Source organism: Peromyscus californicus, unplaced genomic scaffold (genome assembly GCF_007827085.1).
Source record: "Peromyscus californicus insignis strain IS unplaced genomic scaffold, ASM782708v3 Scaffold_11__1_contigs__length_118956290, whole genome shotgun sequence".
Taxonomy (NCBI): domain Eukaryota; kingdom Metazoa; phylum Chordata; class Mammalia; order Rodentia; family Cricetidae; genus Peromyscus; species Peromyscus californicus.
This window is the reverse complement of record NW_026294402.1, coordinates 103,841,582-103,972,098: the sequence shown is the minus strand read 5'-3', so window position 1 is coordinate 103,972,098 and position 130,517 is coordinate 103,841,582. Positions and strand designations below refer to the sequence as shown.

At 49.4% G+C, this 130,517-nt stretch overlaps 6 protein-coding genes and 1 long non-coding RNA gene across 16 annotated transcripts; 4 read left to right on the top strand and 3 right to left on the bottom strand.

The window, feature by feature from the left end:
- The first annotated feature begins 11,094 nt into the window (after nt 1-11,094).
- Nucleotides 11,095-41,715, top strand: Fbxw12 (F-box and WD repeat domain containing 12). Of its 3 annotated transcripts, none has more exons than XM_052729829.1 (10): nt 11,095-11,444; nt 12,171-12,208; nt 12,388-12,548; nt 13,551-13,669; nt 17,170-17,379; nt 20,064-20,222; nt 21,647-21,857; nt 23,387-23,565; nt 24,025-24,149; nt 38,397-41,715. In XM_052729829.1, exons 1-10 carry the CDS (start codon nt 11,277-11,279, stop codon nt 38,464-38,466), a joined length of 1,440 nt encoding a protein of 479 aa, XP_052585789.1. In that variant the 5' UTR covers nt 11,095-11,276; the 3' UTR covers nt 38,467-41,715. The 3 variants fall into 3 exon arrangements, with proteins under 3 accessions (XP_052585789.1, XP_052585788.1, XP_052585790.1); XM_052729828.1 differs by lacking the exon at nt 38,397-41,715 and adding an exon at nt 27,626-27,731; XM_052729830.1 differs by lacking the exon at nt 38,397-41,715 and adding an exon at nt 27,626-27,731 and having other exon boundaries at nt 17,170-17,383; nt 20,068-20,222.
- Nucleotides 41,716-43,197: 1,482 nt separating this feature from the next.
- Nucleotides 43,198-63,412, bottom strand: Plxnb1 (plexin B1). Its single transcript, XM_052721484.1, is given in 39 exon segments — nt 43,198-44,221; nt 45,319-45,393; nt 46,295-46,370; nt 46,501-46,565; nt 47,674-47,821; nt 47,908-48,068; nt 48,181-48,353; nt 48,566-48,650; nt 48,724-48,827; nt 49,114-49,249; nt 49,252-49,284; nt 49,962-50,108; nt 50,234-50,300; nt 50,428-50,606; nt 50,719-50,936; nt 51,028-51,128; nt 51,910-52,058; nt 52,134-52,310; nt 52,896-53,138; nt 53,342-53,477; nt 53,658-53,834; nt 54,091-54,227; nt 54,408-54,513; nt 55,774-55,925; nt 56,083-56,255; nt 56,343-56,436; nt 56,801-56,923; nt 57,113-57,235; nt 57,415-58,077; nt 58,483-58,591; nt 58,670-58,778; nt 59,055-59,211; nt 59,486-59,618; nt 59,896-59,996; nt 60,122-60,247; nt 60,630-60,812; nt 61,482-62,594; nt 62,698-62,764; nt 63,368-63,412. Coding segments are annotated over 37 exon segments (6,351 nt in total). The 5' UTR covers nt 62,589-62,594; nt 62,698-62,764; nt 63,368-63,412; the 3' UTR covers nt 43,198-44,116.
- A 717-nt stretch (nt 63,413-64,129) lies between these two features.
- Ccdc51 (coiled-coil domain containing 51) lies at nt 64,130-89,936 on the bottom strand. 5 transcript variants are annotated; one of them, XM_052721498.1, is made up of 6 exons: nt 89,669-89,936; nt 89,362-89,571; nt 73,128-73,447; nt 71,753-71,917; nt 70,458-71,334; nt 64,130-64,240 (listed from the first exon to the last, which is right to left on the bottom strand). In XM_052721498.1, the coding sequence occupies exons 2-5, from the start codon at nt 89,429-89,431 to the stop codon at nt 70,579-70,581; spliced, it is 1,311 nt and encodes a 436-aa protein (XP_052577458.1). In that variant the 5' UTR covers nt 89,432-89,571; nt 89,669-89,936; the 3' UTR covers nt 64,130-64,240; nt 70,458-70,578. The 5 variants fall into 5 exon arrangements, with proteins under 5 accessions (XP_052577458.1, XP_052577467.1, XP_052577474.1 ...); XM_052721507.1 differs by lacking the exons at nt 89,362-89,571; nt 89,669-89,936 and adding an exon at nt 80,741-80,833; XM_052721514.1 differs by lacking the exons at nt 89,362-89,571; nt 89,669-89,936 and adding an exon at nt 80,353-80,371.
- On the top strand, nt 80,908-86,179 carry LOC128099608 (uncharacterized). Its single transcript, XR_008214559.1, has 4 exons — nt 80,908-80,984; nt 81,084-81,139; nt 81,222-81,309; nt 85,725-86,179. It is a non-coding gene; the product is annotated as an uncharacterized LOC128099608 (long non-coding RNA).
- A 155-nt stretch (nt 89,937-90,091) lies between the features above and the next one.
- Nucleotides 90,092-104,807, top strand: Atrip (ATR interacting protein). Its single transcript, XM_052721492.1, has 13 exons — nt 90,092-90,469; nt 91,675-91,805; nt 92,508-92,678; nt 95,106-95,224; nt 97,263-97,420; nt 98,184-98,285; nt 98,664-98,793; nt 98,963-99,640; nt 103,024-103,160; nt 103,312-103,403; nt 103,814-103,894; nt 104,004-104,256; nt 104,643-104,807. The coding sequence occupies exons 1-13, from the start codon at nt 90,220-90,222 to the stop codon at nt 104,708-104,710; spliced, it is 2,370 nt and encodes a 789-aa protein (XP_052577452.1). The 5' UTR covers nt 90,092-90,219; the 3' UTR covers nt 104,711-104,807.
- Trex1 (three prime repair exonuclease 1) lies at nt 104,144-106,669 on the top strand. 2 transcript variants are annotated; one of them, XM_052721520.1, is made up of 2 exons: nt 104,144-104,256; nt 105,671-106,669. In XM_052721520.1, exon 2 carries the CDS (start codon nt 105,678-105,680, stop codon nt 106,617-106,619), a length of 942 nt encoding a protein of 313 aa, XP_052577480.1. In that variant the 5' UTR covers nt 104,144-104,256; nt 105,671-105,677; the 3' UTR covers nt 106,620-106,669. The 2 variants fall into 2 exon arrangements, with proteins under 2 accessions (XP_052577480.1, XP_052577478.1); XM_052721518.1 differs by lacking the exon at nt 104,144-104,256 and adding an exon at nt 104,934-105,395.
- Nucleotides 106,670-106,882: 213 nt separating this feature from the next.
- Shisa5 (shisa family member 5) lies at nt 106,883-124,363 on the bottom strand. Of its 3 annotated transcripts, none has more exons than XM_052721521.1 (6): nt 124,166-124,363; nt 121,587-121,743; nt 113,576-113,662; nt 108,523-108,641; nt 108,139-108,351; nt 106,883-107,994 (listed from the first exon to the last, which is right to left on the bottom strand). In XM_052721521.1, the coding sequence occupies exons 1-6, from the start codon at nt 124,245-124,247 to the stop codon at nt 107,915-107,917; spliced, it is 738 nt and encodes a 245-aa protein (XP_052577481.1). In that variant the 5' UTR covers nt 124,248-124,363; the 3' UTR covers nt 106,883-107,914. The 3 variants fall into 3 exon arrangements, with proteins under 3 accessions (XP_052577481.1, XP_052577482.1, XP_052577483.1); XM_052721522.1 differs by having other exon boundaries at nt 113,576-113,659; nt 124,166-124,362; XM_052721523.1 differs by lacking the exons at nt 113,576-113,662; nt 121,587-121,743; nt 124,166-124,363 and adding an exon at nt 109,591-109,725.
- Nucleotides 124,364-130,517: the final 6,154 nt, after the last annotated feature.

Below are 130,517 nucleotides of genomic sequence, written 5' to 3'. Positions count from 1 at the left end.
CAACATACATTTCTGTGTGTGTGTGTGTGTGTGTGTGTGTGTGTGTGTGTGTGTGTGTGTGTTCATATGCACCTGTGTGTCATGTATGCATGTACAAGAGGAAGCCAGAAGTCAATATGGGTACCTTCTTTACTCATTCCCTGCCTTACCTTTGATAGGGGTCTCACTGAACTTGGAGCGCACCAATCTGATCCAGTTAGACTGGTTTTCTGACTGGCCGGGGACCTGCCTCCTCAGTGCTGGAATGGGCATATTTTTGTCCCTGACGTGGGTGCTGGTGATTGAACCCAGGTCGTTATGCTTGCACAGCAAGAACTGTACCTACTGACCCATCATACTTTTTTCTTTCCCTTAATTCCGACCCTACAAACTCTCAGCAGGGTTTTCATATTCCACACAAGCAGAGTATATTTTTGAAACACAGTTCTTTCAAAACCATGGTGAGGGGCTGGAGAGATGGCTGAAAGGTAAATTTGAACACAAAACTTATGAAAGGGGCATATCAATTTTGAAAGCATTTGATAGACAGATGTGGTAGGTGGCTCATGCCTGTAATCCCAGCAGTTGGGAGGTGAAGGCAAGGAGGATCAGGAACTCAAGATTACCCTTGGCTGCTTAGCAAGTTCAAGTCCGGTTTGAGCTACAGGAGACCCTGTGTCATAAAACAGAGACTGATTGACTTCGAGATAATTTATCAGTTACGCATGACTGCATGCAAACCGCCCTGCAAAACCTCACAGCCTAAAGGAGCCATTGAGCTCATGTTTTGTGGGTTAGTGCTTTGGTTCAGCTGCCTCTTAATCTGTTTCTGATTTAGCTTCACTCAGCTGGTTTAATTCACGTATTGGCCACCAGGTGGCAGGTCACTCAGGTGCTGCTCACCTGGATGGTGGCTCTTGTGTGTCTCGAGGATGGTGATGAGTTAACAAGGCCAGGATTGTCGACTTGCCTGGGCACAGTCCCCAGAGACCAGAAGCCAGCCTAGCCTCTGGAGGCATAGGCTCTGCCGTTTGCTGCTTTGTATTAGCCAAAGAAAGTCACGGCGGCAGACCTGACTAAAGGCATAGATGGACTGGGGTGCAGTTCAGTGATGGAGTGGAGTGCTTAGCATGCTTAGAGCTTGGGGTTCAGTCCCCAGCACCAGAGAGAGTAGAGTATGCGGGGTATGGGGAGGTCACAAGTGGGGAGGAAGGAGGAGCAGGCATAATTTGGGTGGGAGAGCTACAGGGTCTCACTATAAAGAGGTACACTTCTCCTAAAAAAGCCAGGCATTTTTTTAGGCCCTCACTTGTAATCCCAGCACTGGAGATTTGTGGATGCTTGGTGCTCACTGGCCAGGGGGCCTACCCTAATCATTGAGCTCCAGACTAATTAGAGACTGTCCCAAAATAAGGTAGATGGTAACAGCTGAGTAACAGCGACCTGAGGTTGTCCTCCGTACTCATGTACACACACACGTGCTCAAACATGAATGCACATAAAATAAGAGATATGCTTACAAAGAGGCATGGATGCTTGCAACCATTTTACAACCTCTTCCAAGTCTAACTTTTTCTTCCCCTCACTTGGAAAAACTTCAATTTGTATCTTTTGCCTATAATCAACTCTGCTAATTTTCATATCTGCCCTTCAAACAAGGAAGGATCAACTCCCTTTATGAAGCTATTTGGTAACTGTCCACAGTCACTTTAGAAAGCACCCAGAAAGCTTCCTCTTTAACATTCCGGGCTTATCAAAACATTTGTGAGGAGCTGACAAGGTGGCTCAGTGGGTAAGGGCGCTGGCTGCACAGGCCTGACCACCCAAGTTCAGCGCCCAGAAGTCACAGTGAAGGAGAGAACTGCCTGCCAAACTTGTCCTCTGACCTCCACACACTTGCTGGGACTGCTTCCCTCATACAAGTGTCAGACACACACATCAAATAATTTGAACATATTTATTTGAAAAAAATGTAGATCTTTCTAGGAAAAAAAAGGCAGGAGGCAGGTTGTATGGAATTGTACATCAATTTTAAAAATATTTTATCACATTCTACTAAGTTTTTTTTTTTTTTTTTTTTTGTTTGTTTGTTTGTTTGTTTTTTGAGACAGGGTTTCTCTGTGTAGTTTTGCGCCTTTCCTGGAACTCGCTTTGTAGACCAGGCTGGCCTCGAACTCACAGAGATCCGCCAGCCTCTGCCTCCCAAGTGCTGGGATTAAAGGCGTGCGCCACCACCGCCCGGCTTCTACTAAGTTTTTAATTCTGTAGTTTTATTTTTTTTTTCTCCTCATGAGATGGTAAAAAAATACAAAATACAACCAAACTGTTCCAAATTCTGAATATAGATCTCTGGTTATTATTTCATCTTCATTTCTGCTGGGTGTACTTAATACTTATTTTGTCCTCAAGAAAAATAATTGTTCCTACAAGAGCATTGTCGCATCTTCTGAGACAGAGTCTGAGTATGTAGAGGTTGGCCTCAAACTCAGTCTTCTACTCCAGTTCCCCAAGCTCTGGAATTATACACAGGTACCTCCATGACCAGATAAATGTTTTCTTTACATTTATTTATAATATGTGTGTGGGAGTGCACATGCCATGCCATGTATGTGAAGATCAGGGGATAACTTGGCGGCGTTCATCTCAGTGGATGAACGAGGATCTCAGGGCTTGAACTCAGGTCCTCAGGCTTGGCACCAAGTGCCTTTACTTGCTGAGCCTTCTCACCGGCTCCCAGCTTAAAACAGGACATTTTCTCCACCCAGAAATCTTTACAAGGTAAATCAGAAGGAAAAGGGATTTAGTAAGCCTTAAGCCAGAACGTGACCCCAAGACTGGGAAGACACAGGCAGATCTCACCCTTTTTCGTTGCCACAGAAGCACAACCTATTACACAGATGTTCTTTGGAGCCCTGGTAATTAGTCCTTAATTAGTCCTCCAGTAAGAGAATTTGACAACTCCATTTGTTTATCCTAAATTCACCTGATAATTAGGTCACCATCTGCATTGGTTAATTGGTTTTATACAATGGAAAAATAAGTTTTTTTAATGAAAGAGGTAGCTTTACAACTGGGAGCCAGACTTTCACGGAAGTCAGGCTCCTAACCATCCACAGAAACTGGGAGACAAGGCCCTGTTAGAGTTCATCAGTTATGTACCTCTCTGTACATATGTAATGAAACATTTTATAATATGATATATTTCATATTAAGAAGACATTTAATATAAAATAATAAATTCATGTATAAGTATGTAATAGGTTTATACATACTGTATAATAAGATTTCAAGTCAATCTGAAAGACATCTTCAGAGAAGTACTAGGCAACTAGAATTTGTGTGGACAGAATATTTAAAGGAACACATACACATTTTGAGACAAAGAACAATTTTTTTTTTCTGAAGAAAACTGTTAAAGAAAAGGAGGAAAGCATTTCCCTTGTTCTTCAGGGGGACACTTGAGCTCCATTTCAATCTGTCCTCACCCGTACCTTGAGCAGGGCTCCTCTGGGTCAGCCATGGTCTTTAGTAACCATGGTATTCAGCATGTTTCTCTTCTCATCAGCTTAGGATTGATTAACCTGGTCCCTCATCCATCAGGTCATAATTAAATCTCATGCACCAGAGACAAGTCTGGACTATGTTGATTCACCAGTGAGTCAGAGGCAGACTCCTCTCGTTACGGAAATTGTATCGCACAAAAGGAAACATAATAAACAGATAAATAAATGTACTTAATAATTTATTTACAACCTAATCACAGGTGCTATTAAGCATAATGAGGACAAATAGAACAGCATGAAGGCCTGAGCAGGATGGGGATATTGTAAGAAGGGCAGTGGTGTTTGAACTGTGAAGGATTTCAAGGAAGACGAAGGGAGTCAGGGTCACAAGCAAAGAAAATGAGATTTTTAACCGGAGGCAAGGAACAGATGTGAGTGGCATTTGACTGTGAGGAAGAACATGGAAAAATGATCTGTGGGGCCAGAGAGAATTCTGCTTTAAAACATGTAAAGTTTGAGCTTTCTCTTTTTTAAAATTTTATTTTATTATTACTTTTATTTAAATGTTTTATGTATTTGTCTCTGTGTGCAGGTGCCCAAGTTGGCTAGAAGAGGGTACTGGATCCCTTGGAGCTGGAGTTATAGGCAGTTGTGAGCTGCCTAATGTAGGTGCTAGGAATTGAACTCTGGTCCTTTGGTAGAATGGTGAATATTCCTAACCACAGAACCATCTCTGAAGCCCTTGAGATGCCTCTAAAAAAAGAAAAGAACAACCAAAAAACCAACCCCTTTTTCGTATTTTATGTGTACGAGTGTTTCACTTGCCTGTATGTCTGTTTCTTTGTATGCATGTCTATGTACCACCTCTTTGCCTGCTACCTATGGAGAGCAGAGGAGGGCATCGATCGACCGGAACTGGAGTTGTGAGCAGCCATGTGAGTGCTGAGAATCCAGCTTGGGTCTTCTGAAGGAACAAGTGCTCTTAATGGCTGATTTGCCTCTTAACATCAAAACACAGGGCTAGCCTGTGACTCCGCCTCCAGGTGATCTAACGCCCTCTTCTGTCTTCCTTGGATACCTACTCACACATAACATATGCAGACACACACTCACAAATAAATAAATAAAATTTTAATAAAAAAATCAAAATACAGGGACTGGAGAGATGGCCCAGTGGTTACAAGCACTTTTTGCTCTTGCAGAGGACCCAGGTTCAGATCCCTGCACCCACATGTGGCTCAAAACCACCTGTAACTTCAGCTTCGGGGGATCCAATGTCCTTGTCTAGCCTCCTTGGGCACCAGGCACACATGTGGTGTGCACATGTACATGCAGGCAAAACACCCATACACATAAAATAATAAAATAAAAAAACCCTAAAAATCAAAATACAGATGTTGAGGAGACAAGGGGTTATTTTTTAATCCACATTAACTGTTATCAGGTGGTAACGTGAGAGGAATCAGGATACAGACATGGTTTAAAACAGAGCTCCAGACTTCCTTTGCTGGATACAATGGTGTGATTTGTGAAAAATGCATGCTCCCATGAAAACGGATTGAAAAGGAAATCAGATTTTCAAACATTAGTCTTTATGATATCTTCAGAGAGCTGCCTAGCTAACTGGGATCTGAGTGGGCAGAGCATGAGAAGAAGGAAAGGAACCGGAGTGCTGAGCCAAAATTCTTTATCTGATTTCTGCCTGCAAGCATCTGGCTGTTGATACGAAGGCTGCTCAATTCCCATTCTTTTTTTTTTTTTTTTTTTTTTTGGTTTTTCGAGACAGGGTTTCTCTGTGTAGCTTTGCGCCTTTCCTGGAACTCACTTGGCAGCCCAGGCTGGCCTCGAACTCACAGAGATCCGCCTGGCTCTGCCTCCCGAGTGCTGGGATTAAAGGCGTGCGCCACCACCGCCTGGCTTCAATTCCCATTCTAAGGAGATGCGGCTGCTGAGCAAGTAGAGAAGAGAGCCAATAAGTGGAAAGAGTGGACTGTGGAAGGCGAGGCTCCGGGAGACAGTATTCCATGGAAGGAGACGGAGGGTGGAACCGGACATCCCATTGGAGGTCCCCTTCCCTTGAAGGCTTTCATCTAATTCAGTGCTGCATTGCAGAGGGAACAAGGCTGTGGGTGAAAAGCCCCAATATGTGCCAGGCTCCCAGGGCCAAAGAAGAAAACCTTGGGTTCCAAGACCCAACCAAGAAGAGGAACTTCAATAAACACACTTCTTTTGTTTATTATTGTATTTTATGTGCGTGGGTGTTTTGCCTGCATGTGTATCTGTGTGCCATATGCATGCCTAGTGCCCTCAGAGACCAGAAAAAGGCCTTGGAGGTGGGGTTACAGATGGTCATAAGCTCCATATGGGTGTTGGGAATTGAACCTGAGTCCTCTGGAAGAGCAGCAAGTGCTCTTAAACGCTGAGCAATCTCTCCAGCACCATAAACACACTTCTTTGTTATTGTTGTTGTTGTTTTGTTTTTGAGACAGGGTTTCTCTGTGTATCAGCTCTGGCTGTCCTGGAACTCACTCTGTTGCCCAGGCTGGCCTCCAACTTACAGAGATCCGCCTGCCTCTGCTTCCTGAGTGCTGGGATTAAAGGTGTGCGCCACCACCGCCTGGCCTATAAACACAACTCTTTATGGGCTGAGACAGCTCAGGTTCACATAATGAAGTAACATCAAGGTGACCCAGAAGATTTTAAGAGGCACATAGCTGGTAGCTGGAGGGATCACTTAGCAGTTAGGTGCTCCTGCTGGTTTTCCAGAAGACTGGAGTTCATATCCCAGCACCCACAGCAGGCAGTTCACAGCCTCAGGTTACTCTAGCTCCAGAGAATTAGATGCCTTCTTCTGTATTCCCCAGGCACCGGCACATTTGTGTATACACACACACACACACACACACACACACACACACACACACACACACACACACATTCAAGGGGCTGGAGAGATAGCTCAAAGTTAAAAGCATGTACTGCTCTTGCAGAGGACTCAGGTTTGGTTCCCAGCTATCCGTAACTCCAGTTCTAGGAAATCTAACACCTGTGCTCATACACGCACTCAGGCATTACACATACACATAAAGTAAATAAGTATTAAAAATAAAATTTAGAAAAAGTCAAACTTTGAAACTGCAGATTTGCTTGACATTAAGATCACCTTTGTTGGGCCGGGCATGGTGGCACACACCTTTAATCCCAGCACTCAGAAGGTAAAGGCAGGCGGATCTCTGTGAGTTCGAGGCTAGCCTGGTCTACAGAGTGAGTTCCAGGACAGCCAGGGCTGATACACAGAGAAACCCTGTCTCGAAAAACAAACAAAAAGATCACCTTTGTCCCACCTTGATGAAGAGACAAATACATTTATTTATTTATTTTTTTTGAAGATTTATTTATTTATTATGTATACAGGAGAGGGTGTCAGATCTCATTACAGATGGTTGTGAGCCACCATATGGGTGCTGGGGATTGAACTCAGGACTTCTGGAAGAGCAGTTGGTGTTCTTAACCTCTGAGCCATCTCTCCAGCCCCGACAAATACATTTATTATGGAAATGGATTACTAGAACATCACAGCGAATCCTGTAATAGATCAGCATGTATACCATCAACTAACTTCCCATCTACGAGCTCAGTGAAATGTGATAAAGAACATACAGTGCTAGATTTGTTGGGTGTCCATACAGAAAAGCAAATTCACAATGAGTCACAGATTTAAAACAGAAAAAAGGAAAAGTGTGTGTGTGTGACGGGGGAGGATAAAGGGTCAGAGAGATGGCTCAGTGGTTCAAAGCACTTGCTGCTCTTGCAAAGGACCAGGGTTCTGCTGGTTGTGGTGGCATACACCGGTAGGATTTGCTGAAGGAGGTGAAGGCGGGAGGGTCATGTGTTCGAGGCCAGCCTGGGACCAGGGTTCCATACCCAGCATCCTCTTGGGGCAGCTCACAACTTCCTGTAACTCCAGCTTCAGGGGATCTAGCTCCCTCTTCTGGTCTCTGTGGGTACCCACACACATGTAAACATAAATCTTTTTAAACTTTGTTTAAAAGAGGGTCTCTGTGTAGCCCAGGCTAGCCTGGAACTCTTGATCCTGCTGTCTCAGTCTTCCCTGTGTTGGGATTATATGTATGCATCACCATGCCTGAACTTTCTTTCCTTTTGTTTGTTGGTTTTTTGAGACAAGGGTCTCTCTATATAGCCCTGGAACTATGGAACTAACTCTGTAGACTAGGCTGGCCTCGAACTCAGAGATCTGCCTGCCTCTATGAGTGTTCCTGAGTGCTATGATTAAAGTGTGGGCCGCCACCACCACTCGGGTCCTAATTTTAACCATACATATTTAGTCTTTATACACACTTAGTCTTAACAGAATCACTGTTAAAAAGATTACCATTTGCCTTATGGAATGACTTGGCACCTTTATTGAAAATCAGTTGCCCATGTGAGTTATTGTACCTGCTGCTCAGACCCAAATCTTAGAGTCATCTTGTCTTTTTCTCACTTGCTACATACCTAGTCCATCACCAAATCTAGCCGACTTGAACTTCAAAATATTTCATTCCCATTGGCACACCACTCCAAAAACATAGGCTACAGCCTCGTTTTGCCTGTGTCTGGCAGTTGACAGGCCAGAGCAGGAGAGTGTTTGCTTAGGGTCTGTTTTAGTTAAACGTTTCTATTACTTCCATCAAACACCATGACCAAAAGCAAGTTGGGACGGAAAGGGTTTATTTGGCTTACACTTCCAGATTGTAGTCCATCATTGAAGGAAGTCAGGACAGGAACTCAAACAGAGCAAGAACCTAGAGGCAGGAGCTGATGCAGAGGTCATGAAGAGTGCTGCTTACTGGCTTGCTCATCATGGCTTGCTCAACCTGCTTTGTTATAGAACCCAGTACCACCAGCCCAGGGATGGCATCACCCATAATGGGCTGGGCCCTCCCCCATCAATCACTAATTAAGAAAATGCCCTACAGGCTTGCCTACAACCTGATAATTTGGAGGCATTTTCTCAACTGAAGTTTCCTCCTCTCAGGTGACTCAAGCTTGTGTCGAGTTGACGTAAAACTAGCCAGGCCAGGGTCTGATGTGGCTGCAGTCATCTTTTTTTTTTTTTTTTTTTTTTTGAGACAGAGTTTCTCTGTGTAGCTTTGTGCCTTTCCTGGATCTCACTCTGTAGACCAGGCTGGCCTCGAACTCACAGAGATCCGCCTGGCTCTGCCTCCCGAGTGCTGGGATTAAAGGCGTGTGCCACCACCGCCCGGCCTGGCTGCAGTCATCTTTAGTGCCTTCTGTATTCATACGTCTGCTGCCTGGGCTGCAGGACCTGAGCTTCTCAGGCATCCTTCTTCCTCTGTCTCTCTGTGAGTGTCTCTTGATTTGTTCTTTCTTTATGGAACCTCAGAGTAGCCAAACTTCTTACATGGAAGTTGAAGATTGTAAGGCAACAACTTGGTAACGCTCTCAAGTCCATTACCAACAGTGCAGACATCTTCCTGCTGCCACCAGCAAGGTCACAGCTGTTTGCATCAGGAGTTGGTTAAGAACCTGGGGGCACTCTTGCTTGGAGTCCCTCATTGATATTGTTAAAGTGGTTATTATGGGATTCCCAACCAAAGTGAACGTGCAAATGTGTTTTTATTCAATAACTGCAGTCGATTGACTGATGATGCCCACGAAGAGATACATCCACATCCCAATCCCTGGAACTTGTATTACTTTTGATGACAAAGGTGGGAATATCCCTTAATAGGATAAAATATGTGACTGGGTGGGACAGGGGGATGCTGAAGCAATTGAGAGCATATGCTGCTCTTACAGAAGACCCAGGTTCTGTTCCCAGTACCTACTGGGGGCAGCTCAAAACTGCTTGCCACTCTAGCACTGGGGAGCTATGACAGCTCTGACCTTGTGGGTACCTGCACTCTAGTTTGCATACGTGAATACACATAATAAAATATAAAGATGTGACTGGATTATCACTCTCAGATGAAGAACTTAGTTTACCCAGATGAGCTCTGAATACAGTTACAGGGTTTTTTGGCCCATCCCCTTAATCCCAGCACTCAGAGGCAGAGGCAGGCGGATCTCTGTGAGTTTGAGGCCAGCCTGGTCTACAGAGTGAGTTCCAGGACAGCCAAGGTTGTTACACAGAGAAACCCTGTCTCAAAAAAACAAGCAAACAAAAAAAACCAAAAAAACAAAACTTCTGACATGGATGGAAAATGTCCATTGTTAAGGGGTTTGGGGTAGCAATGCCTCATTTTTTTTGTAAGGAGTGATAATAGCTTCTCGTTTGAACATTTAAGCTAGGTACTCAGAGAAGGCGGCCAGGGCCATCCTCTGACTCAGCAAACACAAAATTCAAAGCCAGGTGTGGTCGTGTGCGCCTTTCATCCCAGCACTTGGGAGGCAGAGGCAGACTGATCTCTGAGTCTAATGAATCGGAGGCCAGCCTGGTCTACATATCAAGTTCCAGGCTAGTCAGCCAGGGCTAGATAGTGAGATCCTTTCTCAAAATAAAGGAGAGAGAAAAAGAAAGAAAGAGAGAGAGAGGGAGGAAGGGAGGGAGGGAGGGAGAGAGGGAGGGAGGAAGGGGGCGAAATCAGCACTGTAGCACAAGGAGGCCTTTGGCTTCTCTCAGGGCCTGTAGCCCTGTCTTTTAGCACTTTAGCTTTTCAGGGCACTTTCATGGTCTAACCTCCAACTCTGATAACAAAGTCGGTGCTGGCGTCTGCAGCCCTCAAGACTGGTTTCATTCTGAATCAGTGGACAGCATAGTCTAAAAAGTGTGTATCTGTGTGTGTATGCATATGACGATTGTGTGTGTGTGTGTGCATGTGTCTATGTGTGTATATATGCATCTGACCATTGTATGTGTGTGCATGTGTCTACATGTACATATGCATATAATCATAGTGTATATGTGTGCGTGTGTCTATATGTGTGTATATATGCATATGTCTATGTATGTGTGCACTCTAGCTCAGTGCTGGATTCCTTGAGCTTTTTTTTTTGTCTTAAAGGACAAAGAAGCCCAGCTACCGAGGATCCGGGACACAAACTCTACCCTGTGGATCCACAGGAGAATGTAATTCTGATTTCTGATTAGTAATGTATGCTTGGATAAAATCAGCATAAGGCTTTTGGTCTTCTTTTTTTTGAGACAAAGTCTTATTCTTTAGCCTAGGCTGGCCTGGAATTCACGTGTAGTGCATTTGTGTCTGTATGTATGAGTGCATGTGTGTGTGTGTGAGTGTGTGTGTGCTTAAATGTGTGTGCATAGAGGCCAGCAGCGGGCATTCGGTGTCTTCCTCAGGTGTCCTTTTCTTCTAGAAAGCTAAATACGTAAGTGCAGAATCTCAGAGACTGTCCTGGCACTGAGAGGCGGACCCTGCCAATCTAATTCCATTCTCAAGGTAGACATAAACACGGAAAGCAGATCACCTATGCCAGTAATTTGGAGCAACCTAATGGGCTTCCCACAAGTGAATCCACTGAAAATGAGTGTGTTACCTGATATTTTCTAGAAAGTTCTGACAAGTGCATCAGCAACCAGGGCTTCCCCAGCTCATGTTCCTTTGGTCCACAGATCCAGGAAGGTGGTGTTGGGGTCATCTACGCAATGAACAACACTGCAGAGTGAATTTCAGTGTGAACACTCTCAGCTGTGTGCATCTGGCTCCAGGGAAGACAGGAGTGGGGGGTCAGGCTGAGAGTCTACACGCCTGCAGCTCACGTCAATCAGAGCCTGATGAGGTGCCGATGAGGTGCAGGTGGCAATCCCGCTAAATGCTGCCATCTTTGGCCAAACCTTTAAAGTCAGAGCAAGCTGAGGAGAAGAGCGAATGTGGGCTTAGGCCACGTAAGATGGAGATCCATTTGCCTAATGTGCCAGTGATGAAAATCTTCTCCTATCTGGATGCCTTCAGCTTGCTACAGGCTGCCCAAGTAAACAAGGTAAAGTCTCTCCACTTTTCACTGCTGTCTAATTGACCAGCCCTGTGCCTGGACGCCTCCACTTTGTATATTCCTAAAAAAGGCCCCGTTGGCCTTTCACCCCAGCCACGGAGTTAGCTACCCCAGCTAACTCACCCAGCCTTCCTTCATTCCTTAAACTTACCTTGTTCAGACCTGTCCACGCAACTCTGACACCCTAGCGTCTCGGGGACGCATTTGCTTCTCTTGACCAATGGGAGTGTCAAGCTGCAGAATAGCCAAGGGGCACATTGAGGGCTCATGGGTTAGCGTCATTCACTCTGAAGACCTCAAATCCTGTTAAATGAGCCAGGAGTGTTGGCACATGCCTGTAATCGAAGCGCATGAGCGGTAGAAGCAAGAGCATCAGGAATTTGGGTCGTAGTCAATTAAATGGTGAATTTAAAGCCAGCCTAGGTTACTAGAGACCCTATCGCAAAAAACAATAGCAGCAACAACAAAATTCTGTTAAATGAAAGGAACAGGCTGATGTGTGGAGTTGTGCTGCTGAGATGTGAGGCCCTTGAGGCTCCCATGTCAAACAGACTTCCTTCCTCCAAGCTCTCACAAGATGACTTGTGTTTGCTTGGGGTAGGTGTCCCTAGGCTAGCTGGGCCTGGAGAGCTGGGATTGAGTTTGATGAACCTGTGTAGGCCCAGTCCAGAGCATGAGAGCATGCTGGCTTAAGGACTCCTTTCTCTCCTGTAGAGCTGGAATTTGGTTGCAACCAGTGATTCCCTATGGAGGTAAGGAAAGGGGCAGAATGGGGCCCAGAAAGGAAGAGGGGCAGGGAGGCTTCTAAGTCTGCACCCGGCCCTCTGGTGTGTGAGATACACCCAGGAAGATGAATGTGATGAGAAGTTCATGCACTTTAACAGGGGCTCCGAGAAGGTGAGCTGACCGGGATTGTGACTGTGCCTTGCAGGAAGCTGTGTCTGAGGAGATGGCTCTGTTACGACTTATCTCTAGATATCCTGGGTGCACAGACGTGGAAGGAGTACTTCCTTCGCAAAACTAGGCAAGAACACTCTATGTCTCGGGCAAAGCCAGAAGACTTCATCTACAAAGAAATGTCTGGGGATTTTGGTATGGGCATGGGTATCCTAGAAGAGACACCCACTTGATATTTTTCCCATTCTATGCAGTGTTACATTCTCATTTAATAGGAGAAGGGTCATTAAAATTTAATGGGTTGGGCTTGGACCAATCCTGATTCGTGTCTCCTGTGATCTGAATGGAAGACCCAGAGTGATTGCTTAACAGTGTAAAGCCAGCCCAGCCATATCACTCCATTTCCCCAGAGGCTTCCTACCCTCCCCAAAATATACAGAAAATTGAATGGGGAAATTACTAAATAACATAGGCTTTATTATTTACCTTTCCCTGAAACCTCCTTGTGACAGTTCTCTGATGGAGAAATACTTTAAATTCCTTACACTTATAATTTTTAGTGTGTGCATATGTGATGTATGTATATACCACATCGTGTGTCTATCAGAAGACAAATTTGTGGAATCCATTCTCCTGATGGGAAGAGTCTTAACTTTTCTTATTTTGAGACAAGGCCTTACTACATAGCTGTGACTGGCCTGGAACTCAATATGTAGACCAGACTGGCCTCAAACTCAAGATCTGCCACTTGCCTTCCATGGGACTGGAGGTACACCACCACACCTGGCTTTTTTATTTTGTTTTTTAAAGGAAGGGTCTCATGTACCATAGGCTGACAGCAACGACTCTTCATGTAGCAAACAACAATGACTTTGAACTTCAGATCCTTCTGCTCCCAAATGAGTGCTAGGATTAGGGTTTATGGGACTCTAGGAATAGGACCTAGCACTCTCCTGACCGAGTTACACTCCTAACTCCTAGTACCCATTTGTATCTGTAGAAACAGACAGATTAAGGAGTAAAAAGACCCGAGCCAGAGGCCAACCTGCAGCTTGACTGGCTGGCTCTCTCCATCCTTTCTACAGCTGTTGCCCAAGCCTTCCCACAGAGACAGAGAAAAACAAAAACATACCTTGTTTTGGTTTGAGTCACCCCTCAACTATCTGGTGTCCAAATAATGTTGGAGTTTTCTTGCAGGAGTTCAGGGAACAGCGTACTATCTCTCAGGGAGTGGCTTAACATATAACGGACAAGGAAAATCAACTGTCTGTGTGGTGACTTCTATGACTCGGCTTACCACCTGGGATATTCGAGAGGTGAGTCTGACAGAGGAGTAGCAGAAGTGACCAGGATCTGGACCTGAATCCTCAGTTCATCTTTTTTGTTTTTGAGATGGAATCTCCTTGTACAGCCCAGGCTATTCTGGAGCTCCCTACGTAGATAAACCTGCCTCTGCCTCCCCAGTGCTTGGGTTTAAGATGTGCACCACACTCCTGGTTCTGCCCTTTTTTTTTTTTTTTTAGATTTATTCATTTTATATGTAGGAGTGTTTTCCCTGAATATACACACACCACATGTGTGCCCGGTGCCAGTGAAGGTCACAGGAGGGTGTCAGGTCCCTTAGAACTAGAGTTACAGATGGTTGTAAGCTGTGGGTGCTGGGCACTGAACCGGGTTCCCTGCTGAATCATCCTCCAGCGCCTCTCAGTGTCTTAAAGTTATCGTTTTTTTAATATTTTTTATTTTATATACATATGTGGGGGTGAGAGTTTATGGCTGGTGGGCGGGCAGAGCCCAGAGAGTGTTAGATTGTTAGAGGTGACTCTGAGATGTTGTGTAGGCTCTGGGACCCCAGCTGGGGTCCTCTGCAAGGGCAGTGAGTGCTCTCAACTGCTGACCCATCACTCCAGCCCCTTGCTCCAGGGTTTTGTTCTTGTTTTGAGGCTGCTGTGGACCTGACTGCTTCCCTGGTTGCAATTTGTTTATTGGTAATGGGAAGGGCCCTGGTTTGTGTATGTTTTATGTTAATTTTGCAGCCTGTCAATTTGATGGAAACTTATCAGTCTTAAGAGTTCTCTGGTGGAGTCTTCAGAATCTCTTCAGTACAGAATCAGTGTTTGCAAATAAGGTTACTTTAGCTTCTCCTGTCCTATTGACATCCCTTTCGTTTGCTTCTCTTGGGTTATTGCTCTAGTTAGAACAATACTGTATTGCTTAAGAGTCAAATAAGAGTGTCTTTTTTCTGATGTTGCTGTAAATGCTTTGAGGTTGTTGGGTTTTTTTGTTTTTTGTTTTCTTTTTCTTTCTCTTTTTTTTTTTTTTTTTTTTTTCTGGAGCTGAGGATCGAACCCAGGGCCTTGCTCTTGCTAGGCAAGCGCTCTGCCACTGAGCTAAATCCACAACCCCATGTTTTTTGTTTTGAGTCCAAGAGGGTACAGTAAAGAAGCTGCCAACGGGATTGCTCCATGACATGATTACGGTTTTTATTGTAGATATGAGAGAATAGCCAGAGGCATCTGGAAGAGTCCAGAGCAGAGAGAAAGAAGTAGACTGGACATGGCCAGCAGACTGGACTTGGCCAGAGCTAGGGAAGCGGGGGAGCAGGAGAGAAGGTGGAGATAGCAGGAGACAGAGAATGGAGCCCAGTGAGAGCAAGTAATGAGAGAAGAGTGAGTTCTAGGGGGTGAGTAGCTGCGAGAGGGAAGGGCCGGGGGACTGCATGGGGGCTTTGACATCTGGAACAAGTACTTGTGAGTAGGGACCGGGGAGCCTGGGGGCCGCTTTGATATGCAGCCAGAAGTATATGTCAATGGAGCCCCATACCCCTTCAACCAGAAGGGAAGGAACGCCTTTTGGCAGGTGGGAGCTGGTTTCAGAAGTTCCTGGGGGGATGCTGACTTTTATCTATCACCAGAAGTCCTACAGTCCAGCGTGAGCTCATCTCTGGATTCCTGGACAGTCTGAGACCTAACACGCACTGTTTAATAAAGGTTGGCTACAGGCTTGTGTGCGAGTGTGCTTTCTGTTACTGTGATAGAGACCGTGACCAAAAGCAACTTAGGGAGGAAAGAGCTCACGGGTTAGTCTTTCAGGGGGCTGAGGCAGGAACTGAAGCAGAGGCAGAGAAGGGGCTCTCCGTACTGGCTCACTCTTCATGGCTTGCTCAGTTCTCTTTCTTATACCACCCAGTACTACCTGCCCAGGAGCGGCACCACCCGCAGTGGCCAAGTCCTCCCACATTAATTAATTAGGAAAATGCCCTACAGATTTGCTTAGAAGCAATCTGATGGAGATGTTTTCTCAGTTGAGGTTCCTCTTCTCAGATAGCTCTAGCTTGTGTCAAGTTCACCCACACACCCACACACCCACTGACCCACAAAATCGCCGCCAATAAAAACAAAACAAAAACTGACAAGGACAGTTTGTCAAGTAAGGCCTCCACTGTGTTGAAATATGTTCCTCTGTTCTGCTCCTTCAGGACTTAGGAGATGTTGGATTTGCCTTTTCCTGCATCTATTGTCATTCGATTTCTATCCTTGAGTCCATTTATGTCATTTATAACATTCTTTTCATGTATATTAAACCATGCCTGCACCTTTATAATAAAGCCAGCTTGGTCATGGTGAGTGATCTTTTTGGTATGTTCTTTCTTTTTCCTTTTTTTTCCCCAGAGACAGGGTTTCTCTGTGTAGCCCTGGCTGTCCTGGAACTCACTTTGTAGACCAGGCTGACCTTGAACTCAAGAGATCTACCTGACTCTGCCTCCCGTGTGCTGGGATTAAAGGCATGGGTCATCGCCACCACTCAGCTTGGTATATTCTTTTATAAGGTTTTTTTTTTAATTTTTTATTTATTTTTTGGTTTTTCAAGACAAGGTTTTTCTGTGTAACAGCCCTAGCTATCCTGGAACTCACCCTGTAGACCAGGCTGGCTTTGAACTCACAGAGATCCACTTGCCTCTGCCTACTGAGTACTGGGATTAAAGGCGTGCACTGACACTGCCTGGCTTAAGATTTGTTTTTATTTTTAAATTGTTTATATGGGAGGAGGAAGTATATGCACACAAGTGCAGGTACCTGTAGATCCAGAAGAGGGCATTGGCTACCCTGGAGCTGAAGTTACAGGAAATTATGACCACCCTAGGTGGGTGCTGGAAACTGAACTTGAGTCTTTTGGAAGAAGAGTAGGTTCTCATAATCACTGAGCCATTTTTCCAGCCCCCTGGTGTACTCTTGAATTCAGTTTGCAAATATTTTGTTGAGAATTTCTGTATTTATCAGGGAGATTGGCTGTTACTTTCCCTTTTCTGTTTGTTTGTTTGTTTTTGTTATGTCTTTTATGTCGCTTTGGTATTGAGTGATGATAATAGCTTCACAGAAAGAGTTGGTAGCTGGGTGATGGTGGTGCGCACCTTTAATCCCAGGACTTGGGAGGCAGTCTGTAGTGAACGCTTGCCTCTGAGCATAGTGCATACGGTCCCGTTCTCATGTCTGCTCCTGCCCCCAGGTAGTCTAGATGTTTATATTTTTCTTTTTTGTTGTGTCTGTTACTCTTTTTTGAGATAGTCTTGTAGTATAGCCCCAACTGGTCTTGATATTGTAGACCAGGCTGGCCTCAAACTCATGGTGCCCCCCTGCCTCTGCCTGCCTGGGCTGGGGTGATAGGCATGTGCCACATGGCCAGCTGGAGAGGCTTAGAATTTCCGTATCCTCTTCTTGTAAGCAGTAGTTACAATTTGGAAAAGGCTTCCCAATAAAGTTGGTGGGTGAAAGCAATGGAAATAGTTCCTCAGACACATGCTGCTCTTGTTCCCTAGGGTGTCATGACCTGGGTAAGCCCAGTACAGCCTACCTGTATCATGAGACTGGCCACCCTCCCAGAGCTGTGCCTGGCGATCACCGTGGATATGGAAGCGACCATCAAAGTGTGGAATTGTTATGACAAGGATGCTCTGGCAACTAACAGCATGTCCTCTTCCTGTCAAACACTGAAAGCTGTGCTTACAAAAGATGGTCCAATCGTCTTGGTAAGTGACCCCCAAATCTAGAGTAGGCGTACAGTACAAAACACTTGCTAATTGAGGCTCCATTACTGTCAAATCTCAATTCAGCCTCTTGGAGTCATCTCTGCAAACCCTGAGAGTCAATCACAATACACCAATAAATGATGGCATAGAAATGTCCACTAGTCAGGCGGTGGTGGCACACTCGAGAGGCAGAGGCAGGTGGATCTCTGTGAGTTCAAGGCCAGCCTGGTCTACAGAGTGAGTTCCTGGACAGGCTCCAAAGCTACACAGAAAAACCCTGTTTCCAAAAAAACAAAACCAAAAACTGACCATGCCTTTGGTCTAACCTCGTGTACATTTTCTAAGCCATTTTCTTTTTTTTTTTTTTTTTGGAGGGGTGGTGGTGGTGGTTTTGAGACAGGGTCTCTTTGTGTAGCCTTGCTGTCCTCGAACTTGCTTGGTAGACCAGGCCAGCATCAAACTCAGAGATCTGCCTGCCTCTGTCTCTCAAGTGTTAGGATTAAAAGCGTGTGCCATCCTCACTCTGGTCCTAAGCCATTCTTTTAAAAACAATACAAAAAGATTTTCCTAGGGGCCCAGGGAGAGATGGCTTAGTGGACAGGAATGTTTCCTGTGCAAGGATGAAGACCTGAGTTCAAATCCCTGGCACTCGCATAAAAAGTGGGATGTAGCTAAATGTGCCAGCAACCCCAGTGTTGTTGGGGTTGGAAACAAAAGGGTGACTGGTATAAATGGACATTTCCTGTCCTAACTGCTTCCTCCCAAATAACCAACTCAGAGGTTTAATATTATTTACAAATGCTCAGCCGATAGCTCAGGCTTGTTACTAGCTAACTCTTACATTTAAATTAATCCATATTTCTATTTATGCATTGCCAAGTGGCTCATGGCTTGTTACCTCATTTTCTATACCTCCTGCTTGCTCCGCAACTGGCATCTCTCAAGACTCCACCCTCCTTCCCATCATTTTCAGTTGGCTTTTCCTGCCTAACTTCCTGAACACCTACCGGCCTGTCAGCTTTTTAACCAATGAGAGTCATACATATTCATAGTATAGAAAAGGATTGTTCTACAGCAGACTGGGGCTTGCTGGCTGCTAGCCAGCCTAGCTCTGGGTTCAATAAGACTCTCAAGGGAACAAGGTGGAGAGTGATAGAACAGGGCACCTGACATCCTTCTCTGGGCTCCATGTATGTACAGGTATGCACATCTACATACACATGCACACATATACATATTACAATTTTTCTAAATGATTTCACATTTTTGCTTCTTTCAAATGTTTATTATTTGGAGTCTGTAACTTGGACAGAGATAGTGGAGAGAAAAATATGAATTTTATCAGATACTAAGGAAAAAAGGATAATGTTGTTACCCAAGTGAGTCCTTGGGGAAGAATGTTTTAGGGCTTAGAAAATCTCTCTCGTGTGTGTGTGTGTGTGTGTGTGTGTGTGTGTGTGTGTGTGTGTGTGTGTTTAGTAAAAGTCTCATGATGTAGTCCTGGCTGGCCTAGAAGTCACTGTGTAGATCATGCTGTCTTCAAACTCAGAGATGAGCCTGGCTCTACCTCCTGAGTGCTGGGGTTAAAGACATATGCTACCATGCCCTACAAAAGTTCTTTGTCTTGTTTTGGTTTTGGATTTTGAGAGGATTTCTCTGTATAGGCCTGGCTGTCCTGGAACTCACTATGTAGACTAAGGTGGCCTTGAACCCAGAGATCCATCTGCCTCTGCCTCCCAAGTACTGGGATTAAAGACATGCAACACCACCACCTGGCCCTGCAAAAGTCTCTTAGAAAAAGAAAAATCATGCTAGGCATGGTGGTGCACTATGCTTAGTGCCCTTGGAGGTCAGAATAAGCCACTGGAGCCCCTGATACTGGTGTTACAGTTGTGAGATGCCTTGTGAGTGCTGGAGTTGAACCTATATTCTCTAGAAGAATAAGTGCTCTTAAAAACCTCTGCACTGGGCTGAAGAGATGGTTCAGAGGTTAAGATCAGTGACTGCTCCTCCAGAAGTCCTGAGTTCAATCCCCAGCAACCACATGGTGGCTCACAACCATCTAAAATGAGATCTGATGCCCTCTTCTGGTATACAGACAGAACACTGTATACATAATAAATAATAAATCTTTAAAAAAAAAAAAACAAACAAACAAAAAACCTCTGCACCACCAGGCAGTGGTAGTGCACGCCTTTAATAAATCCTAGTACTTGGGAGGCATTGGCAGGCGGATCTCTGTGAGTTGGAGGCCAGCCTGGGCTACAGATTGAGTTCCAGAAAAGGCACCAAAACTACACAGAGAAACTCTGTCTCGGGAGAGAAAAAAAAGAAAGAAAGAAAAACCTCTGCACCACCTCTCGAGCCCCAGAAGGTCTCATTTTTTAAAAAGTTGTATTTTTAATTACTCGACTGTGTGTGGGTATGGGCATGTGAGTATAGGTGCCCACAAAGTCTAGAAGAGAGAGCTTTGGATCCCTTGGAGCCAGCAAGGGTGAGCCTCCCGAGGCAGGCACAGTACTTATCCACTGAGCTCTCTCTCTGTCCGGGCTCTGGAAAGTCTTACTCCATGGGATCATCCCAACCTCTCTGGGAGGCAGGCCAGTGCTTCTCAGAGCTGGTAGTGCCGCTTCCTTCATACTTCAAGTTTTCCTACTGATCAGCTGCTGGTCCTTTGATTTCAGGCAGGTGACATTTCCGGTAACCTCCACACATTCAGGATTCCCGACTTACACCTTATTTCTAGAGTCCATGTGTTTGAATTTGCTGTTAACCAACTCTACTGCTCTCCTCAGAGGAAATGGGTCTACCTGAATAAGAAGCACCCACATGTCTTGCCAAAGGTAGGTTTGTTCTAGCAACTTCAACTCCAGGGCAGGGAGAATCAAGGAAGGTCCAGCCCTCGGGGAGGACCAGGCAGACTGCTCCTTTCTCCTGAGCCCTACCACAAGCAGAAGTCATCCCCACGGTCAGGATGTAATACTCTGGGAAGCAGTCATGGCCAGTCCCAATGGCAAATGTCTGTTAGTGAAAAGTGTCCTTGAGGCCTGGTTCAGCCAAAGGCAGGTGGAATAAGGCTCCCTGGAAGCCTTCTTTACTTTGCTGGCCCTGAACTCACAGCAATCTTCCTGTCGCTGGACTACACTCCTATCTTCCCCAGGAATCCACCTCCAGTGCTGGATTTCAGACTCCTGCCGACATATGTTGGGAGGCCCTGCTGGTCACATGTTGCAGTCTATCATGGCCTGGCAGCTCTCTCCGAGCTCAGCACAATATGGAGGACACCTCCCCCCTCCCCGCTTACTCCACTCCCCACCCCCGTCCCCCCCAGTGAAGGCTTCCTGCTCTCTACCTAACCTTATTTGGAGGATAAGCAGGGATGCCTGACTTATCTCAGGTGTGACCCTTGACAGCTCCCCCACAGAAGCCTTCCCCCCTGCCCATATGGTAATCAGACATGGTGTTAGAGCTTTATGATAGGACCCTGCTGCCACATTTGGAGTCTTCTGAAAGGAGCATGCTGTTTAATGCAAATTGGGTGATGCCCCAGCCACTGCCCCTATCCTGTATATTTCCTTTACTCTAAAATAAAGCTGAGCTGTAACACTGAAGCAGTCTCCAGGAAGGCTATTTCTGTCTTGCTCACAGGCGGGACAAGGCCCTGCTTACCGCTTCTGCCCTTCTGGCCCAGTGACCAATGGATCGTGGGGAAAAAAGAGGATCTACACATACCCAGTGCTCTTCATACTCCATTCCCTCTTTACTCCCTGCTCTCTGGTGCCTAGCTCACAGGTACTGTGAGGCAGATGGTCTGCTCCAAGGCCAAGTACTTCCTCAGGGCCCATGCATATTTATTTGCTTTTGTACATTGCTGTACTTTCAGAGCCAGCCTGGGTTACAGTAAGGCAGTCTCAATGCCTCATTTAAAAAAATCAAATCAAATCAAACAGCCCTGGACTAGTCCTCTGCACAGAAAACGTGTACTTCTGTCTGATGAGGAGTCCGTTGTGGGGGGATGACTGAGCTGCCCTTTGACCTGGGTCAGGGACTCCATTCTCTTTCTGTCTCAGAAAATGGCGGGAGAGACAGGAAGACGTGAGCTCCTCGTACATTAAGTGGAGGCAGTGAGTGCTCAGCCCTGTCTGCAGTGAAGGACAGAGGCAGCCGCACATGTACTTCTTCCTAAAGTCCCGGGCCTTGAGTTGCAGGGGTGCCAGAGGCTCAGCATTCCTCTTCACTGAGGACCCACACAATGCTCTCTCTGCAGGTGTTTCTCATGAACAGCTTACTGAGGCCATCGGAATACCCCACCCCTGTGTGGACCATTATCAACTATACATTAAGCTTCAAAGCCTTCTGGACCCCGCGGAGGGAAGACAGGATAACGTTGCTGTCCCAGAGGGGGCCCCGTAAAGTCTCGAGATTTGTCACGTTTGATATAGAACTGGAAAGGACCGAGAACGGAGTAAACGCTAAAGGTAAACCTCACCACCTTAGAAATTTCTCAAGCCGAGCATGATGGCACATGTCCCAAATCAGGAGACTGAGGCTGAAAAGCTTCATAGAGGGTGCCGTCTCAGAAACAAAGATCAGTCTGGTGAGATGGCTTAGCATGTGCACATTCATGCACGCAGATACACACACACACACACACACACACACACACACACACACACACTAATGATAGTTAAAAAATAAATAAATAAAAAAGGCCAACGCTGATGCACACCTTTAATCCCAGCACTCTGGAGGCAGAGGCAGGTGGATGTCTGTGAGTTCGAGGCCAGCCTGGTCTACAAAGCAAGTTCCAGGACAGCCAGGGCTGTTACACAGAGAAACCCTGTCCCAAAAAACAAAACAAAACCAAAAAAAGCCTGTATTACGAGATTGGCGCAAAAAAAAAAAAAAAAAAAGGGCTTAGAGCAGTGGTTCTCAACCTGTGGGTCATGACCCTTTTAACAAACTTCTATCTCAAAATATTTACATTATGACCGCAAACTTAGTTATGATGCAGCAGTGAAAATGACTTTATGGGGTCCCCACAACATGAGGAACTGTATTAAAAGGTCACAGTGGCCGGGCGGTGGTGGCGCACGCCTTTAATCCCAGCACTTGGGAGGCAGAGCCAGGCGGATCTCTGTGAGTTTGAGGCCAGCCTGGGCTACCAAGTGAGTTCCAGGAGAGGCGCAAAGCTACACAGAGAAACCCTGTCTCGAAAAACCAAAAAAAAAAAAAAAAGGTCACAGTGTTAGGAAGGTTGAGAAACAGTGGCTTAGAGATAGGATGAAGCCTGACAATTTCATTTAATTCCTGGGGTCCCACATGGTGGAAGGAGAGAACTACGTTCCTCAAGGTGTCCCCTGACCTCCACATGTGTGCTCGTGACATGAACACCTACACAAACATAATAATCATGTAAAAACAGTTTTTAAAAGAAACTCTATTTTCTCCTCTCCCACAAGTACTCATATTAAGCCACAAGTGCATGCTTTGTTTTGTTTTTTGAGATAGGGTTTCTCTATAGCCCTGGCTGTGCTGCTCACACTGTAGATCAGGCTGGCCTCGAACTCAGAGATCCACTAGACTCTGGGATTAAAGGCATATGTCACCTTGTGGTGATGCAAGTCTTTGTAATGGGGGCAGAAGGGCTCCTTAGCTAAAAGTGAATGCCTGTTTGTGGTGACATCACCTGGTCACTACTCTACCCTGCTCAAACATGTTTCCATTTCTATTACGGGTTAGGGACTGGGTTCTAATGTCCTTCCCCAGTACAGGTGTCTTTCCAATGCTTGAGCTATTACTGATTGTCCACACTGTCACTGCGTCATAGCCTGTCTTTCCATGGTCGAGGACATGGTCAGTCCACTGGACTGTCTTCATGGTCTCTTACCAGACTAGAGTCCCGTGGAAGTAGGGGTATGCTTTTCACTCAGCATTAAGAATTTTGCTCTGACTTAAATGATTCAAAAATTGCCTATGTATTTTGTGTGTGTTTTGTATGGAACAGCACGTCTAGTAGCAAGCTTCAGGTTGCCAAACGACATAGAGACCCCAGAATGGATGGGAGTCAGTGATAAGGATGTGATTGTGTGTTCAAGTGGGACATCTCTATTAGTCTACAATATGAATGGCTTCCAGCTGCAGAGATTTCAAGACCACCCAGCAGAGATCATGAGATTACTGGTGGTATGTTTGGGATGCTTCCTTTCCAGGATTTTTTCTTTGTTTGTTTTTAATTTTTTTTATTTCTTTCAAGACAGGGTTTCTCTGTGTAGCCCTGGTTGTCCTGGAACTCGCTTTGTAGACCAGGCTGGCCTCGAACTCACAGACATCCACCTGCCTCTGCCTCCAGAGTACTGGGATTAAAGGCATATGTTACCAGCACATGGCTAAATTTACATTTTTTTAACTTATTACTGTTAAGGTGTGTGCGTGTGCATGAATGTGCATGTGCAGAGGCTGGAAGCCAACTTTCTGGAGTTAGTACTCTCTCCTTCCACCCTTACGTGGGCTCCAGGAATGGGGCTCAGAGCGCCAGGCTTGCTCAGCAAAGGCCTTTACCTGATGGGCCGCCTCATTGGCCCTTTCCCTGTATTTTGATCCGATCTTGACTCCTGTCCACTCACATCTGGGTGTCTTTTGAAGGATCCTCTCCATGTCATTGTCACATACATTGATGGCTCTTTGGAGGTATACATGTGGGAGGAGAGTAGTCCATACCTCAAGAAGTGTTACCACCTACAAAACCCGAGACACATGGGGCGACAAAGGTAAGCTCTGCTTTTCGACTTAAATTTTACCTTAATTAAAAAAGAAACCGTTGCATAAAAATGCATTTTTTTTAAAAAAGAAAAAATGTACTTTCTGTAAAAAGGTCTGACTGGGTTTAATATCCCAGCATCACATAAAACCAGGTATTGTGCTGTGTGTGTGTGTGTGTGTGTGTGTGTGTGTGTGTGTGTGTGTGTGTATGTGTGCACAGGAGGATTGGGAAGTTCAAGGTCATCGTCGGCTGCTTAGGGAGTTTGGGAGCCAATCTGGGTTAATTGCAAAACCATCTCAAAGAAAATGAGAATTAGCAAAGCATAACACACACCTTTGATCCCGGCACTGGGAGGCAGAGGCAGATGGATCTTTTGTCAGTTCCAGGCCAGCCTGGGCTACATATCCAGTCCCAGGACAGTCGGGGCTATATAGAAAGACTCTGTCTTTAAAAAGAAAGCCAGGCAGTGGTAGTGCACTCCTTTAATCCCAGCACCTGGGAGGCAGAGGCAGGTTGATCTCTGAGTTCAAGGCCAGCCTGGTCTAAAAAGTGAGTTCCAAGACAGCCAGAGCTGTTACACAGAGAAACACCCTGTCTCAGGAAAAGAGAGAGAGAGAAAATTGATAGTTCTTGTGATCTTGGCACATACAGTACAAGTGAGGAGACTGTGCCTTCAGAGGCCCTTGGCGGGGTGGACTCTGAGTTCAGTCCCCACTTGGGTTGTTTCATTCATGAGTTGTCTTTATCTCCATTCGGTTAATAGTTCCCTTGAGTTGTACTTATCTTCATCCAAACTGTTTTCAGTGAGCAAGGTGGGGCGGCGGTACACGCCCCAATCCCAGCACTGAGGCAAGTTTTGATTGCAAGTTTTAGGCCATCTTGGACAATTTAGTGAAACACCCCCACCCCACCCCCAATCTCCAAAAGAGGAGGGGAAAAATTTGCCTTGAATTGTTTTGGTTTTTTTTGTTTTTGTTTTTGTTTTTCGAGACAGGATTTCTCTGTGTAGCCCTGGCTGTCCTGGATCTCACTCTGTAGACCAGGCTGGCCTCAAACTCAGAGATCCACCTGCCTCTGCCTCCTGAGTGCTGGGATTAAAGGTGTAGGCCACTGCCGCCCAGCCCAGAGTACATTTTCAACAAGGGTCAACAGCACGTGACAATTTATCAATATAATTTATATTACATGTATGACTTAAAGATATTTCTCCTTCTGGTTATGGTAGCACACACCTATAATTGTAGTACTCAGGAAACTAAGGTAAAAGGATTACCTCAAGTTTGAAACCAGCCTGGACTACATTCAAATTCAATGCTAACCTGGGCTATATAGTGAAACCTTACTTCAAAAGATTTTTTTTCCACTCTGTGGAGTTTCTCTTCATTCTCTTGGGTTTTTGGGTTTTTTGTTTATATGGCAATGCCATTCTGCTTTGATCATAGTAGCTTTGTGTGACGTGTTTTAAGATCTGGTATTGTGATACCTCTAGTTGTTTTGGTTCAGAAGGCCTTCGCTATTTAAAGTGTGTGTGTGTGTGTGTGTGTGTGTGTGTGTGTGTGTGTGTGTGTGTATGTGTTGTTTTGAAATATCTTGCTGGGCGGTGGTGGCGCGCACCATTAATCCCAGCACTCGGGAGGCAGAGGCAGGCAGATGTCTGTGAGTTTGAGGCCAGCCTGGTCTACAAAGCAAGTTCCAGGAAAGGTGCAAAGCTACACAGAGAAACCCTGTCTCAAAAAACAAACAAACAAAAAAAAAAGAAAGAAAAAGAAATATCTTGTATACCTCAGGCTGGCCTTGAACTTGCTGTGTAGCCAAGGATAGCCTAAATCTTTATCTAAAGCTTGCCTTGAACTCCTGATCCTTCTGCCGCACTCAGTATCAGTCTTTTAATTGGTATTAGTTTATTCTCTCAGTGTTTGGAAAGGGCTTTACTATGTCCTTCTGCCTTCTGGGATGTGCTGAGAGAGCTATTGTCACTGGAGTCTGTCATTCTGTAGATCCAGGTGTGATCCAGATGTAATGTCCCTGTGATTCCAGGTTTTTTGTTGACTGTCATGTGCTGTTCCCCCTCTCCCTCCCCCCACTCCCACAACAGGGTCTCTTTGTAGTCCTGGCTGTCCTGGAACTCACTCTGTAGACCAGGCTGACCTCGAACTCTGAGACCTGCCTCCTCTGCCTTTGCAGTGCTGGGATTAAAGGTGGGTGCCACTACTGCCCAACTTCTGTTCAGTTTTTTTTTTTTAAGGTTTTGTTATGTATTCAGTGTTCTACCTGCATGTAGCCTGCAGGACAGAAGAGGGCACCAGATCTCATTACAGATGGTTGTGAGCCACCACGTGGTTGCTGGGAATTGAACTCAGGACCTCTGGAAGAGCAGCCAGTGCTCTTAACCTCTGAGCCATCTCTCCAGGCCCTTTTGTTCAGTTTTCAGAAATTTGGTTATGGTGTATCTAGTGTGGATGTTTGAAATTTAATGTGTTTGGGCTGGATCAGCTTTTGACTACGTGAATTTCCCAATTTGGGGAAGGCATTTTGTCTTTCTTGTGCTGGGGGAGTGAATGCCCGGCCTTGCACATGTAAAGTATGAGTTCTGCTAATGAACTTTACCCAAAACTTTAGGGAGTTGTTCTGTGTTCTCAACATACCTGGTAAAGGGAGGGAGGGGGGGATTGTTGCCATTTTTACTCACCTTCGTGCAGAGAACGAGGTGGATGACGGGCCAGGAGCAGGAGAGCTGTGGACCTGGATTGGCCCAGGGCAGGTCTGACATTTATGAGCTCCTGAGAGAGCAGAGTAAATGTGCCCCTCATTAATAAGTAATGAGAATGATTTTCAGGCCTGTGCCCTACCATCTGCATATCACCTAATGGGAAGGAAGGTGTTGCTGCTTTTGCTATATTCACTTTGAGTAGACCAAGTATGGCCAAGGTGGCAGAACTCAATCTTAAATTAATTCATAAATTAAAAGTCTTTTTTTGTTTGTTTGTTTGTTTGTTTTTGAGACAAGATTTCACTATGTAGCCTAGACTAACCTCAAACTGCCTCAAACTCATGTCTATTCTCCTGCCTCAGTCTAAATTGATGTGATTTAAGGCATGTGGCATCACTCCAGGCTTAGATAACCTCTCAAGGACCCGAGAACTGTGGTAGAAGTCTATCACAGAAGGCTGGGACCAGCACTCACGCTGTGAATGGCAGTCTGCCTTTGCCAATGTGTGCAGTTACATAAAAATAACCTGAGACGGCTTAGCAGTTACGGTAACTGTCAGCAAGCCTGGCAACCTGAGCTGAGTCCCTAGAGCTTGCTTGGAAGGAGTGAACTGATTCCCACAGGTTATTCTCTAATGCACACACACACACACCATGAATAAATAAATAAATGCTTGAAAGTTTTGAGGAAGTAGGCATGTGACTAAAGAACCGTGATCAGCGGGTGCCCCCCCCATCTGTGCTCTGACATCTTGTTTGTTTTCCCCTTGGCAGCATGGCTCCCAAAACACTGTGCGATAATGTGAGCATAACTCGAGTGGTGACAAAAGGCCCCAGCTGCTGTTTTCTGATGGCATATGTTTTGAAAGTCTGCTCTTGAAAACTAATTGAATGGGCTGTGTGTCCTCGTCCTCACTATAATAAACCTCTGTTTGCAAGACCAGGCTGGTGATTTTAGCGCTGCTAAGAAGTGATGAGGCCAGATGTGGTGGTGCACACCTTAATACCAGCACCTAGGAGGCAGAGGCAGGCAGATCTGAGTTCGAGGCCAGCCTGGTCTATAGAGTGACCAAGGCTATGTCAGGAGACCCTATCTCTGAAACACAACCCATGGCTAGATGTACATGCAATTTGGCTGTGCTCTCTATCATTCTGTTGATTGTAAGGTTGACCAGGCTGTGTGGGCAGCTGTCCACCCCTCCATGCTTATCACTGCAGAAGCTGTGCTCAGATGAAGAGCATTGTTTTTCTGGATAAAAAAGCACCTTTTAAGCCAAGCAGTAGTGGAGGCAGGGGGATCTCTGAATTTAAGGCCAGCCTGGTCTACAAAACAAGTTCCAGGACAGCCAGGGTTACACAGAGAAACCCTGTCTTGAAAAAGAAAAAAAAGCCCCTTTGAAATTATTATTATTATTATTATTATTATTATTATTATTATTATTATTATTTATTTATTTATTTATTTTGGTTTTTCGAGACAGGGTTTCTCTGTGTAGCTTTGCGCCTTTTCCTGGATCTTGCGCTGTAGACCAGGCTGACCTCGAACTCACAGAGATCCGCCTGGCTCTGCCTCCCGAGTGCTGGGATTAAAGGCGTGCGCCACCACCGCCCGGCCCTATTTTTTATTTTTTGAGACTGTAATATGATTTTTCCATTTCCCCTTCTTCCTTCAAGCCTTCCCTTATACCCCCCCCTTGCTTTGCTCTCTTGAATTCTTAGCCTCTTTATTTCACACCATTTTTTAAAATTGGGGTGTATAAGCTGGGGATATGGCTCAGCAGTTAAGAGCACTTGTTGTTCTTCCAGAGGACCTGGGTTCAATTCCCAGCACCCACATGGCAGTTCACAATTGTCTAATTTCAGTTCCAGGGGATATGGTACCTTCACCCAGACATACATTCAGGCAAAACACCAATACACATACAAATAACTCTTAAAAAGAAATCAAAATAATTATTAAAAGCAGGGTGATGGTAGTGTATGCTTTTTTTTTTAAATTTATTATGTATATAGTGTTCTGCTTGCATATATCCGTTCAGGCCAGAAGAGGGCACCAGATCTCATTACAGATGGTTGTGAGCCACCATGTGGTTGCTGGGAATTGAACTCAGGACCTCTGGAAGAGCAGTCGGGGCTCTTAACCTCTGAGCCATCTCTCCAGCCCCGGTAGTGCATGCTTTTAATCCCAGCACTCAGGAGGTAGAGGCAGGTGGATCTCTGAGTTTGAGGCCAGCCTGGTCTACAAAACAAGTTCCAGGACAGCCAGGGCTACACAGAGAAATCCTGTCTTGAAGCCCTCCTCCCAAAAAAAGTTTAATTGGGCTTATGGATTTAGAGGATTAGAGTCAATATGGCAGAGCATGGAGGCAGGAACAGCTAAGGGCTCACATCTGGATCTGCAAATAGGAGGCAGAGGCTCACTGGGAATGGCACAAATCTTTTGAAACCTTAAAGCTCATAGTAACACACCTCCTCCAACAGGGCCACACCTCTTAATCCTTCCAAAATAGTTCCAACTAGGGACCAAGCATTCAAACAATTGAACGAGGGAGGGTACATTCTCATTCAAATTACCACACATACATACACACATGTATACACATTCACACCGGACACATACACACATGCACACCACACATACAACATACAAAAAGTCCATAGCTAAACCACTTGGGAGGTGAAAGCAGAGGAATCCTCAACTCCATGGTGATGAAAGCTAGCCTGGGTTATATGACACCCTGTCTCAAAAGAAATAAGGCCAAGTGACTAGAGAGGTGGCTTGGCAGTTAAGACTATGGCTGCCCTTCCAGATGACCCAGGTTCAATTCCCAGTACCCACAAGGCAGCTCACAACCGAAGTCCAGGTCCAGCGGACCCGATGTCCTCTTCTGGCCTCCAAGGGCCCCAAATGCTTCTGGTGCCCAGAAACACACTTAGGTAAAACAAGGCCCCTGGTGTCTAGGGAAGGATTGCATATGCCTGAAATCCCAGCACTCAGGAGGCTGAGCCTGATCACAGAGAGTTCAAGGCAGCCTGGACTATATAACAGAACCCTTAAATAAGGCTAAGGTGGCTAAAATGGAAGGGAAATTTTCTGAGTTGGGGAATGAAAATAATACAAAGTGAAAAAAGCAGGAAAACAATGTCTTCATAAAATTCTAAGGAATTTCATAATGAGATTCAGGATTTCTATCAAACTGGAGTTCATAATTGAACTCAGACACCAGACTCTTGGAAAAGTAATACTCCTGTAGATGAACTGAGGGGCCTCTTGCCATTGGAAAAGGGTGATGGTGGTGGCTGGCTCGGAGACTGAACAAAACCGGAAATGAAGGTTCAAACAATAAGGATGCCATTCTTGGCACCCGACATTGTCAGCTGAGGCCCAGCACGATAGGTATCATGAATTAATTTGAGGAAGGTTTTTTTTTGTTTGTTTGTTTGTTTTTTTGTTTATTTGTTTTTGGTTTTTCGAGACAGGGTTTCTCTGTGTAGCTTTGCGCCTTTCCTGGATCTTCCTCTGTAGACTAGGCTGGCCTCGAACTCACAGAGATCCGCCTGGCTCTGCCTCCCGAGTGCTGGGATTAAAGGCGTGCGCCACCACCGCCCGGCTTGAGGAAGGTTTTATGGAGAGATAATTGAAGCAAGGATTTCAAAACAAAAGCTGTGCCAGTGGCATGGCTCAGTGGGTAAGAAGAGTTCAAGCCTGACACCTTGAATGTTCAATCCTTGGAGCCCACATGGTGGAAAGAGATCTAACCCCTGAAGTTGCTCTCTGGGCTCCACGTGAGCTGACATGAGTGGAAGCGTTTGCCTGTGTTCACCACACACACAGACTGGCCTGAAAAGAATGCGAGAAGCCGCTGGGCGGTGGTGGCGCACGCCTTTAATCCCAGCACTTGGGAGGCAGAGCCAGGCAGATCTCTGTGAGTTCGAGGCCAGCCTGGGCTACCAAGTGAGTTCCAGGAAAGGTGCAAAGCTACACAGAGAAACCCTGTCTCGAAAAACCAAAAAAAAAAAAAAAAGAATGCGAGAAGCCACAGGCTGATGCCTATCGGGATCTTTGCTTCTATGTGGACATCCTTGTGGTCTAGCACACCTATGAAGTCCACTTCTGATCTAGAAGTCCAGGCCTGATCCGGGTTCTTCCTCACAAAAGCCCTGTCAGTTGGCACCTTCCAGTGGGAACTAATCACACCTTCCCCACCATGTGTGTTAATACTCTGCTAACATACAACACCGATGTGCATCAGGCTGTAGGAGCTGACTAAAGGAGACCTCTCATCTTCTCAATTCCCCAGAATGCCCTGGGACTTCATGATAGAGAATTAATCCATGCCATTCCCTTTATTAGAGCTCTTTGACAAGATACCACTTAGTGACATTTAAAGTCACTAAATAAATGGGGAGGAGCTGGAGAGATGGCTAAGCAGCTAAGAGCATTTGCTGACCTTACAGAGGACCTGGGTTCAATTCCCAGCACATGGCAGCTCACAGCCCCCTGTACCATCTGTAACTCCAGTTACGAGAGATCCAACACCCTCTTCTGGCTCCTCTGGCACAAGGCATGCACATGGTACACATATATTCAGACAGAAAACACTTTTCAACTTCAAAAAATAAGAACCACATATTCATAAAATTAACTTTTAAAAAAGGATCCTGACTTTAAAAAGTATAAATGGTTTAAAGCTTTGGATGTGAGCACGCTCATCTGTGAGTGTGCACAGGGAGGCCAGAGAGCAGAGTTGGTGTTTCCCTCCTTTGCCCTACATCTTTAAAAATTATCACTAAATAAAGAAAAAAAACCAATTATCATATTTGAGGGGTGGGGTACACGCATGCCACAGTGCGCATGTGGAAGTCAGGAGTAGGTTCTCTCCTACCTCTTGGGTCCCTGAGATCGAACCCAGGACCCAAGGCTTGGTGACAAGCACATTTACTGACCGAGCGGTCTTGCTAGCTCTCCACCTTTTTTTTTTTTTTCTTTTTTTCGAGACAGGGTTTCTCTGTGTAGCTTTGCGCCTTTCCTGGGACTCACTTGGTAGCCCAGGCTGGCCTCGAACTCACAGAGATCCGCCTGGCTCTGCCTCCCAAGTGCTGGGATTAAAGGCGTGCGCCACCACCGCCCGGCTTCTCCACCTTTTTTTTTTTGAGACGGGATGTCTCACTGAACTTGGAGCTCACCCTTTCCACTAGGCTGGCTGGCCAGCAAACCCCTAGAATCCATTTGTGTCCACCTCCACCCCCCACAGCTTGGTGTTATGGACACATACCTCTGTGCCTGGCTCTTACAAGGCTGGGGGGATCTGAACCCCTGCTTCACTTACTGAGCACTTTACTCGCTGAACCATCTCCCCAGCCCCAGACTTAACTAGTGCATTCTATACTGTAAACTTTCCACAGGGAAAGGCATCCTTATTTACGTAAACTTTGTGTCACAGGCACTTTGGGAACATCTGGACCTGTTCCTAACACACAAAAGAGTAAACTGTAGTCGTCTTTCCCTAGGCACGGAATTGGCTTCCATTATTTCAGTTACCCAAGGTAAACAATCTGAAAATCTTAAATGGAAAGTTCTGGAACTAGGCTGAGGATATGGCTTAGTGGTAAAGTACTTGTCTAGCATGCCCAGAACCCTGGATTTGATCCTTGTCAACACACCCCCACACACACCTATTCATAATATTTATAAATTTTAACATTTTTATACTGGAGGTTGGAGAGATGGCTCAGCAGTAAAGAACATTTGCATTCTTGCAGAGGACCTAGGTTCGATTCCCAACACCCACATAGTGGCTCACAACAGTCTATAACTCCAGTTTCATAGGTTCTGATCCAATGTCCTCTTCTGGCCTCTGTGGGCACTGCATGCATGTAGGCGAAAACATATATAAAATAATCTTTAACCTGCGAAGCACAGTGGCACACATTTTAAATCCCAGCAGCACTCAGGAGGTATAGGCAGGTGGATCTCTGTGAGTTTGAAGCCAGCCTGGTCTACATAGCAAGTTCCAGGACATCCAGGGCTATGTAGGGAAACCTTGTCTCAAACACAAAACAAAAAAATAAATCTTAAAAAATTATGCTGGGTTGGTGTAGAGGAACAAGCTTTTAATCCCAGCACTTGGGAGGCAGAGGCAGGTAGATCTCTGACTTCAAAGCTAGCCTGGTCTACACAGAGGAACTGTCTCAAACAGTAAAAACATACTATATTGGTTACTTTTCTTATCACTGTGACAAAATATCTGACAAAGCAACTTGAGGGACGTTTATTTGGGCGAACGTGTCGGGAGGCAAGTTCACCAAATGGAGTCACCATGGCAGGAGTGGGAAGAGGTTGGTCACAGTGTATCTGTAGTCAGGAAGCAGAGGTGAACACACTCTTGCTCCTTTGTTTAGTCGTCAGTAACCCCAGTTCATGGGATTGTGCTGCCTGAGTTCAGGGTGGGTCTCCCTCAGTTACACCTCTCTGGAAACAACCTCCTAGACTTGCCCAGAGGTGTGTCTCCTAGGTGATTCCAAATCCAGTCAGGCTGACCTTGGACATTAGCCACCACCTCCATCATTCTAAGCCGTGTGTTGAAAGCTTCCTTGGTTCCATCCAGGGCATGGATCATCCCTTTGTCCAATGTGTGTCCACTCTATACACTAACCATTCACTAGTCGCTTACTGCCTGCCTGCCTTCTGGGACAAACTGTCACACTGTATCAATCAGCACGAATGAACACAGCTGAGAGCATGGAAGAGAAGTGCCCTCATCAAACAAAAGAGATATGGGTTTATTCAGGGCTCCTGTACATATTCACACGGGAAGGCACTTAAGGGTCAGGCACATTCTTGAGTGCGCTCCATTTAAAGTCCTAACCCAGGAGACACAGACTCCTCCAGTCTGTATTTCTCAGTGAGTTCAGCTCAAGGAACACATGTTCAAAGGGTATGAAGGTAAACAAAAAGACATCTGCTTTTTTCCGAAGGGTTTTTGCTGAAACTAAAAGGACATTGTGAAGGCACCTGAAGGTGCCTGCCTTGCTTCATTGCTAACAGCAGGGCTGCTGGTGGGCAGCCTCCATTATGTGACTAACAAACCAGCTTTACTTTGCTCCAATTGGCTGGATTTTTTCCACATTTTGATTTGGTTTGAGGATGGTTTGGTAGTAGTGTTGAGATAGAACTCACTATGTGGCCCAACTTACTTTTGGGTACAATAATTCTCCTGCCTCAGCATGCTGAACGCCAAGGTTATAGCCAAGAGCAGCCATGCCCAGGTTGTCTTTCATTTAAAAAGCTTTAAAAGTATTTTAATTATGTATATGGGGGTGGCATATGCACATGATTCCAGGTGCCCTTGAGCCCAGACACTGATGAAGATCGGACACAGATCTGTAGTTACAGGTGGCTGTAAGCTTTACAGCTGGATGTGGGTGCTGGGAAACAAATTCATATTCTCTGGAACAGCAGTGTGTGTTCTTAATTGATGAGACATCTCTCCAGCCCCCTTAATTTTTTTTGGGGGGGACAGGGTTTTTCTGTGTAGCTTTTGGAGCCTGTCCTGGAACTCACTTTGTAGACCAGGCTGGCCTCGAACTCACAGAGATTCACCTGCCTCTGCCTTGTGAGTGCTGGGATTAAAGGTGTGCGCCACCAACGCTCGACTAAAATTTTTAATCACTTTTTTTATTGACTGGGGGCACACTTGCCATGGCACACATGTGAAAGTCAGAGGGCAACTCTTGAAAGTTGGTTTCCTCCTTTTACGACGTGGGTCCTGGGAATTGAACTCAGGTCATGAGTTTTGGTTGCAAGTACTTTTACCCTCTGAGCAGGTGAGCTGTCACATGCTCCATCTTTCTTCTTTTTTTTTTTTAAAAATAACAAAATTCTGCAGTGATAATTTAAATTTTCTAATTTTTCTAACTGTTGATTTCCTGTGAAATGGGATATAGATGAATGCTTTAGCCAGAAATGCTGATACATCTTGTATTTTTTTCCCAAGATTTATTTATTTTTTATGTATACAGTGTTCTGCCTGCATGTATGCCTTCAGGCCAGAAGAAAGCACCAGATATTATTATAGATGGTTGTGAGCCACCATGTGGCTGCTGGGAATTGAACTCAGGACCTTTGGAAGAGCAGCCAGTGCTCTTAGCCACTGAGCCGTCTCTCCAGCCCTCATCTTGTATTCTTTTGAGCATACTATAACATGTAGGGATTCAACTTGACCTGGCTGTAGCCATAGCCACTGTGGTCTGGTCTCCTCCCGTTGTTTCCCATTGGATGATAACTAAGCCAAACCATTGGGATAAGTGAAACTTTACACCAGGCACCTGGTGCCAGCAGTGCTAGGGACCGTCCCTGACATCTTTGAGATTAGCTTGAGAAAAGCAGGCATTAGCTTAAGTTGCGTTTGTCCTCACTCCATAAGCCCCGTTCCACTAGCACAGATTGTAGGGATCCACTGGTCTTGCTGCCACCCAGAAACATGCTTCTGCAGGCAAGAAGTTCCCCAGCAAATGGCAGTCTGAAATCCTGGCTTGTCTGCCTCTTTCCTGGGTCTCCCGGCATTGGCAGCCTGTGCACACACCGTGCTATTCCCACGTGATGGCTATGCACCAGTAACTTAATACTGACTGCAGCCGCAGAAGGATCAGCAATTAGCCCTATTTAAGTTTATTACCTTGGGGTAGACCAGTTGCTCAAAGAATTGTGGACATTGTAAATGACATCAGTAGTCAATGTTTAAAAACAAGGCAAAGTAAGCTGGGCACGGTGGCACACACTTTCAATCCCAGCACTTGGGAGGCAGAGGCAGACCTCGGAGGTTCAGGACAGTCAAGGCTACACAGAGAAACTCTATCTGGAAACAAACAAGACAAGGCAAAGTGGTATGAAATGCCCTTCTGAACTTTGAAGGACCTAGAACTGGTATCTGCAGTTAGCTATTGTCTTGGTTAGAGTTATCTGGGAAAAGAGTGCCTCAGTTGAGAAAATGCCTCCATCAGACTGGCCTGTAGGCAAGACTATAAGGCATTTTTCTTGATTAATGATTGATGTGAAAGGGACCATCCCACTGTGGGTGGTGCTACCCCCACCTCCGTCCCCAGGGCAGTAGTCTTGAGTGACATAAGAAAGCAAGCTGAGCCGGGTGGTGGTGGCACACGCCTTTAATCCCAGCACTTGGGAGGCAGAGCCAGGCGGATCTCTGTGAGTTTGAGGCCAGCCTGGTCTACAGCACAAGATCCAAGGCACCAAAACTATATAGAGAAATCCTGTCTCAGGGGTGGGGTTGGGGGTGGGGGTGGAGGAAGCTGAGCAAGCTCATGGTACTGGTCTCCATGACCTGTTTCAGTTCCTGCCTCTAGGTTCCTGCCTTGGCTTCCCTGGTGATAGACTCTGTGACCTGTAAGCCAAATAAACGTCTTCTTCCCCAAGTTGCTTTTAGTTGTGTTTATCATAGACATAGAAACTTAACTGGGACAGCTGAGCAACTGTCTTCCCAGGGACTTTCCTGTGGCCATTTGAACTCTGAGAAGGATATTCTGAGAGCAGGGGTCTCCAGGTGGCTGGCACTCAGCAAATGCTTCTCCCCATAGCAAATGATAAGGAGACTTGGGTACCTCTGTGGTCTAAGACCTATCCTGACCTTGGGCTGTCTGTGTTGGAAAGGGTGTATGAGTTTTCTTTGGACAGCCTGCTGTTCTGTTGGCTGGGCCCAGAGGGAAAACAATTGTACCGACAAGTGAATAAAAACCAACCATTTTATTGAGCGGCCTTGACACTGCAAAAAAATCCCACCAAGAAGGTGGTGCTGGCACACGCCTTCAATCCCAGCACTCAAGAGGCAGGGGCAGGTAAATCTCTGAGTTCGAGGCCAGCCTGGGCTACGAAGCAAGTTTTAGGACAGCCAGAGCTGTTATACAGAGAAATCCTGTCTTGAGAACAAACAGAAATCCCACTTAATATAAAGCCAGATGCTTGTGTGCATTTGTGGGTTTGTTTGCTTTTTAAAGGGCAGGCAGGGCCACAGAGATGCCTGATCACTGGTTTTTCCACATGGTGGAAGAGAACACACTCTTTCAAGTTTTCTTCTGACCACATTCTGCTTAGAGCGCGAAGAAGCCACCCAGGCAAGGAACAAGGTGGTGCATGACAAAGAACTTTATTAATTGATGAACTAGCTCATCACAAAATGATCAGAGGACAATACTGCCAGGAATTGAATTTTCTAGAAACAGATGACTGGAGACTGGGTGGGCACCTTCTCATGGGTGAAGTCGGTGGCCAGGTATAAAGAACTGACCTCATCACTGTTCATAGATGTTTTTCAGTTCTGCAGATCTCAAGAAAAACAGTAATTATTCTCGCCAAAATGGTTATTTCTTCAGATTCTTCAGATTATTCTTACTGATTAGTTGTGCAGAGTTCCTGGCAGATTACACAGTAGACAGGCTAGAGCAGGTAGCTTCCTAGAGGCCCATGCCTGGTCCGCAAACACACAGTGGTGGTGCTTGCCCTTAGTCCCAGGACTTCGGAGGCAGAGGCAGGAGGATCTCTGAGTTCGAAGCCCGTCCGTTCTACAGAGTGAGTTCCAGGACAGCCAGGGCTACACAGAGAAACCCTGTCTCGAAAAACAAACAAACAAAGAAACAAACAAAAAACCCCACTTCACCTAATTACTGTGGAAGAGAAGTTAAATATGAAGTCAAGTGGAGTTAAATATGAAGTCAGGTGTACTAAAAGAGAGAGGAGGAGAAGGGGGGGAGGCAGGGAGGGGGAGAGAGAGAGAGAGAGAGAGAGAGAGAGAGAGAGAGAGAGAGAGAGAGAGAGAGAGAGGAGGATGAATTAGGTTTTAATGTTCTGTTTCAGGGTTACAAAATCAGCTTGTGGCAGGCCCTAAGAAGGGCTCCCGATGTAGTATGTGATGGGGACACTGACTGAGTCCCAGCGGGGACCCAGGTCTTCTGGTTCCCAGTTTTTGCCCTTCCATGTGACTGTACTACATCCCACCTCAGGGGAGGCCAGTGTGGAACTTACTCCTTCTGCACTCTCTCCTCCTCCTCCTCTTCCTCGTCTTCTGAGAAACCTGTGTGGAGTGGATCACCCAGCAGGCCTGGCCTCTGGGCAAGGAGAGCCTGGAGATGACCAGGCTTCTGCCCTTGCAATGAAAGCTTTCCCACGGTGACTTCTCTGGCAGGTGGTTAGGGTGTGACTTATCCAAGAGGGAGCTGAGGCTGAGTAGTCCCTTCTCTGTGTAACCACTGCCAAGTTGAAAGCCCAGTTCTTACGCGCTCGGTCCACAGGGCTTTCTACCAGGCCACCCTTCATCCAGGGCAGAGCTTCTGCCGGACCTATGACCACAGGCGCACATCCCGTGTGCCATTACACTCAAACACAATGAGGAGCCTGGGTGAGGCTGGGAGGAAGTGGCACTATACATGCCCGCATGTACCTCAGTGGGTGTGAGGCATGCAGGTGCACTGGCTTTCACATCTCAGGTGTGAATTCTTTGGCCCTGAGATGAAGCTGAGAACTTGTCTTCCACAGCCTGAAGCTTGGTGGGGTTGTCCTTGGATCACAGCCTGGAGAGACAGCACAGGGGCACCGCCAGCCATGAACGTTGGAACTTCCAAGGTCCTCCAGGTAGATTGTATGGCTCCTCCCAAGGAGAACCAGGGCATGGGGAGAGGGAGGGTCCTGAAAGCCAGGCGGCGTGGGGCCAGTTCCTCTATGGCAGGAAACACAGCCTTGCGCGGAGATCCTGCGGGTCACTCACAGAGCTGGCACGAGAGGTGCTCGGGTTGGTTGCACCGTTTGCCCCTTTTGTGGCTCTCCACCTGCTCTGCATCGCAGAGCCGCCCTGAAGCTTCAGATCTACTGAAAAGCCTGGCAAGTGGGAGGAGCAGCCTGGGTCATTATTTCCCAGCATCCTCCTGTAGCAGCCACCTGAAGTAGATGTGGTACCCGTGTAGTGTCTCCTTTAGCTACAGTCCCCCACGTATCCCAACTGCCTGTCCTTGCCTCTTCAAACTCAAGGCTGGTGACAGCTGTCCCATCTCTAATACGCTGAGACCTGGACTGATGACAGCTATAATTCACACCCCCTCACTGGCTTCTCTAATGCCCACCATCTGTTAAGCAGGGCTCTGGACAAACTCTTTCTTGGTACATGCCATAATGCCCTGCCTGGACTTGGACCAATCTAGTAGTTATTGTTTCCTCATTAAATCCTTCCAGATGCCAGCATAAGATGTAACCCAACACAGGACAGTCCTTGCCATGCGCCAGAATGCTGCTTCTCTCCTCTAATGATACCCAGCTACTCAGGGAAGTGAAATTAGAGCCCGGGTCCCTTGCCTCCCATTTCAGGGCTCCAGTCACTCTGCAGCCCAGGGCGTGGGCCTTGTATCTGGGAAGGCAGTAAAGTCGGGGTGGAGGGAAGGTGGAAGGAAGAGGGGCCTGATTCTCCCTCCTGGTAGCAAATATTCACCACAGCAGCAAAGCATCCTGGCATCACCAACCTACCAGATCACAAGCAGGTGTCAGCTTCCCTGCCCCCTACAGCCGTAGCAAGCAGTTGCAGGCTGGAAGCAACTGCGGGGGGCCCCTTCTGTTGGCGACTAACCTCCAACTTCTTTCTCCACCCTCCCAACAGCACACAATCACTACCACTGTCGACCCACAATGGTTTTTTCCTACTGGCTTCTCACTGCTACTACTCTCATTTTCTGTCCTTAAATGTAGCTTGCTTTCAACCTAGAGTCTGGAGCTTGACTTCGGCACTAGAGTCCACTGTGATTATGTGTAGATGTTTGTGTCTACATGTACACCTGAGTTCAGGTGCTCACAGAGGCCAGAGGTGTCAGTCACATCTGGAGCGGCAGTTACAGATGGTTGTAAGTCACCTAATATGGGGGCTGAGGACCAAACTACAACAGCTAAGTGCTTTTAACCGCGGAGTCATCTCAATTCCACACTATGGCCAGACGATGGCAGTGTGAAGCCAGACCCCAGCAGTGGGATGGCACATTCCTATTTCTGCAGGTTCTTTGTGGAGTGGATAGCCCAGCCTCAGGAACACATCAGCCAGATAATCTAAGCACTTGGGAAGAGGATCTCTCCCTCACCCATCCATCTTGCAGCCAAGGAAGAAATCACACAGATACCTTTTCCTTCAATTTCTGGTAAGTTTGGAATGGGATAAACTATCAGATCCTCGTTTTTTTGTTTGTTTTTTGTTTTTTGAGAAAAGATCCCTGTCTACCCATAACTGGCTTATAATTCACTGTGTAGGGACTGAAGAGATGGCTCAGTGGTTATGAGCATTGGCTGCTCTTTTAGAGGACCTAGGTTCAGTTCCCAGCACCCACACGGCAGCTCACAACTGTCTGTTAACTCAAGTTCCAGTGGATCTGACTCCTTCACAAAGACATGTAGGTCAAACACCAATCCATATAGAAATTAAAATAGACCAGGCTGGCCTGGAACTTGGAGGGATTCTCCTATCTCTGCCCCCAAGTGCTGAGATTACAGGTATAGCACAGCACTATGCCTGGCAAAAACAGAAAACTTTTTTTTTTTTTTTGGTTTTTCGAGACAGGGTTTCTCTGTGTAGCTTTGCGCCTTTCCTGGTACTCGCTTTGGAGACCAGGCTGGCCTCGAACTCACAGAGATCCGCCTGCCTCTGCCTCCCGAGTGCTGGGATTAAAGGCGTGCGCCACCACCGCCCGGAAGAAAACTTTTTAAAATAAATAATGAGCCGGACGGTGGTGGCACACTACTTTAATCCCAGCACCGGGGAGGCAGAGGCAGGGAGATCCGAGTTCCAGGACAGTCAGGGCTACACAGAGAAACCCTGTCTTGAAAAACAAAAACAATGAGTTTTGCCTACATGGTTCTACACCATGTGTGTGTGCCTGGTGCCCATAGAGGCCAGAAGGTAATGTTGGATCTCCTAGGCCGAGAGTTATAGACAGTTCTGAGCTACCATATGGGTGCTAGGAATAAAATCTGGGTCCTCTGCAGAAAACTTCTGAGCTCCAGTCAGGCCTGGTGGCACTGAGCTGTAATAATCTCTGTCCTTGGGAGGCTGAGGCAGGGGTGTAACCGCAAAAATCAGGCTAACCTAGGCAGAGACCCTTTCTCAAAAAAACCTAAGTGTAGATACAAGAATTTACCACGACTTGTAATCATGTGCATTCGTGTCATGGGAAAGCGTGTGTGAGTGAAAAGTGCCCACAGAGGACAGAAGAGGACATCAGATCCCCTGGAAATGGAATTACAGCTGTGAACCACCTAATGTGGGTACCCAGGAACTGAACTCAGGTCCTCTGGAAGAGCAAGTGCTCTTAATCACTACACTGTCTTTCCAGCCCTTTATTTTTGACACAGGATCTTGAAAACAGATGAAGCCATGAACCCATGCCTTATCTGACCGAGGTGGTTTGGATGTGTGCTTTTTAACGTGTTCTCCAACGGCAGCCTGATAACAGACACTAGCAGGCATTACTGCCCAAGAGAAAAGACCAGGTAGTTCTATGCTGTGGCCCAGCACAGTCCAGACTCAGGACACCAGTCAACAGTCTCAAGTGTTTTGGTCCCTTCCCAAGGTTCAAGTGACCTTCAAAGTGACCTTGGTACTAATCAGCACAGGTCCAGATGTTACACCCACAAGTGCCATTCTTCTGTTTAAAAAAATATATATTAAAAAAATATAGCCGGGCGGTGGTGGCGCACGCCTTTAATCCCAGCACTCGGGAGGCAGAGCCAGGCGGATCTCTGTGAGTTCGAGGCCAGCCTGGACTACCAAGTGAGTTCCAGGAAAGGCGCAAAAGCTACACAGAGAAACCCTGTCTCGAAAAACCAAAAAAAAAAATAAAAAAATAAAAAAATAAAAAAATAAAAAAATATAATGTGCTGGGTGTGGTGATGTACACCTTTAGTTCCAGCACTCAGGAGGCAGAGTCTGACTCTGAATTCAAGGCCAGGCTGGTCTACATAGCAAGTTCTGGGCCAGCCAGGGAGAACTAGTGAGCCCCTGTCTTAAATAATTAAAAAAAATATATATATATATTATATATATGTGTACACTATATATATGCTATATATATACAACTATATAACTATATACATAAAATTATCTGGACAATCACTCCAATATTTACGTTGGGGAAAGTGAGAAACAAAGGGCCTCTGTATACTAACAAGTTCATGGAGAACAGTAAGGGGGGCACACCTTTACAAACTTGGGGAGAAAAGGAAAAGGATAGACCAAACTGCATTATAAACGTTCTATACTGAAACTGGCCTGGACCCAAGGAAGCCATCACCAAGTCCTGTTGGCCCTGGCATTGCCATTCTTGGCCATGGTGTTTGAAGACTTAGCTTCCTATCTTATGTGTTGAGGTTTTTATTTTCATGACATCTTTTATCACAGTGTTCTGTGAGGATGAGACACGAGTGAGTCAGAGCATGTTCCGTCCTCGCCCTTCCCTGAGTGCAGGCCGAAGCATGCAGGTACTTGGCCTTCCTCCCCAGGATCCCTCACCTCCTCACAGGACTCCCAAAGACCGCAGAAGCCCAAGCCTGGAGCAGAGGGGCAGCTCTGTCACCGTCTGTCGTGTTGACCTAAGCTGCCTCCCTCTCTGCCTGTCTGAAGTCTAGCCAAGACCTCATTCCCGTCATCCCGGTTCTCTGAGACTGTCAAGCCCATGGTTAGCCATGGGTGAGGCGGAAACCGTCTGAGTGAGGATAAAATCTGGACTAAGACAGCTATTATTAGTACTGAGGTTCACATGCTCCCAAATGAGGGCCTGACCCCATCTGTGACTGTGGTTCTCCACATCTGGCAGGCATGGGCAAGACGGGATGTCAAACTGACAGAAGCAGCAGCTGTGATTACCCCTGCAATGAAAACCAACATGGCTCCTGCTATCTTGAGCACAAGGACTTCAGAGACGACAAAGGACTTGGAATTGTATCAGCCCATCTCTTCAAACCCTAGGAAAGACCCCAGAGGTGGCAGGATCACTGGTTGTACACCATAAGAAGGTCAAGGGGGCGCTCTCTGAGGACACTAAGGCTCTCGTCTAGTGAGGCCTAGTGTATTCTCCACCTCCAGCTCTACTGACCCAGGCAGCCACAGGAAACCTCAGTACAGTGGTCCTGAGGTTTCACCTGCAGCTTCCAACAGGAAACTACCACGAAGGGGGCCACCACCCAGGCAGGGGGCCACCACCCAGGCAGGGGGTTGGCTTTGAACCCCCACCTTAAGGTACCTCCACATGGACAGCAATATGGAAATCAGGTCCAGAAACGGGGCCAAGGACAAGGACCCTTGAGACCCACGGTGTCTGCAGTCACCTTTAATGAGGCCACACTTTCCCAATTCCTTCCAAATCAAGGAACATGAATGGAGAAGTCAGTACAACGTGCAAACAAGGAGGACCCCTTGAAGATGGAGAACCTGCCCTCCCCACCGGGCCCCGGATCTCCGAGTGAGTCCTCTTGTGCTTCAGGGTCTCCGTTCCAGGAAGCAGAGCCTGCAGTGTACGGCCTTTCCTAGGGGTCAGGAGACCCTTCAGAACGTGACTGTGCCCATGTCCCCCAACAGCTGCCAGGCAGCAGCAGGGCCGGAGGGTCCACGTGTCAGAGTCCACACCATGTGTTATCCTTTAATGAAGCGCTGCATCTTGGTGGGCCACTGCTCCCCCTCCCCACCAGCCACCTGAAGACAGGGTGGGCCTCAGGCACCGCTCTGCTTAGGCAGCAGCAGCCTAGAAAGGCTTTTTTTTCTTTTTTCCTCTCAGGCCTTGAAATTGGCAACAGGGAACAAGGACAGAGGAAGCTAAACTGAGGTCAAGGAGGATGGATGAAGAGGACAGGAAGTGGGAGGCTCTCTTCCTTCCTCTGTGATTCCTGATGGGATGTAGGCCAGTGCTCAAGAACAGTACAGTCTCCCCAGGGGCCCAGAGGCCCTACCAGACATTCTCTGGAAATGCTAAATCCCCAGCTCCGTGCAGGCTGGCGTCACCCAGGAAGTATGTCACAGAGTCACCAGGCTTGGGGCAGGCCTGGCACTACCCACTGAGCCACTAGGTCCCAGGCCTACAAGGTGGGTCCAACGGGGCTGAAGTCAGCGGGAGACTGGGGGCCACCTTTCATTAAACTCTGCTTGTCAGTCACTACAGGCATCTACGAAGGTGGCCTCTCCCTTCCAGGGCTGCCCAGGAGGTGCTGAGACACAGCAGGCCAGGACTCCCTGGTCCCTATAGATCCGTGACCTTGTTTTCCACAGCAGCCGCGATCTGCTGGAGCCGGTAGCCCAGCTGCATCTTCTGGGCAGTGCCATCCTCCTCCAGGGCTGTGATGATCTGAAAGGCAGAAGCAACCATCAGGGGAGACATCGCTGGATCCCACGATCACCGCAAGTAGACTGCGGCAGGCCTAAAGGCTGTAGCATAGTCGGGGGTAAGCACAGAGAATTGCATCACTTACTGTCAGGGTGAAAACTGAACAAAGTCACCATGGGTTGCTTTTCTAGAGTTTGTTGTTTTTGAGACAGGGTCTCAGTACGGCCTTACATAAACTTCCTGCCTCTCCAGTGTTGAGAATACAGTCATGCACCACCACACAGAGATGGTAAAGAATAGGCAGCAGTTAGAGACGGACACACTTTACTCCTTAACAGTCTTTCCGTGCCCACTCATCTTGTGTAGAAGCCAGCCTTACACACACGCTGGCCTTCTCACAAGGTCTGCCATAGCCATCTCCACTGCTCTGCCTGCCAGCTAAGGGCATTTCATGATTCTGTGTGCCAAGACCAGGAGGTACGGTGTGAGACAGATAGGCAAAAGTACAACCAGAGAACCACAAATGAGGCTGCCTCCCTCCAATGGGCGAGACTGCATCACCTCTGCTGGGGCTCATGTCACACTGAAGGACACATGTATCATTTAGCTGTTACCAGACCACTAGGCTGTGGGCCATCATACAGGTTCCTGTAGTCTCAACTGTGACAGGCACATCACTGGTGCCACAGGAATGTGTTTCCAGTAAGCACTCCTAGAATGACTAACAGGTACTTAGAACAACAGGTCTGGTCAAGAGAGGGCCAGAAAAACCCCTCCCTGGCTGTGTTGTACCTCACCCATTCTCTTTTGGTTCCTGAAGCCCAGCCCAATCTGTACCCTGACAAGTGTTAATATCCAGGACAAATCCAACCCTGGAATCCTCATGGGATGGCAACTAGGTGGTTTTCCAGCACATCCCACATACCATCTCTAGACCCTGGCAGACTCTCTAGGTACCCCTAAACACTACTACCTACTGCAGAACCAGGATGGGGAATTGTGGGGACAGGGAGAGCAGAGGCAACATCACTGAATGAGCCTATGGAACCCCCACTCGGCTTCCCAAGAGGCACACTGAGAGCAAAGTCAGCCTTCAGTCAGGCCCAGGGTGTGCTCACCTGGTCGTAGTATTTGTTGATATACTTGTAGAGTTCATGCAGTGCCACTCGGGCCCCAAGGTCACCAGAGTAGTTCTAGGGAAGAAGGCAGGTACAACGTGAGAGAAATGAGAAGGAAGTGGGGGGAAGAGGCCCAGGACCCCAGAGAAGAGGACCTGAAAAAGAATGGGTCCTGTGTGGGTGGGAAGCAGAGCCTCTCTACAGGGCAGGGACCCAAGGCAAAGCATAACTACAGCTGAGGACAGGCTAAGGCCAGAGACCTCCATGGTAGGAAGAAAGTCCAGGACTAGTTTCAGCAGGGCTGAGTTTCCCCTGGAACCCTGCCTGCCTCTCCCAGGCAAGGCTACAGCTAGATATTCCTCCCATTCATTCTAAGCGACTACAGGGCCATGGACTGGCTGGGAACTCAGCGTAATTTTCCTCTGATCTTACTCAAATGTTTCCTGAGGCCAGTCCAAGGCCTTCCATGGGGTCATCAGACCTTCAGTCTCCTTTTCTGGACAGTAACGGTGATGCAGCTCAAGTAACCCATGGAGCTCTTAGGGTGACCAAAGGCAGAAGCACACCCCCATGAAGGGCTTGACACAGCTGTACCCCCAAAACATAGCTGCTGTTGGTAATGTGGGTGTCCTTGTAACCACTTAAGGAACACTGTCCATAGTTGCTAAAGTTCGCAGCAGAACAGTGGATAGTACAGGCAGGTATAGTGCAGGCAGGTAGACTCCAAAGGCCTAGCGCTGAATTCCACCCACTCTCCAGACCCTCACCGGGGCTGCAGCTACACAAGTACCTGGCTAGATCAGACAGGTGTCAGCTCTCACGACGAGACCCCTGCTTACTGAGATGCTAGAGGTCTGGCCTTTTGCAGTCACATTGGAACACCCTGTCCGTATGATGACAGGATGTGTGTCCTCTCCCAGCCAGCTCACAGAGGTACAGAGGTAACGAGTGGAAACATATGCAGGGGAAGACTTACCCGGGACAGCTCCGCGAGGACTGAGTTCATCTCTTGGTCACTGGCCGGGACGGTCTGTCTGATGTCTGTATAGTATCTGCCAGAAAGCCAGGGATAGCAGATGCTAAATAAGCAAAGCCCACGTCCTTGGTCCCACCAGGGCTTCCCTGGGGCCTCAGCTGCACACACACCCCAACGCCTCTCCAGACCCACGCCCTCCCCAGTACCTTTCTACCATCTGTTTGTAACGGGGAATATCCCGAGCATACAGAAGCTTGTTGATGGGAGAATCCTGGACACCCGGGGGAGGGCAGCAGAGAAGGAAGAAAGGGTCAAAGTTCAACAGGATGATCAGCATCATCACTGTTTTATAACTAAACAACCCACATCCCAGGACCCTTCCAACAAACCAGGACCATTGGTCACCCTAGACTACTCCTTGGGTTTTTTCTTTTATTTTTTTGTGCACATGCATGTGTGGAGGTCAGAGGACAACTTGCAGGAGTTGGTTCTCTTCTTACACCATATGGGTCCCAGGGACTGAACTCAGGTCCTCAGGCTTGGCAGCAGGTGCCATATACCATTAAGGCCTTGGCCCCTGGGGACCCCATATGTCAGGAGACTCTGGGCTTTGACCCCACCTTTCATGCCAAGCTCACATCCCCTCCTTGCACACTGCTGGCTCTTCCCTGGACTCTTCCTTTCAAACCATTGACAAAAGACAACACCCCAAGAAACCAAATCTGCCAGGCATCCTGGCGGATTGCTCTAGGATTGGAGAATCGAAGCCTCCACCAGAGACTGCTGGTGATCCCCTGCAACTCCTCAGGTTCACCCCCAAACCTGAGGTCACCACAGTCCGGGGCCTGGGAGACTGGCCTCACCCTTCAATATCCCACACCTTCAATCCATACCTGTACCTTTGCTGGCTTGAGCTGGCCACTGGACCACAGGATAGCCCACCTACACGTAACTGCCAAGATGCTTTGCCAAATCACACTACTCACTGTTCCCAAGCCTCCTGCAGCTACCCATTTGCCCTAATGGTAAGACCTCATCGGGCGGCACTGGCCACATATGACTACTCTGTCAGTCTGTCACCACACTCCACCCCAACCATAGGAGGCTGCACCTCCTACCATCTCAAGTCTGAGCTGACACAGGTGCCCTACCCCCTTCCCTCCTGCTAATCCCTTGAGACTGATCTTGGCCACCTTCCAGAGCCTTTGGGATGAAGCCTGGTGTGGCAATGCCTTAGGTTAATGGCTGCCCCCTAACCATCTTCTCCTTGCCAACTATGAGAAGAGCCTGAAGTTCTCTGCACCCAACACTGTCCACACCCACTTAGGCCACGTGGGTGACCCCATCCTCCCTTGTCATATCCCTCCGAGCCTGCTCACCCTGCCCAGTTTGTGGTCGGCCAGGGTGCAGGCATCCATGAAGGTCTGTGCGATGACAAGGAGGACCGCGTCCATGTTATCAGACGTCTGCACGTCGAACACGAACTGTGGGTTTTTGATGATGTTGATCCAGAACCTCAGTGGCAGGCTGCAGATGGAGGAGAAGGGGGCCAATAACCATGCTGGGGAGGCAGGAGACCCCCACATAGGTCCTGAGCCCTGCTCCGCCCACACCTGTTGGTCTTCCAGATATGGATGGTATCCTGGTCGGAGATGCCATGCTGCTGGGCCTGCTCATCCAGCAAGTCAAAGAAGTACTTCACGGCCAGCGGCACAGGGCGGCTGGTGCTGAGAATCACCTGGAACAGGTCGTCCACAAACTTCTGCAGTGTGCCCTGTGGGGAGAAAAGGAATTGGAGAGCCCAGTTAGGAAGGAGAGCCTAGCAGCAGCCGCTCCCGTGTACACGCCCCACACCACGCCCATGTTCCCTGGGTAGCCCAGCCCACCTTCATGGACAGCAGGCGCGTCAGGTAGATCTCAGGAATGGCCTTGGCTCGCTCACGTTCCCCACCCCGGAGGCTGCCCCTCCTCGGCCTGGGAGGCTCCGGCTCCTCACTTGGCTTTACCAGGTGCCAGGCCCGGATGCCCCCCTCATCTACATCCTCCAGCATTGGGGTTCCTGTGCCAAGATGTAAGAGTTTGTGTGCCCCCCACCCCCCAACATGCTGCTGCCACCTCTCAGGAACCCATGTCCAGGAGTGAGAACATCTGACTGAGGTTCCTCTGAAAAGACAGAGGCACTGGCCCTCCCTCAGTCCGAAGGACCTTCCCTCGCCCCAGGACTAGGCAACCAAGTGCAGAAAACCACAATGAGGAGGAGGTGGTACTCACGTTCTCCCGGGATGTAGTCCTGGTTTTCTCTAAGAACATGCTTTGTAAGGCAGGGGACTAGGGCCACCGTTGCTCCATCTGGGACCTGCTAACCACAGCTGGTGATCCTCCCATCAGGCTTAGTCCCCCCGTCCAGCCCTAGCCCTCACCTCTCCCACCTTGTAATGCTGCAGGGTATTCAGACGCCTCCACAGACCCTGGATCTCAGAAGTGACATCCTCATCAGAAAGGATGAGGTGCCCGGCCACTCCAGACCGCCACTCTACAAGGACAAGAGAGGACCGGGTTCAGGGCTTCCAGAGTCCTCTTTCTGCCATGCAGCCCATCTCCTCCTAGGAGCATGGCCCTTCCACCTGGAGGGCACCTCACCCACCCTCTCCATAGAGCTGGAGCAGAACCCTCTCCAGGTGAAAGGTCATCTGATAATGTTTGAGGCAGCTGTTGTAGCGACTTCCAACATCCCACCTGTCCTCACAAGACCAATCCTGGGCCAGCTCAGGCCCAACACTATCTCAGGGTACCCAAGCCACCCTGCTTCCCATCCTCACCAACATCCAAGGTTCGAGAGTCTGGCCGCTGGGCAAGAGGCACTCCCTTATAAAGCTGGTCTAGCATCTTCTCCTTGGCCTGAGAGATGGTGTCACAGTCCAGGACTTTGACAGGGATACCCTGGGCCTCTCCCGCCCAGCAGGCCCCACAGCCAGGAGAGCATTCAAGGTCTACACGAGAAACGAGAGTGATTTTAGGACTGGTTCCACATGCAGAATGACCAAGACACAGGCCAAGGGCAGGGCTTGAGAAGGCTACGGTCTCAGAGCCCAGCCCGGTATCAGGTAGTCCTCAACGCCTCACCTGTCTGCTCCCCCCCCCCCTTGATGCAAATGCTCATGGGGTGAATGGGAGAACCCCCAAGGGAGCACATAACCCTTCTTCATGCCTGAGGCAGTCTGCACAAGCCAGAACTGCCCCTGCAATCTGATGGAGAAGCTGTTTAGCAGAGACTAGCCGGGACCTCCACAGGAACCCTTGTGTGGGACAGGGAAGCTCCAGGCAGGTCTGCCTGCCATGTGGCCACTGGCTTAGGGGACAAGACTGCATCCTGGTGAGATGGCAAGAAAGAAGCTGACTCAGCACAGATCTGCACTTCCCTCCTAAGTCAGGGACCCTCTGAGACTCCCACCCCAATGCTACCATGCTAGGCTGTAGTTCAGTGCTGGAGGAACGCTTCTAGCATGCGGGAGGCCATGTGTTCCTACCATAAGAAATGAATAAATGGCCTCTCCAGCAGGCAGCCAGAGGGCACACAGGCTCTATATCCAGGGATAGACACCAGAAGCCAGTGGAAACTGATGGTGCAGACCAGACACAGGCACACCTGCCCAGAGCACAGCCTCACCAGGGGACGGTACTCCACATCCTCTCTGAGCAGGCGGTTGTCATTCAGGGTGTATTTGGCTTTGCCAGTCACACTGTCCACGGGACCCTTGTCCACTTGATGCTTAATCCCTCGGAAGAGCATGTAGAGAGGCTCTCCTACAGAGTCCTGTCAAAGCGTGGGCAGTCAGGGCCTCTGCCGAGAGTACACGGGCAAGCTACTCGGCCTGCTGGAGACTTAGTGCTCGAAGGGCCCGACCCTCCCTGGTGCAGCGCCGTCGGCCCCTCCCTCACCCTCACAAAGGTGTAGAGGCAGATGGACATCCAGTTGGTGAGCAGCTTCTCCACCACCGTCTCCGTCCTGAGATGGCAACGAAGGGAAGGCCAGGGTCAGCAGGGGGCTACAGCGCTCTATTCCACAGACCCCCAAACCCAAGACCCTGGCTCGACTCCTGGCTCCAGCGGTCCTACCCCTGACAGCCACACACCTGCGCAGCATCAGCTTGGGGTTCTTGGCCACATACTGGGCCACCAGGTCACTAAGCAGAGTACGGAGGATGTCAGTGAAGTATTCAAGTTTCCCGTGAAGTGCGACAGTGAGCAGAGACGCCACATAGGCACGGTCCCGAGCGGAGAAGGTACGCTGACTCTCCAGTGTGTGGATGAACTGAGGCCAGGGAGAGCATGAGAATGAGGGGTGGGTTCAGAGACAGATGGAGCAGACTGGGCCAGTCCAGTTAGGAGCAAGAAGGGGTGGGGAGGCCTGGCTGGGAGTGCACCTTGGTGAGGAAGAGCTTGCTGTTAAGCAGGTTGGAGAGCTGCCCCAGGCCCTGTTCCACAGTGGGTCGCCTGCTGTCGGGCACGCCGAGGTCCCTGTGCAAGGGTGATTCCCGGTGCCCAGGGAAGAAGACCCTCTCTGCATACACCTTGTAGTCAAGGAAGGGAATGCCGCTGCCAAGGAGGTCACTGGTGAGGTCAGTCATCTCAGTCATGAGGTCTGTCGAGCAGAGGAATGTCAGTGGATCCCATGTGACCGGAGCAGCCTTGGGCAGAGCCCTGGAGGCCACTCCCACTCCCGGTGGTCTCACCTGTAAACTCCTTCTTGCAGCGGTCCCGCACACTGCTCTCCAGATTCTCCAGCTGGATCTGCACTTTCTTATAGTCCCTCAGGGCCTGCTTGCTCTTTCTCCTACTCAGCACCAAGGGCAGAAGGGAAAGAGCAGCCCTTGCTGGGCTCGACCTGGTTCAGGCCTGCTTAACTCTACTCCAGGCCAACCCCAGTCTAACCTGACCCCGAACAATTCACCCTGTCCCATTCCCATCAACGCACATCTACCCCGCACTCCTGTCCCCAGCAAACTCTGACTATGTCATATAGGGCCCATAAGCTATTTTTATAAACACAGGTTTGTTAGAGCTCAGCTATAATCAATGGTTTACGTATTGTTCATGGCTGTTCTTCTGCCCAAGGGCAGAACAGAGTATTGTGGGAGACCGCTAGGCCTGTTGCAACCAGAGATCTGATCCTTTCTGTGACATATTTGCAGAGTGGAGAGATGGCTCAGTGGTTAAGAGCACTGGCTGCTCTTCTAGAGGACCTAAGTTCAATTCCCAGCACCCACATGGCAGCTCCCAACTGTCTGTAGCTCCAGTTCCAGGGGATCTGACACCCTCACACAGACACACATGCAGACAAAACACCAATGCCTATAAAATAAAAATAAATAAATCTTAAAAAAATATGCCAGGCAGTGGTGGTGCATGCCTTTAATCCCAGCATTTGGGAGGCAGAAGTAGGTGGATCTCTGTGAGTTCGAGGCCAGCCTGGTCTACACAGCCAGTTCCAGGACACCCAGGACTACACAGAGAAACCCTGTCTCAGAAAAACGAAATTTTGCAGACCCCTGCTCTAGTCTCCTCCTTCTCTGTCCAGCCACATCTCCCTGCCTGCCATAACTGGCTACACCCACCTGTATACGAGGACAATGATAATGACACCCAGAGCCAGGAGAGACGTGCCCACTCCCAAGCCCACTTGGGCCGCCACGGGAAAAGCCACGGGGCTCTCGCCATCATACTGCACATGACCCAGGGAGAAGCGTAGGTTTCCCATCTGTACCTGTGTGGGAAGCTACCTGTGAGCCAGGGCCCAGACATCACGATGCCCAGCCCCGCCCAGGTCCTGCCCACTGACCGTGAACTCGGGCAAAGCATCTGGCGCCTCTGGGAAGGAGTGGTGCTGTGGCAGGGGCTGCTGCACAGGGGGTTCACAGTACAGGTGGTACCGGGTCAGAGTCTTCACCACACAGGGGCCATTTCCTATCATGGCCACCACCTCCTCCTTCGACATGGCAAGGTCCAGATTCTCCCCCTGGAACATTGGGTCACTGAGGTTACTCAGAACGCTTGCCACCTGGAGCCTGTCTTCCCAAAGGGGAATGTTTCCCCTGCAGGCAGAGCCCATGGTCAGAGATGTCCTTTAGACAGCTCACTACAACCTCCTCTGTGCTTCCTTCCTGTCTTCTCACGGCTGAAACTCTGCAGGACCTAAAACCATTCCCCACCCTCTGGGCGGATAACCAGCTCTTGGGTTACCCACGGCTAGGTGATGACGGATTATCTGACTCTGGCCTGTCCAAGTGCCCACACACTACTTATTATGTGTGTCACAACGTGCATCTAGTGTCATCCATGTAAGCCCAGTTGACAAATGAGGACTAGCCATCTAATGTGTGCCACACTACCCAATTACCAAATACGCCAAACCATTGACCTAACCAAACACAGATACCTTGGTGGAGTATAGGGACCCAGGCCACCAATCAAATCCCTGCCAGGACCTAGGCTGGCACCTATGCTGTACCAACCCCCTTCAGGGCCTGCTCTTTCAACCCGACCTCTCCAACATACACATACATACTGTTCTCCTACCAACGAGCCCGAGAAGGTACATTACCTCCACAGAGAACACACTCCCTGGCTTGTGCCGGAATGGTGTGGTGGGATCCTCTGGGTTGAGGGAACGCAAAGTGGGGTCAGCCTCATAGGAGAAGGGCGTGGGGCTCAGTGTAGCAAAGTCAAAGACCACGTTGTCCAGGATAAACTCCACCTGGACCCAGGGGTCCTCCAGCGGGCCTGGGAGAGCAGGGGTGCGGCACATGATAAGATGGGATGAGTTCACAAGACACGGCTCCTCAAACTGTGGACAAAGGTGACGGCAGATCAACCAGGGCACCTCAGGAGACGGACGGCTGAGCAGAGGTGGAAAGCATCTCCTTTGGTGCCCACAACCCCACGGCTGCCCACAGACTGTGGTATGGGTGAGGAGAGAGATGGCCAGCTTGGTGTAAGCAAGGGAGGCTCACGGGCATGCTCTGTGATGATGGTTCCAGAATAACGTACTTTCTCAGGGGCCACATGATGCCTCTGTCCAAGACCCTGGCCAGGCTGAAGCATTTTGGGGACCACAGTCACTCGGATTCTTGGTATCTGCACCACATCCAGATTCTGGCCTCGGACCCATATCTCGCGTCCTCCACTGAAACACAGTCAGGGAGCCATTCATGACTTACACAAACCCGGACCTAAAACCCAGCCCAGTCCCAAACCCAAACTTCATGTCAACAGTAAGGGGTCCACAGCCCCCATTCCCAGAACCCCATCTCCCCCACTGTGAGGAGAACTACAGAGACTTCCCACACATGCTTTGGCCCCACACCTGAAGAAGCTCTTGGCGGGGCCCACAGAGGTGACGTTGGGATCCCATGTGTACTTGAATTGACCGTGCTGCAGCCTCCGCTCAGTAGTCCCGAACCAAACAGCCACGGGGAGCGCAGCCGGCTCGGGGTACGGGCCGGTCTCACAGCACAGCTGCTCAGACTGCTGTTCCGGTAGCCTGGGGTGGGGGTAGAGGATAGGCCAGATCCAGGAGCCAGCGCCCTGCTCCCAAACTGGCTCACTCTGCTTCCTCACCAACCGCAGTCTCCATCAGGTCGCCCTGACGTTGTACTTCTACTACAACCCTGCCTTTTGCGGGGCGGACCCGAACTTTCATGTGGGGTAGACTTGACCCACACCACACTGGCTTTTCCCACCACTCCATCTCCTCCCTGGAGCACGTGGATTTTGTAGAACAAGGAAGCAGCCCTTACAAGTGGCAAGGCTGGTCACCAACCACCACACGGATGTCCTCTAGCCGCCCAGTCAGGAGCTTAGAACCATGAAGGGTGAGGCGGGTGCCTCCCGCTCTAGGACCACGGCCTGGGAAGATGGAGTGTACTTTTGGATCCTGTGGGAGGAGGAGGAAGTGGGGGGACAGACAAAGTCAGGCCAAGATAGAGGCCGGGGCACCTCCGACAAACTAGGCAGCCTCAGGGTGTGGCGCTCTATGAGGGCAAACCAAATGGGCTGGGACGCCCACAGAGGGAGAGGCCTACTGGCAGCTGGGGGTGGCTTAGCAGTCAGGCACCTGATAGGCAAAGCTGAACTCTGAGACACCATGTCCTCTTCCGGGCACCTCCACTGCCACAGCGCCAGTCACTTCCTCCCTGCTGGTCCCAGTGATGCACACAAGACTGAGGGCACAAGACAGGCAGGGCGATGACGGGCCGCACAGACGCTCCCTCCCAGTGACCTGGCCGATCCTCTTCCTGCCACAGCCAGGTGGTCTGCCGTGCCCATCCCCCACAAGACGGGCCAGCCTCCCCTCTAGCTTTGGAGGGAACACCTTGTGGCACACTAGCAAGCCTTGGCATCAGAGAAGTCATATTCCTGGTTTAGTCATTTAGGTACACCCTCCAACAAGGAGGAGCGCATCTCTCTGATGTGACAAGCATTTACAAAGAAGCCCTGGAGAGCTGATTGCGGTAGGGCCGCTGAGTGGGTAAGAGGGCTCGCCAGCCACCTCAAGCCCCCCCCCCCACCCTGTGGTCAGCAACCACGTGCAGAGTGATGCCAACTTGACCTGATCTTGAACAAAAGATCCCTGAAAGCCTCTAGTCAGGACGCGGGGCAGATGTGAGCAGTCTAAGAATGCTGGTTCTTAGCCAGGAAACAGAAGCCCGGGGCACATGAACTTCCAGAATATTAAGCCTACAGTGGCTAACATTGTCACGGTCACCACACACACTAGCAAAACAGAGCAAGTGGTGTGAACTAGACAGGGAGGCTCCAGCCACAATATATTTTACACTTCATAAATCACTCCATAAATCACCTAACTCTGATGTTTCTAGAATTATTAATAGTCTAGAGGCTCTGGAGGTTCTCAGTTACCAAACATCTGGAGGGAAGTGCATGCCCCAGGAAAGTGACTCCTGTTTAAAACAGAAATTGTGGGGCTCTGCAACAGTTCTTCTGAGGGTGCAATGAAGAGGTCACCCTGATATCCTGCCAGGTTTGGGCCCTGTTGCTCATGGGTATCTCCTGGAGAATGTTCCATATTCACCTGTAGCACTCTGGAGGTGTGCTACAGGAGCCCCTCCCGAGCCCTGCCAGGGCAGGCTTTGGGGAAGTGCGGGAGAGAAGGCTGCTGAGGAACCTGCTACAGTGATATCCAAGGCCACCAAGAGAGTCAAGAAGTACATCTAAGCAGAGCTCAGCAAGCTCTAGGCAGTAACTCGGCCCGACAGACTAGAATCTCCAAGCAGCCCAGGCCAGGGACCCACAGCAGGTATGCATAGAAAGCCAGAGTCCCAGGCCTCTGTGGTAGGCCAGCACTAAGACACTGACACCATAATTAAAGGTGGGAGAAAGGAAAGCAGACAAATAAAGGAGGCCCTGGAGAGGAAGCCATCTAGCCACACTGCCCTTCCATGTTGGGCCCACCAGCTCACCTACTGGAGACCTCGTACTTCTCAGTGTCAACAGCACAGGGCACTCCAGCCACTCTGACCATGCCCAGCACATCCTGTACTCGTTGGCCCAGGTTGGAGCCCCTGATGGTGACACGCGTGCCTCCGTCTATAGGTCCAGTCAGTGGCTCCACCTGTTCCAGGCCAAGGACATTCACTTTGACTTTTCCGTCAACCTCTGTGGCCTGTGGCAGCCCAGCTTCCTATTTTGAGTCCTGTGTATCCATGACACAGACAACTTCCCTCCAAAGGCAGCAGTAAGAGAGGGGACATGCCAGCATTCCAACATACCGAGTGAATGAGGGGTGCAGGGCACTGAGTGGCCACAGTCTCAGCCTCGTGGCAGGCTTCACGGGCCACACAACGTGGATGCTCCCCCTCACACCACACACAGTTGTACTGAGGCATGGCAGTTCGGCAGCGGCTGCAGTCCCCATGTCCCACGGAGCAGTCATACAGCCTCACTAGAGACAGCAGGAGTGGAATGTGATGGGGAGGCCTAGTGGAGCCCCGATACAGCCAGCCTGCCCTGTGGTCCCCAGGCAACTGACCGTGCAGCCCATCAGCACTATCCACACGCAGACCACCGGCCCAGCGCAGGAACAGCCTCACCTGGAGTTCTGGCTGCAAAGCTTTATAGCTGAACTGCAGAAATGGGAGAGAAGTCAGAGCTAGAGTTCGGGCCAGGCCTGGGGAGGGTGTGGCTTAGGAAAGGACCAAAATGACTAGTTATGGGAGCAGTGTCGGAGCTCAGAATTGGAATTCTGGGATCCCAGGGTTAAAGGGCAGGAGATCAGCAATGGAACTAAACTACAGAACCCCCTGGGATATCAACTTAAGAGGTCAGACTGGGAGATGGGGACCCCATGAGGTATATGGCAGAGTTGGGGGTGTCCATCTGTTTTCCAGTGTCAAAGCTTGGGCTGTGACAAGTACTACAACCAGCTGAGGTAACCAGCCAGCCTGTGGCCAGTGCATCCATGCCCACCCAGGCCCCTGTGATCTGCACCTGGTGTGGCCGGCACTTGATGTAGCACCAGGTGTCTGGAGGTGGCTCACACTCAACCTGGGCCTCCACGGCCACCTCGAGGCCCTCCAGCTCCATCACACATTCGCTGTTCTTGGGGCCATCCTGGAGGCAGAGGACACGTTGTTGTTCAGGTGGCTTTAGGAGCTAGGCCCTGCAAGCTACAGTACAGGCCCTGCCCTGGAACAGCCCAAGTTGGGAGGGAAAGCTGGGGCTGCCGACGCCTGTTCCCTGTTTTATAAGACTTGGTCAGCAGTCTGGAGGGAAAGATGTTAGCCGGACAGGCAAACGCACCTGGAAGAGCCACAGGTTCCTGCCTCGAAGCTGGACTTCTCGCTCCACGTGGACTGGTATCAGCAAGGAGCCTTGGACATTGTCCACACAGGGGCAGGAGCTCACCCTCTGACGCCTCTCTCCCTGCAGGCACCAAGAGTGAGGTAGTCTGTGGCTCCCACCCTGCCCACCTCAGCCCTCTCCCGTGCTCGACTCCAATGGCCGCCCTCTGTCCCCACCCTCCCAAAGCAGAATCAGAGGGCGAGCGAACGGCTGCATCTCCCCATCCCCTCCCGAGGCCTCCTTCCTGGGCTGGACCTCACCAGCTCCCAGAGCCCGGGGGTGTCGTACTGGTAGTCGAGGCTGGACAGCAGGATGAGGGGGGCAGGAGAGCCCTCGTGCTCTGCTGAGTCTCCATCACCTGAGAGGAGTGTGGAAGTGGAGAAGGCGGGCGTGTCACCCCCCATCCACTCATCCGCCTCGGGCAGTTCGCCGCCTTCTTTCAGGAGCCAATCCAGAACAGGCTTCGTGGAGCCAGTGGCCCCTGGGAAAGTGGTGGCAGGGGCAGTGCCGGGGGGCTGGTCCAGAGCCCCCGTGGAAGGCAGGGCCTCAGGGCCAGGCTCTGCAGGGGACACGGTGGCTGCATCTGAGGGGAACGGGTAGGAGGCTGAGAGGTCCTCAGGTTTGGTCACTCCTCCCAAGTCAGTAGGGGCAGGGACAGTGGTTCCAGGTGTGGCGGGGAGGTCAGGAAGGAGGGGCTTCTCATGGAGAGGTGACTCTGTGGAGGTAGGGGAAAGTATGGGGCCAGGACCCGCCCATGGGCCCCAGAGGCTGAGCTGGGAAGGCCTGGCCCCAGGTAGGACATCTGAAGCCATGGAGGGTGCCGTAGGCTCCACTGGGAAGGTGTTGGGAGTAGGGGTGACTGTGGCTTTGGGGACTGTGGGTGGGAAAGGGGTGAGTACATCCCTTGCAGGAGGGACTGGGCTCTGAGGGGGAAGGCCAAGAAAGACAGGAAGGGCCACTCAGCAGGCAGGTGCAGGAGCAGGCAGGCAAGGGTATGTTAAGAGGGAAGAAGACCAAGGAAAAGAGAAACAAAAACATCCCATTAATTCTCCAAAGCAGGAACACACAGGGCAGGCTCCAGGGGTCTGTGCTGAGCTGGGGAACCAAAGCCACGCCTCTTGTCTCTCAGCTTAAATGTCCTCTCCCAAAACAGATGGGATGGACAAGTAGCCACTCTCCAGGGAGTCTGTCACACAAAGCAACTGGGGTGCTCAGACAGAGCTTCACAGGAGGCCAGCAGGTGCACAGACTCCAGGCCATTAGAAAACCTCACCCTGGGGAGCCATCAGCCCTACCCCCAACATGCCTCATCCTGGAGTCCCACTCACCTGTTGGCTTGCCACCATAGGCCCAGCGCCACACGAGGCCTTGTGTGTGCACAGGTGCTGCCACACACACCAGTTACACCCCCAGCGGCTGCTCACACAGGCCCGGCACCTGCACATAGTGCAGTCATGGAATGGAGGTTGAAATAAGGGAACCCAGTGCTGGGCACAGACAAGGTAAGTAACTCACGGTGCAGACGGGAAAAACTCGGTAACTGCCATGCAGTCATAGAACAAGAGGGAGGTGTTGGCGATCACCACGGCACCAAACCTGAGCTCCACATTCACAGAGACATGATCTGTAACGGGGGGAGAAAGCCAGGAATAAGGAGTGGGGAGGGCATGGGATCCATACGGAATGAGGCTGACACCCCAAACAGAGACAGGAACTAGGGTCAGAGAACAAAGTCCACAGGACATAGCGTGGACACTGTGGGGCAGTGGGGCCAGGAAGGGGACTCAGAGCACGACCAGGGTTATGTCTGGATTCACCTCTCATCCCAACAAAACCCCTTAGAGCAAAATGGAAGCAGGCTGGGCTCCCAGGTCCGGGGCTGGCCCCTTCTCTCACCCACCGGCTCCTCTCTGCAGCATCGGAGCCTCACTCGGGTCTGGGGAGGGACACATCACACCAGAGCCAGTCAGCAGAGCAGGACTCTGATGGTCTCCAAAGTAGCAGAAATACGATTCCCCTGGCCAAAGAGATGGCAGGCCCGGTACCGACAGGAAAACCTACCGAGAAAGCCAAGGGGCACGCTTTGGGACCTCTGGGTGGTAGACCAAGGACTCTCATTTAAGGGACACCAACTACAGGCTGGCACTAGCATCCTGTAGCCCTTGAGCCCTACAACACCCTCTGACCTTGACTGTGACAGAGAAATCCAAGGCCCAAGAGAAGTGGCTGAGCAAGGCCATGTGGCGTTTAATGCAACAACAGAAAAGCCCAAGGTCTCTATCCATCCCCAGAGCTCTCCCCATCGGGGCCCCACCTACTCTGGGCATTTACCTCCCTCGTCTCCTCCCGACTGATATTGGCAGGGCTCAGAGCCACCACTCGAAGACAGCCCTGTTCCGACTGGAAGCTCCATAGCCATTGCTCTGGGCCCTGGCCCCTGGAGCACTCAGACCGGCGACTGCATCTGAGAAGAACCAGCATGAACTGTGACCCTCTAGCAGCCACCAAGAATTCACAAAGCAAACACATCTTTAGTCCTGAGGCCCTGGTCACAGCCCTCACATTGGGTTGATACCAGGCTCTGGTGTCTGCTATGGCAGGGAACCGAAGCCCTGAGTAGGGATGAAGAGCAGGGGTGGGCTATCCAGAGGTGAGAGGCTGAGAGTCGATGGACAGGGCCAAGCATCTTGTATAACGCAGTCACAGAGGCGGCACAAGCCCAGGAGTTGTGGAGAACTAACCTGCCCAGGAGCACGCACCAGCCACAATAAGGGTCCCTGTGGGCCAGGCAAGAGTCACAGTCCAGATGCTGAGCACAAGGGGCCACAGGAACTTTCACAAGCTGTGACAGCAAAGAGGACCTGAGGCTGGCAATCCAAAAACCAGTGGCTCACCCACATACGGGTCCCTGTACCTGCCCAGAGACCCCTCCCAGCAGTCATTTCCTAGCCTGTGTCCAGGACTTACAGTAGTCTGGGTCGCTACATACAGATGCTCAAAGGTACCATCAAAGGTAAGGTCTCTGCTCACAGCAGATCCGGGCTGGATGCTCTGCTTAGAGTACGGGACGACACTTCCAGGGCCTAGGTAGACCTAAGACGAAAGACCACGAGGTCTGGCACCAAGCCCCAAACCACAAACTCCAAACTTTCCTCCCCTTAGAACTGAAACAATTTATGAATATGTTTTCTCTTTGAGCAGGTGTGGTGGGGCAGCCTTTAGTCCCAGCACTCTGGAGGCAGAGACAGGCAGATTTCTGTGAGTTTGAGAACAGCTTGGTCTACATTGTGAGTTCCAGGCAAGACAGGTTATTACAACCAGCCTTGGGTAGGGTGTATGTGTATGCGGGGAGAATCATAGGTAAATACCACCCAACCCTGGGCAGAGCAGTACAAACAGAGCTGGGGCAGGGATGGGAGGCATGTAGTATGTCACATGTCACACATCCCAGCCTCAGTACTTCCTAAGGACGTACCCTGTGCAACTGTCCTTGACTGTCACCCAAGAAAGCAATGGTGTGTCTGTCCTCCATGGTGACTGCCACAGCTGTTAGTTGAACCCCTGGCAGCTCCAGAATTGGTGTGGCTTCCAAAGGGACACAGCTGACCATGGGGCTGGGTGTGTGGTCTGAGCCACAGGGAAAAGCTTCCGGGGTATCCTACAGGTAGCAAAAGGCATCACTAAGACCCTGCCTGGATAACCTCCCAGGACAACCTTCTCCTAGGCCCCAATCTCTGCTAGGCCTTCCTGACAGTCCCGCCCTGGGCAGCACACTCTTACAGACCCAGCCTTAGCTTTTCCGCGGTGACTTCCATCCTCCGAGTTTCTAGTGGTTCCTTCCACTTTTCATCCCGACCCTCATGGCCCCCAACTTCTGCCTTCCCTTCCTGGAAGCTACTTCCTCCAGCTACTACACTCAACACCTCTTCCTGAGCCATGTCCTGAAGCTCTCACAGCTTGGCTCAATTCCCAGCACACTGGCCTGGGCTCAGGGAGCAGTTTCTCCATCCCTATCCTTCCTAGGCTATAGCCACACGACTCTTTACCTTTGCTTTTGCTCTAGAACCTAAATCAAGAGCGCTCATTCCAACCTCCATCCTCAGCCTCCAGCCCAAACAGCCTCAGCCAACCTCTCCAGTCACTTCATTAGCGCCCGACTCAAGCAAACCCTGCACTGCTCCTTGCCATCTGCCTCGGCCACTACAATAAGGTAGTCTTCCTGCTCGGGGCTAAAAGGAAATACCTAGCAGCTAGCATGCCACTCCACCCTCCCCTGCTCCCCTCGGCCTTTCTGACTAGGTGCTTGGTGACCAACACCTGGACTCACCACTGGAAGCTGCGCACAGTGAGAAAGGACACCGTATGCAATGTCAGCCACCTTGGTCCCGTTCTCAGCACGGCCTTCCCGGGTGTAACAGGCATCTCGAGTATAATTAGCAAGCTGGTCTACCTCATCCAGGGGGAAGGCACAGAGCACAGAGGTTCCAGATGCCCCAGGCGATGCTGACAGGGGCCAGTCCACAGTGGGAGGAGCCACCGAGGAGAAGGCTGCAAAGAGCACTTCCCCGTGGGCCACTTCCTTGGATGTGGCGACAGCTGCAGCATGGATCCAGCCATAGCGGCCACCCTGGCAGGCCAGGGGCAGTTCCACATAGGAGTAGTAATGCTGGTCCTGAAGGCACACTCGGGACACATAGGCACGGAAAGCTCTAGAAGCGGCCTTCAGGTCTCTCCGCAGGAACAGGAAATAGGCACTGGCCCCACGTAGAAAGGTACTCACAAAGTGGTGGCTGTACTCAGAGAGGTGGCCCACAGCCAGCTTGGCCGTCTCTTCATAAGAGAAGGCCGCTTGGGGGTCCGGTGGTCGCAGGGCCCGGGTTGTAATGGGAGGAATACCGCCGCTTACACCCTTGCTGGTGTACCCTCGCCCCACAAACAGGAGGGGCTCCCCTGCCAACCCCTGGGCCACCAGCCCCACTGTGCTAACTGCAGGGTCATTTGCAGCCACATACTGGGTGTCCCCAGGCCGCTCTGGCCGTAGCAGCAATTGCCCAATCTGTTCCAGGCTCCGTAGCTCACAGATGCCCTGATGTACACTCCCACACACCACCAGAGCCTCTGGGCTCACCAGGAGCAGCTGGTTAGGGTTGTTAGTAGGCTGGGCTAGGGGACATTCATTAGGTATCACAGGTGGCAGACAGTCTAGGCTGTCATTCACAGGGCCTGTGGACACCACGGCTTCTAGCTGCAAGTCAGGGCTCAACTGGAACAGGAAGTTGGTGGCCCCTACGTAAAGGGTACCTGAGGTGGGGTCTCTTGCCAAGTGTTGTAGATGTGTGCCATTGGCAGTGAAAGCAGCCGGCAGAGGGGACTGTAGGGTGAGGACACTCCCGGCCCAGAGCACCTGAAGAAGAACTGGGCCGAGGACAGGCATGGTCACCTGGCAGAGAGAAAAGCTAGGTGAGGCTCACATGGCCAGGAGGGTACTCAGAAATTACTGATAAGGGATAGGACTGTGGCACTCCCAAGGTGCTCCTCCTAACCTGGGCTACTCAGAGATTCCCAGTATTCACTAGGCTGAGATGCGCGGGGTGATTCCAGGACTACACACTGACCAAGGCAGAAACAGAAGACACTGTCCTTGGAAAACTCACCACTACCCCTTCTCTGTAGACACTACGCTCTCGACCTGCACCTACCCACACTCCACCCTAGCTCCGCACTCATCTCCTCGTTCCTTCTACACCCTGCTCTCTGATTCAAGTGACTAAAGAGGTCTCTGAGGAGGGAGAGGCTCCCTCTATACGGACACTAGACTCCCAGGCAGCAGCAGGAGGGATGGTGAGTTCTTATAGACCACGAGCGTGTCATTAACAATGCAAGAACTGGACGCAGAGATGGGTGTGATGATCCTACCACTTTGGAGGCAGAGACAAGTGGACCTCTGTCAGTTTGAGACCAGCCTGGTCTATATAGTGAGTTCCAGGACAGTCACATACAGACCCCATCTCAACACAACAACAAAATAAATACATGAAAAAGAAAAGAATTTGGATGAAGGGCCTTTCAGGCCAGGAGTCCAAAAGGGTGGTAACCAATAGGCTATAGGCTATGGTGGGATGGGTGGGGGCTGAAGGGCAGGGCCCCACCTTGGGGAGCCCCAAGGAGCAGTGACAGTCACACTGTTCCCCATTAGGGTGAAGTCTGGCTCACCTGGCAGGGCTGGCTGGATCAGGAGATAACAGCATGACCTGAGCAGGAGTCACCTAGCCAGTGGGGGAAAGCAGAGGATAAAACTGGGGGCTGGGCTGCAGGCATGTGGGAGCCCTGGACTCCCCTCCCCACTCCCCAGTCCGCCGGGAGAGCCCAGCCCAGCCTGGCCCTCAGCCACCAAACACATTCCACAGAGGACGCCTCCTCAGAGCCCACACAGGGAGGGGGAGGGCAGCAGAGCCAGGCACCCGAGGGGCCTGGGAAAGGTCAACTAGCAAGGCGCCCCATGGCCATCTGGGCCCAGTCAGGCCCCCAGCACTGAGGTCCCTTCTCGGCACTCTTGCCACCTTACCCTTGGCTTTAACTCTGCTCTGTCAAGGCACTCAGCTATACACCACTCACACAAACCAGGGGCTACCCTAACCCAAATGGGCACCAGCACACCAGCAGGTACACACGCACACACACTAAGATATATGCATACCACCTACCCTGAATGCATACATCTCCACACAGACACAGGAGCACTTGCACATACAGATATACACACGGTTATGCATGCAGATGTCTCTGTGTGCCCAACACCACATCTGGAGAACCATGTGATAACCTATGCACACAGTAAACACATACACACAAACATTAAACACACCACACAGGGCACATGCAACTATATTCAGACACCACATGAAAACAGTCATACAAAACTCTGCCCCCTACAGACACTGCATTGACACATCATACCTACCCACCAGAGACACACACATCACCCACATTAGACACCTGCACATACAGACTCACGCACACTTCCCTGGTTCCAGCACTAAGTCCTAGAAAGCTGTGGAAGGCAGGCCGTCTCCTGGAATTTTCTCCCTGCAGGTTGCAGAATCAGAACCCAGAGCGCAGTATGAGTGGTAGGCTGGGTATTCTGAGGAAGTGACCATGCCTGCTGTGCCCTGCAACCCGAGTCCAACACTAGGACCTCCCCAGACTTTCAGTGCCTGCTTTCCCACTCTGCAGGCCCCAGCTAAAGCTCCTAAATCCCAGACTTAAGTAACTATGGCAACACTACCTTTCCCAAACTCCACTGGTCCTCAAGCAGGAACACCAAAGTTTGGTTAGGTTATGGGACAAACCATCCTACATTGAGAAACACTTTCCCTCCTTGCCTGTGCCCAGGCCACATTGCCCAGCCCTTCCCACCACCTAGCTGCCAGGCTGTCTACGCAGAATGTTCCCAAAGTTCCCTTTATTGTGCCTGGATTGGCCCATACTATCGGAGGCCTCAGCAGGGCGCTCCTGAGGTTGCCCTATCACAAGCAGAGCTGGGCACAAGGCTAAGAGGAAGGTCCAGCAGCCTGGTGGGAGCAAGGACGCTGTGGTCACAGCCCAGTGGGAGCAGGGGGCCATGGCCACAGTCTGGCTGGGCACTGCTCCCAAAATAGCTTGGGGGTTTCCATTTTTAGTGTGCAGAGAACAGGGCAGCTCTATGGGAGCGGGAACAAGGCTGCCTCTGTTTGCCACCCAAAGGGGTGTGTGTGTGGAGGGGGAGGCAGCAGGGAAAAGCAGCCAGAAGCCCAGGACTGTGGCAAGGCCAGGCTACTAAAGAGCCCCCCACCTTGTTTCCAAGGGATAGAGAGACCACGCTTCCTCCCCTGGAAAGGCAGAAGCCACCTCTTGTGCTGCCATTGCACGACCCTCCCACCACCTCAGGCCACAGATGTGCCTTGGGCACAGGGTCCCATAGCGAGACCAGCATTTGCTGTTTCATTAGCTTGTAAATATTTGCTCAGAGCCTACTGCATGCCAAAGTTCCTCGGCCCTCAAGGGGCAGTAACAAAACCACTCCCCAAACTGAAATTACAATTGCGCTGGGGAGAACATACAGAGAAATGCAAGGGCTCCGAAGAGCTCAGCACACAGGTCAGAGGTTAACCCACGCTAAGGAACTACGTCAGTCGGCCTGCATACCATGGGAAGGAGCAGGACAAAGGGGAGTGACATTTTCCTCCTACATGCTAGCAGACAGATTTCACTTGGGCTACACACCACAGAGGCATCCCTAGTCCCTCCAATCTATAGGGACCTCACTGGATTGTCTTTAAACAAAAATGGAGTGTCCACAGCCCTCAAGCTTTGGGGGTACCCTAGGGCTGGAGAGATAAAGGTCAGGCCCCTCTCATCCCCGTCCTCCCTCACACATGCTCTACTCCTCCCAGCCATCACAAGGGCTGCTCCCTCCGCCTGGAATGACCACTCCCTCTCTCTCCCATTACCTCCCACGCCCAGCCATCACCTCCCTGGGGAGCCTTCCTAGGCTTCCCAGACTCCTGAGGAGGTGACCCTGTGTGGTAGATGAAATGGACACACCTTCTTTGGGCTTTGTGCCTCAGTTTTCCCATTGGTGGGAGGGGACGCAGGGCTGCTCTGACCAGTAAATGCAGTAGTGGACCTGGCGTGAGCAGGACCCCAAGACCATTTTCTCCCATTGCACCCGCCCACCCTGGACAAGGCGGAGAGTTCCCACTTTTAATTAAGAGGCCTCAGCAACCGGCAACCCCAACGAAGAGCAGGTGTTCCCTACATGGTGAATGAGCCCCCCCATTTCACTGCCAAGGAAACCCAGCCAGTGGGAGGTAACACGGAGCTTACACACTGCTTTCCAAGCCTTTTGGCCTCTCAAAAGACAAGGAATTGGCCCAGTTTTACTAATGATCAGACGAGAGCAGACTGAAAACACTTCTTTGGAGCCAAGCCTCACGTCCTGTACTTGCACCACCAGTGTCTCCTCCCTGCTCCCCACATCTCAGGCTCCGTCCAGGCCCACAGCCAAAGTCTAACTCTGCCTGTGCCCAGGCCTGCCCCACAGGCCTCTTCAGAGCCCACATTCCCTGAAACCCTTCAGCGGGGCCAAAGAGTGCCTGAATTCTGCAAAGGGCAAGCACTACCTGACCCTCTCCCTGTAGCTGCTCTCACTAACCGAGAGGGCTCACAAATTCAGCCCATCCGCACCTGCACATGTGCCTTGCCTGGGAGTTGGGAAACTGGCCTTCCCTTTCTGAGTCCCCGTCCCAGTATCCACTTAAAGGGGAGCGTTACTCATTGACAGTGAAATGGTGAGCACTGCACACCTGCTTTCTGGATGCTGAGTGGGGGAGAGGGAGGGCCATTATTTACCAGATACCCGCCATAAATTAAGGTGCTCATCAAGCACACGCTGGGTATGTCGGTACCAAGACTGAGTCCCAGAATTAGAAGGCTCGTGGTCCTCCTTTGTCAGCCTCAGCCTGAAGGGTCTGTTATCCTATGGGGGAGCCTCCACTTCCCTGCTTCGGCTCATCCTCAGCCCTCCTCCCTCCACCGCGCCACGGGACAAAGACCCCACCAGTGGCCCTGGGAGGGCGGGGAAGGGGCCGGCCGGTCCCGACGGCGGCGGTGGCGGCAGCGAGGAGGGGGCGCGGAGGAGCAGCTCCACCTCCTCTGTCTCCCAATCGCGTTTCAGGCGGTGCCGCCAGAGTTTGCCTTCGCGCGCACGAGTGTGGTCCCAACTCTCGGGACCGAAGCCGCCCACCGCTCCACTCAGGCTGCCCGTGCCCAGCGGGCCCGAGGCCTCGGGTCGTTCCACCTGGGTGCGCGCGGCTTTGGCCCCGGCCCCGCCTTCCCAGCCCAAGCCCCGCAACTCACCGCCCAACCTGCCTGCGGGATGCGCGCGCCGAGGCGTCCGCGGGCAGCTCCGGGCTCGCTCGGGATCTGCGCGCCGCGCGACCTTCCCTCCCCCCGGAGGTGGGTCTGGCGGAGCCGCAGCTGTTACCCGGAGACCGAGGGGCGGAAAACTGCGCCCGCTGCCCGCCCCTCCCGCCGCGGCGCTGCCACCGCTGGGAACAAAGGAGACAAAGCCGCGTCGGCCGGCCCGAGCTCCGCTCCTTCCACCACCCCCCCTTCCGTCGGGCCGCCCTCCCCCCGCGCGCCGCCCGGGTCAGGCCGGAAGCAGCCGGGAGAGCGGGGTGCGCTGCCCCAGCCCCCCGGGACCCCGCATTCCGGTCCCGCGGGATCCGAGTTTGTGAAGGGCCTAGGGGATGATCGGCCCCTCTCATTAAGTGGGGGCTGTTGCACCCCGGCGGTAGCCATGGCTACGCGGACGTGTAGGGTGAGGAGCCTAGCCCGGAGCGTGGGCGGTCCGCCCCGCCCAGCGGGGCCTCACCTGCGCGGCTCGGGACCAGCCACGGGCCCCACTCCCCGAACGCAAGCGGCCGCGGCCGTGGTTGCTCGCCTTCCTCCTGGGTGTAGTGATACAGCCCCGGAGCTTCGCCCGGCCAGAGTTCGATGGGACTCGTGTCCCTCACCTGCCCGGCCTGTTCCCTAACCACCATCTTCACTACCCCCAACGCGCCTCGCCCAGCGCCCCGAGCGCCCTGTTTCCCTTCTAGTTCCTGGCGCTTGTGGCCATCCTTCCCCAACTTTCTTCACCTGAACTCCTAGGCGCCGGCTTTCTCCTCTTCTCACCTGGCCCTGCCCACCTTTCCTTCACCCAGGACTCCTCAACACCCAACCTCTCCTTCCGGTCCCCACCCCTAGCTGTTTGAGTAGAGCCCGGGCTTTGGACCCGAGTTTGCGCCATCACTAAGCCGTGTAACCTGACACCCCTCCCCCCGACCTATTTGCTCACCCACAAGTGGGGGTGATACCACCCATAGCTGGGCTGTGAAAGCAGGGCACACTGGCTGCGAGGTGCGTAAGTAGGGTCTCCCTTCCTTTTCTCCAAGGCCTGTACCTTGAGCCATCCAGAACTCAGAAGCCTTGCGCAAGTCTGGACTCCCTCCTTGGAAAACACCTGGGTCTTCCTGGGCAGGAAACCCTATGCAGAGGTTCTCTCCCCTAGGCACATTGCACTGAGCCTTATGCAAGGCCCTTTACACCTGGGCTTGACTAAGGCAATCTGTAGAGCCAGGACCTGACCCGTCCTGAGGGCTTTTGGAGGACTTTAGCTCAAGGCTATCGGCACAACATCCGGAAAGGCAAAATCTGCCATATATATATAGAAGCCTCTAAGGTTAGAGGGCCCTCCAGCAGGGAAGCCTTCTGCATAGGAAGTTGTACTCAGAGCTGATGCTAGACTCCTCTTCGACCGCCATCTCAAGGGTGGGGTGGGGGCTGTGCTGGCTTGTTTTATGTCAACTTGACCAAGCTTGAGTTACCTGACAAGAGGGAACCTCAATTGAGAAAAATCCCTCCATAAGATCCTGCTGTAGGACATTTTCTCAATTCGTGATTGATGGGGGACGGCCCAGCCCATTGCGGGTGGAGCCACCCACCCCTAGGTAGGTGGTCCTGCTTTCTCTGAGAAAGCCGGCTCATTCAGCTAAGCCATGATAGGCAAGCCAGTAAGCACACCCTCCATGGCCTCTGCATCAGCTCCTGCCTCCAGGATGCTGTCCTGTGTGAGTTCCTGTCCTGACTTCTGTCAATGATGAACATAAGCCAGATAACCCTTTCCTCCCCAACTTGCTTTTGGTCATGGTGTTTCATCACAGCAATAGAAACTGAGACAGGGTCCTTTCACTCATCTTCCTGCTTTCTAAAATATCCTTCCCCTAGGTCTCAGATCACCTCTCTTTTTCCTCCACCCCCACTTTCAGCACCTGATTCCAGTCACCTTGGACATCATCAGCACATTGTGACAACCGGCACTACAACCTGTTTTCCGCACCCTTATGCTTCACAAGTCTCCCAGATCTATCCCCACCTCAGCTGGGACAGTCTACCCTGACTCCCACTTCTGTTGGCCTTCCTACTTCTGCAACTTCTAGGAGTCCCCTTCACATGTGGCGAGTCCGCTCCTCTCAGACCCACTTCATCAAGTGTATACCTGGTGGAACTGACTTTATCCCAGAGGGGAGCCTGAACTCTCCACAGCCTTCCTCATGGGTACACAGATGCGGTGCTTCCTGGCCCTTCAGGAGTATGAACACACCCTTAGGTGCTGGGGTTGTCTCACCCTAGGGAATCACTGTATACTGAGAATGAAGGAACCAAATGACCAAGAGATTAGGTTCTCAGAGGTTCAAAGACCTTGAGGAGCCATTTGGGCCACGCTTGCTGTTTAGACTAGGGCTCCTCATGGGAAACACTTGTGGCTCCACGGGCACAAACAAGCTCCCACCTGAAGCACACCACCTTGGTGCACGCTGGGGTGGGGGTGCACTCCAGGGCGGCTGTTAGACTGACTCTCCACTATGGTTCTAGACCTCTAATACTCAGGCACAGAGCAACACTCCACAAATTCTGTTTACACAAGGCCTCCCACACCATTTAGCTGAGGAAGTCAAGGGTCACTGTTCCCTCTGAAAAGGGAGGTCAGGGTTCTCAGGGCAGTCCACACCCATGTTTCACTGTACCTTTAACTACTTCTCCACGCTGCTACCAGCATGGGTCTGAACTCTGCCCATGCCTTTGGAGGGTCCCAGGCTGCATGGGACCAGAGCACAAGGGATACAGACAAGCCATGGGTCTGTAATGATGTCCCCATCTCTTCCTTCCTCTCCTCTGAGCACACTTTAGCACAGGAACCAGGAAGTCCCTCTCTTCCCTACCCCAGGCAGACAGCTATGCACCAGGCTAGGAAGGCCAAACAAGCGGAGAGAATATCGGGATATTCAAAGTGAGAATCCAGACCTCAGGGATGACCTCATCTAACACAGTCCTGAGCCAGGACCAGGATGGGATAAGAAAGGAACTAAAGGGGTGAGTTCTCTCACTCCAGGCCAAACCCCAAGTCCCAGATTTCTGGAGTCAATGACAAAACTGAGTCTGATGTAAGAATCTTTTTTGTTTGTTTGTTTTTGGTTTTTTGAGACAGGGTTTCTCTGTGTAACAGCCCTGGCTGTCCTGGAACTCACTCTGCAGACCAGGCTGGCCTCGAACTCACAGAGATCCACCTGCCTCTGCCTCCTGAGTGCTGGGATTAAAGGCGTGCACCACCACTGCCCTGCTGTAAAACTTTGAAATAATACAAATTCTTAGATATTTTAATTGGACATTTGCACAAAGTTTTGATAATTAATGTAAATATTACCTACAAAATAAAATATACCTGTTGGTGAGCTCCTCAGATGGTACTCAGTCAGTCTGAGGTTTTGTGTACCTCAAGATTCATTATCTCACCAACAAAAGCCACATTCACCCTTAGGCCCCTTTGAAGAGGGATCCCAGGGCTAACTGGTCTTGAACAGCATGTAGAGCACAGGCAGTGTGGCCATAAAAGTCACACAGGTGACCAGTGTGCTGCAGATGGCATTCCTGTTGACTTGGGCTTCTAGCCTCTGCTCCATATCATCCAGGGCCAAGATCATGCTCCCTTGTTCCAGCAGAGAGCTAGGCAGGGCCCCGTCTGCTGGCTCCGTCAGGCCCGGATGTGCCGTAGCCTTTGCAAGCTGAACCACCCCAGCCATTTGACGGCACGTTTTTTCCAGGCCATCAAGCTGCTCTCGTAAACCCTCTAGGCAGGAATGGACCTGCCGGGAATGACTGAGCTGCTCTTTCATGGCAGCTGAAAGGACATCTATGTCTTTTCCTCGGGTAGAAGAGGCACCTGTTGATGACCCAGAGCCCTGGCCCTGCCCAGCATGCACCAGGCCCTTCAGATCCACCATAAGGTCCTTGAGGTCTCTCTGCTGGAGGGAGTAACTAGAAGCCTGTTCACGGATGGCCTCCTGGAGACTCACAGGCCCTTTCTGTGCCTCCAAGAGTAAGGCCTTCAGCTCTTGTAGCCGGACACGGTTAACATAGGTGGAGCCGGCCACACCGATCAAAGCTCCGAGAACTGACCCAATGAGGGACCAGTTCTTAGTCCTTTCAGCCCTTGCGCGCTCCTTCTCGTGGCTCTCCCGCACAGCTGCAGAGAAGAGAGAGAACTTCTCCCGCTCTGAGTCCTCTGCACGCGTATATGCTGCGCGGAGCCTCTTCTCTTCCTGTGGGGGGAGCAAAGTGGTGTCAGGCAGCAACAAGGGGCCTCGTGACGGCAGCCACTGGCACGGGGGCCACGCCCTGCCCCTGGTCCACCAACACCTGCTGCATGAACGCAGGAAGTATGAAAGGTGATCACATGATCTCCCCCCGGGCAGTCATGCAGAACATGTCTACAGGAAATAAGCATGTGGGATTCCCTGACCAGGACCTCCATCCTCTCTGCAGTAGTTTGGGTGTCAGTCAGGACTTTGTTGGACTGTTCAGCCCAGTACTCAGGAAAGAGCAGGCAGACAGGCTCCGGAAGCCTGGGGCCACGACCACCACAGGAGCGTCCATCAACAGTCAGGGTTACCACCTCCACACCCTGCCATGCCTGGGGCCTTGTGCAGGTGAGCGAGGGCTCTTCCCTGAGGGGCTCACCTGCAACATCCTGTGCTCCAAAGTAGCCAGTTCCAGGTACTGATTGTCCTCCCTGGAGACTCGGTCCAAACGGTCCCTTACCTCCTTCAGCTTAGCCTGCTGCGCCTCTAAATTCTCCCGAGCCTCTCGGACAAGGCTGCGAGCCACCATGAACACTTTCTCTGCCTGCAGAGAGAACGTCAGATGCCATCAGCCCTTTCTGTCCATCCCCACACAGGCTGAGCTCCATAGCTAACAAGGCAGCAGCTGAAAAGAGGTCACTGGGGTGTCACTGTGAAAGGTAGACACAGTCCTTGGACGTTAATCCTGGCTCTGGCATGCTCAACATGCAGCCATAGGCCACGCCCATGTGAAGCACTGGATTTATTCATTCAAGCAGAAATAACATGCCCCTGAGAAACTTGCAAAAAGCAAACAGTGACACAATCTTTGTCCCAAACCAGCCAACTCTTGTCTGAGGGGAACCACCCCGAGGAACCCATGTTGTTACGCTGTTTCCAGTGTGTTACTGAGGCCTACAGTACCACCATCAAGGCATCCCTACAGCCTCCAGCTGATGATCCTGGAAATTTCAACTCAGCCGAACTCACTGGTACAAATATTTTCCAAGGAGAGACAACCACGTGCCTAAACCCTAGCTTCTTCCCAGCCTGCTACACTGCTCTGCATCTGAGTGGAGACAGGTGACTGAATGCATTCCCGCTGCACCAAGGACTTGAAAACCACAGGCAGCGCTGTACTTCCCAACATGATGTTTCCCAGTGTCCTGTGCCTTCACACCATAAGGAAAAGAGTCCACGAAGGACGATCTGCTGGTCTAATACAAAGGGAGTCATTAGCCAGGGACTTCTCAGTACTTGAGTGCTTTCACAGAGCAGTGGGTATAATTACCTAGAGACAGACCTTCACCTCAGTAGCACAGATCCAGATTTCCACATGAGGAAGAGTCAAATATTTCTACCAGTGATGTTTAAGAAAAGGCAAGTCTGAGCTGGGTGTGGTGACCCACGCCTATAATCTCAGCTCTGAGGCAGGAAGATCACAAGTTTGCAGCCAGCTGGAATATATTATAAGTTCCAGGCAAGCCTGGACTTCAGGATAAAACCCTGTCTCAGAAAGGAAGATGGTCGGTTGTGGTGGACACATCTGTAATCCCAAGGCTCAGGAGGTGGACACAGGAAGCTCAGGAGTTTGGCTACATAGGGATTCCAAGGCCAGCCAGGGATATATAAGGCCCTGTCTCAAACACAAAAGACCAAAGTGTCCATATAGTTCCCAGCTGCCACCACATGGGCAGCTGGGAACTTTTTTTGTTAGACCAAGCCGTATTTCCCAAAACGAAGGCAAAGCCAACCACCCTGGCTCCCCTCCTCACCTCAGTCACATTTCCCTGAGCCTCTCGGACTTCATTGAGTCCCACAAACTCTTCATATCTGTCCCACCAAGCCTTGGCGGTGGAGGTTGCTTGTTGCTGAATGGTGTGGCCCAGCGTTCTTCCCAACGCTGGGAGGCGGTGATACAGCCCTAAGGCTGCAGCCTCTGGTCGCTTCTCTCTGGGCTGGCTGGGACCTGGACTGCACAGAGTCCTTGTCATAAGGAGCTCCGTTCCAAGGAAGCTTCTTCGTACCAGCACATGGGGCACACCCACAATGTGCTGCATGGCAAACACAGGGCTACACCCCGTCATCGGAAGAGCTATGAGGAAGAAAGCAGAGATGGATACCTGACTGAGAAAGGCTAGACATCAGGCAGTTCTCAAACACTACGCCTAGTGCTAAACAGACTAATTTCCACCCCTACAGCAAGAGGGAGGCCAGGCTTTCCTATGGGTCTGCAGGACAAGGGAACACATTTATGGAAAAGCTCATCAGGGCATCACACCTCCCCTTCCCTCCCATGATGACTTACAAACCAGCCTCCCCCCCCCCCCCATCTCTTAGGTCTCTCTGACAGGACCTTGATGAGACTCTTGGTGCTTGCTTTTTCTGCTAAGTCCAGAGAAAATCCTCAAACCTGGGTTGCCCATGATGACAAAAAGATTAACAAAGGCCCAGTGGGCTAGGCTGGTGGTCCAGGTTTGTAATCCCAGCTCCTTGGGAAGCTGATGCGGAAGGACTGAAGTTCAAGGGCAGCCTCATCTACATAGCAAGTTGCAGTCTTGCCAGGGCTACCTAGTGAGACCCTGTCTCAAACAACAACAATAAATAAATAAATAAATATAATAATAATAACGAAAAGTAAAAATGCTTTTAAAGGACTGGGAATAGAGCTCAGTGACAGAGCACTTGCCTAGCATGCCTATAATCCTAGGTTCAATCCTCAGTACTGCAAAAACACAAACAAAGCCCCCCTGGGAGTGACGGAACTAAGGATGAGTAGAGGAGAGTTAACTTCCAGAGTCATTTCTATAAAAGACCCTCATATCTAACTTCGAGACTTACTGAGGCTGTCACTAGCTGTCCTTCAAAAGGACAGTTCCAGCGGAGGAAAAAACCTGTTTTCCCTGCAGCAGTGTGCTTGTCTTAGGTTCAGATCACACTACCCCTCTGCCCTCCCACCTGACTTTAGGCTACCAAGTCCCTGTCTCACATTTCCCTGCTTCCTCCCCAACCTCGGCCACTACTCAGCAGGTCAGGCTTCTCTGCTCCCTTTCAGTCTTGCTTCCATGTTTGGGCCCTAACAACACCTGCTTCCTCTGATCTGAACAGGACAGGGAATACACAGAGTCAGGCATTGCCCCGGCCCAAGGACAGAAGGGACTCGGAACCCTGAAGGGAGGGCCAGGTTACCCAGAATCCCAGAAAAACCTGGCAGTGTCCTCTGGTCAAACCACTTTAAACGCTGAAGCTTAAAGACCTGACCAGAGCGACACCTGGTGGCCAAGCAGAGAAAGCAAAGGGAGAGAGCGAGGTAGAGCATGTGGTGAACACAAAAAGGCCTCCTCAGACTGTTACAGGGATTCTTTCCTTAGCGTCAAGGCATAAAATTCTCACGGGTGGTAACTAGGAAAAGGCAGGATAATTTTAATCTCTTCTCTATATACATATTAACTTGATCGTATGAAAAGGATATATGTAAACAAACACAGGTGTGAGGGGCTTCCTCATGTACAAACTTGCTCACGGAATCCCAGTCTTGTCCTCATCAGTGGCGCTCTTGGGCCCTTTTGAAAACAAAGCTTGATAGAAAGAGACATGACTTCTGGTCAAAGTAGGCTCAAGCTGAGAGCCACAGAAGGGGGCATCTCTGTGACACTGATTCCAAGCTGGTGATCTTCCTGAACTCTTGAGTCCCACTCATAAAGCTGAGGAGCATGCTTAAGGCAGCATACAACACTCATGGCCCAGTGGTTGGGTGAGCATCCCAAGCCCCCATCCCGGGGCGCACACAACACAGGTTACAGCCCCACAACAGCTCTGTAAGTATACCTTTCATCACAGCCAAACACAACACCCGCTCTCCCCCACAGCAACACTTGGCAGAAATGGGTTGGCCGTTGCATTTAGCACTGCCTCGCACCTCCCTCTATCTCCCTCCGCAGCCCTCTGAGTAAGGGATGAAACCCAGCAGAGGCTGACCCATGCCAGACAAGCCCTGTACCACTGCACTCACAGCTGCTTCCCTTCTCTCTGGATCCTACTCTGTGATTCAGAGGCCCCCGAATTCAGAGGCACTCACACATCTCTGATCTCCCTATAGCTTTCAAAACCCCCATCTCTCCCTGAAGTCACTGCTTCTTGTCAACTTCCTCCAGCTCTTTCAGCCCAGTTCCTGGCTTGTCCTCTACTAGCTGCCTGCTCTCAGTTCCCTGGAACATCACCTACACCTGGCAGAGATGAGACCTACAGCTTGTTTCCGACACAGCAGTCCAAGGGTCAGTTAACACACAAGTGAAGAGCACAGCCTATGGTTCCCAACTCACCTGGATAAAGAGATCAGGCAGAAGCCGGTAAGCTAGGGCCCTCCACCCTTTCTCCTTCCCAGCCATACTCTGCTCCAACCAACCTGACACACTGAGCATGATCCACTTGATTCTGTGCCCTGCCATCTCCCCAACTACATCCCTCTTCGTCCACAAGTCTACGTGGCTCATCTATGTCAGCTCAAATGTCCCCTTCAGTAAGGCCTTCCTTGACCACGCCTTACTCGCCACCCACCCTGCCTTCTGTACCAGATATGTCGTTCCTAGCAAGAGCATGCACTTTGTAATAGCAGAAACTTCACAGAGAAAAGTGTCATAACCCCCAGCTTGTTTCGCTGCTCTACTTCCTCCTCTCAGCCTCCCTCGCCACCCCATCATGCACTGGCCTGTCTCTCAATCCCAGGAACATCCAGACACATGTCTTACAGGCCCTTCAACCAGCAAGGGCAGGACGATGTTAGCAGAGGGAAAGCTAGGAAGCCCCTGGAGTCGTCTACAGCCTGGAAAGTGGCCAATGCAGCTAGAAGGGAAGGCAGAGAGGGGTTGAGGGAGAGGCTGGACAGATGGACAGAGGCCATATCAAGCAGGAACCTAAGGACCAAGTTCAGAATCCTGCCCTTTCAGATGGGATCTCCCACTGCCACCAGACGGCTGTTTCCACCCTGCTCTCCTCACGCGTTCGTCATCTTACCCTCACTTGCAGCTGATAGCTTGCTTGTTTCGAACCGAGAAAACTGAAATGGGGAGGGGGGACTTCTACAGATTCCTAGCGTGCTCTCTCAGTTGCCAGTGTCTGGCCAGCCCCAGCCCCCGTGGCAGTGCTGGGGCTTAAACCCAGGATCTTGCACACGCTAGGCAAGCATTCTACCAGTGATCTAGAGCCAGCCCTCACCTTCTCTCCTGATCTCAAGGATGAAAAACACACGCTTCTTAGAAAGAGCAAGGCAGCCTCAGACCCTGCTCAGCAGTTGAGAGGCACCTTGGGCAGCACCTGCCCCGTTTCTTTGTCCCTGCGTACCATCAGATCCTTTGACAGACTGCCGGGACTCCGTCTCCAGTTGTCCTTCCATTCTCTGCAACGGCCTTCACTCCCACCCCTGTGCAGATACGCATCTGCTCAAATGTCACACGGTTCTTGTCCAGATCACCTCCACCACTACAATGATGGCCAGTTCTTGATCCTCATCTCTTTTGCCCTTCATCAGCCTGTGCGTGTGAGAGCTCCCTCTTCCTTCAAAGGCCATTTCACTTGGCTCCGTTTGCCTTCATCTCCCTAATGGCCAGACCCTCTTGCAGCCCAAGACGAATGCTCAGATTCCTCATACAGTTTTCTGGATTTAAAAATGCTAGAGGGGCCAGGCAGTGGTGGCGCACGTCTTTGATCCCAGCACTCGGGAGGCAGAGGCAGGCGGATCTCTGTGAGTTCGAGACCAGGAAACCCTGTCTCGAAAAACCAAAAAAAAAAAAAAAAAAAAAAAGGCTAGAGGGGCTGAGATGGCTCAGCAGTGAAGAGCACATACTTGGTCCCCAGTATGCAGATCGGCCCCTGCCACTGTTGCTCGAATTTCTAAAGGTCTTTTAATTAAAAAAAACCTGGCACCAGATATTGGGGTAAAGGCTGAAAGATCAGAGAGACAACGGAACAAGCCACTGCCACATCTCACCTCGCCAATTCCACGAATCCTCTAACTGAAATCCTCTGAGTCCTCACCCGAAAGGCTCCAGCCAAAAAACTCTCAGCTGCTGGCCTCTAGCCAAATGAACTTCCTCAGTCAAAAGGCTTCTTCTAGTTCCTGTCTCCTCACGCCTTATATACCTTTCTCCACCCAGCCATTTAAGGCATGTGACTCCCAAGTACTGGCATTAAAGATGTGTGCCACCATTGCCTGACTCTGTTTCTCTCCTAGACTGAGTCAATCTCATGTAGTCCAGGGTGGCTTTGAACTCACAGAGATCCAGATGGATCTCTGCCTCCCAAGTGCTAAAAGTAAAGGTGAGTGCCATGACCACCTGGCATCTATGTTTAATCTAGTGGCTTGTTCTGTCTTGTGATCTTCAGGTAAATTTTATTAGGGTACACAATATATCACTACATGCCACCACATGTAACTCCAACTATAGAGAATCAACGCCCTCTTCTGGCCTCCATGGGCACCTGCATTTATGTGCACATTCCTCCAAACAGACACATAATATATACATGCAATTAAAATAAAATATAAGGGCTAGGTGTAGAGGTACAGGCCTTTAAATCCTAGCACTAAAGAAGCAGAGAAGGCGCATCTCTGTGAGGTCAAGGCCAGCCTGGTCTACATAGCAAGTTCCAGGTTAGCCAAGGCTATGTAGTGAGATGCTGTCTTGAAAATAAATAAAAAACAGGTCGTATACCTTTAATCCCAGCACTCTGGAGGCAGAGGCAGGTGGATCTCTATGAGTTTGGGGCCAGCCTGGTCTATAGAAGGAGTTCCAGAATAGCTAGGGCAACACAAGGAAACCCTGAATGAATAAATATATATGTATAAAATATTATATTACATATATTATATATAATAAAAATATTTTTTAAAATTTACATTATAATTGGGTATGGCACACATGTCGTTAATCCAAGCACTCATAAGGCAGAAACAGGCAAATCTTTGTGAGCTCTAGGCTAATCCAGACTACACAGTAAGCCCCTATCTCAAAAGCAAACTCAAAAAACTGGTTTGGGGGTCTGGAGAGATGTCTTGGTTTAAGGGCAATTGCTGCTCTTTTAGAGGTCCAGGATTTAGTTCCCAGGACCTGTATCACATGGCTCAACCACCTATAATTCCAGCTCTAGGGGACCCAACTCCCTTTCCTGGCTTCCACAGGCACTGCATGTATGTGGTACATGGATGGCCAAGCAGACACACACATACTCATAAACATTAAAAATATATTAATGAAACGAAACAAAATGATACAGGCTAGGAATGTAGGTAGGTGGTCCAATATTTCCCTAGCTTGGAGAAGTCCTGGGCTAGATCTAGTATTAGAGAAGAAAATAAAAGTACTCAGCATACTCAACATAAGAGCTCATACCTGCAATCCCAACAATTGGGAGGCTGGGCAGGAAGACTCCTCAAGTCCCAGGCTAGTCCAGTCTACAGAGAGAGTTTCTGTTTCTTTTCTTTTTTTTTTTTTTTTTTCTTTTTTGGTTTTCCAAGACAAGTTTTCTCTGTGTAGCCTTGGCTGTCCTGGAACTCACAGAGATCCACCTGCCTCTGCTTCCTGAGTGCTGGGATTAAAGGTGTGCACCACCACTGCCTGGTGAGTCTCTGTTTCAAACTCAGAGAGAGCAAGAGGAAATACTTTTATAATTGGTTATAGTAATATTTGCATAATCTTTGATGTACTAAAAAAAATCACTGAATTGTACAAATTAAATAGCTGAGTTACACAGTAAGTTTTTTATCAGTAAAGCTACTATTAAAAAATAGTAACTGGGCTGGAGAGATGGTTCAGAGGTTAAGAGGGAATATAAACTAGAGTTAGGTTCTAGTACTCACTCTGGGCAGCTCACAACTGCCTGTAACTCCAGTTCTGGGGTACCTGATGGCTCTAGCCTCTGAGCTCGATTTCTCTCTCTCTCTCTCTCTCTCTCTCTCTCTCTCACACACACACACACACACACACACACACACACACACTCATAATTAGATTTTTTTTTCAAAAGCTGGGGGTATAGTTCAATTGTACAGCATTTGCCTAACATGTGTAAGACCCTTGGTTCAATCCCTACTGCGCGCGCGCGCGCGCGGGGGGGGGGGGGGGGGGGGGGGGGCACACACACACACACACACACACACACACACACACACACATGCACACATGCACCCCCATCACCACATTTGTGACTTCTTCAGTCAAGACTTTTGTCAGGATTCTATATTAATTATCTAAATGTCTAACCCATATCACTGCTTGAAAATCTAATAGCAATCTATCTTTCCCTACCAAACTGCTTTTCCCATATTCTTTTCCACTGGGGTTAATGGTAATTCAAGTACAAACGCTAGGCTGACAACCTACATCACCCTAACCCTTCATTCTTCCCTCCTATCTCAAACCCAATCTAGTAGCAAAACCGCACTAACTCTCTAAACCCAGGGGCCCTCCCCTGTCTCTGCCAGGGCTACACAGTGGTCTCAGTGACCTTCATCCCAGGCTGGACTATCTCTCCTGGTCTCTTGACAGGTCTCCCTGCTTCTCTACTCCAGCCTCTGAGGTCAGCTATGGACAGAGCAGCCAGTGGTCTTTTCCAACACCAGAAACCTCATGTCTCTCTCTCGGCTCAAACCCTGCGACATCCTGCATGTCTTTCAAGGCAGAAGCCGGTCTTCACGGCCTAGAGGGGATCTGCCTCTCACTCCTCTCTGACCGCACTTGCCCTTTTCTCCTCCCTTCAATCATATGAAGGACTGGAACGCACTTAGGCAGACCCTCACCTCAGGGCCTTGGCACTGGTTAGCTGTTCCCTGTTTAGAGTTGGCTCCCGGTCTTCCTCAAGTCCTGCTCAAATAGCCCTTGGAGAGGTCTTTTCTAATCACTCTTACAAAAATCGACATCCCACCCCCAAGGGAACATTCCTAAAGCACGTTCTCTGCCTACTTTTTCTCCCTACACAGGTCACATAGTGTGATACAAAGTTTACTTATTTGCTTTGCTGTAGGTTTGCTTGGCTACAGTGTCCGTTTTGCTCAATCCCCAGTCCAGAGTACTCTCTCTCTACGTAGTACATGAATGAACTAGAAGAAGAAAGAATTTGCAGACAGTTACTCTCATTATTTCATAAAGTCCAAACTTTTCCCCGCGGCTTCCGAAGCTGAGGACCAGGTGATAATGGCCACTGCCATCTCCCATCCTATAGTGTTCCAGCCAGCTGTGCTTTCCTCGGTTCCGGAAAGGCGCTTTGCACGTGCCCTCCCCTCCACCTGCAAGCTTTCTTTCTGCGCAGGATTACAGGCCTTCAGCCAGACACCTTCCCCCCACCCCCTAGGTTTCGGATCGTCCCCAGGCAGAACCAGCCTTCCGCCTCGTACCTGAACAGCCTAAGCCTATTACGCTCCAGCGGTAAGCCCCGCGTCTGCCACTCACACGACCCCTGACCGGCTAGCACCCGCCCTGCAGAACGCGTCATTTAAAAGACGTGAGGGCAACTTCCTGCCTAGAAGCCAATCAGTGGGCCCGCCGCCCGGCAGAGGCGCAGGCAGTAAGCTCCGTTTCCGGCTTAGGCTCGGGGTCTGGTGAAGGGGCTGTCAGGAGGCGCCATGTCGGGCCGCGAAGGTGAGGAGGCTGTGTGGGGACGGGGGACGGAGGGACGGGGGACAGGGAGGAGGGCGATGGATGGCGGGGATGGGCCGAGCATGCTTGTGTCGCCCACAGGTGGCAAAAAGAAGCCCCTGAAACAGCCCAAGAAGCAGGCCAAGGAGATGGACGAGGTGAGGACGGGAGCGGAGGCGCGGGCGGGCGCTGAGGGAATGGGCGACTGGCCTGGAGTGAACCTGCTCTGCCTCTCCGCAGGAAGATAAGGCTTTCAAGCAGAAACAGAAAGAGGAGCAGAAGAAACTCGAGGAGCTCAAAGCCAAGGCCGCGGGCAAGGGACCCCTGGGTAAGTGAGGGTCGAGCGCAACTCTGGGAGACCAATGCTCCGAGCCAGTGTAGGTACGGGGACAGGACAGGTCTGTCCCCGGGGTCGTTGGTGAACTGCAGGGTCCGAGTGTCCACTCTGGCCAAGCCCCCTGGCCTGTCTTGGGTTTGCAGCAGTACTGAGGGATGGGAGTGGAAATGTGGCCAGAAAACAAAATCTCTTGCCTCTGCAGACAGTCTTGGGCTTCCGCCCTAGGGAAGCTACAGAAATGGAAACACGAAAATGTACTCTGAACAGATGCATATAGCCAAGTTTCTGAATATCGTCCAGTTTCTGGCTCCAAATTAGTCGTTCGCTGCTTCTTTATAGTTTGTTATGTTAAAACATAGAACTTTTACTTGCTGCTCGAATTGTCTGTTTATTGAGTCCTGAGTCACCTTTGGGTGTGTCTGACTAAAAGATGAAAGTCCAGGCTCCTTCACATGTGTTTTACTCTGGGTGCTGTTTTATGTTTATCTGTGCCTATGCCAGGGAGCAAACTCATTTATGCAAGGCCAACTCGCTCACCTGAGCTGTGTCCTATGCCTCATGCTCTCTCTCTCCACCTTGCTAACCTAATCTCCACCCCATCTCCCCCACCCCCACCTCCACACACGGTTTTGCCTCTTAGGAGTGAATCACAGGCCCAGCAGTTCCAATTCCACATTTAAAAAACTTACTTTTGTGTTTTATGTGATGGGTGTTTTTTCCGTGCATGTCTGTGTACCATGTGTGTGCAGTGCCTTGAGAGAGCAGGTGAGGGCGTCAGATCTCTTGGGACTGTAGTTACAGATGGTTGTGAGCTGGGAATCCATCCTAGGTCCCCTGGAAGAGCAACCAGTGCTCTTAACTGCTAAGCTGTCACTCTAACTCCATTCTTTGTTGTTGTTTAGTTTTAATTGCTGTGCCTCTTTTTATTCTTTTTTATTACAGTACCTCATGCATGCTAAACAAGACCCCGACCGTCATTATTATTTTGAGACATGTTTTTGCTAAGTTTTTCAGGCTGGCCTTGAATTTATGATTCTCCTGATTTCATCTCCCAGATAGCTGAGATTAGAGCCTGTGCCACCAGCCTGGCTTTGTGTGCATAGTAAAAGCACTATTTTGCATTTTCTAACTAGTGATTATTCTGCCTGTTATCGGTGTGGCACAGATACTGGAGCTGTCACCCCAAGACCTATTGCAGTAGGTTTGAGCTATTGTTTATCCACACAGCAATGAAATTCTAGCTGCTGAAACTGCTGTTTAGAATGAGGTCAGGTAACTGGAGCCTTCCTTTAATCTGTGATTATGTATAAGAAGGTCAAACCTTGGTGAAATCCTATCCAGACTGAGTATTTATAATCTGTAAATCCAAAATGCTCCAGATCTGAAACCTCACCAGAACTAGAAAATTCTACTCCTGGCCTTGGATGATGAGTTGCAGTCAAAATGCTGAGGAAGTGGAAGTGTTATATTACATTAACTTCAAGCTGTATGCAGTGGGGGTGGGGGGGTGAAGCATAAATGAATGTTGTGTTGTTCATAATTGGGTCCCATCCCTGAAATATGTACATGCAAAAGTCCCCCAAAAACTTCTGATCCCAGGAATTTCTGATAAGGGAAATCCAACTAGTACTACTTCTCATTGAACACCATCTATTTTGGGTTTCTTATTTGTTTTAAACAAGGTTTCCTCACACACACACACACACACACACACACACACACACACACACACACACACCCCACAAGCACGCCTTGAATTCCTTATCCTACTGCTGCCTTGGCCTCCAAATGCTGGGATGTGACTCTGCCTGGTTTATTAAAAGATTTATTTTGTCACAGTTCTTTTTGTTTGTTTGTTTTTTGCTTTTTTGGACACAGGGTTTCTCCATGTAGTTTTGGTGTCTGTCCTGGAGCTGGCTCTGTAAACCAGGCTGGCCTTGAACTCACAGAGATCTGCCTGGCTCTGCCTCCCGAGTGCTGGGATTAAAGGCATGCGCCACAACTGCCTGGCCTTGTCACAGTTCTTTTGCACCCGCATTTTTTCCCCCAAGACAGAGTTTCTCTGTATACCCTTGAGTGTCCTAGAACTTGCTACGTAGACCAGGCTGGCCTTGAACTCACAGAGATCTACCTGCCGCCACCTCCCGAGTGTTAGGATTAAAAGCGTGCACCATCACTGCTCTGCTGCACTCACATTCTTATATTAGGCATAATTAATTGTACAAACATTTCACTAATTATCTACTGAGTGGCAAATGTATTGGATTTTTTAAACTGAATAAAATGAAGGCATAATAAGCCAGTCTCCAGGAATAGAAGATAGGATATAGTGTGTTGTAATGTGGCAGTTAAGAATATGCAATTGTGAGGGGAACAATGAGATAGCTGAGTGGGTAAAGACCTGCATCTGAGCCTGAGGACCCAGGTTCAATCTGTGGGATCTATGTGATGGAATTGTCTAGTTCCTGAAAATTGTCCTCGAGATTCTTCCTGTGCACTATGGCATATATGTGTGAACTAATGTTCACACACATACACACACACACGAAGTAAAATGTAATTTGACATCTAGAATTCTTTTTTTTTTTTTTTTTGTTTTTGTTTTGGAGACAGGTTCTCTCTGTGTAGCACTGGCTGTCCTGGAACTAGCTCTATAGACCAGGCTGGCCTCAAACCTAGAGAGATCCACCTGCTTCTGCCTCCTGAGTGCTGAGATCAAAGGCATGTACCACCACTGGCTGGCATAGAATGTAATTTTAAAAAAGGTGCTGGAGAGATGGCTCATCAGTAAAGAGCACTTGCTACTCTTGTAAGTTCTTAGGACTTCCATGGTTGCACACAACCATCTGTAACTCCAGTTCCAGGGGATCTGGCGCCCTCTTCTGGCTTTGCAGGTACCAGGCATGCACATGGTGCACATATATTGTGGGTAAAACACTCATACACACAAAATTAAAAATAAATTTTAAAAAAGAAGTAAAACAACTTAAAAGAAATGATTTTTTTAAAGATATGCAATAAGGGCTAGAGCGATGGCTCAGGCGGGAAAGTGCTTGCCCGAGGAGCATGAGGACCTGAGCTGGATACCTCTAACCCTCCTCAGAAAAGTCAGGCACAGTGGTGTCTGCTTACAGTCCCAGCACTGTGGAGGCAGAGACAAGCAGATCTCAGCGTTCTTGGACATCCAGTCTAGCCTACTTGGCAAGCTCTGGGCTATCAAGATACTCTGTCTCAAAAAACAAAACAAAACAAACCAAGGTTGATGGAGGACACTACCCGGGGTGAGCTTATGGCCCACACATGCAGGCACACATGCACACACATAAAATATGAAGGGGAAAAAGTATGCAATTAGAAGTTAGACTACTTACGTAGAGCCCTGGTATGGTGGTATATACTACTAATCCTAACATCTGGGGAGGCTGAGGGAGACTGAGGCAGGCAGAAAGATGAATTTTTTGAGACAGGGTTTCTCTGTCAGTGGTTCTCAACACGTGAGTCTGGACTCCTTGGGGTCAAACAAGTCTTTGACATGGGTCACCTAAGACCATTGGAAAACATAGATATTTGCATTACAGTTCATAACAGTAGCAAAATTACGGTTATGAAGTAACAACAAAATTTTATGGTTGGGGGTCAGCACAGCATGAGGAACTGTAGTAAAGGGTTGCAGCTTTAGGAAGGTAGGAAATCACTGCTATATATAGTCCTGGCTGTGCTGGAACTCACTCTATAGACCAAGGTGGCCACAAACTCACAGTGATCCTCCTGTGTCTGCCTCCCAAGTGCTAGGGTTAATCCCATGCACCACCACACCTGGCTAAACCCTTTTTTTCCATACAATATACTTTGCTCATGTTTTCTCCTCTCCCAACTCTTTCCAGATCTTCTCCACCTCCCCACACACCAACTTCTGTGTTCTTTCTGTTTCAAGAAAAGAAAATCAAAACAAAAAACAATAGGGGGAAAAGGGCCCACAAAAAAGGTGGTGAATTTGAAGCCCACTGGTACTGTTTAATAAGACTTCTCCATAAACAAAAAATAAAACACTCCAAAAACAGAAAAGTCTGAGTACCAGATGAGAACTGAGCCTTCTCACATACTAGCTTCTGACCTTGAAGAACACCAAACATCAAGACTTACTTATCTGTAAAGTGGGTTGCTGTGGCAGGAGAGTTACCAAGCTAATCTGAAGGACATCATAGTGTAGATGGAGAGCCGCACACAGCAGTTGCCTTGCCCCTGCCTTAGCCATGCTTGGCCTTTGCCTAGGAGAGACCGTATTGAAAAAGGAACTCTGCATGTCTGTCGTACTAAACACCAGTACAAGAGCCAAGTACTACTAGGACCCCTGAGGCTTTTTAGCCACAACTATATTTTTCTCTAATCAACTTCTCTTTTTGCAGCCACAGGTGGAATTAAGAAATCTGGCAAAAAGTAAGCTGTTCCTCATATTTGAGATGATGGTGACCCTCTTCCATTCCTATTTAAACATCTGGATTCCCTGCCATAACATCTTTGCCACCTACAGCTAGAATGAAGTGTTTCCCTGGAGCCTGTTAAACATCTGGATTCCCTACTATAACAACATCTTTGCCACCTATAGTTAGAATGAAGTGTTGCCCTGGAGCCTGTTGTACATTGTAATAAACTTTCGTAAAAAAAAAAAAAAAAAATTATAATAATAAATAATCCAATGGCTCATTGTCTCTAGTGTTCAGCAATTCCTACCTCAGCTGTGAATTTAAAGTAAACTCAGTCCGAAATCCTACCAGAGCTGTTTCATCTTTGTTGTACTCTGACGTCTGTGTCACTTTGAATGAATTAGACCAACTCATTAAAAGGCTATCATTCTTGTGTAGTTGTTTTTCTAATGGTGTACTTTTTCAGAGATTAGTAAAAGGAAATATACTTTGTAAAGAAAACCACCTATCTTTCGTGATATCCAAGTTGCCATATGTTTGTGTGTTTTAATTCAGGCAGAGACAAGGGATCCCTGGAGCAAGCTGGATTGCTAGCCTCCCCCTATAGGTGAGCTTTGAGTTCAGTTGCGACACCCTGCCTCAGTAAGACTCCCAGGCTTGGGCCTCAACATGCACTTGCATGTGTGCTCACACACCTGACACACATGCAAAGGGGGGAAAAACTGATCTTGTTAAACCACAACTCATAATTCATATGTTCTCATTGGCTTAACGTTCTTCAGTGCTTTAAAAAAAGCCAAAGTTCTTACAATCAGGCTCTAAGGTAGTGGTTCTCAACTTTTCTAATGCTTTAACCCTTCAATACGGTTCCTCATGTTGTGGTGACCCCCCCCCCATCATAAAATTTTATGATTGCTACTTCCTAATTTGGCTATGTTATGAATCATAGTGTAAATAACTGATGTGTGACCCCCTAAGGGGTGGTGACCCACCAGTTGAGAACCACTGCTCTAAGTGGCCTGGACACCATTCCTCTCCTTCTGATGTCTACTGTTCACCCTCTAGTCCATTTGCAGCCACAGTGGTCTGAGGTAGACAAGCCTCACTGTGCTTTGTTTGTTTGTTTGTTTGTTTGAGACAGGATCTCTCAATGTAGCCCTAGCTGTCTTGGAACTCTATGTAGACCAGGCCTGCCTCCCGAATGCTAGGATTAAAGCCATAAGCCACTATGCCCAGCTCTGTTCTCTGTATGTTTTTATACTAGACATTTTATCAGTGGTGAGCAAATACACATATAGCAAGCACACACAGATAAAGACCATCTTGCAAAGCAGTGAGGAAGCCCAAGCCCTTCACTGTGTTTTACCAAGTTGATTCCTTATGTCTTAAAATCCTAACTACTTGGGAAGCGGAGGCAGGAGGATCACAGCTTGAAGTCATGATTGGGTAACAGTCAAAAAAGTAAAAAGGGGAGCCGGGCGGTGGTGGCGCACGCCTTTAATCCCAGCACTCGGGAGGCAGAGCCAGGAGGATCTCTGTGAGTTCGAGGCCAGCCTGGGCTACCAAGTGAGTTCCAGGAAAAAGGCGCAAAGCTACACAGAGAAACCCTGTCTCGAAAAAAACAAAACAAAACAAAAGAGTAAAAAGGGGCAGGGATGTAGCTCAATGATAAGAGTATTGGCCTGATGCCTGTGAAGAGCCCTAGATTTCAGACCCCAGTTCTGGAGGAAAAATGACAGTGACTCTTCCCTGATCATACTCTGTAAAGCGGCGGCAGTTCTTGCTAGATGTTATCTGCCACCAACCACCAAGTAAAAAAAAATCCAGAATAGAAGCCAATTTTGTTTGGGAAGGAGGGAGTTGAGATGGGGTCTTACTATTGCACAGACTGACCTGGAACTCTGTATAGACTGGACAGGCCTTGACTTTAAAATCCTCCTGCCTCAGCCTCCATAGTGCTAGGATTACAGGTTTGTGTTATCATGCCCAGAAATGTGACCCTATTTTAGGGGAGACAGGATGCTAGAAATCAAATCCAGGACCTTGAACATTTTTTTTTTTGGTTTTTCGAGACAGGGTTTCTTTGTGTAGCTTTGCGCCTTTCCTGGAACTCACTTGGTAACCCAGGCTGGCCTCGAACTCACAGAGATCTGCCTGGCTCTGCCTCCCGAGTGCTGGGATTAAAGGTGTGCTCCACCACCGCCCGGCTATGGACCTTGAACATTCTAAGCAAATACTTTTAACACTGTCCAAACCCCATATGTATTTACTGAAACACCTAATTGAGAGGCACAAGACTTCTGATTTGCCCTCTAGACCGTTTATACAACTGGAAATAATAATAAACTTTCCCTGAAGATATCTTTTTTATGAGACAGGGTCTCACTAAACTCTTCAGTCAGACCTTAAATTTGTGATTCCCCAGTCTAAGCCTCCTGAGTTGTTGGGATTACAAGCCTGCATGCACACTGAAGCCCAGCTAGCACAACTATAATCCCAGCACTCCAGCAGCTGCTGCAGGAGAATCAAAATTTTAAAACACCAGCTTGGGGGCTAGAGAGACGGTTCAACAGTTAATAGCACTGGCTGTTCTTCTAGAGTACCAGGGTCCAATTCCCAGCACCCACATGGAGGCTCACTGTAATTCCAGCTCCAGGGGAGCTGATGCCCTCTTCTGGCCTCTGACATACATGTAAGCAAGACACCCGTGCACATAAAACTTTTTTTTTTTTTTAATCAGCTTGCTTTGGTCATCTCCAAAAAGCACCTTCTGTGGGCTTTAGGCCAGTGGTGTCTTGCCAGTTGGCACCCAGCCCCATGCTGCTGAAAATAACTTGTCAGCAGTCACGGCTTCCTTCTCCCCAAATAGAAGTTACTTCTCTTTTATTTTGTGGAATCTAATCCCTCTTGACAATGGACAGTCCTGTGACAATGGACAGACAATTTTCAGAACCACAGATCTTAGTTATTAAGACTTGGGTATTCAGTCAGGCATGGTAGCTCACAATTTAAGCACTTGGAAACTGAGACAGGAGGATTTAAAGTTTGAGGCCATCTCAAAAAACAAAAACAGCTGGACAGGGTGGTTCATGTCTGTAATCCAAGCACTCAGAGGGGAGTAAGGACATTTTTGAGTTCTAGGCCAGATTTGGTTACATGTCATGACACTGTGAAAAAGAGGGAAATGGGGCTGGGAGGCTTAAGCAGTCAACATTATGTTGGGCAGCTAAGGGAAACTACCAGCAGCTGAATAAAAAAACTAAGGCAGTTCTAAGTGAGCCAATGCCTCCTGACCTCTGTAGGCATCAGACATACATGTGGTGCACATACATACATCAGGCAAAACACTCATATACATAAAAAAAAAACAAATCTAAAAACAAAACACAAGACCTAAGGTATTCTAGGCCTGAGCACTCTCCTTTTCACCCGATGTCTTAGATTGATAGACTCACAAGCTAAGTCTGGCAATGAGCAAGCAGAGTAGAAAAGTCTGGATCCTGTTGCTCTCCAATGCTATTTCCCCATTCCTGCTAACTGTTCCGCCCACCACTTCTGCTCATAAAAGTCTGTCATGCACCCAAGCAAAACGCAAGTCTGTTCCTCTGTGAAGTTTTACCTCCTCTCTGTGCCGTAGTAACTTCCACCTGGTATCCTTGTCGAAGCATGATTTTTCTCAGCAACATCATGCGTCAGCTTCTTACCCATTTTTCTTGCCAATTTTCCCTCAACCTGTTGGACAATTCAAGGACCACTAACGGGGAGCCTTCCTTGACCTCTTGAGCTTCATTCATCTCTATCCAACCAGCGTTCGGGACATAAAGACTCTCTGAGAAATAAACGAAAGTTAACCGTCGGGGCAATTCTGAACAGGCACACCGTTCTCGAGATCATCCTTCCCAGATTTTTCTCAAATACACACATACTTGAAACATTCGCTATTCTGGAAGATCCCTGCTTCCAAGAGAAGAGCTGCATTCCTTCTCTTCCCCGACTCTACTCTTCCAGCCTCCTCCCAAAAAGAGTCTCTGGATACATGAAAGCTGGGTCAGCCGCGATGAGTGAGCTCAAACAGAGCTAATCCCTGAATGCTGCCTGTCTCGATTCAAGAAAGGCGACCTGCTCCTCCTCAAAGGCTCGGTATTCTACGCAGTGCCGCCGGGGGCAGCCGCAGGTGCGGTCGGGCAGACGCTCCTCGATCCCGCAACACGGGTAACCCCGATAGCACTGCACAGAGTCCTGGCACAATAGCGACAGAGCGGTCCTGAGTCGAGACAGGCAGGAACCTGTCAGGGGTAGCCGCGCGCTCTGCACACGTCATCCCTCTGCGTCCGCTAGCTGACAGCTGATTGGCCCGTAGGCGGGGGAGACGCTGTAGCTGAGGAGAGCGGCGGCGCGCGGGCGGTTAGGCTAAGTCGGGCTCTCCGCGGACAAGGCTGTGCTTGGCGTCCTCGGACGCTGCGGGCTGAAGGAGGTCATGGCTGGGACACCCGCACCGAACAGTCACAGGAAGCAGAGCGGCGGCCCGGCGCCCTTCCCTGGTCTATCGCGGGCCTTCGGGAACCCTCCGAGTAAGCGGGCCCGGAGCTTCTCTGAGACCGCGGTCCCGGACCCCGAAGACCCATTCGGCGCGCACGCGGAATTCACCGCGGACGACCTAGAGGAACTCGACATCCTCGCGTCACAGGCCCTGAGCCAGTGTCCGGTCGCGCCTGGGAACCTGTCCAGTGAGTGCTTATGGGGGCCTTTCCCCCGGGGGTGTGCATACCTCTTCCACACGGTGGCTTTGGCACTGGTGTCGTGCACCGATTCCCTTCCTCTTTTTAAGACGGAGGAGCACCCTGAGCTAAGCGCGGTTCTATTTCAGAAGGTCTTTTGATGTGGTGCTAAAACATCCAGAAGCCAAAAGACCTCACATACCCAGAATTGAAATATAGACACCTAGACTTTACTTATTTTCCTTGAAACATGACTATGACCACCTCAAGACTGTCACAACCCATGTGAGAGGATTTAGATTTTATGCAGCCCACTGTAACCCTTGGACAGCATGATCATGGGAAGTGTCTGGCAGAGGCAAAAAATGATTCTTACACAACGAATAATCTACTTACCCAAAGGTTAGGCATGGCAACAACCACAGGCAATGAGCAAGAAATACCAAAACTTTCCTTCTTAGAGCTTACATTTTTACCTGAAGAGTAAGTGAAATCTCTGAACTGTCAGAAGGATTTGATGGGCCCTTTCCATCTGTACTTAACACTTAAAGCATCTGAAAAAATAGGATTGTTCCTGGAAACGTGGACCTCCATCTCTCCAGCAATATTGCCTGGAAAACCAGGCACTAGAAAACACTCATTGATGACCAGATGTTTTATATGGCAGTAGTTAGCACTACTCTCCACTTGGTGGCGCCCTGCATCACTTTACCTTAATCCATCCCTGGAGTCTCACGTCTCCCATGGAATATATCCATGTTGTTCACCACTGTGTCTTTAAAGACCAGCGGAGCCTATGCCTAGCATATTACAGTAAATGATATTAATGATATGTCATAGTTATAGCCAGTGAAATCTCAGCTATTAGCTGAGACTCTTGATATTGGAGGAGGGTGTAAAGGGAGAATATTCAGACATGTTATTTAGTAAGGATTCTTTATAAGTTTATATCATGTTCTGAGATTGGAAAGTGCTGATATTGTTGACTGGGTCTTTCTCAACTTGGCTTTCAAGACAAGCATTTATGACAAAGGTGTGGTATATACTGAGTCCTGAAGTATATATGGGATTTTTTTTTTTCTTCCAAGACCAGGTTCTCACTCTATAACTAGGCTAGCCTTGAACTTGAGATCTCCCTGCCTCAGCCTCCCAAGAGCTGGGATTACAGTTCTGTGCCATGATACTCAACTTAATGGGAACTATTTTTTATACAGGTACTCATAATGTCCACCAATTAGATGGGTTATCGAATAGTCCTATGAGGAAAAACAGAGAAAATGCACCAGTTAAAGATAATTTTGAATTAGAAGTACTTCAGATACAATACAAAGAACTTAAAGAAAAGGTATGTAACTTGTGAGGTTTCTTTCCTTGCTTATTTGGTCTAGTGCTGAGACTTCAACCCAGGACTTTACCTTTACACATGCTATAAACAGAGACATTCTACTGCTAAGCTATACTTCCAGCCCTAACTTGTGCTATTTGTAGCTAATTCATTCATTTAGGTATTAAAAAGCATTGTGTAAAATATATAAAAGTTTTAAAACAAGCATCTAGATTCATCCCCCTGAAATGAAAGATTGGGGGAAGAATGCCTGAAATTTTATTTACTCTGTGTATGTATGTAAGCCTGGGTGAGTTTATGTGCACCACATGCATGCAGGTGCCATGATGGTGCTCCTCTGGAACCAGAATTACAACTGGTTGTGCGCCACCCGATGTGGGTACTGGGAAAGGAACCTGGGTCCCCTGCAAGATCAGTGAGTGCTTTTAGCTGCTAAGCCATCCCTCTAGCCCCCATAACCTATATCTGTATATGAGGGACACCTCATCATAGTGGTTGCTATTTCATTAGTTTTGTAAGCAATCAGACATCTTTCATATGGCCATTTGTAGGGCCGCTAAGAAAACCAGGAATCTAGCATGGAATTTTAGTTCTGTGGAGTGCGTGGGCATGATGTTAAATCACAGCTGAAGAATCTGTCTGTAAGTGGCAAGTGTGTTCTGAAACTGTTCATGCTGATAGCAGCTGGTTGATCATTTACAGCTGAAATCAATGGAAGAAGAAGTCCTAATTAAGAATGGAGAAATTAAAATTTTGCGTGACTCACTGCATCAGACAGAATCCGTTCTAGAAGAACAGAGACGATCACATTTCCTTCTTGAGCAAGAGAAGACTCAAGCACTCAGTGAAAAAGAAAAGGAGTTCTCTAAAAAGGTGACTCAACATTTGTTTTGCATGCTCTGGACAGTAGTTTTGTCTATTCACTAAATTCCACTAGAAGCAAAAACCAAGGCTGGGTGTGGTGGTACATGCCTTTAATCGCAGGAGGCAGAGGCAGGTGGAGCGCTATGAGCTCTGGGTCAGTTTAGTCTACATAGTGAATTCCAGGCCAGCTAAGGCTACATGGTGAGACAATGTCTCTAAAAAAAAAAAACAGAAGCAATAACCAGTGTTGCCTAGAAATAGTCAACCACTGTTTATCTTAATAAATGGCATGCACCTTTCTTCAAGGGTCTGCCTTTGGTTTGGAAAAGGACTAAGATGAAACTCGGCTTTGCTGTGGTTGTTAGTCTTGGCAGGATAAGTCACTAGCTTAGAATTTCTAGGAATAGGCTTGAATTAGGGTTCTTTGATAGATAAGCAATTCAGTTACTTGGCTTACCAAAAAGGAAATATATTAGCGTCATATCCAAGTCTAGGAAGACAGGGATGTACTGGGGCTTCAAATGATGTAAACCTTACCAGGATATGTTCTGATTCTCTGTTATAGACTACTGCTCTCTCAGTAGTGTGTTCTGACTCCCAGGCTCATGTACATGCATTTCAAAACTCCAGAGCCCAGTTAAGACTTGGCTTACTCAGCCAGGCATGGTAAATACATGTTTGTAATGCTAGCACTTGGGAGGCTGCTACAACAGTGTTACCATAAGTCCGAGGCTAGCCTGGGCTATATGATGGGACTCTGTTTCAAAAAGGAAAAAGAAAAGAAAAGAAAAAAAAGACTGAGGTTCCCTCATCTCTAACTTAAGAGTTTTTGTTTTTGTTTTTGTTTTGTTTTTCAAGACAGGGTTTCTCTGTATAGTTTTGGTGCCTGTCCTGGATCTCGCTCTGTAGACCAGGCTGGCCTCGAACTCACAGAGATCCTCCTGGCTCTGCCTCCCAAGTGCTGGGATTAGAGGCATGCGCCACCACTGCCCAGCTCTAACTTAAGAATTTTAAAGGTGCCCCTGAGTGGTATTAAGCCAGGTACCTGTTTCCAGACTAGTTCTAAAACCAAAGGATAACTATCATTTAAATCCCAGTCAGAGGTAGGAAAGGGAGGTTATGTTCTGCAAAGAAAATGGTAGTATCCAGTATCTACCACCACTTTCCTTCAGAACACCTCTGTGCTCTGTCAAGGTAGTGCACCCCCACCCCCTTTTTAAAGTACAAGGGAACAGTGAGGTGGACAGTAACTAAAGTAGTGTCTGCCTCCATTACTTCCTTCAACAAATTTTATATGCACATGTACTTGTACCTACCACAGAACAAAGGTTGTTGGGAGGCCCAAGTGTGACTTTTTCCTGATGTACTATAGCCCAGGCTGGCCTTAAAGTCACTTTGTGGCCAAGAATGCCCTTAAACTTCTGAACTTCCTGCTTCTGCCTCCTGAGTGCTGGGATTAAGGCATAATTGCTGCCATGCCCTGTTTATTTGTTGAGAGACATTACACCTGGGGTGCATGATAGGCAAACACCCTTCCGTTTGAGCTACAGGTTCCTTTTCCTCCTCCAGTTAGTCCCTCCCTCTGCTATCCTATTACATGTGTCCCGTTACTCTAGTTCCCAACTTGCTTAAGATTTTTTTCCCTCTTATGATGCTCTTTCTAGTTTTACAACACACAAACACACAGATCTAAACACACACATACACACAGATCTAAGCACACACATACACACAGGTTTGAGTAAAACTGCCAGACACCCTGCCCAGACTTTGAAGAAGACCTAGGATTCTGTACCCCTAAGTTAATTAACAGAGGAGCAGCCAAGTCCTGTGGAAGCAGAAGAGGATTGAGAGTTTGACAGCAGTTTGGGGAGCAGAATATGTATCATGGTGTGGAGGTGGGGCCCACAAAACATGTTCCTGCTGAGATAGAGCATCTCCCCAAGCTCCATGCTGAGTGCTATACAGTCGTCATTTTGTTAACCCCCAGTCCCAGCCAAGTACTCGTTAGAGATTCAGAGTCTAAACAAGTAACGGGGCTGGTTTTTGAATGCTCATTAGCTGCTTCCACTGTAGAGTATGATTTGCCTTTCTAGAGTATTTTTCAAGGGGAAATCGGCTAATATTTGACATTTATATTGCAGCAGACTTTGATAATTATTTTTTTATTGTTTTCCTTTATTAGCTTGAAGTTTTGAAGTTAAGGGATTTATTATTGATTTTTTTTGTTTTGTTTTTGAGACAGGCTCTTACTATGTAACCCTGGCTGCCTCGGAATTCAATATGTAGATCAGGCTGGTCTCAAACTCAGAGAGTCACCAACCACACCTGCCTCTGCTTCTGGAGTGCTGGGATTAAAGGCATATACCACCACACACATATTTTGGGCTATGTGTATACAGTGCTACCACAAATATCTTTCTTTGGCTTTTTCAGCTTCAATCATTGCAGTCTGAACTCCAGTTTAAAGATGCAGAAATGAATGAATTAAGGACAAAACTTCAGAGCAATGAACGAACAAGTAAACTAGCTGCTCCCTCCATTTCCCATGTCAGGTAAGGAGCGTGCTGGACTGGTAGTGTAGTTGGCGTAATTCTGTAAAACCCTGACAGCTCTATGGATTGTTCTGAATGAGGCCCTCCTTCCTAAAGGATGCAGAGGTGACTGGATGAGACTAGATGGTCTGAGCCATTCAGTCTAAATGTCCTCACTCCAGGAGTGCTCACCCTGCATGGGCACCAGTGACCCGGGAGTGCTCACCCTGCAGGGCACTAGTGACACAGTGACCCGGGAGTGCTCACCCTGCAGGGCACTAGTGACACAGTGACCCGGGAGTGCTCACCCTGCACGGCACTAGTGACACAGTGACCCGGGAGTGCTCACCCTGCACGGGCACTAGTGACACTGGAGTGCTCACCCTGCAGGGCACTAGTGACACAGTGACCCGGGAGTGCTCACCCTGCACGGGCACTAGTGACACTGGAGTGCTCACCCTGCACGGGCACTAGTGACACTGGAGTGCTCACCCTGCAGGGCACTAGTGACACTGGAGTGCTCACCCTGCACGGACACCAGTGACACAGTGACCCAGGAGTGCTCACCCTGCAGGGCACTAGCGACACAGTGACCTGGAGTGCTTACCCTGCACGGGCACCAGTGACACAATTCCTTGAGACTAGGAGAAGCTGGAAGATAATGTCTAATTCTTTTTAAAAGGGAAAAAGGTTTATTCTGGCTTATAGTTCAGGGAGTCCAGCCCATCATGTTGGGGAAGGCACAGCAATAGGAACTCATGGCTGAGCAGAACAGGAAGCAGAGAGAGAGGACGCTGGTGCTCAGCTGGTTTCCTCACTCTCCCCTTTTTAGTCAGTCCTGAACCCAGTCTATGGTGTGGTGCCACCCACGTTCAGGGTAGGCCTGCCTTCAAATTTTGAAAACAGACCAGGCTTCATTTTCATGTAATTTGTTTAATTAACATGCCCCCCCCCCCAAAAAAAAAAGCATGAGTGTATTTCAGTCCTGGCTGCCTAAAATACTTTTGCTCATTTGTTATCTGGGACCTTTGTCTTACAGCCCCTCCTCTGCTGCCAGATGTGCTCAGCTTGTTAATGATCTGTGCCCTGCCCCTGCCTCCCACAGCATCTGTCAGTGTCAGTGTCAGCCTTGACATTTGAGCTCTTTCTGGTATGGAACATTCTCCTGCCCTTGCTCATGTTGGGCAGAGTGTGAAATTGAACTTCCCTTGCCTTGCATGCTTCAGGTGAGACGGGAGAGATGAGGAACTCTGTCTTCACCTCTTCAGCCATCAGTCATAGGAGGAAGGCGGCCTGGGTGTTGTGTGATCTGAGCGCTCAGACTGCCATCCAGTGTGAAGCCATCCGTGCTGAGGAGTTACTCAGTTTCCAATACACTTTCTGATAGACCCCTTAGTTTTAAAGATTTTTTTTTAAATTATGTACATCTGTATGTTTGTGTATAGGTATGCATTTGTGAATGCCAGTATCTACAGAGACCAGAAAAGGGCATTGTATTCACTAGAGCTGGAGTTATAGGCATTTTTGAGCTACCAGACATGGGTCCTCTGCAAGAGCAGTATTTACTCTTTTTTTTTGGTTTTTCGAGACAGGGTTTCTCTGTGTAGCTTTGCGCCTCTCCTGGAACTCACTTGGTAGCCCAGGCTGGCCTCGAACTCACAGAGATCCGCCTGGCTCTGCCTCCCGAGTGCTGGGATTAAAGGCGTGTGCCACCACCGCCCGGCAGTATTTACTCTTAATGCAGGGCTATCTCCAACCTATGATAGACTCTTTTGAAAGTTTTTGGATCCTAAAAATTGGGTTGTTCATTTAAAAACATTTTTGTGGATTGTGTGGAAGTATAAATAGTAAAGACTAATAGCCAGTATTTTTGGATGCCTAAGAGAATATGAAAATAAATGCTACCTTTAATACAGACTAACATATCCATAACAGATAAAACTTCTAGTCATAATGTCTAGACATGAAAAGTTTAATTGATGTTAGAAATTTCATAGCTGTGTATTTTAAGAGGTTTTAACAGAATCATAACTTTGCTCTCATAGTTAACTCTTTCTAGTCCTAGGAAAGGCTCTTCTGTGGTTATAAAGTCAGAAGCATGCTCTCCACATGTTGGAAAATCAACTTTCCCTACAAAGGAATCTTTTAGTGCTAACATGCCACTCTCTTATTCCTGCCAGACTGAGGAAGGATACAAATTTCTGGTGGAACAAGAGGGTAAGTCAAACTAATAGTAATTGATTGCTATATAATGGGCTGCCCCTTCTAGTGGTCTAAACAACAATATTTACTTTCTTTTTCAAAATTTCTGTGCATTAGCAGTTTGACACATGGAGATCATATTGAGGCTGGAGAGTCTTTTTTGTTGTTGTTTTGTTTTTCCTCCTGGCTGTCCTGGAACTCGCTCTGTAGACCAGGCTAGCCTCCAACTCACGGAGATCACATGCCTCTACCTCCCAAGTCTGGAGAGTCTTTTAAGGTGGCTCTGAGACTCTGCTGTGCTGTTTTATTTTATCATTAGATACATTGCCGCTCATCCCGCCATCAGCCTTTTCAAATTGCTGCCACTGCTCTCCTGAGAAACTGCAGCCACATTTTTGGTGTCTCTAACAAGAGTGCCGCACTGTAGGCAAGAGCAGAGTTCTGCCTGTTACAAGCAGGCAGAGCACAGCAGCCTGGATAGAAGTCCCAACCACACTGCTTACTAGCTTATGAACAGCTAATTATGACCTCTATGCTTATGGGGTTGCTCTATGAAACTAATGGGCTCATATGTGTAAAGCTAGTGATTGCTATTTTCATCATATTGCTTCATTTACAGTGAGGCAAACAGATTTTCTTTTTAGGGATCTGGAGGTATTTTGGCTCTGTTTTGACTGAGTTTGAAGAAGAGATTATCCAGTCTTTTAAATATTGTGTGTAGGAGTTTCTGGAACACCTGTTCTTTTATGTTCAGCTTTTGATTCACTTTTTTTTCTAGTTTCAGATAATAAAACCCACAGTCTGAGAGGTAACCCCATGAAGCAAGATGTGCAGCAGAAAATTCTTGCTGATAGCTGGATGCAGAGATCAAACACTCAAGGTACCAGAATACCTGCTTTTTGGTATAAGCCTGCATGGTTTCCATTTTCCTCTGTGATATACAGAACTGCCTAGGGGAACCATCTGAAAACCCCACCGCAGGCAGTTCTTTAGAGTGTACAGGCACATAAGAGTCTGCAACTTACAAAGAAACAGCTGGGCGGTGGTGGCACATGCCTTTCATCCCAGCACTCGGGAGGCAGAGGCTGGCGGCCTCTGAGTTTGAAGCCAGCCTGGTCTACAGAGGAAGTTCCAGGACAGCCAGGGCGACACAGAGAAACTCTGTCTCGAAAAACCAAAAGGGGAGAAAAAGAACAAAGGAAGGGAGGGAAGAACTCTCCCATGTGAGAACATTCTGGAGTCACCTTGTCTTTTGCAGGTTCTATTTTGATAAACCTGCTCCTGAAGCAACCTTTGGTCCCAGGGTCATCTCTAGGTCTTTGTCACCTCCTGAGCAGTTGTTCTGAAGTTCCTCCTGGCACTCTCTTGCAGCCACCAGGGCTCAGTAGGTAAGCATGAGACTCCTGAAAAGCTTGTTTGAGAAAGAGTTCCCACAAAGTATATGCCTTTCTGGTTCTGGCCAACATGGGAGATTAATGGCCTGTTTGGGGAAACTAGAGAACTTGGCGGACAGGTGATTTTGGGTCCTTGACCTAATCTGTTTTCTTTTGTTTCCAGTACCTTGGCTGGGATTTCAGGCCTCAGGACCATCAGTTCTCGTGATGGGTCGTTTTCACTCTCTGCCCTGAGAGAAGCACAGAACTTAGCATTCACTGGATTGAATCTGGTTGCCAGGAGTGAGAGCTCACATGATGGAGACCTGGGAAAGGGAAGCAGAAGAGTCTTCCCACTCTGCCAGCTTCCTGGGGCTGTGCACCTCCTCCCACTTGTACAGTTTTTCATCGGCTTACACTGCCAGGCTCTGCAAGATTTAGCCCCAGCTAAGAAGAGTGGGGCGCCTGGGGACTCTCCAACACATACCTCCTGTGTGAGCTCTGGGGTAGAGACCAGCCCAGAGGACTCGATTTATCACCTGGAAAGCCTCTCTGTGGCTTCACTCAGCATCCTTCAGCACCTGGTGTGCCACAGTGGAGCAGTTGTCTGCCTGTTACTGTCAGGCATGGGGACAGATGCTGCTGCCAGGGAAGGAAACCTAGTTCAGACTTGTACAGATACGATCTCAGCCTCCAGGGAGGATGCTCATGACCAAAAACAGCATCCACTATTGAAGATGCTTCTTCAACTGGTGGCTTTCTCTTCTACAGCATCAGGTCATTTTCAAGCCAATGTCCTGAGCCAGTGCCTCAAAGTTTTGGTGAAATTAGCTGAAAACGCTTCCTCTGATTTCTTGCCCAGGTATAAAGACTCACAGGAGGCATGATTCCCTATGGGTCTGCCCTGACCTCTTGAGGTCTAACCTGTGGCTCTTGCACTTTGTTCACATCTTGACTTAATTCTACTATTCAGCTATGGCTTGATTCAGGGAATTCTGAAGTGATGGGAAGGGGGCCAAGTAAGCAGAGCACGTGGAGTAAGGCTCCCGTAAGTGTCCTGCCATGACAAAGGCTGAGTTAAAAGGCCTTTGAACCTGAGATGTGGATCAGGTGAAGAACATGGCACAACATACTTAAATTTGGTAGAGTTCTGTAAGGAAGCAGAGTACCAGGAGTGTCTGCAAGCATGAGCTGACCTTGCGGGAGTCTGTCAACCTTGTGTCCACATCTGTTATGAGTCAGGTCACTTGCTTCTTAAGAGGAGTTTGTTGGAGGTGATAGTATAATGAATCTAGCTCACAAAAAACCAGTTGTTATAAATTACTAATCTGGGGTGCTGGAGAGATTGCTCACCAATTAAGAGCTCTTGTTTTTCTTGCAGAGGACCTGGGTTCAGTTCCCAGGTACCCACATAGTAACTCACAACCATGTGTTACCCTAGTCCCAGGCAATCCAGCAGGCATACATGTGGTGCACATATATGCATGCAGGCAAAACATTCATACACATAAAGTAAAATAAGTAAATGAATCTTTAAAAAAATTATGAATTCCTAACTTGAGTTTAGAGCATTGAGGGCAAGATAGGGAGAGTTATAAACACTGCCCAGCCTGCAGCTGTCAGAGGCCAAGTCTTAGGTTACAATAATACCGCTGCCTAGGTGCAGCTTCTGTCTAGTCTCTGCCAGGTATCATGGCCTATGCCTTTAATTCAGCATGTGGCAGGCAGAGACAGGTGGATCTCTGAGTTTGAGACCAGGCAGAGCTATACAGTGAAACCTTGTCGCAAAAAAACAAAGTCTTACATCTGAGTTCAACTTTTTTTTTTTTTTTTTTTTTTTTTTTTTTTTGAGACAGGGTTTCTTGTGTAACCAGGCTAACCTTGAACTCAGAGATTCCTCTGCCTCTGTCTCCTAAGTGCTAGGATTAAAGGTGTGCGCCACCACCGCCTACCCAACATTCCAATTTCTTAGAAGTGCTTCTGGATCATGTTTTCCACATAGTATTTTCTGGCCAGTTTTATCTGTCCTAAAGTGATGTATGAAATTGAACACAGCACTTGAGTACAGTATAGACAATAATAGGGGCAAAACTGCCATCCACAGGCCCCACTTACACTGGCTAGTTGCCTATTTCCTATGTGCTTAATGAATGAATACCAGAAACCAGTTTCCCAATTCTGTTAGCAGACCACTCACTGTGTTCCTGTTCTGTTGACCATAGGGTATTCAGAACTCTTATCTAATGATGTTTCTACTGGCCAGACACAAGTGCTTCATTCCCTGGCTCAGGTGACACTCCTGACTCTGCACTCTGCTTTACACAGAGCCTGGCTCAGTCTAAATGCTCAGTCAGTGTTTGTTAAAGAAACCCTATGTTGCCGGGCGGTGGTGGCGCACGCCTTTAATCCCAGCACTTTGGAGGCAGAGGCAGGCGGATCTCTGTGAGTTCGAGGCCAGTCTGGTCTACAGAGCGAGATCCAGGAAAGGCGCAAAGCTGCACAGAGAAACCCTGTCTCGAAAAACCTAAAAAAAAAAAAAAAAAAAGAAACCCTATGTTGAAGTAGGAAAACTTATCTAAAAATGCCATAGGGAACATGTTAGGACAGTTCCAAGCCAGTTATTACGATAAGCCATTGCCCCATCGCTTTCAGACATAGCCCCCCACAAAATACTTCTCTGTAGATTTCATGTGCTCAAGATGAACTGCACAGCTTCCTTTTTACCTTCTGGTGAAAGCCAGGGTGGATGCTATCAGGGCTGTAAAGCAGGATAGAAGCAGCCAGGAAACCTGCAGTCTGCCCTTCAGGCTTGAAAACCCTTAACCAGAGAGCATGATTCATGTAATTCTGTATACTGCTGCGATGTGTCACTTGTTTCTATTTCTTTTTTTGAAACAGTCTCTCTAAATACCCCTCCCTACTTGGCCTGGCAGAGAGCCACAGTACCTGGCAACTAAAGAATGCCTAATTTCTTGCCTGTTTGTAGAATGTGCTGTAAAACAGGAGCTGGAGAGATGGCTAAGTGGTTAAGAGCACTAGTTGTACAGGGCAGTGGTGGTACTCGATTTTAATCCCACCACTGGGGAGGCAGAGGCAGGTGGATCTCTCTGAGTTTGAGGCCAGCCAGGGCTACACAGAGAAACCCTATCTCGGGGAAAAAAAAAAAAAAGAAAAAAGAGCACTTGCTTTTCCAGAGGTCCCGGGTTCAATTCCCAGCACCCACATGGCAGCTCACAACTCTGTAACTCCATTTTCAGGGGACCCGACACCCTCATACAGACATACATGCAGGCAAACACCAATGCACATAGAAAAGAAAATAAATAAAATAAAAAGGGGAAAAAAAGTGCTATAAAACAAGTTTACCCCAAATAGTGAGCCTTTGCTTTCCAATGACACACTGAGATGCCATATATGTACAGATTGATACATACATACAGCCTCAGAGTCTTTTAGGTAGCCTCTCTCCCACCCACCAGTTCTCCCTCATGCTGATGTAGGTAGTGTGGATAGAGCAAATCTAGCCCTTGGACCTGGTTCCTTGGCCATAGCCATCCTTTGTGAGACCTGAGGGGGAAATAACACTCATTTTCATTCTCTCTCTCTCTCACACACACACACACAGTGCGCCCCATAGTAGGTACCTTTTCATAGTAGGTAACAGAGACCAGTGTTTTCTGACAAGTGGAGAAAATGGTTTTCCTTGTTCTGTGAATGGCCTAAGACAGAGCGGTAGCCACATCCATGCTTGTTACTTTTAGAGCCCTGGCCAGTCCTGTGGTATTAGACAAAGAACATTTCTCATGCTGAAGATATGGACCTGCATCCCTGTTGAGAGCAGATGCAGGAAAGGGCCTGGGGTGTGGTCATGCAGCCCAGATCTAGGCAGTCCTGTCCCATTTACTTGATACAAAGCCACATAAGGGCCTATCTTCTTTTTTAGGGTGAATGAGGGATTGTGATATGGTGGTGAGACTCGGTTGCATGTAGCCCAGGCTCATCTCCAACTCGTTGTGTGGTGGATTCTGCTTCTGCCCCCTAAATGCTGCGATTATAGGCACGTGCCCCCACCCCCCACTGAAGGCTTGTCATTTTTAAGCCACAGCAGTCCTGTAGTAAAGGTTAGTACCTGTCTACTGTGACAGTCTTAAAGCAAGTAGGCTATGGCCAGGCCAGCATTTGAACCCATGTCTCACTGCATTAAGTGTCCTTTTGGAGTGTGTCCTAACTGTGCCCATCCTTCAGGTTCTCCTGTGTGTTGCCAGTGTTACCACAGTGCCTCAGCTCAGAGCTGCCACTGCCATGTGTGCTACTGGCTGCTGAGCTGCTCTCAGTTCTGGTGGATCATGACAGCCTTGCACAGCAGCTGTGCTCCCACTCAGGTACAGTAGGGCAGGCTGAGTCTCCACTATCCTGGGGTGGGAGGGAGGATCGGGGCAGGGACAGGTTCAGAGCCTCTCAAGGGCTTCTGCACTTGGACCTCAGGCTACAGTGAAAAGGGGAACCCTGAGTAAGGCTGAGCATCCTTTTCAGAAGGCTGCCTTCTCCTGAGGCTGTACATGTACATTACATCAAGGCCTGACAAAGTGGCCTCAGAGAAACAGTGGCTTCAGCTGGAACAAGAGGTAAGACTGGGAGGCTTTGAGAGACTGCCACCCTCCACCCCTTCCTAAGAGCCCAGGGTCTCCTTTCCTCCTGTGGGAAAATGGGAGCTACAGTTAATTTTGATTAGTTTGTCAAACAGCAACAGTAAAATTTAGGGGTCCTCACACAGATGCAATACAGATGTACCCAGGATTACAGTGGACTCTGCAGAGTTGCCTGATAATGCTGCCTGGGCTTTGGGGCCTGATCCTAGTCCCAGAAGTGGGTAAGCTGTTGAGATTCAGGTCGGAAAGTCTCAGACTACCACTACTCAGACCCAACTTGTGCAGGCAAGCAGTTGGAGAAGTAGCGAGAACTCCTTAGAAATGTCTGAGAAAGCCCTGGTGACCTGTCTATTCTGCAAGGGACAAACCATCTCTTCTTGTTCCAGGTGGTATGGCTCTTGGCCAAGCTGAGTGTGCAGAACCCTTCCCCCACAGGCGTTGGTTCTGACTGCCAATGCAATGTAGAGGTGAGTGGCCGGGACCAACAACATGGTAGCTCAGTTGGTTACCCAACTTCCCTGAAGTGGCTAGGCTGAATAAGTCAGTAGACCTCAGTCTGTGCCCTCTCTTCCCCAGGCAGTCAGAGTGCTCACCGTGATGCTGCACAGACAATGGCTGACTGTACGGCGGCGGGCAGGGGGTCCAAGGACCCACCAGCAGAAGCAGACAGTACGCTGTCTGCGGGACACTGTGCTGCTGCTGCATAGCCTATCTCAGAAGGACAAGCTCTTTACTGTGCATTGTGTAGAGGTCCTGCATCAGTATGACCAGGTGATGCCAGGGGTCAGTATGCTGATTCGAGCCCTTCCTGATGTGACCGACTGTGAAGGTAAGCCAGCAAGAGGAGCCTGTCCTAGCTAGCCCTCATGTGCCTCTGCCTAATGCTCATGAAGTGTCAGACTCCTGTGCTGGACTTCTCTCCCCACCACCAGAGCCATTCCTGGCACTGTGGACATTACCTTCCTGCTCTGATTCTTTGAGTATGCTAGGTTGTCCTTTGATCATGTCTACTGAACTGGCCTAGCTGAGCCACGGTTTTTCCAGAAATGTCTGTCCGAATTGCTTTTGTATCACTTTTGCTCACAGTAGCTGAGGGAGCAAAGCCTGGGCATGGAAGGGACTGGTTAGTTCCTGTGTTGCTAGGGGAGGATGGGTAGACCTCCGAACCTCAGCACCATCAGGTTTAACCTCAGGACCCTCTTCCTTCTGACTTAGAGGCAGCCCTGGATGACCTCTGTGCTGTGGAGACAGATTTGGAAGACTCTGAAATGGACTGTAGCTGAGGGCTTGAGCATCCAGCCACAAGGTGGCACCAGCTCCCACCACGCTGTCTTTGCTATATCCACTGATTAAAAACTGAAGTTCTGCTGAGAACAACAACTTTGTTTCCTGAGTCTAATTTGTGTGGCTGAGAGGGAGGGATACAGCAGACTAGGAACTAGGTTGATTAGATGCCTCTCCTTCCCTCCCCTGCTGGAGTTGAGATGGTCCCCATGGTTACTAATCTGCCTTGAGGAAAAACCCTGCCCCTCTTGGGGAATTATCCTGAGTCATAGCTTTGGGCTGGGGCCATGGGAAAAAAACTTGGTTGTGTAGCCGAGAAGGCAGCCCTTTCCTAGGAAGGCCTGGGAAAGTGGGCCAAGGACTAGGGAAAAGGCACAAAGAGTCATGGCAGAGACTCGAAGGCATGGTTGAATCCCGGAGACAACTCCATTTAAGTGGGTTGTCAGTGTGGGAGCACTAGTCTGTTTTATCGGCCAACAGGATCACAGCTGTGGATCTAAGACCTTTGGGGTGCTTGGAGAGAGAAGAGGGAGGGCTTTAGCAAACGAGGGCTAGGCTTGGCCGGCTGACTAGCTGGGCGGGCCTTGTTCAGGAGGCAGGCCTATGGGCGGACCCAGGCAGTTTCACTTCCTGAGCCACTGCTGCCAGCAGCAGAACCAACAGTGCCTTGCTGCCTGCTTCTCGGTAAGTGTGGACCTTAAGGGTATGGGGTAAGACAGGAAAGGATAGGTTTCCCTTACCCTGAAGGTGGTCAGCACTAGGGGAAGGGCTCCTCCCCCCAAAGGACAGTAATGTGCCCATCCTACTAGAAACAACCCCGTCTTCTAGCTTTCTGCTCTGAAAATGGGCCCTGGATCGTGCTTGACTGAAGGGAAGGTCTGAGCTGTGCTTCCGCCCACACCCTGCCCTGGCCCACTTTAGACTCTGATGGCACTCATCTACCCCATGTTCCTTCCCAGGCTCAGCATGGGCTCACAGGCCCTGCCCCACGGTCCCATGCAGACCCTCATCTTCTTGGACCTGGAAGCCACTGGCCTGCCTTTCTCTCAGCCCAAGGTCACAGAGCTGTGCCTGCTGGCTGTCCACAGATATGCCCTGGAAAACACCTCCATCTCTAGGGGGCAGCCACCTCCAGTGCCCAAACCGCCCCGTGTGGTGGACAAGCTCTCTCTGTGCATTGCTCCAGGGAAAGCCTGTAGCCCTGCAGCCAGTGAGATCACAGGGCTGAGCACAGCTGAGCTGGAAGTAAATGGGCGTCAATGCTTCGACGACAACTTGGCCAACCTGCTCCAAGCCTTCCTGCAGCGCCAGCCACAGCCCTGCTGCCTTGTGGCACACAATGGTGACCGCTATGACTTTCCCCTGCTCCAGGCGGAGCTTGCTATGCTGAGCACTAGCAGTCCTCTAGATGGTATCTTCTGTGTGGATAGCATTGCTGCCCTAAAGGCCTTGGAACAATCTAGCAGCCCCTCAGAGCATGGTCCAAGGAAGAGCTACAGCCTGGGCAGCATCTATACACGCCTGTATGGGCAAGCACCAACGGACTCGCACACTGCTGAAGGTGACGTTCTAGCCCTGCTCAGCATCTGTCAGTGGAAGCCACGGGCCCTGCTGCAGTGGGTAGACAAACATGCCCGGCCCTTGAGCACCGTCAAGCCCATGTATGATACTGCAGCCACTGCTAGACCAGCCAGCCCAAGGCCATATGCCGCCACAGCCACTACATCCTTGGCCACAACCAACTCAAGTCCCAGCCACGGCAGGAGCAGGCGACCCAAGAATCTTCCTCCAGCAAAGACTGCAGAAGCTCCATCCCAGGAGTTGCTGGCCCCACTGAGCCTGCTGGCCTTCCTGACCTTGGCAGTAGCCATACTGTATGGACTCTTCTTGGCCTCACCTGGGCAGTAAGCCAAGAAGGAAAATCTGACCAATAAAGACCCCCACAGCACTGACTAGTACTTGCTGCCTCCACTTCTTCATAGCCTGGGCCTCTGCCCATACTCAGGACTCTGGGGACGAGGCACAGTCCCTGCCCCTTGCTCTCTTAGCAGGATAATCAAACCTGCTGGGCTAATAAAAGTAGGGAGAAACAAGTTCAAGGGGTAGACAGAAGCAGTATTCGGTGTAGAGCCAAGGCTAGCAGCCCAGGCTCTGAAGAAAGAGGAAGTGGGTCCAGATATTTGCATTTATTATAAACAAGGGTGCAGAGCCTGGATGCTCAGAACCACACCAATAGACACAAGGCGAGGACAGCTGGAAGAACGTCAACCGACAGGGACACCGAGGTGAGGGATTCATGTCTGAGCCAGAGCTACCACCTTCGCCTTCCACCCCCACCTGTGGTCCAGATAGCCCCTTGGCCCTGGTGTCCCTGCGGCCAGGACTGGACTGCTATACAGGACTCAGGTATCCTATGAGGCTGGTGTCAAGGGAAATGGACTATCAGAGGTCAGGTTATCCTCCAGGAACCAAGGATTTCAATCTCACACCAACTAACACACATCTGGAGACAGAAAAGAGGCAAAATGTTTGGCTAAAAGTAAAACAAGACACTGCAGGGAGAAACAGGAGCATGTGGTGGACAGAGGGCCCTTGCCGAGTGGCAGGAGCCAGGCCAGCAAAGCGGAAGAGCTTCCCCACTGGGGATAGCCTGAATAATGAGTGCATGTGGCCACATGGTCCCAGGAAAGACACTGGGACAGTCTAGACAACTGACGGTGGGCAGATGATGCTCTGCCTGGTGTGCTGACATCGGGAGCTGACCCACCACTGAGCTGCAGCCGGGCCCCTTGTTCTGCCTGCCTACCTGCCTCACTGCAAAATGCAGCCAAGCCCTGGGCACAAGCCATGGCCCTGAGCAGCAGCTAGCTGGCTACCCTCCAGAGCAGGATTTGTGCCCACAAAAAGCTTACTCTCCTAAGTGTGACAGACCACGGCTGGTCACCCTGGGGTGAACTGGGAAATACTTCCTACCCCAATATTTTTAACTTACTTGAGACTTCAGAAAGTATAATTTTAAGTGAGGAAGAAGACAGGTTGGTCCCAACCCACACTGGTAAGGATTTGTGCCTACCTGGTCAGCGTCAGAGGAAGCCACATGTTTAGACAAGGCACACACAGCACAGAGAGCAGGAAAGAACTCTGCACACCACTCACTCACACATGACATAATCAAATGGCAGCCAGAGAGGTGGGGAGCAGGCTCAGGGAACTGCCTTTGGGGGATCCATGTAGGCCGGGTTGTATGGAGGCTGGCTGGCAGAGTAGGGTGCAGCTGAACCTCCTGAAAGTAAAGAGGGCAGAGGTTAGCTGTGGGGACAGTGGGCTGCAGTGTAAACAGGCAGGCGAGCTAGCAGGGAGGGACCCTAGGAGCAGAGGCATGAGATGGGGGACCATGCAGGGTTGCCGAATCCACAGTGGTACTCACCAGCCAAGCTCTCATGATAGGCTGGTGGACCCACGGGCTGGGCCAGGTAGGGTGGTGGGTACTGCGTCGGGTAGGGTGCTGTTGGCATTCCTGGCTGAGGGGGCATGGGGTGGTAGCCCTGGTACGTTGGTCCAGGGTAGCTGGGGGCCACACTTGGAGGCTGAGGGTAAGGAGTATGAACCACAGTAGTGGTTGTGGTGTTGGTCACGACGGCTGCAAAGAGAATCCCGATTAGTCAAAACCTTATGGCTCCCTAGGCCAGGCCTGCCTTCCATCCCCCCAGTTTAGCCAAAACAGGGTCCTGGTCAGCAACCCTTCCCTCTCTGGGATCAGCATGTTCACAGGGAGGGGAGCAGGTGGGCAAGGTGGGGAGGGCAGGCTTACGGCGTGGTCGGTTACAGCACATCTTATACAGACAGCAGCAGGAGCAGGTAAAGCATATGATGATGGTGGCGATGAACACCACAAAGATGGTCACGCCAATGGCGACAGTCGCTCCGAACCTGCCGAAAAGCCAGTCGTAACCACCTTTTACTCTTTCCTATGACCAGCGACTCTTACCTCGCATGTTCCAGGGGCGCCCCTCTCAGCAAAAGAGACTCTAAGAAACTTCCCAGTGTGTGTTATAAACCTGTTTCAACCCCAGTTTCCTCACGCACACAGCAGGGCTGCTCTTCATGAATTTATATAAAGCTCCCCTCCCCCATGCCCACTCCCTGTATCCACCTACCCATACACCTAGTCCTCCCCTACCAAACAAGCAGCGCATGGTTGCCAGACATATGCCACAAGCCGGGCAGGATGGAATCTGAGTCAAACAGGCTGCCAAGTGCTGAGGAACTGCAGCTCACTTGACATCCAGGGCTGCCCCATGGTTCACTAGCATGGGTCCATCACAGGGAGGCTAAATGGAGACAGCAGGCACCCACAGAATAGAGGGTCTGCCCTTTGACAGCAACAGCATAGGCTGGAAACCCCCCCACCCCCACAATGACACCCAATAGCACACAAGGCCCCCATTATCTTCCCATGGTCCCTGGTCCCATGCTGTTTTCTAATAAAAGACAAATGTTTGGCAACGGCAACAGGTACATTCAAAATGTAAACGCCAGAGCATCTGCCCCCCTGAGGTCAGAGAGGAAGGATGTAGGTGCCACCCCACCCTACCATGAGGCTCCCAAGCTCACAGCCCAGAGGAACAGCAAAGCCTCAGCAGGGCCTCTCAGCCAAGGGACAGACTTAGGCACAAGCCCCCACACACACACATAAGGCTTCCATAACAGGAGCCTTCACCACCATGTGGCCCAGGACAAGCATTTAAGACAGGACCATGGACCCATAGGTATCTCCCTGAGCAGTCAGAGGCAGGACAAAACCACATTCACACAGTTGGTGGCATGCAGTGGAAGGTCCAGTGTCTCTTTGCCTCTCTACAGAATGTGCCACGCTCACCCCATGTTAGCCTCCGCCTTCACTCAAGGGGCTCCTGCAGCCCAGGACTTCCCCTCTTTTCATCAGGGGCCACTCAGTTTCAATCTCCTCCCCTTTCAAAGAAAAGGAAATCGAATCTTCTCCTGAGCCTTTCCCATTCCTGACGTCAGCGGCCGGAAGGACAGACTCACAGGCCCTGTAGCCACCCTCTTAAAGACACAGCATGACTCAAGCACCATCCACAGCACCAGCAGCCAGAAAGCTACAGAGAAGGACTGGCAGGGGCCCGCAGAGGCCCCAGGTCACTTTCCCAGCCCTGTGCATCCTGGCCTCTGAATGCAGCCCAGCCCCAGCCCTGAGCTATTCTGCTTGGCTCACCCACCCCTTGGGCCTGAGCCTGCATGGGCAAAGCAGGACCTGTAGGCTCTGGCTGACACAGAAACAGCTCATCCCCACTGCCCCTCCTCTCCCACTCCTTGCTGCTCCCAAGCCTGTACATGACCCTGCCAGATCTGATCATGTTTCCCTGGTTCTAATGCCAACAGCTCCCCCAGCCTCTGGAACCACAGGATGTTTTGTCATTACTGGTGACATAGTGTGTACCTACCTTTCCGTGGGTGTAGAGTAAGTACAGTTAACAACTAAGATCTAGGGTTTGTCTAAACAGATAGTAAAACTTACAAAAAAAGCCAATTTCAATCTTTAAAAGTTTAGCTAGGTGTGCTAGCACACAGGTAATATTTGAAGTCAGGATGCTGCTGAGGCAGAAGGATTATGAGTTCTGTGCAAGCCTGAGCTACATAGAGAATTCCAGGCAGGCCTGGACTATATTGAGAAATCCTGTCCCCCAAAAGCCTAACAAAAAAAAAAAAAATTAGATAAAACTCCTTGCAGACCCCACCAAGCCAGGTGGGGCTGAGGACCCCTCCCCCTCTTTATCTCTGCTCTAGGCAGCTCACCAAGCACCAAGCTGTGTTCTGCCTCAGGGTCTTCTGGCTGTTGGGCCCCCCTCCTTCCCCACAACTCTCACTCCCAGCTGATAATCCCTGTTCATCTCTCAGACCTGAGTTCAATGTATCACTTCCAAGGGAACACATTCCTCAACCATGAAAACACCGGACTCCTTGGCTCCTATATAATTAAAGTCCTGTCTACTTATGGCTTAGTAGGTAGCGCCTGCTTGGCAGAGACAGGTAGAAGATCTCTGGGTTCGAGGCCAGCCTGGTCTATGTATGAGTTCCAGGCCAGCCAGGGCTACACAGTGAGATGAGATCTTGTCTCAAAAAAGAAAGAAAACTTTAAAAAAAAAAAAAGAAAGAAAAGAAAAGAAACCGAAGTTGAGCACACTGAGGGAGGATCCGTCCTCTACAGGATGTGACAACTCAGGGCTTGGCAGGTGTGCACTCTGGCAAGCTTCTGTTCTGACCTATGACTCAGAGGGTGAGAACCAAAGAGGAAGATCAATGGTGGGAAACGGAGACAGAGTTTGCAGACCTCAGGTCCCAGCATCTTTCCTCTGGGGGCCTCTCTGGGGTCCCAAGCCATGGCCAGGCAGCAGGGACTGATCCCCTACTATGGAATCCACTCTGTGGACAAAGAGTGCCCTCAGCCACAGAGGCCGCACATGGGTGTCCAGTGGAGTGTTTGCGTAAGAATGTTCCTGAGAGAAGTGTCATGGACAGCCCAGTCCCTCAACTTCCTGTGCTAGGCACAATTCTGGGGCCGCGAAGAACAGGAGAAAAAGAAATCGCAGTATCCCATTCTTCCCCCTAGCACAGCCCTCCCCGCTCCCCATACTTCTAGCTGTCTCCACCATGACCAAAAAAGCCTTTCCACACACTGTCAGGCCAGAGTGTCTCCATGGAGCTGTCTACACTCATCACACATGCTTTCAATTCACTCTTCATATGCTGTACTGGGTGGCTCCTGCCAAGTGTGCCAGTGTGGGGTGCCAATCCCACTTCAGTACAGTCCACAGTGCTTTGGACCAGCTGCCTTCCTTTTGTTGTTGGTTGTTTCATTTTTTGTTTTTTATTTTTTTTTTTTTTTTTTTTTTTTCTGGTTTTGGTTTTTTGGGACAGGGTTTCTCTGTGTAGCTTTGGAGCCTTTCCTGGATCTCACTCTGTAGACCAGGCTGGCCTCGAACTCACAGAGATCCGCCTGCCTCTGCCTCCCGAGTGCTGGGATTAAAGGCGTGCGCCACCACTGCCTGGCGACCAGCTGCCTTCTTGATATCAACCGTAGCCCTCCCTCTTGGCTCTCCCTCACACTGTTCCTTGAATACTGCTGTCCCTAGGTACCATCCTCCACATGTTCTTCTCACCTAAACCTTCAAGACAACGCCCCTCCTCCCCAGTCCCACTAATGGCCTGTTTCTCTCCAACAACCCTATGAAGGGCTGGACCTCTGTCTCCAGAGCCAAGGAAGCCTGTTCCTCTGTCCATTCTCTTCTCTTGCTCCTTGCTGGCAGGCAGCTGCTGAACACCAACAGCCCACCTCCAGCCTAGCCTCCCAACACCTCTGGCCGGGCAGTCACAGCCACTCCCGATGGCTGCCTGCCATGTTGACCCGTGTGTTCTTTGCCTCAGCGACTTGTCTTGTGGCCTCGGATGGTGACAGGAGGACAGTTCAGGAAGGGAACACGGAAACTCACACCTGTGATTCCAGCAATCAGGAAGCTGAGGCAGGAGGACTACAAATTCTTAGTCCTCCCAAACGACATAGTGAGTTCCGGGCTAGCCTGGGCTACAGAGCAAGAGGCCGTTTCAAAATAAACAAAAATGCCGGAGATACAGCGCAGGTGACAGAGAGCGTGCCTACGGAAGAGATAAGTTATTCTGGTCTATTTTCAGCATGCCACGTGCTTGGAGTGCTAAGCGCCACCAAGGAGCAGGGGGTGCTAGGCCTCTCTCTCCCCAAGCTGGGAGCTGGCCTGCTAGTCTCAGAACTCTGAGACTTGGAAAGTTGCCTTTGTGACCAAGCCCCAGCTATTCACTAGATAAGGCTTTGCATTCTGAACCAACAGGATGGGGGATCCGCTAGGAGAGCTGGAAGACAGACCACACCAGTCATGTCAGCCTTTTCTCTAGGCTGGTGCCCTACTCTGCAGAATCGTCTATTACCAACCGGTTTACTCTCTCTAGTCTCTTGAATTTGTTGTTGTCAAATGAGGGTCTCGTTTCTCACACCTACCACACAAGAGACACTAGGTTCCATCCCCAGCATAAACTAAGTGTGCTGATACACACCCCTAATGCAGGTGTGGGGGAAGAGCAGAAGTTTGAGGACATCCTCAGCTACATACCAAATTCATGGTTATCCTGGGCTACAAGAGACTTTGTCTCAGGAAGGAAGGAAGGAAGAAATGGAAGAAACAGGGCAGGAGCCTGGCCAAGAAGTTTAGGGCTAGGAGAGTGAGTGACCTCTGTGAGTGTGAGAGGGAAGAATCATGGCTGCACTCCTCCTTCAGGAAGGGGTCACCCTGATCCTGAGACGGGGAGATGCCAGCACAGTGAGTGTGAGCCACAGACCTTCACATAACGGCTGAGGCACTTCTGCTGTCTCAGCCCTCGACTTGACATTGTCACAACGTCACACTCATCACCCTTTCCCGTCAGCATGGCCATCATTATGCCACAGCCATCGACCACGCGACTGCCTCACAGCACTGCAGTCTCCACCAAATGTCACTTCCTCCCCTATTCCCTCTCCTCATCAGGTACCTGCTACCCCACCCCATCGCCCAGGTCAACATGGACCCCACCCCTGCACCTTCAACTATCAGCCCCCAACCAGCTACCCCATCATCTCCCTCCCCAGAACACAGAGGAAATCCAGCTCCCTGGAGGATTTCCAAAGGTTCCAGTGGGCAACCACGGTCACAACATCACTGGGACACCATTCCCATGATGCTGTACCATTTCAGTATGCAGTGGCCACCCCCCAGGCCACCTGAGCCCTTGTCACATCCGCCAGGAAAAGAGACAGAGCCAAAGGCTTTATTTACCCTGACATGGGGTCACTGTCAAAACTGGATCGAAATCTCAGCGCCGAACCCAGCTGCTCCAGTGTCTCCGGGTGGATGGAAAATCTGCTAACAGAAAAGAGAAAGCTCCTGAGGAACAACACACTGGATCCCCATCTGCATCCCACAGCACACAGCCTCAAGGCACACACGACATCCCAAGAATGGACGGTGTACACACCGGAGCCGTACACTCTTCTCCGATACACCAAAGGCAGTCTCCGGGGTTCAGTGCCTATGAGGCCAGGAAATAAATCTCAAACTTAAGATCTGCAACGTACGGGCCCTGACCACAACAGGATGGGGTGGAAACCGAGAGCAGAGGGCTGCATTGCCACAAAGTTAAAAAAAAGAAAAAAAGAAAAAGAAATACAGGGGAAAAAAGACCACCACTAACTCTTTCCACTGGAGACTGAGGCAGGAGGATCACAAGACCAAAGCCAGCCTGGACTGCATGACAATATGTTTTCTGAGGAGGGAAGGAAAGGGAGGGAGGAAATGGGAGAAAAGAGGCGGCGGGGGGGGGGGGGGGGGGGGACGACGACGACGACGACACATGGAGAGGTGGTTACATAAAATGGAATGAAAATATTATAGGTCAAGATTCACCAAGCAAGAGCCACGGTGCCGCACAGGAAGTAGAGACAGGAGAATCAGGAGTTAGGGTACGCCAGGACTGCAAGAGACCCCATCCCAAACAAAACAGACCACAGTCAGGAAACAGCTTAACAGGTTCCTAGGAGGAAATGAACTTCATGGCTAGAATACGTCAAGGACAAAAAATAAGCAAGCCACAGCTGGGCGTGGTGACTCATAATCCGAGCACCCAGGAGGCTGAGGCAGGGACTGTCTAAAATTCAAGGTCCTTTTAGGCTACAGACTATGGCCCTGCCTGGGTGGGCCAGGGGACGGGTGAGGCGGGGAGCTAGGCAGAATAATACATGCTTAGAATCCTAGCACACAGATGAAGGAGCATCAGAATCCAAGATTATCCTTGGCTACTTAGCAAGTTCAAAGCCAGCCTGAACTAGGCTATAGCAGACCATTTCAAAAAAACAAAACAAACAAAAAACCCACAAATGCACACATACACAACAACAACAAAACTCAAGAAAAGTCAGGTGTAGCCCATGCACATAAAAATAATGTCATTTTTAAAGCACTTAAAGAATAAACACTGGGCTGGGCGGTGGTAGCCCACACCTTTCTTCCCAGCACTCAGGAGGCAGAGGCAGGTGGAGCTCTGAATTTGAGGCCAGTCTGGTCTACAGAGTGAGTTCCAGGACAGCCAGGGCTACACAGAGAAACTCTGTCTCGGAAAATCAAAAAAGAATAAACAATAAACATTGGGATTGGCAGAGAGGGTCAAGGCACTGGCTGACAGTTAACGTCTGCCCTCCACATGCTGCGTATAACATATATACACATACGCCAAATAATAAGCAAAATGTAATAAAAGAATAAACTGGAGCTACCAGGAAGAACTTAAAGAGACTGAAGACTGAGCAACTCTGAAAACCTGAAGTACCCTAGAAAGACAGCTGAGGAGATTTCTAAGCATATGTGGGAACACAGTCACTCCCCTGACTATGCCTGGGAAATGCAAGAGAGAGCAAAATCGAAGATGGGATTATAAAGGAAGAAATCAAAACTTCAAGAAAAAAGAAGGCAGGAGTGTAGCTCAGTGGTTCTGCTATCCTAACTCAGAGGTTTGATCCCCAGCGCCAAAAATGAAAAAAGACGGAAAATTCTCAGCCTATTTATATTGCAGGCAATAGTACTGCAGTCCAAAAACCACCTGATACTGAGATTAGAACGGGTGTAGACCAGGTTATCCCAGCAGGAATGCTGCCAGGTGGAACTGAAGGAGGCAGAGACAGGATATCTGAAGGGATGCTGCCGGACTCCGCTCCCACGGGACCTGACCATAGTGCTATGCAACTGTGCACCTCTCTCCAAGACAAAGGGAAGACCTCAGAGACAATCCAGGTCCCGTGGAAGCTGCATGGCCATCCCACAAGACTTGGACTGCACGGGTGGGAGGGTGTGGTGGCAGGTCTGTCAGAGACCATTCTCAAGCCTGGTGGTCCCGACTTGGTGGTGCACACCTTCAATCCCAGCACTCGGGAAGCAGAGGCAGGAGGATCTCTGTGAGTTCGAGGCCAGCCTGGTCTACAGAGTGAGTTCCAGGTCAGCTAGGACTACACAGAGAAACCTTGTCTCGAAAAGCCAAAAAAAAAATTATAAGTCAGGGCTGGTGGACTGACTCAATGGTTAAGAGCACTTGCTGCTCTTGCAGAGGTCCTGGGTTTGATTCTTAGCCCACATAGCAGCTCACAACTCCAGTTCCACGGTAATCCAGTGACCTCTCCGGGCCTCCACAGGCACCAGGTACATATATGGTATACAGACATGCATGCAAAATACTCATGCATATAAAAACAAATAAAATAGAATACAATAATAACAAAAAATCCCTGATTCATAATTATATCTATTTCATTTAAATACACATATTTAAAAGAAATGTATTTTGGGGCTGACCGTCACAGGCACGCGCGTGTTTGTGTTTGTGTGTGTGTGTGTGTGTGTGTGTGTGTGTGTGTGTGTGTGTGTGTGTGTGTATGCAAAGAAAATCAAAGTTGGGGCTGGAGGAATGGCTCAGCACTGACTGTTTTTCCAGAAGACCTGGGTTCAATTCACAGCCCTCACAGGTTCACAACAAACAGTCTGTAACCCCAGTCCAGAATCTGACACACTCTTCTGGCATCCAAGGGCACTGCATGTCACGTGGTACAGACATACACGCAGGCAAAACACCCATACACATAAAAAGAAAAAAAAAATCAAAGTTACATAAAAGTTAGGATAACAGCCATCATTTGGGGGTTGAAAGAGAAACAGTGAGTGGGCTTATGGAGTCTCTGAGTTGTTCTAAAGATTCTAGTCTTGATCAAATGATAGATCACTGGTTTGCACATTTATTTTGTACATAGTATGTTATGTGGAATATAACCACATTAAAAACTTCAGTCATGGGCTAGAGAGATGGCTCAGGTCAGTGGTTAAGGGCACTGACTGCCCTTCCAGAGGTCCTGAATTCAATTCCCAGCAACCACATGATGGCTCACAACCATCTGTAATGAGATCTGGTGCCCTCTTCTGGCGTGCAGGCATGCATGCAGACAGAAGACTGCATACATAATAAATAAATAAATCTTAAAAAAAAAACACCAAAACAAAACAAACAAACAAAAAAAAAAACAAGGAAAAAAACCCCAAAACTTCAGTCAGGCAGTGGTGGTGCAAGCCTTTAATCCTGGCACTCAGGAGGCTGAGGCTGGCAGATCTCTGAATTTGACACCAGCCTGGTCTACAGAGTGAGTATCAGGACAGCAAGAGAAACAGAGAAACCCTGTCTCAAAAACAAACAAACAAAAACAGCCCCCCCCCCCAAATTAACAAAAACCTCCGTGAAAAGCTAGGTATGGTTGTGCATACCTTTAACCCCGGCACTCAGAGGCAAGAGGACTGCTCCAAGTTCTAGTCCACCCTGCTCTATATAGCAAGTGTCAGGCCAGTGACCGCTACATAGCAAGACTCTGTCTCAAACAAACAAACAAAGGTGGGGGGCAACAAGGTGGTTCAGTGAGTAAGGGTGCTTGCTGCCAAGCCTGATGACCCGAGTTCAATCCCAGGAACAGACCTGGTAGAAGGGAAACAACGGAATGCTGCAAGTTGTCCTCTGACTTCCACAGATGAGCTGTGGCACCCATCCACGCTGGCATTTACATGTGTGCGTGCACGCGCACACACACACACACACACACACACACACACACACACACACACGCACGCACGCACGCACGCGCACATGCACACACACACACACACACACACACACACGCACGCACGCACACGCACACTAAATAAATGTTCTTAAAAACAAAGAATTATGTGATCTGAATGTTATAAAACAGTATCCAGACAGCAAGATACAGACGAAAACATGGAAAAGCATCTAAGAGTCATGGACCCCAGAGGGAGCACAGTGCGTGTCTGACTGGAGTTCCAGGGGGGAAGGGAAAGGAAGGAGGAAGGATATTTAAATAATGTCAGACACCTGTTCAGAACTAATAAGATATGCTAAGCCACAGATTTTAGAAGTCCAACAAATCTACAGAAATAAAAATAGAGAGAAATCTGTAAGCCAGGAGTGGTGGTACATACCTTAATCCCAACACTCAGCAGGCAAAGGTAGGCAAATCAGAGGCTAGCCTAGTCTACATGAGTTCCAAGCTAGTCAGGGACTACAGAGAGATCCTGTCTAAAAAAATATGTAAAGGAAGACTGGCCAGGCATAAAGTTCAGTAGTGTGTCCAAAGCCCTATATTGACTTCCTATCACCAGAAAAGAAAAATAATCCCTTACCCTCTCATTTCTTGAGAGACTAAAATGAAAATTAAACTGACTTTCAAGCTCCTATCGCAATGGAAATAATAGAAACTGAGAGACTGTGGAATGGAACTTTCTATATGCCAAGAGAAAAAAAATCCACCAACCTAATTTATACTATTTTAATTTTTTTTATTTTACATTTAGTATGCAGGCACATGTGGAGGTCAGAGGACAATTTATAGGAGTCAATTCTTTCCTTCCACAATGTGGGTCCCAGGGATTGAACTCAGGTTGCCAGGCTTGGTGGTAAGTACTTTTACCCACTGAATCATCTCAACAGCCCCATACAAAACATTACATTAGGGGCCGGACCAATAGCTCAGCGGTTAAGAGCACTGGCTGCTCTTCCAGAGGACCTGGGTTCAATGCCCAGCAACCACATGGCAGCTCACAACTGTGTGTTAACTCCGGTTCCAAGGGATCCAATAATGCCTTCTTCTGACTTCAGCAGACACCAGGTATACAGGTGGCACACATACATGCAGGCAAAACATTCACACAAGAAATAAAAATAAATAAAATGTTATTTTAGGGCTGGAGAGATGGCTCAGAGGTTAAGAGCACTGACTGCTCTTCCAGAGGTCCTGAGTTCAATTCCCAGCAACCACATGGTGGCTTACAACCATCTGTAATGAGATCTGGTGCCCTCTTCTGACCTGCAGTCATACATGCTGTATACATAATAAATAAATAAATCTTTAAAAAAAAAAAAAAAAAAAAAAAAAAAAAAAAAAAAATAAAATGTTATTTTAGAATAGGATACATATTATCTACCACATTAAGAGAATAAAAACAGAAAGCCCACGAGCATCTCAGAAAACAGCAGAAAAGCATCTCGAAAAATTCTGATCCCTCCATCATTAAAACTCCAGGAAAAGTAGAACTAACAAGGAACTTCCTCACCATGAAACAGGATACCTCCAAAAAAGCTAGCATTCTACCCCCAAAATTGGAAATAAAACAGGGGTGAAAGGCTGGAGAGCTGGTGCAGCACTTACGAACACTTGCTCTTCATGCGGAGGACTGGAGTTCTGTCCCCACACTCACATGGCAGCTCATAACCCGCTGTAACCTCATCTCCAGAGGACTTGACCCCCCTTCTGGCCTCTGAGGGCATTGTACACACATGGAACACATATATACATGCAGGCAGAAACAGATACACATAAAAGTTAAAAAAATTTAAAGACATGGGTATCTACATCTCACCAACGCAGTAAGGCAAGAAAAAGAAATAAAGCAATAAGGCTGTAAAAGAAGTGGTAAAATAAATAGAATAAAACCAAATCAAAATAATACAAGGAATTTAAAAGTACAAGAGACGACGAGACTAACAGAAAGCTAAATAAAATGAGAAATACAATTTCATAATATTAACAACTACATTACATTTGATGGCCCTTTCTGAGTGCTAGCAATTGAACCCAGGGCCCAGGGTACTACTGAGCTACATCCTAGGTGATCTATGACATCTAAATGGAATAAATGTACCTGCTTTTTAAAAAATTACTATAAGCTGGGTTTAATGCAGGCACCCACAACATCAACTACTTAGTAATCTGAGATGGGAAGGTTGTTTGAAACCAATCTGGGCAACACAGCAAGATCTTTTTTTTTGATACAAGATCTTGCTGTGAGCTGGGCAGTGGTAGTACATGCCTTTAATCCCAGCACTGGGAGGCAGAGACAAGAAGATCTCTGTGAGTCTGAGGCTAACCTGGTCTACAGAGCAAGATCCAGGACAGGCACCAAAACTACACAGAGAAACCCTGTTTCAGAAAAAAAAAAAAAAAAGTTTTTAAGCCAGACAGTATTATTGCATGCCTTTAGTATGGGAGCAAGACAGGTGATCTCCAAGTTCAAAGCCAGCCTGGTCTACAGAGGGACTTCCAGGACAGCCAGGGCTACACAGAGAAACCCTGTCTTGAAAAAACATACCAAAAAAAGGTTTTAAAAAAAGTAATAAAAGTTAACATGATGAAAAAAATCAAATATCTCTAAGCCAAGCATGGTGACGCACACCTTTAAACTCAGCACTTAAGATGCAGAGGCAGGTGGATCTCTGTGAATCTGAGGCCAGCCAGGGCTATATAATGAGACCCTCTTTCAAAAAAAAATAAAAAGACATCTGTAAAATATAAGGACAGCCAATGATGATTCTTAGTGACTATGTGACATTTCTGGGACACCTGGCAGTTCCACACATATCCCCAAGAACTTCTTCCAAATTCATGAAAAGCAGGAGGAAGGGTTGCTCCCGCCTCTGACGTTAACAAGTTTGGACTCACACCAAATGGCACAGCTGCAACAACTGTGTGGGGTGATCTTGTTGTGCACTGGGAAGATGTGTCTCTGCCTAAGGTGCCTTCTGATTGGTTTAATAAGAAGATGAACGGCCAATAGCTAGGCAGGAGAGGATAGGTAGGACTTCCTGGTGAAGGAATTTAGATGCTCAGATTTCGCCAGCAGATTCAGAACAAGTCAGATGTGCCGTACCGAGGAAAGGTCAAGAGCTATGCAGCAGAACATAGATTTAAAAATATAGGTTAATTAAATTATAAGAGCTGGTTGGAAACAAGCCTAAGTTAAGGCCAAGCTTTCACAAAACTAAGTCTCAGTGTCATTATTGGGGGATTGGTGGTCCCAAAGAATGCCCCCCAAAAAAGACCTACTACAGACAACTGTCTTATTAACACTGTATTGAGCTCAAAAAGTAAGGGCACCAGGCGGATCTCTGTGAGTTTGAGGCCATCCTGGTCTACAAAGTGAGATCCAGGATAGGCACCAAAACTACACAGAGAAACCTAGTTTCGAAAAAACAAACAAAAAGTAAGGGTACCCCCCAAAAGTGCCCACAAAACAATACAGACTGTTTAAGAATACAAACAAAAGAAGGTACCTCAAACCCAGACGAGGAAGTCGGTGGGATGGGAGGGGGACAGAATGACCATGAGAGACTGAAGTGAACACAGACGGTGCGGTCTGGACTTGTGCAAAACAATGGTGACAACCTGCTATGAGCCGAGTATGACCGCTACAACTCTAAATGTGTGGCCAAGCACAAAGAAAAACACCGATGATGAGAGAGACGTCTCGGTCCTCACCCATGACAACCGTCTACACCAAAGATGGATACAAACACATAAGCGCCGCTGGAGGACACAGCCCAGCTCACTCTGGGCACACATCCACACCCTGTGCGCTGCATAGCACACGCATAACCACAGCACAGACAGATGTGGGGCACTCTCATAACAGGTGCCCACCCTGAGGACCTGTGGGTCAAAGTACACACCCAGAGCCAAAGCCAGCTGAGGCCACTGGGCCCAGCCCAAGGTGGAGTGAAACAGAACCCTTGAGGATGTAGGGGGGAACGACAGAGTGGAGTAGCTCTAGGTAGGAAGCCCTGTCCAGAACAGGACTCCTCACACACTCTGGCTCAATGCTCAGCCCTCTGGAGGAGTCAGAGGGGCAGGGCACTCTCCAGAGGATGGACTGAGGTTCCTCCCCCTCCGCCTCCCCTCCTTGCACCCACCTGGCCTCTGGCTCAGTACACGTATCCTCATCCCACTGGACCCTCTTCTGAACATCAGAGCAGCAGTACTGGCTGGAACAGGAGCCGCAGCAGAAATCAGGACAGGACTCTGGGATCAGCTTGTCTTCGCCAACAAGCCGGCACAGCTCACCTTGGGCTGGAGCAGAGAAACAAGCCTGTTCCCCTGTGAACCATAGGCCAGGTCTCAGCCGTAGCCCCCCCTCCCCGCCAGTGACAGTGATTTTCCCAGTGCAGCTACCAGGCACAAGCCTGCGGTAGGCCACCTCAGGAGACCACCCCTCCTACCAAGCCTTTGCCCTCTCCTCGAGGCCACAGCAAGGTGCTCTGAAAGATGTCCTCCATCCCTTGGCAGTCTGTCGGTTTCCTGGTAGAAGGCTGACTTTTCTACTTGTGGGTCTGAAGGGCTACTAGATGCTCTCAGAATCCCTTACCTTAAGATCAAGACCTCAAGGCAGAGTGTCAACTGCAAAGGCGTTAGGCGGTTACCCTTTGCACCTCAACATATACCATTCTTGCCTATCCCTCACCTGCGACTCCACTCCTCCTTCAAGGCCTTATTCCAGGCCACCTCCCAAAAGCTGCCAAGCCCAGAAGGTGTACAGTTGTACAGCTGAACAGAAGCACACACCTGAGCACCTGCAGGCACAGGACTGTCCAATATTTAATCCTTATTAACTCCATAGCAGCCTCACCTTCCAGCCACAAATGCAGGGGGGGGGAGAAAAAGGGGGAGGAGGGGGAGAGAGGGGGAAAGGGAGAGAGGGGGAAAGGAAGAGAGGGGGTAGGGGGGAGAAGGGGGAAAGAGGGGAAAAGAGGTGGGGAGGAGAGAGGGGGAGAGAGAGGTGGAGAGAGGGAGGGAGGGAGACGCCTGAACCTCATGGAGCACCCACTCCCAGCAGGCTGAATCCTAACCAATGCACAATGCCATGCCCCACACAAGTATCCATAAAGCACTCATCCCTAGGCTAGGCATACAGCAGGTATTAGGGAATTTTCGTGCTCTGGTGGCACCAAGAGACACCCAGGAACCATCACAAAGTTCTCAGCCTAAGGGCAAGGGGTACCCTTGCAAACCTCAACAAACAAGGTCATGTTGAGAGATGTGGAGAAGGACAAAGGGCTTTGGCTACCCACAAGCTTTATTTACAACACTCCGGGAAGATGCCACACACCATGTCCCTGTGTGTCCTTAGGCCACACTAGCACATTGGAGCCCACACACAGGAGACCCCCGCCCCCACAGGAAACACCCAGCCCATCAAGGCTCATCAGACCACATCTGCGGACAAACGCTTAAGCGTCAGTCTGGATGCAGTCCTGGTCCAGCACACAAACCCTGGTCGAACCCTGGTGGGAAGGCCCAGCAAGATCAGTAGAACATGCACCCCAGGGCTGTTAGCATGAGGCTCAAGGCCGAGGCACTGTGAGACTCTGAGAAAAGATAACTTGGAGGTAAGGAGGTAATGCGTTTTTGCTGTTTTGTTTTGGTAACACCAAGCAGAACCTTGCTCTGGGCAAAACTATAGAATGGGTATTTCTGACCATTGCAGGCCCAGTTCTGCCAACTGGCCCCCTGAAGTGAGTACAGCCACAGCCACAAGCCAGGCTGTGCCTCCCAGTCAGGATCAACAGCCTGCACCAGGGACACCAGGGAGCTCCTCTTTCTTTTAGGGTCTCTCTGTGTAGCCCTGGCTGGCCGGGAAACTCACAACCTTTACCAGACTGGTCTCAAACTCACAGGAATCCTCCCGCCTCTGCCTCTGGAGGGCTGAGACTAAATCCAAGTATCATCTTCTGGTGCCCACACAGTGGGTCTTTCAGGCTGGTTCCCAGGCACAAATGCTACTCTGAACTCCAGACACAAGGCTCTCTAGACTGGAGACCCATCGTCCCCGCGGCTCACTGCAGGGGTAGGCTGATTCGGTGTAGGGCTCTCTCTTCGCATCTCCCCACCCCAGGTCCTCCAAAATTCACGTCAGCCTTCAGGAAACACAGCCCCTTTCCTCTAGGAAGCCACCCATCCCAACCGAACCATTAGCTTCCAAGGCTGGGCAGGGGGCTGTTCTAATTCCCACCCCAATAGGCCCCCAGCCTACCCTCCGAAGCCTGTGAGTCATCCCTCTAGGGTGACAAGGGAAAGGGAATCTCCTCCCCGCAAGAAGCCAGCCTCAGGGCCCAGCTTCTCCAAGAACACGAGGGCCATAGTAGAGGCAGCGGATGGAGGGCTGCCAGCCAGGAAGCAGGCTGGGAGGGACAACCTCGGCAGGAGGGGCCGGGCCGCCTTGAGGCCCCCCACCTGGAACTAACCCCAGGCGGGGAACCCTGCTCCAGCCCCTGGGACAAGTAGGACCTACCCACCATGGAGGACCCAACAACGGTGGCAGTTTTCTGGGGCAGTATAAGTTCAGGAGGGTAGGGGTAACAGGATGGAGTCAGTGGTGGGGTTCGCAGACGCCCCCACGGTTATCACTCCAGGGCTGCTGCTGGCTGGCTAGGGGAAGTGTCTGACCCGACCGGGTCCCTGGGCAGCGCACACCGCCCCCTCCTCCCAGGCTCACCACCCGGAGGCGGCAGCAGCAGCAGCAGCGGCGGCAGCAGCGGCAGCAACAGGGTCCGCGGAGAGGGCGCCGGCGCAGCCATGGCGAGACAGACAGACAGACAGACGGGAGAACAGACGGACCAAGCACAGGGCCGCGGTGCCGCCGCAACCTCAGCGACCCGCGCGGCCCGAGCCTCCTTGCCACGCCCCGGCCTGTTCCCGGAACCCCGCCACTGAGGGGAGGAGGTAGGAGGGAGGGGAAAGAGGTGGGAGGGAGGGGGAAGAGGTGGGAGGGAGGGGAAGCGGCCGCCCCTCCCAGCCTGGCTGCTGCTCTCCCGCCCCCGTCGGCGGAAACTTGCGACAGGTTTCCCAGGATTGGAGGGATTGGTACACCCAAGTTGCCTTCTGCTCACGGGATACTTTGGTGGGGAGACCCCCTTGCAGCTGACTTAGGGGCTGGGAGAGGATCTGGGGGCAACGTTGTCCCAACACTTGAGCGCCAGCTGTATGCAGCTGGTACACCCGTCCCAACGTTGCCCTCAGGGAAGCTGCGGTTTTTCTTGCTGGTTCAATGGATCCTCACACAGATGCACCTGAGGATCATGAGGAGTGATGCGGAGGGGGGTGCGGGGGGGGATAGTTCTCAACAAAGTCAAGTCCTAGATAGTAGATTTCCAGCCCTGAGATGACACCTCCATCCCCCAGTGACCCAGGTCCCCAGCCCAAGCAGCTGTTCACTCTGGCCCAGGGGGCCCTATCCTGAGGCTAAGAACTAAAAGCTCCCAGGGCACAAGCAGGCCACCTCCTAACAAAGTTCTGAGAGGCTGCCTCTTCCCCTCGGTGTGGGGCAAAGTTCCTAGCATGGCCAGGAAAGGGAGGTGTGGTGTTTGTGTACTGCCCAGCACCAGGAAAACCTAGTATTTCCTACTCAAGACTGAATCCATGAACCGAACCGTCTGCTAGTGGATGGTTCTCTGCTCTGTGCCTTCACACATTTCTCATCGGAGACTGGGCCACTACAGAGAGTCTGGGAGGTCTCCAGCAGTTATCCAGCCTATAGGATTAGAGGGAGCCAGGAGAGGAAGCCACACCACAGCAATACAAGCCCATAAGGAAAAACTAGTTCCTTCCGGTCACGAAGAACTATGAAAAATGTGAAAGAGTTAATCAGGTCGGCCAGGCCACAGGATTACTCTGTCAGCAAGGCAGGGCCACCCTTAGGATGACAGGCTCACCTTAAGCTGTGCTAAAGGACAGGTGGACTAAATATCCCTTTAATGAGATACTATACTTTTCCTTCCCAGAATTCCTGGCCACCAGGTTCCTACAAGCTGCCATGAGGTTCTCTTGAGTCTGCCTTTCTCTTTTTCCTTGTTTTGTACTTTTAGATGCATTTCACAACATAAGCATGCTTTTGCTAATACTTTGGGCTTCCTCTAAAGCTCTACGCTCTACTGCATGGCTGTGTGCATCTGCCCTCAACACTGGTTTAACTCAAAGGGAACAGTGGTTTTTCCTGCTCTTCATTCCCTTTTTTCAGATGCAGAAGAAGTTTTGGTGCCGGGAGGTGGTGGTGCACGCCTTTAATCCCAGCACTCGGGAGGCAGAGGCAGGTGGATCTCTGTGAGTTCGAGGCCAGCCTGGTCTACAAAGCGAGTTCCAGGAAAGTCGCGAAACTACACAGAGAAACCCTGTCTCGAAAAACCAAAAAAAAGAAGGAGTTTTGTTTTGTGTGTTTTCAATGAGTCTCATCTCGCTATGTAGACCTGCCTGGCCTCAGTTTCACAGAGGTCCACCTGCTCTGCCTCCCCAGTGCTGGGGTCAAACATGTGTGCCACCACACCCAGCCAGGTTTTACTTTTAAACTATAATAAAATTGTCCACTTTAGATAAACTTGGGCTTTGCTTGATTTTCCAACTTTTCCTGCCTTTTAATTCTTAAATTGGCAGGAAATCTAAGAATCACCAACTCAGTTAGAAACTCGGTTCCAGGGCTGGAGGTGGCTCAGCAGATAAAAGCTCTGGTTGCTCTTGTGGAGGATATGGGTTGGTTCCCAGCACCAGCACGGTGGCTCATAACCATCTGTAGCTCCAGTGCCAGGGGATCCCATGCCCTCTCCTGACCTCTGTGGTCACCAGGCGCACACATGGTTCACACACATACATGGAGGCAAACACTCCTACATATAAACCTTTAAAAAATGTATAGTTAGTAGCTGCAAACTCTGCATGGGCCTGTCAAGCCAGAACAACCCCCAGTGATGCTCAAAAGGCCTGACAGGATAGGGTGGCTGGGGTGCCAAATGCTGTACAGCTAGCCCAAGGAGCTGTTCTTCTCACCCAGCACCGGGGCCCTTGCATCCGTTTTGGATGGTGGTCGGTCAACACTCCTTCCTCAGCATCCATTGCACCCGGAGCCAGGGCGTTTGCTGCAGACCCAGCCAATGGGCTGTACCCTCTCCAGACACATCAGCGTGGTAGGAGAACAGGGTTGGATAGCTAGTCGGACATCAACAGGCTTGGAGGTCTTCAAGGCTAGACCCTTCTTCATTCACCTTTGGACCCCACCTCCCGGGCCTCAGATAATCTTGACAAAAGAGGACATCTCACACTTGCTCCTCCTTAGCATCTGAAGTCCCAGCGGTTAATCAGCAGTGTGCAAATGGCTCTGTTGATAATACCCTTCCATGAAAACACAAGAAGTTCCCTTGCCCAGGCCTCCCATGATAAGAAGAAAATCCTGTTTTACAATCTCACGGAAACTGGCAGAAGATGGAAAGAAATGTAATATACCTGAAGCCATATTCCAAGGTTCAGTAAAGACCTGGGTAAAGACACCTGCAGCCAAGCCAAGCCTGGCCACCTGCTCAGTCCCCAGGGCCACATGATGGGTCAAGAACCAATTCCCACAGTGGTCCACTTGAATACCATGACACTGCTGCCCCCTGCCACCCCACAAATGAAGAAAGAAAAAAATGTTAAAGATGGGAGGAATAACTGTCCCGCTCAGTGAGTTACTTCTGTACCCCCAAAGCCCCCTTCCTTGACAGCGTTGTTTACAGGCACCCTCTGGGAAGCCCATTTTCTGCTTCTCAGAAGCTTCTCTTTCCTCCATGTCCCCTTTTCAGATTCCAGCTAACATCCTAAACCTGCTCGCCCAGACATGTGACAATCTTACTCTTTCTCTTTGGGGACACCCCCCCACCACCAGCCCCAACTGTAGCTGCTCCTGCTCTTACTCAACCTGCCTGCTTTCTTGACTCAATAGAGCATAGCCTTTTCTTCTCTTACCCATCTCCCTCCTCCTGGCAGCTGCTGAGATTCCCAGCTTGCCTTTTCCTCCACACAAATTAAAAAAACAAAACTTAACTTCTCCGGTCTTTTTTTTTTTTTTTTTAAATCTAGGAGGCCAAAGCCTGCAAAAAGATTTTTGCGTTCCCCACTGATGGACTGGGGTGTCCTGTTCTCAAGATAAAATGGTTTGTGATCTACTGCCTTCTTACCGTTTCCCTTGGAGACTGGGATATTGCTTAGTAGAGCTATGTACAAGGCCTGGGTTCAAGTTTTCCGGAAAGAAAGAAGAGGGTGCAGGTAAAGGCATTTGCCTCTAGGCCTGGTAACTCCCACGGGTTGTCTCTGACACCCTCCCCCTCAACACACACAAATAAGTTGGGTTTTTTTGTTTGGTTCAGTTTGTTTTTGTTTTTTTTTTAGAAAGAGCATGTGACCAGTTTTTAGAGTTAGGCTAAAAGTAATCATTAAAGTCAGAAAAGATTTACTCTATGTGGCCATGTTGGGAATAGGAAAAAGAAAGAAGGCCAGGATCCCCCAAATCCACCAAATCCATCTTCAGGGTACCAAAGAGAGGTTTTGGGTTAAATAGAGGGCAAAAGGAGTGGGGTCCAGTTGTCGTCCTACCCAAGTGTGTCTTGCAAGGTGCTACAACAAAAGCTACCAGAAAGAACTGAGAGGCATCCTTCCTCTGCCAGGACCAGGTTTCCTTCAACCCTTTACTTCTCCCTGCAGGAGATTCTTGGGGAACTGCAGCTCTTTGGGGTCCACTGTTTCAGTAGTCTGATAGCCAGATGGGAGGGACACAGGGGTCACTTTAGAAGAGCGTTCTTCCTGCCAGTCCCGGGAGGGACAGAGGAAGGGAGAGGGAGAAGGAGGGAGGGGGAGAAGGAGGGAGGAGGGAGGGAGAGAGAGGAGGGAGGAGAGAGGAGGGAGAAGGAGGGAGGAGGGAGAAGGAGGGAGAGAGGGAAGGAAAGAAGGAACGCATAACAAAACCCCAGACTCTCCTGAATCTCATCCTTCATGGCCTTCACAATAAGCCGGTAAATGCTAAGTTCCTGGGTCCTGTGAACCACTCTAATGGCTAGAATCTAAGGAATCAGGACCCGAGGAGGGGGTTGTGGGTACCCAAGATTCATAGCCAGCCACTCCTGAGGTGACTGACTTTCCCCTTGAAGCCTGAATTAGGCATAGTCTTGGGGGGCTAAGTCTAACCTCTGGGGTCTGAGTAAGGATTGAATGACTAGGCACCCAGGTGGTGTTAGATTCAGGGCACTGGTCACTAAGTCGCCACCCCCTCCTAGCACAATCTTGAGTTAGAAACAGGACATCACACCTTGGGAGGCCAGGCCAGTGATGAACACAGGAAGACGAGACTTTAGACTCAGAGCGTCTGAGAGGTCTGGGTGTGAGGTCAGGTGGTTGCTTCTCAGTGGAACCAAGGCTTAATGAACAAGGTCAGATTCTTAGCCACAGCAAATGAAAACGTGCTCCACTCCTCTGACAGAATCTGGTGTCAGTGAGAGCACTTGCTGCTCTCACAGAGAAGCCTGGTTTGCCTCCCAGTACTCAGATCAAGCAGCTCAAAATTGCCTCCAACTCCAGTTCCAGGGAATCCAATGACCGCTAGCTAGCCTTCAAAGGCACCATGCATACACACAGTACACATACCTGTACACGAAGGCACTCCCACACACACATAGAAATAAATGAATCTTTCAAACATTATCTTATTTTTAATTATGTACACTGTCTGGGTGCCATCTGTGCATGGGTGAGCTGGATTTACAGGCAGTTGTAAAACATCATGGGTGTTGGGAATTGAACTCCGGTCCTCTGCAAGAATAGCATGTGCTCTTAATCACTGAGCCATCTCTCCAGCCCTTCAATAATTATTTTAAAATCATGCCTCTGGCTACAACTCACCCGATAACAGACATTAATGAGGTAAAATTAAAATGAAGCCGGGACACTCCTGTGGAACCCGATGCAATCATGCAGGTGAGACTGCCCAGGATGTGGGCAATTACTGCACTGACTTTGGCATATTTGTGGTGTTGCATACCCATCCAGGGCCTCATGCTAGGCAAGTGCTTTACTTTTATTTAGAAGACAAAGCCAAGATTGGCTGACATCTTAGAGGAAGGCCTGTGAAAAAGACAGTGCCGAGGAGTGGCCATCTCCTCTGTCCATGGGGATGCCCGGGTGTGCGAGCGGGGGATAAGGAGCCAGCAATTTAGCTGAAGGTAAGTATGAATGACATTTGAGGTGGGCAGCGTGATGTAAGTAAAGAAAAACAATGAAGTCCTGGGAAGAGCCCTGAGCTCTGCACATTGAGCTTGATTAAGAGACCCTGGGTTGGAGCCGGGTGACAGTGATGCACGTCCTTAATCCCAGCACTCAAGAGGTAGAGGCAGGTGGATCTCTCTGAGTTCAAGGCCAGGCTGTTCAACAGAGCAAGTTCTAGGACAGCCAGGGCTACACAGTGAAACCATCTCAGAAAACAAAAAAACGAGAGAAAGAGAGAGAGAGAGAGAGAGAGACCGACCCTGGGTTGGAGAGATGGCTAAGTGGTTAAGAGTACTGGCTGCTCTTCCAGAGGACCCAGATTCAATTCCCAGCACCCACACAGCAGCTTACCACTGTCTGTAACTCTAGTTCCAGAGAATCCAAAGCCCTCTTCTGACCTCTGTGGATACCAGGCATGTACATGGTTAACAGGCATACAGGCAGGCAAGCACCCATACATACATACACATAAAATAAAAATAATTAAAATTTAAAAATTAAAAGAGACAGAGATTTTGATAGATTGTGGTGGCTTGAATAAGAATGGCCCCCATAGGCTCTTATATTTGAATGCTTGGTCATCAGGGAGTGGCACTGTTTGAGAGGGATTAGGAGGTGTGGCCTTGTTGGAGGAAATGTGGAGGTGTCAAAAGCCCAAGCCAGGCCAGTGGCTCTCTCTCTTCCTGCTGCCTGAGGATCCAGATGTAGAACTCACAGCTACTTCTTCAGCATCATGTCTGCCTGCGTTCTACCATGCTCCCTGCCATGATGAGTATTAGGGTACAAGAGGA

Excerpts from the sequence above, each read along its gene's own strand:
- Fbxw12 (XM_052729828.1), top strand. The coding sequence starts at position 11,277 with ATGCTGCCATCTTTGGCCAAACCTTTAAAGTCAGAGCAAGCTGAGGAG. Across the intron at positions 11,445-12,170 it reads AGGCTGCCCAAGTAAACAAG|AGCTGGAATTTGGTTGCAAC; the intron begins GTAAAGTCTCTC and ends TCTCTCCTGTAG. Across the intron at positions 20,223-21,646 it reads ACCCACATGTCTTGCCAAAG|GTGTTTCTCATGAACAGCTT; the intron begins GTAGGTTTGTTC and ends CTCTCTCTGCAG.
- Shisa5 (XM_052721521.1), bottom strand. The coding sequence starts at position 124,247 with ATGGCTGCGCCGGCGCCCTCTCCGCGGACCCTGTTGCTGCCGCTGCTG. Across the intron at positions 121,744-124,165 it reads GCTGCTGCCGCCTCCGGGTG|CCCAAGGTGAGCTGTGCCGG; the intron begins GTGAGCCTGGGA and ends TCTCTGCTCCAG. Across the intron at positions 107,995-108,138 it reads CTATCATGAGAGCTTGGCTG|GAGGTTCAGCTGCACCCTAC; the intron begins GTGAGTACCACT and ends CTTTACTTTCAG.
- Atrip (XM_052721492.1), top strand. The coding sequence starts at position 90,220 with ATGGCTGGGACACCCGCACCGAACAGTCACAGGAAGCAGAGCGGCGGC. Across the intron at positions 98,794-98,962 it reads CAGCCACCAGGGCTCAGTAG|TACCTTGGCTGGGATTTCAG; the intron begins GTAAGCATGAGA and ends TTTTGTTTCCAG. Across the intron at positions 99,641-103,023 it reads TCCTCTGATTTCTTGCCCAG|GTTCTCCTGTGTGTTGCCAG; the intron begins GTATAAAGACTC and ends CCCATCCTTCAG.
- Trex1 (XM_052721520.1), top strand. The coding sequence starts at position 105,678 with ATGGGCTCACAGGCCCTGCCCCACGGTCCCATGCAGACCCTCATCTTC.
- Ccdc51 (XM_052721498.1), bottom strand. The coding sequence starts at position 89,431 with ATGATGTTGCTGAGAAAAATCATGCTTCGACAAGGATACCAGGTGGAA. Across the intron at positions 73,448-89,361 it reads TACTACGGCACAGAGAGGAG|CTCTTCCGATGACGGGGTGT; the intron begins GTAAAACTTCAC and ends TCTTCCTCATAG. Across the intron at positions 71,335-71,752 it reads TGGAGCACAGGATGTTGCAG|GAAGAGAAGAGGCTCCGCGC; the intron begins GTGAGCCCCTCA and ends CTCCCCCCACAG.